This window comes from Hippoglossus stenolepis, chromosome 21 (assembly GCF_022539355.2).
Source record: "Hippoglossus stenolepis isolate QCI-W04-F060 chromosome 21, HSTE1.2, whole genome shotgun sequence".
In the NCBI taxonomy this organism is placed as follows: domain Eukaryota; kingdom Metazoa; phylum Chordata; class Actinopteri; order Pleuronectiformes; family Pleuronectidae; genus Hippoglossus; species Hippoglossus stenolepis.
This window is the reverse complement of record NC_061503.1, coordinates 1624626-1746521: the sequence shown is the minus strand read 5'-3', so window position 1 is coordinate 1746521 and position 121896 is coordinate 1624626. Positions and strand designations below refer to the sequence as shown.

Sequence of the window (121896 nt, the reverse complement as noted above, 5' to 3'; positions counted from 1 at the left end):
AACTCTCACACAGAAAAATCTGCTGTAGAGCCTGAAATTACTCATTTGCACGTGTGTACACCACCAATTAACATGTAACGTGCCACATGGCCACCTACCGGCTACTGTGGCTTGGTTTGGAACAGCACATCTGTTACCGTGGCTACAGCTGCGTGTACAGCTGAACGGGATGCCTACAGGTAAGCGGCATGACATTTTAGACATACACCCAGTGGTTGACCAATCACAAAGGAGGGTCCCAGCTGAGCTGAAATAGGGCATTTTTGAAAGAGGGGGAAAAGAGGTGCTGCAGCAAATAAAATATCCACAGCCTTTATGTGTCTTTTTTAATTTTGCCAAAAAACATTGTTATCATTGTCGTCATATAATATTCTGTTTATAAAAAAACGAGTATCAATAGAAGTCAGTCCATTCTGACCTTGAGCCCTGTCACCTTTATTGTCACACAGTCAGACTGAGGGAGGAGCTTTATGATTTGTTCTCAGATGACCTGTGGATGCTGCTTGTATTAAGTGTGAAATGTTCATCTCACACTGCTTTTACAAAATTGACCACCAGACAATTTTTTTCAGTTGTGGTTTATTCTCCAAAAACAGCCATTGCACTGACACAGACATTAACTGGTACACTTCCTTCACATGTGTTTTCAGCTTAGCAATGAGTCATTGTCTCAGTATATGTGCCACCAGGGTGAATTTTATATTTTATGAGTTTACATCGTCCTTATTATTATTATTCAAAGAGACTAAGAATTTGATTTGCATTCAGTCCGACCACATCTATAGGAGGACAAAGCTTTCTTAGATGATACACTTGCATACCAGAACATTGTTCCCTCTAAAACCTCAAACCGTCCTCTTTACATTTCTGCATGTGTACAGTCTAAACAAACAAGATACAGTGCAGTAATCAGTGTATTCTTGAAGTGTTAATAGGGGAACTTTTGAAATTAAGATGGAGCTCTTTAGCTTTTTCGTTGTAACATTGTTGTAAGATATTCCTAACACTTACTAAAACCAAAGGATCTGCTTTTTCTACCCTTGGTCAATAAACACCATATATGTAAATGAGACAAGAAATATGTTTGTCTCACTTCTGCATACTTACCGCATTGCTTTTCCTTTCAGTTGTTCCATTTTCTTATTCCACTACTATGAGAAACCTCTACTCTACTTTTTTTTTCTTTTTCTTCTTCCTCTTTTTCGTGCCTCTTTCCTCTTTTCACTATTGTGTCCTTGGTGTGGCTGTTTTCTCAGCATCTTTCCCCTTTTCTCTCATTGTTTCTCCTCTCCTGTTCCCCCGCTTCTCTTCCACTGTCATTCCATGTCGGTGTTTTACCCTCCTCCTCTCTTGTATCCTACCCCGGAGGTCGCTCCAGGCTGATTGCTTTCTACATGCTTCACACACAACCCTCTATACTGTCCTTAAGATCCCCTCTGCACACACCCGCATGCGCACACAAGTACACAACTGTGCAGTCTTTCGCAGTGCCAAACACACACACACACACACACACACACACACACACACACACACACACACACACACACACACACACACACACACACACACACACACACACACACACACACACACACACACACACACACACCTTCTTTCTCCTGTTCTCCTTCAGTTCTTCAGCCTCAGTCTCTTGTTCACTGATTCTCTCTTGGTCTTGCTCCTTTAGAGCCCAGGAGGCCAGAGGGAAGACAATGCAAATGAGTAAATCCGCACCAAAAGAAAGAAAGCCAAACATGTCAGTGGCATTTAAAATTCTGAATGAAATATTCACGCAAAAGAAAATTCAAACTTGAAATCATGAATGAAATTATGAATGACTACAGATGGAAGTACCTCTGCTGGTGGTCTGGTGGGTTTTGAAATTCCACTAAGGTTTTTTAAAAGCCTATTAGACAGCTGTTGATAATTGGATCTAATATTCTTCCATTCCATGCAGTCACTGGTTTCCATCCATTTCAGTGTAAAAGGAAAATCTATCAGCAGACTTCCCAGTTGGATGTGTGTAATCCATCACAGTGAACATCTAGTCTGCAATTATTTGTTTTGGTCATCATTTGGTTATCATAACACTGTAATACTGTTAGTAATAGACTTTTATACACACACACACGTTTGTAATGGACACAAATGTTTGAAATAACTTTTAGTCATACATACGTACATGTGTGTGTGTGTGGTTATATTTTGCAGACCTATATAAAATTGAATAAATCTTTGGGCAGTTACTCATTTTGCCAGGTTTGTAATCCCACCTTGATTACAATGGTAATTATTATGTAAATGACTAATTTATATAATAATAATAATAATAATAATAATAATAATTCTTCTTCTTCTTCTTCTTCTTCTTCTTCTTCTTCTTCTTCTTCTTCTTCTTCTTCTATTAATATTATTTTTATTATTATGATTATTATGATTATTTTTATATTTATGCGTAATAGTGGCTGTAGTACTACATATTACAGGTGTGATCGCCAACACTTGCTGTGACAGTCAGTTCTCCTGGAAAGAGCAGTTGAAGTCAATGTTTTGCGAAAATAGTTCCGACGGTGTTCAATATGGCGGAGGGACACAGTGGTGCCGCGTCCCTGTGAATACCATGGGATCCAGCGGAGAAACACGAGCGTGGATGGCGGCTGTGATGCGGTCCAGTGTTCCACGGTTTTTTTCAAGCTGAGAGAAAAGAGACTGACGCTCGAGCGGGTGGAGACTGCTACACATTTAAATCCCCCGGGTCGGTTTTTCAGCTTTTAGCAACAAACAACTTCACCTTTTACATTTTTCTTTCTACCGCTGGAGTCTTCCGAGCTGGGTTAATGTCGTAAATGACAGGGCTGTAAGGGCGTCGTTGTCGGGAAGTTTTTTCGAGGGGGGATTCGGACCAGCGAAGGGCCATGGCAGTCGAGGCTCGCCCGGAGCTGGTCGGGAAGCGGTTCCTCTGTGTCAGCGGGGACGACCCGCCTGAAATCGGCGACATCGGCCGGTGGCCGTGGAGGTCCGGGGTCATACGAGCCGTCAACCATCGTGACAGCGACAATCCCGACCTGACGGTAAGGAAAGCGCCGACTCCGTCCGCCGCTTGACTCTGTTACATGCAAAGCGAATGGGAAAATCTCTGTGGTTGGTGGCTAGCCAGCGAGGCAATGTTGGAGGCTTACCAGGCGGAAATTATTGTGTGGCTTTGTCTTAGTTATTATGGCTCCTTGGACCAACGTGTACACCGCTTGTATTTTTCACAGTTTCACCAAATCTCCAGATTCCGTGGAGTGTACAAGTTCGAGCAGCTATTTGACCACTTAGGCAAGTTAATGGGAGGCAGACCACCAGCAGGGGGTTATGGAAAGCCAACGGCTCGGGTCCAGACAGTACACTACTTATTTACACCCAGATCCACAAACCTATCTCCCTCATCAGTCATTTACTGAGGCGGGGGCAGACCTCCGTGTTGTCGCGTATAAGAAGAACGCAGAAACACAATGGCTCCATGTAGGTACACCGTGTCTTCAATCTATAATAGATCAGGTAAAGCGCTCATTTCTCAGTGATCGTGTCGCAGATGACAGACATCTGGGCTCTGGACTCGCTGTGTGTTGTCGCCGGAGCGAAGCCGCATTTGTCAAAGCGTGTGTAGGAATTTGAGTCCCGAGCAGCTAAATTCTTTAATCTGCTGTATACTGCAAATCAGCTGACGGAGGTAAGGTTGGCTTCCTAGGTTTACTCCGCATTACAGCCTTTACATTGAACTGATCCCTGTTGCCTCGTGGTTATTGGTCACAATCTGCGTTATGTGTGCGCGGTGATCGACCATAAAGCCCCGTCTGCCCGTGGTTTAGGCGGACAGCCAGCCCTCCGTCTCGGACAAGGACGCAGGAATGCAAGGACTTGTAAAAACATAAAACTGGCTTGCTGCGGGCTGAACAATGGCCAGTCGATCGTCATATCAAATGTTGTCTGCGATTTCAAGACAACTCACAGTGTTGTCACTTCCAGGGCTTCCAGGAGCACATCTATTTCCAGCCCGGTGTGCAATTATTGTGCTTCTCATTGCAGTCACTAGGACAGTGATGGATGAAAACCATGGCAGTGTATCTGCCTGTTTCCCACATTCTTTAGAAAAGGAGGTATTTTCCACAACAGGTTAATGCGCAGAAACCTGCACACAATAGAATATTTGCCCTGACAAGCCCTTGGCTGTCCAATACACTACTGTGTCAGTGTACAGTGTGCCTGTTCCCCGGTTTCTTTTGTTCACTGAATCCTCCTATCTGCCTATGCAGATAACTGGCCAAACCCAAGCTCGGTTGTGATTTGATTATTGAGAGTGTTGTCTCTGTACATATGTGCCATTCTCTGAGTCATCAGATACGAAATCTCTCAGTACACATTATCATCTAATTGTCATAGGTCTCTGGTCGGGCAATTCTTTGCGTATGACTTAATTTGAGAGACATCTGTGGGAGTTCAGCTCTTCTGCGTTCATCACTTGTATGTCATGGCATAAAATCCGACCAGCATACATGTCAGAGGTCCCTCTCACATGTCGTTGACCACTTGTGATCTTTTCGACACTGAGATTAGACAGTGTCGCAGGATCATAGCTTTCTGTGTATTCCCCCTTTTAGACATGAATTTACATCAAGTTGTCTCTGTTTTTGACAGGAATTATGTGGTGGCATAATTCCATGGATCAATTCCAGTGTCATGTAGCTAAACAGCTCTCATATGTGTAATTGCATGTTCCCTCATCTGCACAGTTTGCTTGTTTGTATCACACAACAAACATGCTCACAGCTTCTTAATTCCCTTTTAGAAATGGTCCTTTCGTGTGATTATAATTCAGGCAATGAGTAATGCTCTGGTTTAATTCCATACAGTGGGGCACAGTCTCATTAGCAAGGGTCTTAACTAGCTGAGTGAATGCAGGCGAGAGGGATTGGAGATTAGATTGGAAGAAGTGTGTCAAGCCAAGCTGTCAGGTCTCTGTCAAGTGTCTGGTCAGATAGGCCAGTAGTACAGGGGTATACCAGGCTCACCATGGCTCAACAAGGCTTATTGGTTCTTAGCTATGAATCTTAGTGAAAGAATAATGCAGTTTACACAAGTCGAGTTTGACTTCATGCTGATTATAGAGGTGAATCTAAAATTACCAGTCACCTAATGCCTAAAATCACCAGATTAAACCATTGCTCTAGTTGGTAGCTTCTTAAGTGACACATCTTTTCTTGGATGTATGCAGTCAGCTCAGGACACTGTTCTAAAACAGCTAATATCTGTAATGTCGAGCTGAAGCAGTGAAATTAATTGCTTTGTAAATCAAAAGAACTGGATTTCCACATTATCGTGGTAATTTAATGGTTCCAGCTGTAAAATGTAGGGATTTACTGCTTCTGCTTGTCTTAAATTATAGTGAACTACATGTTTATGGGGTATGGTATGAAAAGAAAAGCAATTTGAAGATGTCAAAGAAAGTGAAATAGTTTACAGATACAAAATATGTATGTCATCATTAGTTGCAGCCCCGATCTAGTATATTTTGTGTTGATGTTAAAGTGTAAAACGTTCTTGTTTCATAAGACTGCACATGTGAATGTTGATTTTTGCATTCATGATGTAACACAGAGCTAACTTACATTTCATTATCCTACACAGCAGAATTGAAAATACAGCATTGATGTATTATCACTTACCAAAATGGAAATAAATACTCTGCTTCTACACTTTTAACATAGTCACTTCTCATGATGGGATCTTATTATCTTTGTGCAGTAATAAAAAGTTAGTACTCGTATTTGTACTAGTTCAGTAATGATATGTAATGATATGTTGATATGTAATGATATGTTACCTAATGAGTCAGTGTAGTAATACCTCCACTGGTGTAATCATGTGTTATAACACCTATGACAGGATAATATTTGAGTAGGTAGAATAGAATTTCCTTGCAACTTTCTAAAGTGAAACTGTGATAACTGTGCCTGACAGGCATCTTTTAAAATGATTGCGTGTTGCTGTTGCTAATACTGATTGTAATTATTGTTATCATTATCATAACTGTAATTGTATATATTTCTTTAATGGTGTTTTTGTGGTTAGGGTGGCATCTGGTCTAGCAGGCGATTAGACCAGTTCGGCTGGCTCAGAGCTAACGCGGACTAAAAAATGAAAATGAGGACAACCAATTTTAGAATTACTGATATATTTTGCTGAATTGGTTTAGAGCAAAGTCTGTATAAAGGATATATGATAGCTGTAATAGCAATGGACTAATGGTAATATAGAAGTAGTAACTGTAGGCTGCATTTTAATTGTTAGCGCACATGTAGTTTATTCTTTTGGGACATTCTTTCTGTTTATTGTTGGCCATAACAGACATGCACAGCTTCATAGCCTTAGTCCGCATTATGCAATGACCTCATAGCCAATTAGAAAATGTCATATGAGCTAACTGATATGATGAAACAGTTTGGCACAGTCTTGGGTTTTATTTTCATATCTCTATGCCACTTATTTGTTTGTGTACAGGGTGGGAGTCAGTCCAGTTTTATTTACTGTATATCAGAGGTAAATATTACCAATAACATTTATAGTGGTCATGCAGCTGCTCACTATCCATTTGAGGTTGTATTGGCTGAATCCTCTTCAGTCAGTAAACCTGACAATACTTAAAAAAAGGTTCAAGAACATGTTAAAGTTTTAAGAGACACTTGTCTATTGATGACGATGTAAATCATTTTCCAGGGAACCCAGTTTTGTTGATGCAGAAATAGAATCTTAAAACTGAAAAATGGCAGCGAGAGTTCAAATTAAAATGGAGTACGGATAATCTGTGATATGCAGAGTGAAATACAGAGCATTTTAACACCTTTCTAATCTCCAGACATAGAGTTTTTGAGGGAACTAGAGGGACAAGCTGAAAGAAAAAGTAAAAGCTCAGCAGCAGAACCCCACGCTGGCATATCAGGCATAAAACCGCCACACTCATCTGGACTGGATTCACAATGGATGGAAAGAGCAGGGCAACCAGGTCATTGCCTATAGGATTCTTTGTTTTCCATTACAGTCCAATGTGTCTGCGTGTGCGTGTACAGTAGCAGTGCTGTTAGTTTGTTTTTAGGGCTGTGGCCTGAAGTTCATCTCCATGTGGCTAATCAGCAGAAAATGACAGGCTGTGACCTGGGAAGAACCTTCCACATACAGAGTCTCTGCATGGTTGTTGCAGTGCTGCAATTTAGCCACATTAGAAACATTTCTAAGCTGTGTGCGAGTGTGTGTTGGGTTGTGAATAGCAGCATTGTTTCTAGTTCAAACGTACACTAGAGAAATGGAGAGTAAACATGACCTGGGGAGTAGCTTTACCCTCGTAAGGTCAATGCTACAGTAATGTTTGCAAAGATATATACAATACCATCACATGAATTTGACTATACTTGCTATTGTTCCTGTTGTACTTTGTTCCAGTTGGACTTTGATTATTAACTAACTATTATGAATGCTGTTACGAATGCCATTATATCTATTGCAGTATCATATTGTCATATTAGCAGCCTGCCACATTTTTTGTAATTTAAAATGTACTGAAGGAATGGAACATGTAACTAATAGTTAATAAAAAAGAAGTAAGGAATTCAGCTCATTGGATTTGTACATCAGTTTGATTATGTTGAAGTGATTCTTGTATACACTTGGCATGTTGTATAATAGATATAACAGAAAATGTCCTTTAATAATATTGTAATTCTGATCTCAGCTGTAAACGAATAAACTAATACTAATATACAGCATACAGAGGTTTCTATATAAGACTTGATTTCACAATTAAATCACACGTGTTCCTTCACTACAACTGATAATCATTTTGGATGGAGCGAGTACCTGTGTGTCTACTTGCATTATGGGTTGTTTGTAACCGTAATATTGCCAGGCTAGCAAGTCTTTTCTGAGTCTACTTAGTCTGCTAAATGGTTACTATATATCATTAGTCTTTATCAGGGTGACATGCACACGCTGACATAACGTAGGTTGACTGCTTTGGGGGAGGCAATGTGGGAACTATAGGTGTCAGCTTCTCTTCCTGTTTATTTATTTATTTTCAATTTTATTTGTTATATATTCATTTTTCTTCACCTATCATTGATCTTGTGGCGTCATGAGGACTGTTTGTCTTCTCTGACAGCCAAGGTGGGTCAACGCCTGACTTTAGCCTGACTTTAGTCTGACTTTAGCTTGACTTTCAAGCGTCCATCTTTGGTTTCAGAGCGATTTCTAAGACTTGAAAGCTTTTATTGCACTCAACATAAGGAGTTGTCAACCTGTCTGTCCTCTGCTCTGCTCTATGTCTGTGTGTGTGGGGGCTAAGACACGCACAGGGAAGCAGAGAGAGACAAATGTAACTGTAAATGAGTCTCACACTGAGCTGAAATGAACACATAAATTAGATAAAGCACATAAAGATTTTTTTTTCTCTCCCTTTTTTCTTTTTCTTTTCCTTTGGTTTCTTTGGGGGAGCTATTTGGGGGGGTGGGCTGACATGGCAATCATATAGGGGAAACACTGGACTTCCAGTGTATGTGGTGTTGGGCAACTGGATACACCGAGTGTTAGTGGTTTGTTTTCTGGTGCCTAAGGAAACAAAATGTAATCTGAAGCCAGGATGGGCTGGCTGGATTTCTGGCTGCACGTACCCTTCCCCCATCTACTCAACACACACGCACACACACTGCACTAAAGCCCCACTACATCACAGCGCTACATATGGCAGCCATAAAGCTTCCTATAGGCTTGCAGGCTTCGCAGATAACCCTGGGAATACATTAGGATCTACTACTCAACAGCTGCTGTGGTTTCCTCGTATAATGTGCTACACTATTGCTATTGTCATCGCTATGGTGTGTTGGAATTTGTATGTTAGAAACATATAGCACCAAGAATACACTGTCTGTTTAGACATTGTGTCTATTTTTAAAAAACTGACAAAAGAACACACGTGGAACTTGGTAAGAACCACTTTGCCATGCACCATCCACTGGTTAGAAACCTATCACATGTACCACTAAGTAGATCCCAGGTCAGTACACAATGTGCTATAGTTAATTCCCTGTCATGCCATGTCACAGAGCAATTTCAATTTATGTACACAATAAGTACACACAGAACCCAACTTAATGGCAACTCTGAAGAAAAAGCAGTTTAACTGTCTTACTATCTTAGTTCTTCTAGTGACCTCTGTTTTCACTTGGCAAAACTGTTTGTAAGTTGGAATAATGAAGCACTAAAGAATAAAGTTTAGTCCAGTGGGGCAGGATGGTATTGCCTATAAATAAAATAGCAATATTTTCAGGCTATATCACTATAAACCATATATATTCAAACCAGTATGACAATTCTAGTCTCTAGTCTTGTGTATATTCATCATGGAAGGGAGAGAGTCCCCATCTCTGGAACTCTAAAAATACATAAAAACCTAGTTTGTGATCCACTGAGGCAGTGGTCCAGGCGTTCACAAAATATTTTACCAAAACTATAGGATTTCCTTTATGATGAAATATTGTCACCTCAGCAGCTTCTGACAAACTGACATGTTGCAAGGATTAGAAATCTCATACTGGTGTTATTGTATGCATCAGAGAGAGATGAGAGACACTCTTTGTTAAGGAGTGGGTGGCATTTTGAATTCTGAATCAAATTTCTCCCAGAGAAAGTGACTTTGCTAGACCTTTTGCAGATAACCATTGTTTGCTCCATGCACATCCTCTTTGGGATACACAAAATCCATGACAGAGGATGGATCCAGTGCTTTTTACCACGTAGATTAAGCAGCAATACAGCAGTACATTTGAGATTCGGCCCACCCCTACCACCCAGCGTCTCACATACTGACCTGTCAGTAAGTGTTTCTATAAATTTAGTTCATAAGTCAGTAAAATCTTGACTATGGTTTGAGAACAATCATCATGTTGTTTCCCCGAACAAATTTATCTGACCAGTGACCAAGCAGTAAGTGATACATTCAGTCAGGTGTCGTGAGGGTTTTTGTTGAGGGAAATTACATCCTGCAGGGATGATGTTGTCAAGCTAATTCAATTTAAATAGTTGGATGGCTTTGCCTGATGTTAAATATGCATAATAAAATATAAACAACTTAGTTTAACAATGATATGTAATAATAAACAATATAAAGAGACATTCCAATGAATATCTATGTTGTTATCCACAACAGTAGATCCAGAGGGGTTATAGTAAAGCGCCAAGTAAGAAGGCAGCCCAGACAGACTGTGACTGTGTCCTGAATATGGAATAAGTGAACCTCAGCCTGTCTGACTGCTGTTAAATCCATCACCCGATCAGACAGCCCACGTGCTCACAACTGCTCCGAATAAGTGGCTGATAAAAAATGATATGGTTCTGACACAAACTGGCCTTTTCAGACATGATGTACACGTTTGGTACTTCTTCTAAATCACGACTGCTGTTGTGGGAAAGTCCCAAGAGAGTTCAACACAGTATGTTAAACAATGTACTTTTCTGAAAGACTCATTTCAGTCCATATTATTTCTTGGACCCAGAACTGTCCTGTGTATTTTCGAACCCTGCTGTCAGGGAATACTGGCCCTGCCCTCTAACTAGACTGTTTTACCAAAGAATGTGAGGGAAGCTATTTTGGTGTAGCCAGTAATGAGGAGGTTGTGCTTGTTCAGTTTGGAACATCTCCCAAATGAATCGAGCAACTGTGGCTCATGCGTGTCCATCTAGTTTGGCTGTCTCTTTTCTGTTGAGTCGAAGACAAGCTGTCACCTGCTGCCGTTTGTATTCTGTTTATTTCTGGGGTGGGACACAGGCTCAGTAAATCGTCTCGCTGTCCACCCCCTGAGGTGAATGTGTAACTGTCACTTGTTCCTACCTTGCTGGAGGAGAAAGCAAGTCCAACGGAATGTTGTCATACCTGTCAATGACGTGTCTGTCTGTCAGCCTCCCTGACACCAGTTGACCCTAACTTAATCTTTTCATAAACCAAACACAGCATTAACATGGTTGCTTTGTGCACGTGGGACACAACCTGAGGATGAATCACAATAGGCCTGCTTTAGTCTCTTAACTTGCATTTCAAACAGAATCCCTGATCCTCAGGAAGAGTTTGTTCTCTCCGAGTCACAGACAGAAAGAAATCCGTTTGATCATTGAGGTTGTCAGAAAGAGCAAAGGTGACACACAACCTCATCAGCAGTAGATCATGTTTCAGGCTTCACGCTTCAGGGACCTCTATTGGACCCTTCACACTTGGTCATGAAGGCTCACCAGCACCTCCTTCTTGAGGAGAAACAAGGTCCATCTGTTTCTGCACTGCATCCCCGCTTCTCCACGTCCCACACTATGTATACTCCCACATACGAATGCATATCTATACATATACATATCACTGTTTATACCATAGGCCATATATCTTGTCCTTGTGCTTACTCATATCTATACTGCTGTCTTTACAGTGCATATCTGACCTTCAGTATACACTGTATTCCTGCTGCTTATTCTGTATATCTACTAAGAATAATAGTAATACTGTTCTTACACCTGCACTATATTTTTCCTCTGACAATTGCCCTAGCTTCTTTATATCTCATTGTATTCGCTTCACTTTCTTCACACTGTTAATACTTTAGCTTTTTGTTTATATATTAGCTCATTCATATAAACACCTCAGTGTTATTTATATATCTCAAAACACACACACACACTTTACTTTGCACTTCACTGCTTCTCGCACTTGTTTTCTTCGAGCTGTTATTAAGTGCAATGACAACACAGCTGAATCTAGTCTAAACTGAAAACTGATAGTGAAGCTCATAATTAATATAAATTACATACTGTGCCAGTGTCCTCAGGGCAGTGGCTTGTGTTACTACTACTACAGACTGCAGACAGACATTTAGAGTATTTGATCATGAAACCCCACGTGCTTTTGTACAGTCTGTGTCCTTCTGAGTTGTTTTTCTGTTTCTGTTTCTCTGTGCATTTACTATATTTACATGCTCCTGATCTCTCCATGACCTGTCCTAGTGGGAGCTTTCACAGTCATCCGACTTTAACTGGATTGTGTGTATCCCCAGGTGTAGTAAACATAACCATGCTGCCCTCATAAAGTTCCAGAAATAAAATGATTAAGTTGGCTTCACACTTTATTCAAGTAAACCATATCGTTATTTGTCTTTTTTTGCAGTGAAGTAAGTGTTTGATTTGGCTGAAAATTATCACAAATATTTCATTATTTTGAGACCGAGATCTTTTATTGCTCGCCTTGAAAATTATTGTTAGGTTATTCATAATATATTATTATTGCTATTAAAAAAAAAACATGCAGCTGTTTGGACAGCAAATACTTTTTTGTCTAAAACTTCAGACGTTTGCTGGTTCATCCTTCTCACATGTATCAACTGCTTCTCTCTGCCATTTATGACCCTACATGTAATCCTATAATCGTTAGTTTCAGTACTAGTAACTAAGTCTTGGTTAATGAAAATAATAATAAAAAAGACTTTCAGTAGACTTCTAATAGACTGTCAGTGGAAAAAGAGCTGGCAGAGATTGGATGGTTGCTGTTATGTTCTTTAAATCACACTGGCATGTTCAGCCTGGCCTTGTGCTGCTGGTGCATGACGAACTGGCTAGCTTTCTGATATCAGAGGGGGGGGTAGGGGGTGAAAAATGGAGAGCGGGGGAGGAGAGGGAGAGTGAAGAATGGAGAGAGGGACAGACCGATGGTGAGGTGTGCAGATGAAGAGTGGAGAGAGAGAGAGCGATGTTCCAGACAGCTGAAGCGAAAGAGAGAGTGAAAGCTATTTGAAAAATGAAGAGAAGGAGAGAAGGAGAGAAAGAGAGAGAGAAAGAGAGTGGACTCTAATTAGTCGTTTGGTTTTCTAGCCAACCAGGTTCTCTGGTAGAGAGAGAACAAGAGAGCAGAGGATAAGGGAAAGAGAACAAGAGAGAGAGAAAATGGGAATGCAAGAGAGACTGAGAGAGAGGGGTCTCTTTCTCCTCTGTCTGGCCTCTCTCCCATAGCAACAGCGGCTTAGCCACGTGAACGCCAGTTCCTTTGAGTTCACCCACTGCACAGAATTTAACTCCTTCAGCACTGGATTATGGCACAATACAACAGCACAGAGCCAGACAACACAGCAGAACTCCAGACAGAAAAAAGCATACAAATGACGCACTGTTTGTCTGATTGCAGAGAAAAGTGTAAAGTTGAACACTATCTATAGAATGCCACAGAACCTGCCACTTGGGGGGAACAGAAATTAAGGTTCCACCAGACTAAATTCATCAATTAGAAAATAGTCTTTAGTCTTTAACGCACAATATGTTATTTTTTGCCACAAGGGATCTTTTATTATCAAAACAGTAGAAAAAGACTAAGTTGTTGATGTTGTTAATTAACATGGGAGTTTGTCTTCACCACAATTGATGTCACTGCAGTCAGATTCTGATTGCTTAAGTGCCCAAGAGCTGAATTATCATCATAAGGCCTCCTCCTTTCAAGAACACATTTGTTTACACAGGAAGCTTTTCTTGCAAACATGATCAGCTCTGATGTTTGTAAAATATTCGTATTTATTCAGGAACCCGTATTTGCGAGTACCCAAAATTACGCACAAATTGTTGCACACATTTGTAAATCTTATTATCCTTTGTTGATCATGTGCAACATATTTGTGACCTAACTTCCCTCCATATGTCCAGGGGTGCTCTGTGACTTTGTGCCTGAAAAAAGTGAGATTGGAATATAACTATTTATTATGTTGGATATAAGCAAACAGAAAAGATAATTACGTCACAGGGGTTTGTGTGTTCTCAATCAATCAATCAAATTTTATTTGTATATATGTTCTATAATCACAAGCACAAAATGAAACCCGCGCTTCCCAGCAGCCACCTCTGTAGGGACCAGTCCAGACATAATACGGGCGATATGGCCCCTCCTAGGAACACATAGTTTTAAAACATGACAATGATCTCGTCTCTGCCAGGGTTTAGTTACATGTCTGGACTAATGAAAGATGGAAAACATTGAAAATAAAACACTACTTTGTGTAGGAATTGTTTCAGACACTGCATGAGGGGAATCATGGCAGTGGAATCCCACTTGCAGAGGTGGAAACACTAAACTACCATGTCAGAGGCCAGGTATTTCCCAGTTGTGCTCTGCCCATGTCTCCACCACACCTCCACTCACCTCAAACACTAACACCAGGGCAAGCAGCAACAGATCTCTGGACAAGATTGTGGCATATGGCTTCACTGAAAACAGAGGCACTGTGACAAAACACCAATCATACACGTCAAATAAGAGAGACATGTATTCGCAGACTCTGAAATCACTCACATGTTTGCACGCAGGTCCAAGTTGGTCATAGATTTAGTTTCGTAAGGATTTAAAAGGTGTCTTAAATTTAACTTGATATTAGCTGCATGATATTCCCACCGTTATATCGGGAATATAATGATATCAGAGAGGGGGTTTGCCTCAGAGTGGAGCAGCACATCACTATGTAGAGTAGAAAAGTGTGCAGTTATATCAGGTGGAAATTAAAAATAAGAGTGAAATGGTTTCACTGCTTGTGAGAGTGAAACTGGAATGGTTGCTGACTGGAGTCACTGTAGGACAGAAACGGTTTCTGTGCACAACGCAAAGCAAACAGAGAAATCAGATCTCCTGGCCACTCTCTTTGTGAGTTAAGCTCAGTTCAGTAACCTTACCATCACCACTGTACACCAGAGAAAACGTTGCCAAGCCATGTTTTATTCAAATCCGTATAGCTAAAACAGATTTGAAAATGCAGTCCATACATAATCATAATCAATTACAATAACACAAAACAGTTGGAACTGCAGTTAGGTTCTGCAGCCTCCACCAATGTATTGGATTTCAAAGCGTTGGTACACATCCTGAGTAACACTATCAGAGTGTGTATGCAGGATAAAGTGCAAGTGCAAATAGAAAGTTTGAGCTTTGATGGTTCCAGTGGGTTACCTTTAAATCTTTGACCCATATTACTTTGTACCTGTGTATAAACGATGCAGACAGCTGCATTGTCTAATACTCTCCTACATTAGTGGATCACAATCTCCATGTGAACCCATTTTAGTCTTTCTCCGTCTCCCCCATTCCTCCTTTTGTTCAAGAGCTAGCTACAGTAACTCTTTCCAGATGGTATACAGCTAAGCCTCCTCTCCTCTCCTCTCCTCTCTTTGTATTTCTCAGATTAATATCGTTGCCAATTGAAAAACTTTGCTTGTCATGATTGGTCCATTTTATGTAAATGCAGTCTTAAAGTCAAAAGCCTGTACGACTGAAGGTTGGGAATTGGTTGTGGTGTTTCTGTTTTTGATATTTATCGGCTGAATCATTATTAGTTGATTAATAATAACCATTCGTTAATTGTATTGGACAATCATTATTTGCAGGCTTACCTTTGTTGAGTGAAATCTTTTGAGGTTTGAGTTACAGAATTGTACAATAGCAGCATTATTGCATATTTAGTATTTAAAATCTTAATAGATAATACTTCTTCTAGTATTATAACAATTACAGCTGAGATGTTTGTGATCAGTCAGGCTCAGTGCACTTTAATGAAAAGTATAATGCTCATAAGGGATATCAAGCTGCGGCACCGTACTTGAACTGCTGAATATTACTGTGTATATTTGCTTTGAATACTCATATTGCTTCAGCCCTGGTGTGAGCAGACTCGGTATTTGACGTGTCTCGGCTGGAATGTGAACCGCAATTAAACAAGTTAACTCTTGTTACCTGAGAGAGGAGAGAATCTATTCACTCTTTGTCAGCACTCTCTATTTCTCTTACTGTCTGTCTTCCCGTCTCTCCCTTTCTCTCTTGAGGACCAGGCGGTGTGCCTCTGCAGTGCTGCTGCTCTATTCTGTGGGCTGTAACTAATGATTATATTCCATTCATCCTTTTGTTGGATTAAATGAATAATTTGTTAAATCTATAAAATATAACAAAATAGTGAAATAATGTCCATCACATTCCAAAGGTGACAGTGGCTTTTGAGCTGTTGTTTGGATAAGACAGATAACTTTCGATTCGCTTTGCAAAAATATAAACGCAACTGCAAAAAGCAACATGCTATAAGTGAGGGCTTGGCCTTTTTACATATTGACTGACTGAAATGACTAATCACTTATCAGAGTTGCTGCCGATTACTTTGGCTCACCTCCGGTACATGTTGGCAGTTGTAGCATTTTGAAAACAGCTGCTAGCAACGAAAACAGGGTCAGCAATGCTTGTATTTCATCATCCATGTTTCATTCACCTCTGGTAGGGTCATGTGATAGGAGCAGAATGAAGCAGGGAACAATATGCTGTGACTGACAAGATCCTAAATGTGGGTGTTTGTGTCATTGACTTAAAAAGTGTCTGGTCCTGCAAATCCAGACTGAAATACAACCAGAGAGTTTTCAGTGTTTTGTTGTAAGTGGACTGATTCGGGAGAAAGAAGGCTCCCCAGAAGGACCTAAACAACAAGCAGCACTCATTTCATCATAATGTTGCATGTATTAGGTTCCTATCACGTAGATCACTGTACGATGAGCAAAAGTAAAACAATATTCATTGCTCTGCATGTAAACATGCCGGACTCACAAGCTTCAAACTCCTGTCCTTAACATGGCATTATGTTTCTGAGCAGCAGTTGGCACAGTGGGTTATATAAAGCCCTTTGAGCAGTCATCAAGACTAGAAAAGAGCTGTATAAATACAGACAATTTACCATTTACTTATTAGCCCTAATAACGCTACATGATGGGCCACAATTAGTACTGTTATTGTTATATGTATCATTCAGTCACTCAGCAGCGGCAGCCACAAAGCTGCACAGCTTGTCCAACAAGCCGGTCACAGAACCAGTCAGCCAGGCTTATCTTCTCTGCCTCAAACAGCCGTCACCTCATCATCTTGCTAGTCTCCACAGTGAAGTACCTCAACTCTCTGGCTTCCCACTGTAGATCAGTCAGGCTAGAAAGAAAAAGCCATATCTCTATATGAATACGCATGCACACACACACACAAATAACACACACTTAGCCTTGTTTGTCAGGCGCTGGTGAAAGACTGAGTAAAGACAAGAGACTGGAATAAAGGTCCAACACAACACACCATAAAACAAATGTGTGCAGGGTGTGTCTCTGTGCTCGGAACAGTCATACCCTCACATGTGTGTGTAGTGAGGAGTGGCTGTAGTAGTGGAGTCCTGCAGTGTAACAAGGTTTGTGAATGGGGAGAGAAGCACTGTACAGGCTTTATTTACATGCTGTAATGATGAGGGGCTCCATCCTCAGAAGTGCATACAGCTGAGGCTGGGAAATGTCCTTCGTGGCTTGTGCTTATTTTCGTTGGCGGCAACAGCCATGGCAGGAAGCATTATGTTTTTTGGTAATCCATGGCTGTGTCCGAAATCACCCACTCACTCACTATTCCCTACGTCACTATAAAGTGACTACTACAGTATATAGAGAACTATATAGTGATCTCATAGGGTAAAGATGAGCAAAGAGGAAAACGTTTATATTACACTTAAAAAAAACATTGAATGATCATCTTTAAATGTAGAAATGAACTTGTTAACCGCACTTTGTGCTGTGATGCGCTCTTCTACTTTTATTTACATTTATGTGACAAGTCGGGTGGTTCCTGCTGCCCTCGCTCGTCTGGTCGCTCCGACGCGAGCCCAATGCTTGATGTTGCTCGGTTAGTGACCATCGGTTGTGCACTACTTTTCACGATGCATTGTGGGAAACAATGAGTGCACTATATAGGGTATAAAAACTTCACTTAAGGTTTTTATACTACTACAAAAATGGCAAACTCACTATATAGTGCACTATATAGTGATTAGTGACTGATTCCGGACACAGTCAAACTCTCTGTCCATCTGTATGTTGCTGCATTCACATTAAGCTGTACCATACTTTTCCATCTATCCACCATTAGGCAGAGAAGGTTACTTTAGAGATCCTGTTCAGAATCTGGTTGGTTGTTCAGTATTGGTCATGTTGGAAATGTTACTTTTTAACTTTATAAAAGTCCAAATCTCAGCAGAAACTTTGTACCTCCTGTTGTATTAAATTGTAGAACATGTGCAGTACAGTGTGTTTGTGTGTGTGTGTGTGTGTTCTGTGGAAGATAGTGGGTGAAGTGGTGTGTGAAGTCCAAAGTTTCTATTGACATTACAACACTACATTGTTAAAGCAAAAAAGCAGCATAACAAACACACCACTAGCTTTTATTCCCTTCTTTTGGTGTATTTTGTCAAACAAGTTGGTGAAACTTGGTGACTATCAGCCTGTCGACTTCCAGATGGTTTTATCTTTCTAAGACCTTGAAATGTTGTGTGAAATCTAATGCAGTGGGAAAAGTAAACTACTATTTAAATTTGTGGTTGTATTTTTTTTTCAGTCCAACCAGAAGGAGACTGTTTTTTTGTTTGTCTCTCGGTCTTAAACCCTATTTGATGCAGCAAACTATAAATACGGCTTTCTAAAACCCTTATTTACCAAAGAGTGGAACACAGAAGCCCAGCACAAAGGCCACTAAATAAAACCGTATGTGCAGTCCAGCTGAATGTGATGTGTTGCCTCTGCAGGGCTGCACATGCCAGCCTGTGAGACTTTTGTGCAGCCTTGACAAAGGCCTGCTAGACCACATGTAACATGAGATTGTTCCTTGAGAATGTAGGGCAAGGTTCCCTCTCAACATGTGCCAGGCAGTCACTGTGTGTTGTGCTTTCCTTGCAGCTTCCAAGTATGAGTACACATGTTTAGTGTGTGTGTGTGTGTGTGTGTGTGTGTGTGTGTGTGTGTGTGTGTGTGTGTGTGTGTGTGTGTGTGTGTGTGTGTGTGTGTGTGTGTGTGTGTGTGTGTGTGTGTGTGTGTTTGAACCAGGCTTGTGCATGCGTGACAACTTTCTGTCTGTATCTGTGCGTAATCATACTTGGCTTCGTGAATGCTTTCTTTCTATGTGTGTGTGTGTCTCAGTGTGTGTCAGTGCAGCAGATGAAGTCAGGGAGGGGTGTTCTAGTGCTGGCTCCATTGATTGGTTCAATACAGACTGAAACTTGACCTTCACAGCAGATGTCTGTAAGGCTGCCAAAGACAAGCACGCAAGCACGCGCACAGACACTCACACAGACAAACACAAGACGGAGTGTACAACTCTACTTCTATTATGTTGCTCTTACTTGCAGTATCTCAGTTTGTTTGTAGGTGTCTTTCAGTCTATGTGTCTTCACCTCATCTCCATCGGTGTGACAGGCTCCTAATGTACAACAATAAGAATTATACAACGTTTTATAGTTGACAAGCTTCTATCTGACATAGTACACACAGGTGACAAATAATGGAGCCAAGCATGAGGGGAAGTGTGCCGACAACCAGAGGGGCCTGAGGGCCCACTGAAACTACAACAGGGCCCAATATAAAGCCTTCACAATGCAGTTTACAGCTCCCAACACTGTGGCCAGTGGCAGAGCACTGCTGATCATGAGGGAACTGATCTTTTTACTGACATTTTTACAAGTTTGATACAAATGGAGTTTACACTGATACCTTCTTCATTCAGGAAACTCAAATTCTGACACGGGCTAAAGCTTCCACCTTCGTCCACCTCCTCCTCACCTTCTGAAGTTAAGCTTACTTTCAGCATCGCCGGTGGTGACAGAGTGAATCTTATTTTCCCCGCAGGGCTCACTGTAGCAGTATGTGCTCGCTGCTGAGACCGTTCAGTACTACAAACCTGTATACTTGACTCAACTGCACAGTAGCTGATGGTAGCTCTGGTGCAGACTTGCTGCCCTCCACACTTCCTCTACACGCTGAAACCACAGTGTGGGAGCTTTGAGGCTCCCTGGATTCATTCATGTAGCAGAGTCAGAGAGCACACGCTTGTTAGCCTGTTAGCTTGTTAGCCTGTGGATATTACTTAACTATTATTTCTCAAGCAAATGTAATATAAATTCAAATTCGTTTGTCTGTACATTATTATGTGTCCTGTTAAATTGTTTATATTATAGTAAAAAATAATGTCACAATCATACATTTTCACCCACTAAAATATCACATTAAGCTTTATGCAGTCTGCTGCATGATGTTTGGAAGGATAATTATCTATGTTGAGGTGTGGAGCAGCTGACAATAAAATAATGAGCACCTGAAATTCTGTAAATGCTCAATATGTTTCGAGGATGGCGGCTGATACAGACAGAGGAAAACCAAGGCTCAAGCACATCGGCACTGTTGCAGAGTGCAGCGCAGTTAGAGATGCATTAAGGCCAGTGGAGCACAGTGTGTCGCCTTTCTGTAGTATTTCACGTCTCTAAGACAGCTTTAGCAAGATGGAGAGAGAGAATTTTCAAAGTGTCTGCATACTTGTGTGTTTCAGAATTGAGAAACGTCATCACGCTAATCTAGTGTAGATTATTAACATTATTATAAGTGTGTTTGCATAAGCAGACAGAATAAAATGTGACTGTTTTTTATGGGCAACTGAAAAATCAGATGCTAAAGTTTGCTCACAAGTGCTGCTGGATCGCTCTGAGGGACACCAACGTTACCTTGGCACTTCTGGTAGGTAGCTTGTGTTTATCCCTACTGCCCACCGTGTGTGTAAAGTCAATTTATTTGTAAAACATTTCTTCTAATGTCCTCTTATTTTTTAGTCAGGAAGTTATACAACGTTTTTATTCTGATATCTTTAAGCTTAGTTATAGGTTTAAATAAATGATCTTCTCTATCAAACAATTAATTGCATTTGATTAGGTCTTTAAAGGGTCTTAAAAAGTATTAAATTTAACTTAAAAAATATTGCAAGAACCCTGGCTGCCACACATTTCAATATGTGCCAGGCATCACCACCACTAACTTTGACTTCATTAATAAACCTAAAGTGAATGAACAAAAGCTGGCTGTAGGTAGGTACAATCTTTGCGCACGCCAACTGTGACACATCTCCTTTCACTTTTAATGAAAGGCACGGTGAATAGGTGCAGTCTTCTCAACGATAGGATCTAGAAGGAGAACTAGAATCTCTAGTTTACACACTGACGGATCCTCTCAGTTGGTACTTAAGTTCTTTAATGGTTTTCTTGTATACTTAATTTATCTGTGTCCATTTGCAAAGAGGTAGTGGTTAAGCCCAAAGGATTTGCAAGGCCACTGATTGCCAACCAGGAAGATTGTGCGTTACACACAATCACATACACACATTGATATCAGTCATGATATAACTTCTGCTGAACTCATGCCATTTGGCACTCTGGGCTTTCCAAGCCTATTCACCTACTTCTTTATCAGCTATCACTGTAAGAGTTTGGACATTATATAATATCATTTATCAACATTATTATGTTGATGGTAAGTGTAGCAGTGCAAGACAGTTCACTTGTGTATCAGTTGAACATCAGCTTGAATCATAATTGTAAGAAGTGCATGTTCTTTGGAATAGTTTGATACTGATAAGACTGTATCTCTAATTATAGTTCTTTAAAATCTCCATGATGAATCGTCTCAATCTGTGTGTGTAGCAGAGACTGACCCCAAACCCAATCTATAACCTGAATAACAGCTGAAGACACTGAGCAGCATGAGTCACTGTTGACTTTTGTTATGTGAATGAGGAACCTGGACAGATGGAGAGGGCTAGGGGGCGGACACACACACACTGAAGAAGAGGGATTTACCAGTGAAGAGAGCAAATGAGCAAATTCGGCTATCACCACATGATTCTCTGTGCTGAGTAAACCACCTGGCTGCTGCAGGGGAGAACCCCTTACTGTTTGTTTGATTGATTGTGTGTGTGTGTGTGTGTGTGTGTTTGAAGGTTCCAGTTTTTTTACCACATGGAGAAATTCTTTCATGACTGTCAGGCTGGAGTGTTTCCCCTACATGCATTTAGCAGCAGGGGCACATCTAACAATGCGCATAACAACAAGCACCGAGTAGGCCTGTCGCGATAATTACTATTTTGACTTATCATACTATCTCTAAATATGAACTTGATAATATTGCTGACCTCGATAAATTGCACATTGTGTTTACATGTCAATTTACATAAGAATCTCACCAAGGGAGTTGTGCCGTGTCTCTCTGTGTCTGAGAGCGAGGCAGAATTTACACTCACACACACAGGGGCAGGAAATAAAACTGTTAAATCTCAATTTAACGGCACTGTTGTTCCTATATAGTATTACTGCCAAGGATCACTGCAAACCTTAAGTTAAAGATACCTGTGAATGTTAAATGAGATGAGAAATCAGAAATTCAGAATTCAACATTATACTTTGTTAGAATGCAGTTCGCACGAGCAGGAGCCATCGTAGAAAGAAATCTGAAGCTTTTGCTTTTGAGTCCGACAAGCTTATATTGTAATCTGGACGATTTGTCTCCCGTTGTGTTTTGAATGATGCCAATCGATAGTGTCCACAAACTGGTTTGAGTCTGGATATTCTCAGCAGTACACATGGGAAGAAAGATCACAATGTAATTTTAAAGATATCAAGATGGCTTTTTGGGAGATCTTCCACTATTATTTACAAAATGGCTCAGCTGTCACTTGCAGTTTTCAGGGGGTTTGCCTAACTCGTGGATTTGTGGAATGCCAGTTTCCTTTGGCATAGGATGCTTGACTTTTTCCACATCATGTTAGCATATTTGTAACTTGCCTGTCACTTGTCACTGTCTCAGTGTCCATGCTGGTTAAGTTAAATGAGAGCCGTGATGCACAAAACTATCCCTAAGATTAAACATGTTGATGCAGATAATGAATAAAGGTTAACAGTTTTCATGGGCTGTTTGAGCTTTTTGGGATAATGCATATGAATCAGTAGTTAAAAAACCCGCAGCATTTAAACACTGATTTGGATGTCGGTAACATGATAACAAGTGCTGAAGCATTGAGGTATTTAGATCATCCATATTGTTTCTGTTGATTACTGTGTCTTTGACCTACGTGTTCTCTGGCTGGAGACTCATCTAAAATGCTCACATGTGCTTCAGTTGTTAAAGATGAAGTAAGAGTGAGCAGAGCTGTGCCATGTGACCTGTGTCAAACAGGTTGTAAGCAACAAAGTAAGAAGTTAAGAACAGTGGTTGGGCGTCTCAATCTGCGACTATTAGGAATGAGCTGACAGCTCACAGCTGAAGTGCAGAGCTGTCAACACAATCACTGAAAGGCTTGTCAGGTATTGTTGCTCTACCACTGGCACGCTTCATTTCATCCCATCTGTGTTACCGAAGGTAGACAACTGTTTAGCTTTCTTCAGTTAACATTAAACAGATACAAAATGCTCAATAACTATAAATTGTTGTTTTGAATAAAGTTATAGCATTTATGGAGAAACAAGCCGAAGTCTTCCTGTAAAAATGACTGCATGGTCTTCAGCCTTTAGACTAACAGATTTGTGCTTATATAATGTATTTTCTGTTGTGTGTATGTGTGTGAGAATATGTGCATGTAAGTGAATAATATGCATGCATGTGTGTGTGTGTGTGTGTGTCTGTCTGCGTGCTCCATTTTGCAGGAGGCAGGCTGTGTGTGCACACGCTCTTTTCGAGCCAGGAAACATGCAATTTGAAACGGTGGGATGGTGGAATTTCTAACCCACATGCTGTAGCAGGAGATGAAGACACGTGAGCCAGTTGACCTCAAACCATCTCTGAGAGAGACAGTGGGGAGGGGGCGCACAGTGGTGAAATACAGACACAGCCAGGAGAATTATGTGTGTATTAAACACAGGAAGAAAGAGGCAGGGATGAAGGAGAGGCTGTGAACAAATAGTGCTGGTGACATAACACGTCCTTTAATTAAATGATCTTCAATGCTACCTGGGACGAGGGTTCACTTTCCCAGAGCAAGGCATGGGCAGCGCCAGAGTTGGGGGTTCTCTTCCCACAGGGGGCACTGATATAAACTGGAGTGAGACAGACAGAGAGCATGAGACAGACAGAGAGCATGAGAGAGACGGAGGATGGAGGTTCACTGTGTCTGGTTTCAATTAACATGCTCAACAATCCTGCTGTGTTTGTCTCTTGGCTTTCACACATGAGCATGTTAGATGTGTGCGTGCGTCTGTCTGTCTGTCTGTCTGTGTGTGTGTGTGAGACACTGTCTGCAATTTTTGATCGTTATTTCATGGTGTGGGTGTTGTTTTCTTGGGGTCGGGTCTTGGCTCATTCTGACTATGATAACACACAGAATACACATCCCATTATCATAAACAAATATGCAACACAATTTGAATATCAAACAAACATGGCTTTATCACAAACACGTTATAAGCACAATGCACAAACCATAATAAATACAATGTCAACAACAGCGCAAGAGCTGCTTACAACTAATGGTTATTTTAATTACACCAGTTCCTCGAGCCTGAGGCGACGTCTTTGTCCAAAACCCAAAGATCTTCGGTGACGACATGTGTGGTATTTTGCTCGATAATGGAAGCATGTAAATTCATTTTTTTGATCGTCAACTAATCAACAGTTTCTGCACTAATGTGAACCTTTTATTGAGATTTAAGAAATGCCTGTGCTATGTTGTTCTCCACCTTATCCAATCCGATCACTCATTCATTGAAACCAGAGTCCTTATCAGCCACTGACATTTACACTGACAAATTTATGACTGACGTCATAAAACCTCTGCAACACTAGCAGCTGGTCAAACAGCTGATATAACAGGAGGTAATATACCACAGTGAAGTCTTATATTACACATGCATGTATATAATACACTATATAATAAACAATTTTTTAAAATATGAGTGCTACCATGTCCAACAAGCTAGAAATGTTTGCATGTGAGCCTCCCATGAAATAAAAAGAGGATTAACTAACACCCATTAGTTTACTATTTACATGTTGAGAGAATTATCCTGACATAATAGCCAACACTTGAGTTTTACCTTTGACACATTTTCAGCTCATATTTTGTTATTTCACTGTATTTCTAAATAGACAAATACGTTTATATGTGTTATTTGGACAAAAATCTCTCAGAACTCCGTATGTAGTATAAATGTTCAGATATTATTTTCAGTGCACACCCTGTAATGTAACCCTTTACCTCACTATATGGTCACACTTTTTCAGCACCTGTCCCCATATAAATATGACCATATTGAGATGTGTCGCTGAAGTCAGGTGACATAGTGGAAAGGAGGTTGTGGTGAATGGATGGCTCGACAAAACATTTTGGCTCGACAAAACATTTACACACAGGACAATGCTGTTACTTTTCCGTGACTACAGAAGTCTTCAGGTATTAACAAAGTATTTATTGTGAACCACAACAGTATCTTTTCTTAAACCTAACCAAGTAGTTTTTGTGCCTAAACCAAACCCAAACTGTGAGTGTTTGATAAAGTCGATGAAGGTCTGCTACACCTGCCGCTGTGTGCGTGCTCTTCAAGAGACACTCCTGTGGGTTGAGTTGGAACATACAACCTACTTGATCATTCAGGTTAAAGGACTCACTTAATTTGAATGGGTTAATGTCTTTTTTTCAATCTTATGTTTGCACAAGTGTTTCTAGTGCAAAGCACTTCCAAGTGCATTTCTTCTTTAAACGTTTCCACCCAACAAAAGCTTATGATACATATATTTTAAAATGTTGTAAAATCTAAACACTGTGCATTTGTGATTTAAGAACAAGCTCAACTCATAGTGTGACATGGGGAAAATATATACCAATATGTAAAATATCTTCAGCCCTGTTTCAGTGCATTCTTAATGTCAGAGCCGCGGTTGAGTGTGGATTTAGTTTGAGTTTGGCTGAGACTGAGAAGTTTCAACTGTTCACTGCTAACACAGAGACCAGCTTTTTTCCTGACATGGCAGAATGTGTGTTCTGCAGCTCTGCTGGATCAATGTCACACACACTCACATGCACACACACACACATGCACACACACAGCCTTTGTTGATGTTTGAGTCAAATAGCTTTGGGTTGAGTCACAGCTCCTCTGTGTATGTCCCACTTTCACTGTATTTTTTCCTAATCAGCTTTACAGCTGTCTGTTTCAAGCCTCAGTCCAAGGCCACATCAAATCAGATGCAGAGGGTTCTTCACTTTTAACTAAAGAAAAATTTAAAATAAACTCAAGTTTAGAGGGTATAAAGGCTGAAAGTATAGTTTCCTGTTTTTGGACCGTAAAGTTGGCACTATGTCTCATTACCCTCCATGGTTTTGGCTTCACAGAGCCAACAGTAAACAGGCCTTGTAATGGTCAGATCGTTCTTATATTTTTGGATTCCAAAATAGTGTGGTGAGGTTTGAGTCTCATGTACTGTGTAATTAAGCTGGAGCTAAATTTAAACCAATCTGTGATTAGATTTAACAAGCCAACAAACACAGACAGCACTGCAGCTCCTACACCACACAGTCATGCGTACACCAAACAGGATTTACATGTGTGTTTATCGTACACAAATGAAGAGGACACAATGGCCTTGTCAGTGCAGTCCTGACAAGTGGCCGTAATGAAGCAGGATTCTGGAGAGCAGTTTCCTGTGATGTCAGTGTGACGGAGCAGCTCCGGAATGATGTCAGTGATAATTAGTTAGAGTTGTACTCATTGGCCCCAAAATGAACCAAGAAAAATGCAGAATGACTGATATCTGTAGACCGTCAGTCATTCTGTCTGCTGCTTTCTCGCCCTGCCTGTTAACCCACACACTCTGTCACAAACATGGTTTGTGGTAAATTCACATTAAAATCATGTCTGAGCAAAAAATATCCACAAGGGAAAGATGAAAACATGAGGGTGGTGGAAGGAGAGACAGGAGTGCTGACATGTGCCAGAGGAAGAAGAGAAAGAATAGAACTGTCTGGGCCAATTCATGGTTTCTGTGTCAGCATCCCTGTAACCTGGTTCATTCTCAGCGACAAAATCTGAGGCATGGAATTGAATGTGAAAACAATCAAAGCAAGCAAGAGAATTTGATCACCGTTAACTAACTATTGTTAAACACATTCTATAGACTAATTATTCAAATGGTTAATAAAGTAAAAGATAATGATAATGACATTACTTGGAAACCTGACATGACATGTCTGTCATCCTCTATGATGACTTACTGTATTGGCTGAAAGAGATGGTAGATAAGGGTTTTCATTGTGTGCAGAAAAGAGTACCCTGTTGATGCCATCTTTCTGTTGTCTTAGCATCTTCATTTTATTCAGGTTTGCGTACAGTGTGTCTTTAGTCATGTGTATCATGGGTTTATATCCTTTACACTAATCACATACAGTGAATAACTCTGTTGCTGTAGAAACACACCAACATTAGCAGCAAGCTTTGCAGCATTCCTGTTAGAAATCACCAGTATTTCCCCTTAATAATAATACAAATAATAATAATAATAATAATAATAATAATAACTTGAATTTATATAGTGCCTTTAAAGAGACCCAAGGACACATCACACAGGTGTCAGTGGGAACTTAAGACACCTAAGCTACATCGACATTACTACATTTTCATTTGGATACTCATCAACTCAGCTACGGGTACGCCTGGCGTCCACCCAACTCTGAAGACATTTGGAAATGCTGCTGTCCCCGTTTTGGTTCGAAAACTCAAGGGATGCGTTTTAGTCTGGACAGGCAGAAACGGAGATGTTTGGAAATGATCACGTAGACGCTCACAACGGCTTAGTGATTGGGTCTTTTCGGTCACGACGTAGCCTTTGCTGATTCGTCAGGCTCCTATCACATGACTTACTTCTGGTAGAAAACAACTGGCATCAGCCTCAGCCCCCACTGTTTGACCTAACATGGATAATCAATTGTTGATCAATCAAGTGTTGCCGACCCTGTTGTCTTTTGTCAGTTAAATTCTGCATTTTACAATGATACAACTACGTACAACTAACAACCAAATGCTTCATGTGTGCACAGGCATTTAGATGCCTTCCTGTTTACACCAGCACGTTCATGCATAGTGTACATGAGTGGTCATGTGATATGCGTTTTTAGGTTTGTTAGTAGGACAGAGATCGTTTTAGTTTGAATAACGCTGTTTTCATGAAAACTATGTCGTATGGCTGTAGCCTTTGAATACCATTTTTTAATTTTCCATGTTAATTAAACTTGATGTGTATTTTTAAGAGGAAGAACAGGAAAGGTCATGTCCACTTGCAACAATCAATTGTCTCATATATACAGATTTTGTTGGTTGAGTGTATTTGCACACTCACATTCTCTTTGATATTTGTTGTGCTCCTGTCTCTCTGTTACTGACAGGCTCTTCAGTATTTTGTTAACATCCCCAGTGTTTACTGCTGTGAAACCCACAGTGGAGGGAAAGCACTGATTTCAGACTACAGACACTGTAGAACTGCTTAATCTGTCCCCTGTGGATCTGACTGTGTGTGCACTAATGTCTGGTTAAACCACTGTACTATTTAGGTCTGCTATTGAACAGATGGTAGCTAGCAAGCTGCTGCAGCGTGTGTGTGTGTGTGTGTGTGTGTGTGTGTGTGTGTGTGTGTGTGTGTGTGTGTGTGTGTGTGTGTGTGTGTGTGTGTGTGTGTGTGTGTGTGTGTGTGTGTGTGTGTGTGTGTGTGTGTGTGTGTGTGTGTGTGTGTGTGGCTACATTACTGCCATTAACAGTGCTGTAGTTGCAAGTAGTTGATTTGTGGAATCATGAGCTTGCTAGCCTGTGAGTCAGACATAGCGTTGTCTTCTGCACCTCTGTGCAGATGAGTATAAGACCGGAAGCACGCCCACACCTTAACTTAAAGCCATAAGTTCGCACCCCTGACTTAAGCCTACCCTGATTGGTTCGAAGGGTGAGGCTTGTTGAGTAACTTTAGGGATAAGGGAATGTCTCCATACGGCTGTAAAGCTGTTCAATGAAACTGGCTGACAGAAACCTTTGACTGGACCTCTTCACATTAACATTGGGCAGGTTTCAATAAAGAACTATCATGGAAAACGTTGTAAAGACCATATTAGGCTTTTACTTTGAAACTGCAAGTGTTGACGGTGACATACCATACACACATAGACAATGTGACGTTAAGATTTACTCAATGCGGTTTTGTAAAAACTAATTTGGACACTATCTGTATTGGCAACATCAATATAAGAATTGATAAAGAAACTTTATCAGTTTCCTGTTGAGGTCAGAATGCATCCTTAACAAATTCCTACACAGTTCTTTGTCTTGTGTTTGGCGTTTAAAGTTGAACATATAATTTTATTATATTATAATAAAATATATAGTATTGTATGTTTATTGTATGTGTGATGAGACTGTAGACTGAACCTGTGAGCTCAGTCTACAGTTCCTCCATGCTCTGAAGCACCATCACAACACACACACACACACACACACACACACACACACACACACACACACACACACACACACACACACACACACACACACACACACACACACACAAAGCTGGTTAGATAATTATTGACTGGACAGTAACAGAGTATTGTGGTTAACCTTCTTAGTGTCTTAACACAATAGCTTCCCCTGCCTGTGTGTACTAATTCAATGAGTTGGCTCCATCAGCAACACAAGTGATCTGAGTTTTTAGGTGCTTTAATTGAACTGTTCTGTGGATTCCCTGGTAACATGACCTCGAAGACAGTTTTATATTGGATTCCTGTATTTTTTTATTTAATTATTTACCCATGTTTAATGACATGTTGGTTTCTTTGTGTTAATGAGCCATGCTGTTTTTAACCCAGGGGTCTGACTCGAAATACTGTATGAAAAGCTCATCATTTCAATGCTAATGATCATTCCATTGTATTTCAATAACTACAGATTCTTGTTCGGTGAGACTATGCTTGTGTTTATGAAAAAAAAGGCTGCTCTTCCAAATATTCCAAATGCTTGATTCGCTGATTCACATGGTCCTATTGCAGAGAATCAATTGGGTAATAAAGACTGGAATTTTTAAACCATTAGGCTAACAAAGCACAATAAATGTTTGGATGCATCATCCATCGGGGATCATCACTCAGGTCTACACAGCTCCTCTTTTAGACAGGATGCAATTTGTACCATTGCAGTGATGGCAGTTGTCTTCCTAAGTTAGGAATCTGACGATCACAACACAGGCTTGTGATGTTATCTAGACTTGCTCTCCAGAGTCCTATCACATTGAGGATTGTGAACCCACAGCTGTAGTGAGTGACTGGAAACAGGATACTGCTCATGGACTGGTCACTGGAAACAGTTTACCAGGAAACACCAGGTTTAAAGAACAGGGGGAGTGTGTCTTAAGCCCATTCTCCAAAGACCACATACACTTATTATCGCTGCTGACCATTTTACAAACCACTCTGTAGTATTTCAGATTTGTTAACTCACCTCCAGGCAACTGTTGGTTGTCCTTTATTTCCAGCTGTCTTAAGATCATTTGGCAAACAGTTCAAAAATGCTTGAAATCTGTTATTGATCACAGTGAAAGTTCCACTGTTTTGTTAATAACAATATGGTTGATCTGTTTTTGGATAAATTGTCGCGTTAATGTTTTAAACGTTCAGTTTTGTAAAATGTCTTGTTGCAGCAGGTGAAGAAAAGCATCTAAACTGTGTCTGTGCATTAAAACTCAATGTGCTGACCCAGGGAGTTTTGTCCAGGTTATTGAATATTTAGCAGTCAGATAAGTTGACCTAGATTTACTTCAAAGATTTTCTGCCATCCTTCACAATGAGATGTTTCATTACCAGGCCAGTGCATCCTAAGCTGCATCTACAAACATGCATTGTATTCTTTGTTTCTAAGTCTTGCTCATGTGGTCATCATGTGAAGAATTCATCATGCATTTGAAAGGGGAGACAGAAAGTAAGCTAAAATGTCTGAAGGCAAGTTGACAATGAGATATGCTATTCAAAATACTGTGTTCCTATCTCCATGTGCCAGTACAGGCAGCTATTAGCTATTCTAATATTTAAATCCTTTGTGTGTCGGCTCGGATGAGTTCCACAGCAGTAAATTCCTGCTTTTATTTCTTTCATGATTTATTTTACATGTTCATGAAGTGGTCAGAATATATTTAACTCACATCTAACTGTGAGCCTTGTAAAAGATAAGCCCTGTGTGTGTGTGTGTGTGTGTGTGTGTGTGTGTGTGTGTGTGTGTGTGTGTGTGTGTGTGTGTGTGTGTGTGTGTGTGTGTGTGTGTGTGTGTGTGTGTGTGTGTGTGTGTGTGTCATTACATAGATTCAACAGTGGTGTCACTGGGTTTATTTACTAGTGAGACTTCCCTCCCCAGGGGGTATGAATTAGCTGAGTGCCAGCGTATCAGATGTGTTCAGTGTAGCACAGACGCACACATTCACACACATCCATGTGGCATGACACTAATTCATTCATTAGCCAGCAAAGGAGGAAAAGAGCTTTTAGATTTTCTCTGGTGGCAGTTTTTCCTTCCCATGTTCCCTTTGTCACAGTCTGAACAGAGGCTGGTCACCAGCCAAGGTAACTGGTCAAGTTGGGTAAGCCACCAGTCATTAATGAACACTGTTTGGCTGAGCCTTCGTTGGCCAGCTATACTAAGTCTATTATACTTAATCGATGATTTAGGAGCTAGGGCTTTGCTGTCATTATGTTTTAATCAAACACAGAATCAACATTTAGGCTCTTTAAATCTGATGTCCCTCCTTCAAGAGGAAACGGTGTGGACACCTGACATGAAGTCCGTTTGTTAATGAATTATAGAATATCTCTATTGAATATGTGTGGTGGGTCATCCTACCTTAAAATAAAAAGGATCTTTTTCTTTTAGATGATTTTCTAATTCTCTCATAAGTCATTGCCACAATATGCTCTTGTCTATAAACAATGGGGTTTAGTCCTCAAACCATTGCCCTTTGTAATATTTGTGGTTGAATTATCAGCTATTTTCTGTTAACATTCTCTTATTCTGACATACAATGGTTGTGCATTTGAACACAAACACATGCACAGAAAAATAGGACAAACAGGGATAATTTTCCTTACCTTTTGTAAAGTCTGACTTAATAGAATAAGGCAACAGCAATATGTATCTATGTGTTTCTGTTCTATGAGAGACAAGGTCATATTTCTTTCACTCTCACACACAATGCGAATTATCGATCAGATAAAAGAGTGTGGGAGAGAATTACAGAGGAGGGGAATCGTGATGTGTTTTCTGCTTGTTGTTAGCTCAGTGTGTTTCACACATTGAGCTCTAAATAGTCCACCAGATGTTGTGTATTGAGAACACACCCTCTTACACACCCTCATTGTTCTACATGCCTGGCTTTCTAGCATTAGGTTTGTTTTTTCAGTTAATCTGTTTGCTAGAAAAGATACATATTGGTTATTTACTGACAAAATACTCTAACTGGAATTAAAAAGGTACCAGGATGGAGTTAACAAATGCAACTAACACACCCTGATCTTAGCTCTTTTTTGCTGACAAAAGCTAACTCCTGCACGTGAATCATCATTGTGTTTTGAGTCTGTCTCATCAAACCCAGAAGTAGTGGGTGAACGTATTTGTGGCTCTGTCTGGGCTGAATCCAAACTTTTTGCCTTTTGATGATTGATTGAAGTCCTGCCCAGAATGAAATGAACACAGCCTCATATACCCCCTTTGCCTGTGAAATAGAGGTCTGTCTGGTGGCCTAGTGGTTAACAGACATACCGTATGGCTGCTACATCCTTGTATAGATTCCTTCAGAGAATATTTGTCATATCCAACACTCAATATCCCTGCATTTCTTATTTCTATTGCCACAATCACAGGCAAATCAAATGTCAAAAATCCATCTTGAAGTTTTGAAGTCCTCATTGTACAACTCTTACAGTACCAACTCAAGGCTCACTTACTAGCAAGTTTGGGAGCTTTGAACTGTACCACACAGTCTTGATTACTTGATTAGTGAGAGTCTGATCAGTTGTAAGAGAAAAGTCACTTTTTCACGGCGACCTTTTGGACTTCCTGTAAGGACTTCCATGAATACCTACCAAACTTTATATAATATGATATGATGTGATTCGACTGTAGCACAACAGCAAGACCATGCGGTACGACTTAATGATCAAGAACTGGCTAATCATGCCACTAGGGCTATGATTGTTTTGTAGAAGTGCTGTCTCCAAAGTTCAGACTTAAATTTATCTTGAACTCAAAGGTTTGTTCATAACAGTGCAAATAATATTTGTAAATAAAAATGTTCTTATGCAAAGTACACTTGCCAGCTTTTTGTAGAACTTGATGGCTTTCATCTCACTGCCTTCAGAAAGTGCTGCCGTAGTTGTTACCGAGTAGGATCAATTCTCCTCATGTGACACAAGAATTTAACTTAGACACATGTTAACAAGTGGTGTGTGTTATTGGTTGTTGCATTGATATTGTTTCATAAACTGCAAAATATTTATTTTGAACGTACTCTGACCTCCAACTACTAACTACTGTGCATGTGTGTGTATGTGTGTGATGGTTGTAAATACAGGCAAGTGTATATGGAGAGATGGAGAAAAGGTGATTGAGGTATAAAAAAAAAAGAGAGAGGCTGAGAGGGGAGTAACAGAGAGATTAATTTCCCCAAGTGCCTGCAGTCGTGTGCCTTGTGCTATGAAATGGGAGACTGTGTGTGTGTGTGTGTGTGTCCTGAGCCAGTTCATTCACGTTAATTAACACCACAAGAATAACACCCTCTGGAAACAAGTTGTGCTACTCCTCTGGCTGCTGGAAGCATCTGTGGGGTGTGTGTGTAGAGTCAGATGTCAGACAGGTAACACTGGAATCCCTCCACACCCTGAGCATACCAAGGAGTAGCTGGAGGCTGATCCCTGATACAGCTACTCTCAGACCTATACACCATTTGTCATTTGAGACTCTTGAATATTTCCATTACTCCCTTTGATCTACAATGACTGTCTGTGGGATGCATAGTTGATTGTAATTAGAAATCTTGATCTGATTCCTTTCATATTGTTGTAGTAATTTGTTAGGTAAGATGTTTTTAGGCCAACTGGAAAAACAGAGGAAATGAAGAAATGCAGGTCGAGGAACACTGGTCATAAGTGTAAGCATTTATTTGAGGTTTCACGGCAGCACAATTACTCTACCGTTGTGCCATTAAAACAGTCCAGCATAGAATGCATGATAGTGATTGGTTATATTCATTTTCAAGAAAATGGAGTATTGACCAGAATCTTGGCTGAAGGAGGACCTAGATTTTGTGCAGTGCCAAATAAAACACTTCATCAAGGTAGTGGTGGTGTTTGTTTAGGTTGAGGATGATCTCATTCCTAAAGTTTTGAATTTGCTCGAATGAAAGTGAAACATTCATTCATACACTGGTATGAAACACTAAGTGAACCCTTTTGGAATGAACTGGTTTTCTGTATCCATTGGTCATCAAACATGATCTGATCTGTAGACAAACACAATGTGCTTAAGCTACTAGCACACACACAATGTTGATCCATCGTGTCTCTATCATTAGCAGTATCCATTGATCTTCAGCTGGTGGAAAGGCACCCTTATATTACTCTGTAAAAATACACTGATTCATTTCTGTTGGGATTCGTTGTCCCCTTGATGATGGTGAGCTGTTCAGGCTCAGACGCAGCTAAACACCACACCAACATTCATCATCTATACAACACGTTTTAGTCTTATTGACCACCCAAAGGGCTTCACAGTACCAGTCACATTCACCCATTCATACATACAGTACTCCTATATGCAGCACCACCTCCCCAAGGATGCGGCATGCGGAGTAAAAGCCAGGGATTGGACCATTGATTTTCTAGTTAATGGACAGCCCGTTCTACCTCCTGAGCCACAGCTGCCCTAAATATGTTTCCCTGTAGTGTTGTGGAGGGTCCAGGTTTTTCTTTGACAAGCATGGGGCCTCAGTAATGTTTGTCTTGGAGAAAAGCAGCTTCCTCTGTAATGTCCTGACATAGACACCAGGCTCCATGCGCCATAATTGTGTGTGTGTGTGTGTGGTCGACTCATGACGCGAATGTGAATCAGCTCCAGCGATTCCTTTATATCTTGTTACTTTGTTACTGTTATAAAGCTAACAGAATTTAACTGTCTCCGTTTATAGACAGTGTTTCTGACTATAAAAACTGGTCTGATCAATATCGATACTCTTTGAAAACACATCGTAACTCTTTCCAACCTTTTCTGAGAGGCATATGTACTCGCGCTCCCTCCATCATCTCTGTCCCCTCTCTCTCTCTTGTACCAGGCTGCTCCTCTGTAATAGCCTGAGATGTCAGAGACCATTTGTCTTCTGCAATACACACACACCACACACACTTGTTCTTGTAGCTCTCCAAACCTAGTGCAGACCTACTTTTGCTTGTTCGCTTAAATAGAGGTCTTCTTTGTTCACTCCAACAACCCCAGAGCTCGTTCTCTCTCTCTCTCTCTCTCTCTCTCTCTCTCTCTCTCTCTCTCTCTCTCTCTTCTCACACACACTTTCTCTCTCTCTTGCTCTTTTTCCCTCTCTCTCACTGTTTCTCTCACTCGCTGTACGTGTATGGAAAATTGAGGCCTCATCTCTTTCCTTAATGCTCTCGCACACGCACACGCACACGCACACGCACACGCACACGCACACACACACACATGCTTGAGTCTTAGTGAAGTCACATGAATCTGTAGTAGGACCCAGCCCTGCTCAGTTCCCCATATTAGCCTGACACAACACCACAGGGTATTCACGTGATTGTAATCTGACCAGCCTTGTGTGTGTGGGTGTGTGTGTGTGTGGTATATTTTGGGATTTGTATGTTTATTTTGAAGGTTACATTAAGTTCTATCGGATTGTAATACTTAAAAATGGATGATTTGAGACATAACTGAATGCACAGACGATATTGAGTGACCATAGAATGGACTGTATTGTAGGTAGTTAACACATAAGCATGTGTGTTAAGAAAGCACATACACATTAATATTGCTATGGACAGCTGGTCAGTGACTTTCATTAAACCTTTAGTTAAACCTATTGGTGCTTTTGTAGGAATCAAAAGCACCAAAACCCCCCTCTATCTCTGTGTATGTCAGTGTGTTGGGAGTGGTATGGGAAACACCTGTGTGTTGTGGCTCTGACATTGATCAATATGAATGACATAGTGGTTTTGCAATGTTTTGGCTTTTGTAACAGTGTCGAGCTGAGAAACCTTGTTACACACTAGAGTTCTATACTAAGATTTGAGTTATGGTTCATGTCTTGCATATCAGTGTCAGTGTGTCATCAGCAGGCAACAACTCATTAACAGACTGTTAAGTTGTATGAGGCCGGGTAGTCTGTCAGAGGTTAAAGCGTCCTTCACAGATTTCTGAAAAGATGAGGCCTTGTCCTGCTGCAAAGTCATTAATGTTGTGTTAAGCTGGTTTGTTTAAGGAGTAGGCCTATGCAGACAAGAATAGGAAAAGCTGTCAATAAATTAAGTGTAAGTGTGTCTTGGGACATCACTAATATCTCAGGGTCTCTACATTAGGTTTGGGTCAATGGCTGGCAGTCAACGATGTTGAGCCCCCCTGTCATCAGGTTAAGGAGTTACAGCTGATAGGACGAAGCACCACCAGCTTGTTTGTTATTTGAACCATTGACAGCAATGCTCAACACGCAATGTTTCACTGTACACATCGTCATGCCAATTCAATAGATATTTCCCAACCCTATTTTACAGAGCTGCTCTGTCACCACTGTGTCTTGTATAGTGAGCTCAAATGGAACTAGTTCAATTTGTCACTTTGACATCACTGTTCCAATGTGCAGTGTTTCTCCATTCCCACTTTCCAGCTGATGACAGCTTGAGTTTGGCCTCTAGACTTGAGATTATGTAACACATACGAAACAGCACTGAGATTGGATCAATAGAACATAAAACATGAACACAACTTACCTCCAGACATGTTATGACTGGACAGTGAGTTTACAGTTAGTTTATAGTAAACACACTTAGATGTGTGGTTCTCAAGGAGTGATATTTCATTTGTGAATTCTTAAATTCAGTCCAAAACCTTAATGTATGATTCGTCTTAAATGTCCTCACCACCTGATCTAGATGTCATGTCATGTCCAGGTATTTTCACAGAAGCTACAGTCAAGGTTAGTCATGAAAAGGTCAGTACAAATCATTAAAAATATCAAATGTGCATTAAATGTCACAGTTCTTCCAGCCTCAACATACCGCAGTGCTTCACTTACTCAAAAATGGTTCTGCCAACACATGGTAAGAAATTAGCTTACAAATATTTCAGAATGTTTTGACCGATATCTCGGCAACCATGAGGCGTTGACAAAAAGTCTGTTCTTCTGCTCCTTCCAATATGATCTTAACACGGTGTCAAATCCAGGTGTGTTGTTTCTATGAAGGACTTTCCAGATGTGTGGTACAGAAATTACAGTTAGAGGCATTGGCCCACTGAAACAAAAAAACACGTTAGGCTGCTGCATATCAAAGTTTATAAGACCACATTTGTGTCCACATTACTATTTCAAAACATCCAGCAGCACCAGCTCTGACAATCAACCCTATAACACTACAGATGTGTGATCATGTACAAAGTAATTCGTCCTCTCACTCTTTCTACTAGTGCATGATGAATAGAATACTAACACGCACATAAACGTGCACAGTCTGCAGGCAGGCATGCAGGCTGGAGAAGGCAACAGGGATTTTCCCATACTGCCTCTGCAGCGGCTGCCCTAGATTCCACCAAATGATTGTCTCGGTGCAACTCGGCTATTATTAGAGCTGTATTATCAGGAGAGATGGAGTGAGAGAGGAAGATGGAAGGAAAATGTAGAGAAGAAAAAAAGTAACAGGGAGAAAAGAAACAAATGACTTATTTTTCTACCAGTTTGTGTTCTTGCCTTCTGCTGAATATTCAACAATGTCTCCTTTGGTTTCTATCACAAGTGTTCCCGACAGTGTTCCATATTTAATAGCTCTGCATTGACAATACAGTATGTGGAGCGAGACAATTACTTCATTAGCAGTGTACGCGTGAACACCAGTGTTATTTCTGTTGCACCATAGAATCACACCGGACTGAACACAATTTAAGAAAGGGAGGAATTTTATTCTGAAGAGGAACAAACTTGTTTTGTTGCACTTCAGTGGCTTTACTGATTCTCTGGTTGAACCTGCCAACACACAACAAACATACAGTATACAATATGCATATGGTAACAATAATTGTATACATTCTCAAAATCCTTAAACTCACAATTCACATTGAATATAATTATATTTACAGAAAACTAATAATTTTAACTAAGATTAACTAATGCCAAAGACAACAATAAATTCAATGTAAATAAATACACAAATTGTTATAGGTCACAAACGAGTAAAATCCTACATTATATACAGTGGACCTTGATCCTGTACTCAGTTCACCTTCCATCAGCCCATACGTGACTGTTAAACATTATTATTACAACAAGTGACCACGGATGTTGGCATATATTAGCTAGTATAACCTAATGGGGCAACAAGTAAACCATTGCATTAGGTTATAGTTCCCTCGAACAATATACTTTTTTTCCTTTTCTTTTTATCTCTTGTTGAAAATGTGTTCGCTATCCTTTAAAATAAACATACTGTATGGGGTTACCCTATTGCCAACAAATCCTATGTGCTGAGCCAAACCTACTGTGAATGTCTCCCTCTAAGTATTGTGTGTATCCAAATCCTGAAGTGTCTTATTCCTCTGTGCCACAGAGCTCCACTGTTGTCCAACAACCACTAAAGCACATTAGTGAGCCCCATGTTCCAAAGGGGTGTGAAAGATTGATCATGATTCAACTTTAATGCAGAAACATGAATCAACAACTAATAATTCAAGAGAATCTTGATTAATCTTAGAATCCAAATCACCATGAGCACACAGTTTAGATCGTTGACTAAACAACACCGTCCTACTTTCCCAAATACAGTCCCGAGCACAAAAAATTGATTAAACCCTAAAGCATTGGCCGTCTGTTTTAGGACGTTACTGGAATTTGCTGAATACAAAATAAGTTTATATTTGCAATTCTGTTTAAAATGCCTATGACTTGAGCCAATGGGATTTGGGGCTAAAAGCAACTGAGGAGGTAAATCAGAAAGTGCAGAGATGGACTACCACATAATTGTTTTTTTTTTTATGGATTACATTTACATCAAGGAAAATATGTAAAAATGCCCACCTTTTCATTTTAAATTAGACTGAAGACGGTGTCCCACCTGTTGTTGCGTTTAAACTGAATATAATATTGACCAGTTAACAAGAAGTGACATGTTATAGAGAGGTACTTTGATTGCTTTGATACCTTATGTGCAGTGGGCTCCAGCTGAATTTCAAGGCTAATGAGCTATAATGGCGAAGTAAACACATTTGCATCGGACAAGACTGGAGAGCTAATGCAACGCATCGCATAAGAAAAAGTGAAAACATCTAGAATGCACCAGATTCAGTCTGAATTCTTCAACTCAGAAGGCAGAGTTTAAGTAGTTTCCTAGTAATGTGTCTACAACAACACTGAACTATTTTTGGATGAGCCCTTTCCTTCCCTCTCTTCCTCTCACCTCTCCCTCCCTCTTCTCTCCTGGGCCCACACATCCTCTGTGAGGAAGATATAAAGGAGGGGGGGAAGCTGGGTCACATCACTCTGCTCAAGGCTGTTTACTTTGCCTCTCTTTCTCTAGCTCGCTCTCCATCCTTTTCTCAGTCTATCTTTTTTTTCCTGTGTCTGCAGAGTTATTATTCCTCCTCTCTCTGTCATCTCCCTCCTTTTTACCCCATTTCTCTCTGTATTGCGTTTCATGTCTCTACACTTGTCTCTTGTCGTTCTTGCCATCTTGTGACTGCTCTGGTTCCCATGTGGGTATGACTGAGAGAGGTAAAGTGAGACAGAGAGAGGGAGGGAGGGAGGTAGAGATGACCTTGTAGAAGAGGGGATGTCTCTTCATGCTGTCATTTGGTATTACTTCAGCTCATCTGCTCTCTTATTCCATCTCTCTCATCCACATTACTCACATCCCAGTGAAGCTCTACAACAGAGCCATTCTTTCCTCCTGCTGGGTTCTGTCTGTGTCTGTGATGGATCTTTAACTGGGTTTGAGCGTTTTAAGCTCATTTTATTTTGTAATCCTGTTCATTCACACTGAGGGCTTTTTATTGGTTTGGTGACTTAGATGATACAACTTACTAAATCTTTCCTTGACCTGAAGTATCTGGATGTGTTGCTTTGATGTAAAGCTGCTCCTGAGGACTTTGACACTGTGTGAAATTGTTGATCTCGAGTCCTGCAGTGTTTTTACATCATGAATAGCCACTTGTCGTTGTTCTCCGCAGAAAGGGACGACGTGTATAGGTTTTTCAGAAGAGGTGATTGTGTGCCAGTACAGACAAACATTTGTGAAGAAGTCAAATGTCATTGATCTCTGTTAGATTGTCTCTTTAGCCTCTTTCTGGCGGCACAGGCATCTGTAATAACCCACGTGCAACATGTGAACAAGACTGACTGGAAATTCAACCTTAACAACAATGATTTCACCTTTTTGATGAATGGATTCTGAAAACTGGAAAAACAGCCTAGCCTAAAATACTGTATGAAAATGTTTATATACATGTTGAACTGGCTGTTACAGAGCATCAACAGTTACAGAGCAATAAATATAAGGAATACAAAAGTAAACAAAAACAAAACATTAAAAAAACACTGAAAGAGTTTATGTCAAGATAAGATAATCCTGGTTAATCTCACAGTGGGAAATGTTCAGTTTTACAGCAGTAAGGGGGATGTAAGAAACAGAAAAGCAAAAATATATTAAGAGTAAGTAGGCTCAACAGTTGATTTAACATTATTGCACTTTCAAAATATTGATATTACGAGTTAGATTTTCAATTTTGGTGAGAGGGGTCTCTTGGAAGCAACTCTGAGGGACCTGTGTGTGCACGTGGGTGTTTGTGTGCGTGAGCCATTAATGAGCACCTTGACAGAAGTTACTGATGTGTTGGCCTGAGTGTTAGAGAATGTTGCACTGGAACATTTACACCATGGCCCGTCCTCCCTCAGTCTGATAATGCATGGTTAGCTGCTGGGTTGCAAGATTACCAACTCTCTGCCCCTCTGTGTCCTCATTCATCTTCATGTCTTACAGTTGCCCCACCATTCTCCCCTGGAGCAATTTCAGTAGTCATAAAACACAAACACACACACACACACACAAAGTGTTTCTGTGAGTTTCAGAGTTTTGTATTAGTAGAGAACATCAAACGTGTCTTTGCCCACAGCAGCCGTACTTGAATTCTGCTTTGCATGATGAGATTTCTTCTTCTCTGCTCTCTCTGTCCCTGCATGATGAGATTTCTCTCTCTCTGATTCTGTGTCTGTCTCTCTCTCTCGCTCTCCCTCTCTCTGTGTCTGACTCTCTCTTAGTTGTTGGTAATTGCAAGGGGAAGCCAGCCAGCAGCCTAGTGACTCAGAAGCTGCTTCATATATTTATGTACCTCTGGGGAACCATCTCTCTATCAAAGTCTGTCTCCCACTCTCTCTCCCTCTCTCTCTCCCCCAACTGATTGATATTCTGTAGCAGTAGAAAGCAGCAGCAGCAGAAGCAGCATCATTTGGTCCGTTGTCAGGGACGAGGCACCTTGGTTGCAATGTTGTCTGTGTGGTTGCTGTTGTGGTAGGCTATAGTCACTCAGTTTCCAGGCAGCGCCACTCTCCTTTTATTAAGCCTTTGGCTGGAGGCATTTCTCTTTGCTGGTCAGAGGTCAAAGGTCATGGTCACTGTGATCACATATTTGGTTTTACCTCAAGAATTCAAACACAAATGTCTCATTAGATAAAATGATAAAGTGATGACATTATGTACCCAAAAGGTTTAAGTTCAGCCTCACTGGCATCATAATGACACCATAACTCAAGAACAGAAAGATTGTGACCACATTTCATATTGGGTGTGATACTGAGTTGGTGACTCTAATCTTGGTGCCCACATTGAAACTGTGGTGATTGTATAGATCATTTGTGCTGTGGGTTAAAGCTTCTTTTCAAAATCCATATGAGAAAAGGTGTCAGTTCAGCATCACTTGCGCGTTTACTTTGATCTTTAACAGTGCATTTCATTGTTAAGTCACAATACATGTTGCATAAGTCTGGACAGATGTTGACAAATGTTGGCAAAAACTGAAAGGAGACAATTCTAGTTCCTTTTTAAATCATCCACCCTTTTTTTCAGGTCTAATACAATTTGCCCTTAGTTGTAGTTGACCGTCTCATATCACCTTTTTGTTAACACATTCCTTCACTTTCCTCACATTCTTTACTTCTCTTCCTCCCTCCTCTTAATCATTTCTTCTCCCGCCCTCATGCTTCATTTTCAGCTGTCTGTCACTGATGATTCTTTCCTCTTTCTCAATTTCATCTTCCTCACATCTTTCTCTTTGCCCCTCTTGGCCCGTTTCCTATCCCATTCAATCCATTTCTTCATTTTCCTTCTCTGAGTCATTCCTATCCCTCACCCGCTCCTTTCTTTTCTGTTTTGATCTTTTCTTACGTAATTGATTCTTCTCTTTGTTGTCCTCCCTGCTCCTCAGTAGTCTTTGACATTTAGGCTTAATTAATTTCTTTCCATTTCTTTTCTGAACGTGTATCTCTTGGCAGGACCTGCAGCCCTTTGCTCTTGATGACTTCACCCGAGCACAGCAGTAACTTGTCTTTTTCTGGCTAAGCTGTGATCTCTCTCTGCCATGTCATTTTCTCTCTTTGTTGCCCCCCCCTTTTTTTCTCAATAAAAGCATTCTAATGGCTTTGCTTTGTTGTATTGTACAAGACCTCATATGGCACCCAGGGACTCTTGCAGTGTTAATGTGTCTGCTCCATCAGGACCCTGTTGTGTCATATAAGCTAACTGATAGCCAGTTGACTGTTACATTTTATGTTCCACTGCATTTTGTGGCAGGAGACAAACCACTGACATATGAGGCATGGTGGTGTTCATGTTTCCTGTTTGTTTGAAATTAATTCATTATTTTGGTAATGACGTGATTGCCCTGAAATCCTGTCTGTGTTTGCTGTAGGGCCTACATTTACAGAGTAGGCTATGGTAAAATGCAGTTCTTCACTTTACACTCTTCATTGTGTTGTAGCTGTATTAGTATAAAGATAATCTTGCCATTTTACCAATTTGTTCAAACTCAATCATTCATTATGACAAAGTGAAAAGTATGCTTCTTGAATTGTTTTGCAAAACCAGACCCTTCTCTGTAGCTCCAAATTGTGCTTGTGTTCTTCCTGTTTGCTTTAATCATCCTTGAAATGAGAAGTAGTTTACATCTATTTAACCTCTAACAGTTCATAACAGAACTAAAGCCAAGTCATGAATCCAAGCAACTCTATTTAGACTGGAAATGTTTGTGGGATGGCATAGCTCAAATCAAAGGTATAAAACAATTCTTAAAGCTCTGAGTGTTCCCAGGAGAACTGTGGCCTCAATAACTGTTAAATACAAGAAGTTAGGAACCAGCAGGACTCTTCCTAGAGTCTTACTGGTCAGAACTGAGGGATGGATAAATGCTTCCAAATGCAGAGAGGTCCTAAATCTTTCCTCTAGAGTCCAGGACCTGAGACTGTTCAGTGTCTCAACAATGGCCTGAAGTAGCCAAGACAACACTGCGGAGTGTCTTTAGGACGTGTCAGAACAAGCTTTACGGGATCAGTGAGGAAGACTGACACAATCTGTCCAAATCCAGGTGTTCAAAGTTTATAGATACTTAACCAAAAACACTGTAAGCTGTAACTGCTGCCAAAGAGGCTTCTACTGAATTGAAATTTTTTGAAAGCACGTCTTGAGTTTGTCATTACAGTTTATTGAGTTTAGACTGATGGACAAAAAATGATATTAAATAAGTTAAATCTACAACACACTGAAGTGTGTGAAATGAAGGACTCCTTTGTGAAACCACTGCATATTACAACATCCTGCATGAAACACTGATGTACTTGTACTGAATAAGACAGACAGAAAGGAGGGAGAAGGAGACTTGAGTCCTCCTGCAGTGGCTGCTGGTTGGGTTGCAACCCCGACCTTTGCTCCATGTCATCCCCCATTCTCTCTCCCCATTTCATGCTTACCATATTGTCAAAAAAGGTGAAATGTCGGGGGGGAAGGTAAATGTTAAAGTGTAGAAAAGTGAAGGCGTCTGAATACTCCTTGAAGGAACCTGGAGCTGCCCTTCAACCATGACATATAGTTAATACTGTCTGGCTGGGCAGACAAGCTCAGGGACATTTGAGTGATTTGGTGTTGCACTTCGATAAAGTGGACTCACTAATAACAAACGGATTGAAAAGAAGAGCAGCAGAGGCTGTCGTGTCTGGACTTCTGTTCCTTTGTTTGAGACAAGCTCTAGAAGCTAAGGTTCCTACATTTGAGTCACCCTTTCAAGACATCATGTTTTTTCCTCTTTAGCCACAAATAGGAAGGAATCCAATAATGTTCAAATCTTTTTGAGATAGATACATACAGTAAAAGGGTTATTGCTTAGTTATCAATGGATGAATAATTTGAATAAGACCAGTGTTGTTTCCAGAAGTTGCTCTAAAGTCTGGTTGATCAGACGTAATAGAATAGAATCATGCCAGTTTCCAGTTTATTAGATTATACAGAACAATAACTACTCCATACCAACACAACAGTCCTGTGTTATTAGAGGTGTTGATTCAACGTAAGAACATATGAAGACATTTTTTAAGTAAGTAACCATAGGTGTGTGTGTGTGTGTGTGTGTGTGTGTGTGCGCACACTTCATCTGTGTGTTCTATGTGCAAGGCAGTTCGGGTCGGGGGTTGTGGGCTGGGGGGGTGAAGGGGATAAAGGAGTCCTTTTAGCCGAGCTAGCCTACATGTTTTCTGTGCAGTCAAGCTCAATAAATCAGATTAGAGTTTTTGGAGAGCAGGATAGAGCTTACTGTGTGTGTGTGTGTGTGTGTGTGTGTGTGTGTGTGTGTGTGTGTGTGTGTGTGTGTGTGTGTGTGTGTGTGTGTGTGTGTGTGTGTGTGTGTGTGTGTGTGTGTGTGTGTGTGTGTGTGTGTGTGTGTGTGTGTGTGTGTGTGTGTCTGTGTGTGGGGATATGATTTACAGCAGGGTAATGCTGCTGCATCTGAGAGACAGACAGCATGCGACAGACAGACAGAAAAAAGGAAGTGGGTTGTGCAGCTGCATGAAAATCTCATGAAATCATAAAGTCAAAACAGCAAAAATAACAGAAAAGTTGTGGACTGATTGATCCAAGATCGACCGTACGCATTCAGGTCATTCCCATTGAAATTAGAGAGAAATGAAAATAACATATACAAATCACAACATAAAATACACACACAGACGGAGGTGGACTGCTAATACACACATTCTCTCTCAGCTTCATCATTATCTTCACGTCGTTTGTCATAGTGTCTTCATCCGTCCACTTTTCAGCCTCCGTTCTCATTTGTATTCTGTATTCTGTATCGGTATGTGTTTTCTCCAGTTTTCTGCGGTGTTCTATTTAAAAGACAGATAGTGCTGCTCCCTCTGCATTGGTCGTTTGCTTTCACAGCTCATGCTCATTGGCTGTCAGCGGCCTCTGGTGCAGCCAGCCAGAAAGTAGCTCTGCAGCCTTTAGTGATGGGCAGATTATACACTGTGCACTATACACACATTCACATATGTTCATCTATAGAAGCATATAGTGCACACGAACATGCAAGAACAATCACGGAGAAGATTGTTCATTTTCTCAGCTATTTTTAGATGTAGTCTTACTACTGATATATTATATACTGAAACATATTTTTATTGTTACTAAAAAATAAACATTATAGTTTCATCTTGGTCTTCGAGAAACAGAACGGTTGAGTCTAGTTTCAGTCCAGATTGAGACTTAGTGTTTGAGTCTAACTACAACAAACTGCTTTCAATTAAGTCTGGAAAGGTGTAACAACATTAGTAAGTCCAGTTCAATCTTGCTCTTCCAATATAAATCAATCAGAAATTCACCAGAAAAAAAAGAAATCCTTCACAATCCAAAAGAACCTTGTGAAGACTATGGCAAAACGGTGATGCTTCTATTCTGTGTTGTTGGCCTCATTGATTGTGTTGTTCTACATTGTGTTTTACAGTGAGTGTTCATAACCAACGGCCATTTACAGATATTTGTAAAGAAAATGTTTGAAACAGCAGTAAATACTGCTTAACAGACTTTATTCAGATCCAGACAATGAGTGTGACAATATTACACTTTCACTGTTGCTCTCAATATATTTGAAGTGGGTCCAAATGACAACATGTTGTGTTACCTCGCTGTATGTAACCTGACCTACAGCCACCGTGTTCAAATGCATAGCTGGGTCCAGCCTAACACTGTTGTGAGTGTGGAAAAAAGGGCCGTTGATCACACAGAGTCAGAGAGCACTTTATTAGGAACACCATACTAATACTGGGTTGCTATCAAACAGCCTTAGTGACATGGACCATTATCCTGCTGGAAGTAGGCATTACAACGTGATAAACTGTGGCCATAAAGAGATGAACATGGTCAGCAACAATACTTACATGTGACATTCAGATCATGATTTATTGGTTTTACGAGAAAACCTTTCCCCACACCATCACACCACCAGCAGCCCAGACTGTTGACACAAGGCAGGTTGGCTCTAAGGATTCAGAGTGTTGAGAAATCCAGATTCCTTCCACATAGCTCCTGCTTACTGGATTTTTTTATTCATCACCATTCTGACTAAAAGAAACCTCAACACTGTTTTGTGTTCAGACAGATCAATGTGCCACATCTAAAAACACACAGGCTGTGCATAGCCGCATGTGAGCGTTCACAACTGAAAAAGGCGGTCTGCTGCATCTCTTTTCATTTCTCATTTTCACAAGTGAAGGTTGGACTTTCACTGACTCTAAGGTGGGAATCAAACCCCTTATCCCCCAGTACACACATCACGAGACAGGCTGAACAGAAACTAGGTACATATTTCTCTGTTTTGTGTTTCTTATTGTTTGAGGCATAATTTTAGTTGGCTACAGGAGAATAATGACAGAAATGCATTTAAACTAGGAACAACCTTCCACAAGATTTCAGGTTGTTTGTTGCTTAGATTGTATAAGTATGCAGTATGGTGTTGTTGTTTAGCAATTGTAAAAGATATACAAATAAATAGATATAAATAAGCAAGTTCAGTATATATTTATGGGAAGATATGTTCCTTTAATGTTCTTGATTAATGTGTAAGGATGCTGCTTACAAGCTGTGGTTTGGGTGAGATGTGACAAACTCGGTTAGCATCTTCAGGTGCACCACTACAAATTGTGAAACCTCTGAAAACAGTTTTTTTTTTCCCAGCACTGAGCTCCTGAATCATTTAACCACACATACTCACACACCATCTGCACAGTGTGCTGCAAGGTAGTACTGGATGGCCTCAGTCTGAGGTCAGCGTCATTCTTTTGTCTAGGTCAGTGTCTTTAATAGGTGCTATCAGCAGGCCTTCAGAAGAATGACACAGCCTGTAGTGATGTAGTGATGGTGAGAGCTGATACTGATCAAATCTGATGCTGTACTGTGTTGTAAGTGTGGCATCTGCTCCCCTTTGTTCTCTCCCTTTGTCTCTTATTCTGCTCACTGTGGCTGATAGGAGCCTACAGATTCAGAGCTGTGTGTGTGTGTGTGTGTGTGTGTGTCTCCATGGCCAGCGCTCACTGCTGCCTTCCGTTACTGTGGCAACAGACTCAGCAGACACTTTTCCCTTTCCTTGCATGTGAATGTTTTTCTCAACGGAACACTCTGTGCACTTCTTTGTGAAGACACAATCCGGTATCATCCCTGCTCTGCACGTGTTTCGGGTTATGAATATTCTTGCCGATGGTAATCAGTGCATGCAGACAGATGACACTGACAGAGGGTTCGAACTTGTCTTTCTCATCTTCACTTCATATTGCAGCCCTTATCATGCTTTTTGACTGTACATGTTCATAATCTATATGCACATGAATGAATGATGTACAGGTGCCAAGACTATGTCCTATGCTTATGTGTGATCAAGTGTGTTTTCTTTTCAGAGCTACATGTGTAGGCATATACATTAAGTCCTACGTCACTGTTGGAGACTTTGAATAGACTTTACTTGCCAAACCCTAACCTTTACCCTAACCTGGATTTAACCCGAAACTTAACCACTGACCATAAAATCAGCTTGTCCCAAATGGAGACACAGTCATACACACTGGCACATGCACACACATGCGTTTGACATAAACATACAGAGGACAAGGTTAACATGAATGGTAGCATCCCTGTTGTTCCTTGCAGAGAAGCAGTCAAACAATTAACATTACAACAAAAATAATAATGATGAGGGGGGTGTAGAATGATCAGGTGCAGTATTGATTTGGATTGTCTTCAGCGCCTTACATCAGGTGCTCAGAACAAAACAGCCAGACAAGTGATGTGTGCTCTGTGGGTAGCAGGTTGTGGATGAGTCAGAGAAACCTGAGGCTGTGAATAACTCATACAGTAGGTCTAATTATGGCATATCTCTGACTGCAGTATGTTCACTTTACCAAACAGAATCAGGCAAGTCTGATGTTTTCTATGAGAAATGGGCTTTGGTCTGGTTGTTGGTGTTCCTGCTCTCTCAGATTAAATGCATTTATACAGTTGGAATGTTAGAGAAATGTATCGATCTTCAGTATACTTATGATACCATTTTATTCTTATGCAAAACTAGCATCTGTTTGCACAACTATTGTGAGTTTCATTGATCTATACTCTCCTTATTACCATGGTATTAAGTAACCTAAGTAACAACACATTTTTCGTAGATCAAGCACACATTTATCATTTCTCTGCTGACCACTTGGGCACATGTATTTGTGTCTATATTTGCACCTATTCTGTAAATTTGTAGTATTATAAGGTACAGTTGAACTACTTTAAAAAAAAAGGAGGCAGGGGAAAATCGCTGTGATTGTGGTGTTTAATGGTTTTATTTTGAGATCAACCAATATGGGTTCTTGGTTGGAGTCCGTATCAGAACCAAACTAGCATGTTTTAATGATTACAAATACATTTTTTCTATTTTTATGCTCTGCATCACCAAAATCACATATCTTTAGTTGTTTGAACCTGAAGATGTCGCCTCAGACAGGGACATTGTGTTGATCATTAATAGTTTAGGAATAAAGTTGATGAATCAGTAATGAAATTATTAATAATTAATAGCTGTGTCCCTAAATGACATTGCACTGAAGCTGTTAATTAACGTGAATTAATAACACTCACCTGAATTGAAATGGAGACCTGGACAGTGACAGATAGACGTTCATCTTTGTTGTCTGGAATGAATTAGGGATGAAAGAATCCATGGAGGATGGTAGAGTTTATGAAGAAGCAGGGAGCAGTGTCCTAGAATGACTGCTACTGATACTGACACATCAATAATCAATGGAGGTGTAGAGTGAGTCGGTTCAGATGATAAAAGCAGCTAGTAATAAACAGACTGCAACAACAGTGCTGCCCTCAGTGTCTGCTGACTCCAGGGGATCACTCTGCTTACTGCATTTTATTATGTTAGATGGGAGGGGGAAGGATGAGTTACACTGTATGTAAGGATGAACCAGAGAACAGGGCAAAGAGAGTGAAAATGAAACATTTGATAAAATATATAGCCTTTATTGAATAAAAATAGACCAATCTCACAGTTTTGTTTCAGCTGCTTTAAAAAACACTGGTTAACAAAACACGCAGCTGTGTAAATAACAACCAAAATGTCAACACAACAAAAATAACAAGAAATGTACCCTGACTGAAAATTACAGCTGCACAATACATCCAAAAAATGAATCCATAAAATGTGGATGGGCGCTGTGTGGGCGGGCTTTGCACACAGACACGGTGGGTGAATGGGTGAGGAGTTTGTGCCGGGAGTGTGGGAGATAAGAGAAGCAAACACTGGCACGGCTTTACAGGAGAAACAGGCTTACGTCTAAAATACATAACCAAACTACCCTTAGTGGGTTTAGTTTTGAATGGAATGTGGTTGTTGAATTTTGTTTTTCTCTGGTTTGCAGGTATATGTGGAGTTTGATGATCAGGAGTGGGAGAAGAGAGAGTGGGTCAAGGTCTATGAGGATTTCCAGCTGTTTCTACTGGAGCACCAGCTGGTCTGGGCCAAGAGGAAGGAGGGAGCAGGAGGAGTGGGAGCAGGCGGAGGAGCAGGAGGCCTGCTGCAGGCAACCAAGGCCAAACACATACAGTGGCCTGCCCTGGTAAGACTTTTGTTTTCTATTAATAGGCTGGACACAGTAAAAGGAACATTCATCCATATGACTCAGCTATTTGTGAGATTAAACGTTGACCACAGGGTCTACAACAAACTACTGAATGCTGTTCTTCTCAATATACCCTCACTTTGTGTTGCATGATTCTGTCTCTGTGCACGTGGATATTGGTGGTTACTAAGCGGTGGCCGCAATTTCCAGCATTGTTATGGTCTCTGTGAATTTTTGTTGAGCCTCACAGAGATTTTGGTGCTTTTTTGAGTAATGTAACTCATTCAGTCACGCAGTGAGTGTTTACCTGCCATTCTGCTGTGGGGTTGTGTCGATTTGAGATTGTGTCCTCTTCACTGCAGGGACATTTGTAGGAACCCTAGAACCATTTAAGAAACTTTGGAACTTTATCTGTGTTTCCACCAGAACAGCCGGAACCTCTAGTTCTGTAGTTGCAAAACCATAGTTACTGGTTCTTGTGTACAGCTGAAAGTCACACTAAGTGAGCACTGGTTGCCTCTAGAATTAACAATGTGACAAAAAGTGCACATGTCTTGTAATGTTTATTGATGTTAAACTGTGATTACAAGTGATTCGACTTCCTGAGTTGTCTGAAGGAGTGAGATAAAGACAGGACTGTGTGAAAGGAGAGAGACGACAAGTAAACAAGCCTGAGATAGAAGGAGGAGAAGGAGAAGAACAAAGCCTGACTTGCTACAGTATTTGTTTCATTGCAGTCAGGAACTAGAGCAGGAGGAAATAATCATCAAACCCTTAGCAGATCTGCATCATCTACTGTATATACAATAAACATGACTGTTTTTTCTTTTTGTGTGTTAATTGTGTGTCTGATAGCACTGGCACTGTTCCGTTACTGGTCTAATTTTGCCTATTCTTTAAATGTAGATGTTTTGCTAGAGAGAAACTGCACTATAGTTAAAGATACTGGATATTATCACCAGATACATAAGCCCAGTTTGAGGTTAACCAGCTGCTCCTCCTCCGCAGATACTGAGCAATAGTTTTATTTAGTTTTATTGGAGTTGAAGTGAAATTCAATATTGGTTGAGATAGAAGAGGATCTAATTATAGGTTGTGTTGATAACTTGGAGGTAGTGTTTGTAATGCCAGGCCTGTTATACCTTTTATTTTGGGAACATATAGGTTTACTATCGGTCTGTGTATAGTGAAGTGACTGTTACTGAAACCACATCTAAAATGTATTCTTCTGATAGTGGTTTTAACTGTTCCCACTCTGTTCTGTGTGTTATTATCTTTGAACACATCATCTCTGTCTCTCTGTCATCACACACAGACACACACACACACACACACATACATACATGTGCTTTTTTGTGGTTACAGTTTGGTTGCTGTGGTGTTTTTGTTGTTGTGCATGTGTACATGACACAGTTTCTCTCATGCGCACCTCAGACGACAGTGCTGTGTGTGTATGTTCACATGCTCTAGTGTGTTTGTCGCTAGCAGTGAACTCGTATTGAGGCTGTTGGAGCTGAGTGTTTTGTGTCCTTCCCTGGCTGGAGGATTTGGTTTATAAATGTTTGACATTAATGACATTTAGTTTTGGACTGTGTGCATGTTTGTCAGTGTGTTTGTCAGTGTGTTTGTGTGTTTGTGTGTGTGTTTGTGTGTTTGTGTGTGCCCAAGAGTGGCTGTGTACGTAGAAATGTGATTCACTGTTTTGATTATGTAATAGCAATGTGCACAGCGCCATCTGGCACATGCATGGGAGATAAGAGTTCAAAGAATTCCAAACACAGTTTTAACTGGTCGTTTCTCTCTCTGTCTGACTCCTCCTCCGTTTTTTTCACTTATTCGTCATATCACTGCCTCTCTGCTATTGTCATGGCAACAGCTTCAAAATCTAGTGCGCACTGACACACATAAACACACAGACAGAAATATGAGCGTTTCATGCTGCTTGCAAGCTGTACTCTACTAATCTTGTTAATAGGAATTTTACCTTAATGATTAGCACTTAAAGTAGAGCCAGAAATGTCTCAGTCTCAGCAGTCTGACTAACAAAAGCTGTCAGAAATAATGACCACCTCAAACCTTCACGTGATCATATTGTACAGTTCCACAGCACTAGTTCTATAAATACAACGCTACAGTTTTGGACTGTCAACGAAAAGTCTGAATTTGATTATATAAAGACACTACATGATGGACAGGAGTCACGCAAAGCCACTTTAACTGGTGGAGGAGGTTATGTAGGTCAAACTGAAACCAGCAGATAATTCAACATGGACAGTGTGGCAGAGCATTTACAATCCAACTCCGCCACAGACGAGAGCAATCTAAAACCTTGTTTTGAATTTCTTCAGAGTTTGGTCAGTAGACATTAAAACTGTGGAAACTTGGGATAAAGATATTCAAGCTATGTTAGCTATTAGCCGACATATCCAGCTCCCGCAATTTAAGATTACATCTTGAAAATATGCACCCCAATCAGCATGGCCACTCATATAGATGTTGAAATAAATACACCTATACAAGTAGCTATGTCTTTTTTTGCATGGGTTTTCCTACTTATGAGCAAAAATAGATCAAAATTATTCAAAGGTTGGTGTTTTTTTTAGAAGGATCAATGTCCAATGACGTTCTGGACAGTTCTGACAGTGCTAATAGAGTTATCTCATATAAGGCACATTATCAAGATAGTATTATGTACCTACATTTTGACAAGCGTACAAGCAGGAACAGATCTCTTTCCTCTGCAGAGAAGTGTTCTCTCTTACTACCTGGAAATCTTCCAGTAGAAATCGATCTACCATGGCACAAGCTCGCCTGGCTTTAAAGGGAATGGAAGAAGCCACTCTGAACACACCCAAAACACACCCATGATTATAAGAGACTAAGCACCTCTTGCAGTAACCTTTATGTGAAGATCTATCTCACTCCATAGTTGAGGTTCATAATTCTGAAATTGCTGCACAGTGAAAGCACCAAACGAAATGTCACAGTCACAACTCTCATAGTAAGCACTAAATTCTGAGGGATAATATGAAATGTGATTAAATGCATGAAGCAAGGAGGCACCAGGGGACACTTTCTACTGTGAAGCACATGCAGTAACAGTTGGCATGAACGTGCCGAGGAGGAACCAACTTGATTACAAAAGAAAGCGTGAGAGAGAAATTCTGAAAACAGGAACTAGCAGATGCTACTCTCTTATTACTTCAGCTAAAAAGAAGCAGCATCTAACAGTCTTTACATAAATGCTGTTGTTCCTCTTCTTTAAAGTCTGATTATCAACTTCTTAGACAGTCTTATTTGCTCCAGACCCACAGATGAATCGACAGATGGACGGAGGGACAGACAGACCCAGAACATTGCTTCACAAATTATTACATCATCACATAACTAAGCCCCTGTGCCTCCCAGACACTAACACTCACCGCATCTCTTGTTTCCCTGTTTTCTCAATCATTTATGGTTGTCTTGGTTTTGTCTCTGTGTGTTTTACTCTTTCAATGTCTCTCACTCTCTTTTCATATTCATTCTCTTGTTGTCCTTCTTGTTCCTCTCAGCCTTGTACTCTTTCTCAGCGTTGGTTTTTACGGGTCCTGTGGACTGTTAGAGATGAGCGTGCCTTAGTTAAGTATTGGAAAATACTGATTTCTTTAAGTGACTATGAAACGACTTGATAAAAATAAACAATTTCTGTTGATAGACTGATCTCCTCGACTAATTTCAGCTGCATAAATGGGCAGATTATCAACTACATTTTTAAAGCTTAAAACTGCGAGTGTGTAACCACTTACCTTAGTCAGTGTTTGGAATCCCACAAATAGGCTGGTGACATCATGTTATCTTTCCTACTTGATGTAAAATTTGCTGTGAAGAAGGAAAAAGCAGAATGGAAAGACACAGGGGGGGATGGTGAGAAACGGAGAGGAACAGACAAAGAGAAGTAAGGAAATGTCAGTTATGCAGCAAAACTTGCCACTGGTCCACTACCGTAGGATTAATCAGTGCTTCTGTGAGGCTAATGATAGCAGCAGCAGTAGTAAGAATATTAATAGAACATGTACTGCTGGTTGTAACAGCTGTTGCTGTAGTAGCTGTAGGAGGAGCAGCAGGCGGAGGCAGTAATCTGATAACCAGCATTGGAACTGGAAAAGATCCAGATAAAGTACGGTTAAAAAAACAACAACAACAACAACAAATGACTGCGTGGAGAGATCAAGATAGAGAGACAGAGATGGAGACAGAGTCGTGTGTGCAGTGTGGAATTAGATTGTTTATAGAGCAAGCAGTCAAACCGACATCCAGATTAGAGTTTCCATTCTTGGCTTGATTGTTTCCAATAATACCAAGGAAGACAGATATACAAGCTAATAGACTGAAAGGTGTAGACAACATAATAGTGTGATCTATGATCTCTAAGACAGGGATCAACATTTAGTTTGATGCTGAGATTTCTCCTCTTGTTGTTCTGAGCTGCACTGATAGAGTGGACACATGGAAAATCTGTAACACTATTCCACTCATCTGTTTAATTAGCTTTTGCTGTTTATTATTTGTCACATTGCTGTTATCTTATTGTCCCTTTCAGGATCCTGTAGAAAGGTGACTCTAGTTTTTCTGATTGGTCAGTAAGTGAGGTGTTAACTGGTTCTCTCAGAGGTGTAACCATGGTTATACAGTATATCCTGGTAAGAAGTAAAACTGAAAAGCCACTATTAAACTTTAAGTTACCTGGATAACAACAGATCCTCCTCTGTATTACAGATACAGCAATGGTATTTAAACATGTTTTTAACAGCACATGATCCAACCACAAGTGGACATCTCTGAGTATGTGACTTCATATCTGTGAGAAAGAGAGAGTGGGGCAAGGAGGGGCTAAGTCAATCAATGGTCTGTGTGTAGCTCTACAATGAAATAACGCTTTTGAAATTGTGAACAAATAGAAAATCAATACGTGGCGGTCAGTGTTAATATTGTTGCAGTGACCACAAATAAATGAATGTATGTGAAACACTGAAAAGTGTAAAGATATTTTGGGATCATTATGGAAACGACTCAGGTCCATGTTAATATGACACACCACGTATTGTAGCCACAGTCCATTCCAGTCTTGTATCTGTGTATCTGTGTGTGTGTACACACGTGTGTGCAAGACACAGTTTTTATCAGTACGAGCATGTGTATGAGGAACGTTGGTGTAATGACGGGTGGTGTCAGAAGATGTAAGGCTGCAGTGTCATATCTTCTAACCTTAGCCCTGTTAGCTATTTCACAACACACACACACACACACACACACACACACACACACACACACACACACACACACACACACACACACACACACACACACACACACACACACACACACACACACACACACACACACACAGTGTTTGACTACACTGCAGCTCAGACTACAGTCATCTGTTAAAGGATGTCAGTTCAGCTGTGTGTGCATGTGTGTGAGGGAGAGACAGATGATCCTTGTTGTGTAAAGCTGCTGCTTAAATGGCAGCAGTCAATTGAGCCTGGACCGGCCTCAGGCTGTGTGTTTGGGTTGGGTCTGTTGTGTTGTAAAGTTCCCACTGACCCCACCCTGCTCACATGGGCTCCATAACTCACTGGGACAGATCCCATCCCCCACGAACCGAGAGAGAGAAACACACATTTGGCTTTAATTTAGCCCTCTTGTGTTTTCCCTCCTCTGTTCTTCTGTGGCCCTGTGTTGCTTTTCCACTGGTTTCCCATAGACACAGCTGAACAACACTGTCTTCATTTTCTTGTGTTCCTCCTATAAAGAACATTTATTATTGGGTGTGATGCTTTTATGCACGGTCGTCATTAATAGTATATTTCTGTGATTGACTCTGATTCTGCTTTGTGTGTCATGTCTGTCACTTAATGATATTGTAGTGAAGATGACAAAATGAAGACTTAATGCTAATTAGCTAATTACTGTCGACGTAGGTGGAGATAACAGGCTTCGCGCTGTGTAGATCTGAAACAATTTATTGCTTAACAGAAACATACAATTTTTGAAGATGCTCCATCCAGTTCAAGTGAGTTTCTTTGTCTTGTGTGAAGACGGGCAAGGTACTTATAGACATCATTGTGATTATCAGTTTTTACTGTTTTAAAATAATTAATCTATAATTTATATTAAAGATCTTTTAATATTGAGTGGATTAAACAATAATGAAAATAGTCTTTACCTGTGGCTTTAGTGCAATGCACGTTGACAAATGGTTGTTTAAGATTTGCTAGTCCCCTCAGACTGTGGACCGACCATGAGCTTGCCACAGTATTTTCAGTCACATGATAGAATGTGGGAAATAGAATAAAATTAATCATTATTAATATAAACAGAGTAGTATTGTGTTGTACATGCTGGTGTTCTACAACACTCTTCTGTGAAATTTATATTAAGAAAAGGGGCATTATACAACACCTACACAACACACACTATACAAATCTGACTGTGACCGTTCTGCTTCCCTCTCATATTGTTTGTGTTCAGAAGAGAGGAAGCGCTCACACCACCATTCACTTCACTGTGTGTGTGTGTGTGTGTGTGTGTGTAGGTGTAGGAAATGGGTCTTCTGTGAGTGTCCTTTTTGCCAAGGGACTGATGAGGTGTTTGGTGAGAAAGGACTTGCTGTTTTCTCATTTTACTGTCTTCATTCTCTAACTAACTAACTTCATGGTCCGTATTCCACTCTAAGTCTGCAGTTACAAGATTGTTGACTGGATGCATTAAAGACACAAACCTGAGCGGCATACATTGTAGACATACTGTCATCATATAACAGACAGTAAGTGATTTGTCTAAGGCAACATCAAGCTAGACTTAAACATTGCTTTCCTATCTTTGTAAACCAAAATATATCAAATAAATGTGTATCAGTGTCCAACATGCTATTCTCCCTCACTGGCTTGCATGCAAGAATGTCAACTCAGCACTTCAGTAGGGATGCAGATGCATGGGCAAACATTATAATGCACATATGCTGAAACACCTACACAACACACACTATACAAATCTGACTGTGACCGTTCTGCTTCCCTCTCATATTGTTTGTGTTCAGAAGAGAGGAAGCGCGCACACCACCATTCACTTCACTGTGTGTGTGTGTGTGTGTGTAGGTGTGTAGGAAATGGGTCTTCTGTGAGTGTCCTTTTTGCCAAGGGACTGATGAGGTGTTTGGTGAGAAAGGACTTGCTGTTTTCTCATTTTACTGTCTTCATTCTCTAACTAACTAACTTCATGGTCCGTATTCCACTCTAAGTCTGCAGTTACAAGATTGTTGACTGGATGCATTAAAGACACAAACCTGAGCGGCATACATTGTAGACATACTGTCATCATATAACAGACAGTAAGTGATTTGTCTAAGGCAACATCAAGCTAGACTTAAACATTGCTTTCCTATCTTTGTAAACCAAAATATATCAAATAAATGTGTATCAGTGTCCAACATACTATTCTCCCCTCACTGGCCTCATGCTCAGATAGAGCTCTACTGGACCCTTGTATATTTTCACTGCCCAGCAGCCAAAAATGAAGACTTTTCTCCTTCATACTTTAATAATTAAAAGGCCCTATATTTAAAAAACACAGCAAAAATACAGTTTAACCATTCCCTTGCACTGTAAGACATTGTGTTGTTATTTACATAATCAGAGCAGAGAACAACCCTGGCCATGCCTGATTATCTGATATGAATGTTGAGGGGGTGTGTGACCTGCTTATTTCCTCCAATGTATAAAGTCATTTACAGCCAGTGAATTTGCAGTTGCCTGTGAAGTCTCTGTTCAACAAGTCAGCGGAGCACTGTCCAAGTGATCACCAAGTTTAATTTGGTCTGTTGGGACATCGGAAATTAGGTACAACACTGCCCCCCCCCCGTTCTCAGAAGAGTGTCATAGAAGATAATGTCAGGTTGTCTTGCAAATTATCAGAAGTCTGTCAAAGCAGTAAGAGCTAAGTCTTTTGTCTGCATAACTGCAAAAACTGTGCTGTTCCAAATAAGTAGATCTGTCATCAGCCCTCAAACAACTGATCACTGTTGTTGGAGCCAGTCATGTCTCGTAAAGACAGTAATTCTCCTTCGAATGAAACTCAGCAGGGATCAAATAAACAAAAATGTCTAGTTGCCCTGTATTGGTTGTCTGTTGTTTCATTGCAGGCTGATGGGAAAAACTGGACATTTCTTGCAGTGTCCTTTTCCCATATCATTAATTTGCTCTGCATAAATTGTTTGGAACAATTTGACCTTGTCTGGTTCTATCGTTTCCACAGGAGCAACAAGCTTAGTCACAAGATGAGTCCTTTTCATCACTGGGACCGCATCCCCACATTTTGGACATATTGGCTTGTCTTTAACTTCAACAAAAAATGATCATGATCATAATTGGAAAGCCCAAAATTCCACTTCAACTTTTTTGACAGTAGCCATGATGTCAGTGAGGACATGTGATAGCTATAATTATATGTTGTCTTTCATTAGTGCTTTATCGCCACTGGTATGTATTAGCAAATGTTACTACTGTAGATAGGTAGGTGTGTAGCTCTTTGTTTGTTCAGCTGATCAGATTCATGTTTGAGCTGAAATGTTGTTGTTAGGATTCTGCTACATAGACTGTCCCATTCATGGAGTTGATAGTCGCTGTGTTTATCTCGTCATCTGTCTGACTATTGTTTGTACGATGCTTTGAAATGGCGTCTCAAGGCTTCTGCACATAACAGCTTGATTTAACTCCGATCAGTAGGGACCTCTCTCTCTCTGTCTCTTTTTTCCCAACACTGTTGTGACTCCATCACTTCAGGAGAATGTCAGCATTTCAAAACAGTAGAGAAAATATTGAAGCAACACAGTTACATGAATTCCTAGCACGTATGTGTAGCTTTAAAAAGACACTGAGCATATCACAAGTGTTCACGTTCGTGTACTGATTCTGATAGAAGCTCTTTGTTGAAGTATTTGCTCTTGCTTGTTGGGTTACAGGGTTATATTTTGTGATTTAACAGAAAGTTAGATTTTCTCGGCACAGCAGCTTAATCATCTTTCTCCCAAGTAGACCAGAAAAGACAGCTCTTCATTTAGATCATTGGCAGCCTGTACCTGCTATTGACTCTTGAGACATATTTTAATTCATCCGCATGACTCTGATCTGTTCTCCCTAGCTCTGATGTAGGCTCTGATCTCATCTGACACCAGTGGGTCCAGCAAGGAGGGAGAGAGACAGACAGACACACAGAGAGAGAGAGAGATGTTTTCAAAGAGCCTAAGCCCCCCTGTACTGTACATCTGTCTATTGTTCCCTCAGCCCCCCTGTTTTCACACTAACCTTTGCTCTGTGTGTGTGTGCGCGTGCGAGTGTGTGGGAGCGAGTGCTCTTGCGCGCGCGCGCGCGCGCGCGTGTGTGTGCAGTTGCATCTCTGACTCGGATATTACATCATCTCTCTGTCTCCCAGAGAGCGTTGAGTGCTGTGTGAACTCATTAGACACTCAGTGCAGACTCCCATCAAAGACTCAGAGCAAATTCCACTGCCCAAACGACACCCAAGGGCAGAGAGAGCGAGTGGGAAAGTGAACAAAGGAATGAGAGGATGGAGGAGAAAACGCAGGGGCAGCCATGCTGCATCATAGCATCATAGGAAACAGAAGAAAGCATCTATTGGGTATTGAATATAAACACACTTAGCTCCTAATGCAGATGTTTATTAGCCTTCTCTCATATGACATTTTGCTGTCAGTTGCTGTACACTAAAAGCTCTCAGGTTGTCAATACACATTCTGAGTCTTCACCCTCTTCAGTAGTATTTGCCAGTTGACCAGTTGACTGACAATGTATCCATCTATAAGAAACAGAACAAAATTGTTAATGGATTAGTTAATTGTCAGAAAAGGAATTGAATATTTTGAGAATCAGTTCATGCTAATTTGAGCAGTCTGCTCCATAATATTGTATTGTATGTGTATCCTTGTGGACCAGGTGCTTTGAAAAAATGACTCCTATTAGCATTGTACTCACAAGATTACATTACACCCACACTAACAGGCCCACTTTAGATGTCATCACCTCCTGTCAGTGGACGTAAATAGGCTAATTTTAACCCGGTGTCATTTTCTGCTCTGTGGCCTCTCTGCTCTGCTGCTGCCCTGTGGTACACTCTGTTCGCCCCCTGGTTTCTTAATAATACTAGCACCTTGAACCTAGGGTTAAATCAGGTCAGGGCGCAGCCCAGGCACATAGGCCTATGCTTTTCTATGTTTCTATGCACATATGTCATATTTTAATACCAATCCTTGTTTTGACCATTTGCCCTGATTTTCTGTTCTCTCCTCCTGGGCGGGGGATATGCAGTGCACGTTCTTTCACAAAACGGGATCGTGGCAGAAGTGGAAGTTTGACACAAGTCTGGTTAACTCCAACTCTCTGAATTAATGAAAAGAAACAATTCTACAGTCTTGACTTAAATAGGAAACTTTATGATAATAGTATTATATTTAAGTGTTTTAATGCTGCACCTAAATGCAAAGTAATCTTTCTACAACTCTGCTGAGAAAGTAGACCCTATTGGTTCTAATACAAACTTTTTTTTTTAACTTAGGTTTAAATGAGGATGGTTATATTTCAGGACTAAACAATTGTGTGTCCATTCATTTCAGGAGATATTCTTTTTGGATAAAGTACCTTGGTATCTATTTTCTTTTACAGCGTAGCATTGTGGTAAATGTGTGGCCTTAATGTTAGGCTAGTGAGTGTGGAATCAACTATAGTAACTCATGCAGCTGACTAGTGGTCACAGTCAAATGTCAAACATGTAGTGAAGCAGAGAAGCACAATTACATTTTCACATAGTTAAATTACATGTACACCGTGCATCACTCCCAAAAGTGTAAAGGATCAGGGCATAGTGCTCATTTCCAACTACTAATGTCTGAATGTGCTGTGAAAAACAACAACCTGTCCTGTGTTTCATAAACATTGTAGTAATAATAATGTCAATCGTAATGATTATGGTCCAAAATTGAACTCAAAACTTTACCAACCCTTCCATCGGCATTGTGGTGAGTAGATAATGAGTGATTTTGTTTCCCCGTGAACGATCCCTTTGAGCGAAATAATTTACAGAAAAAATATCACTCCCCTGGTGCAATGTTCTATAGACCATGATTGAAGATTCAGTCCATACAGTCCAGCCATATGTCTGTGTACTGCCCAGTGAAAAGGTCTGCAGAGGTCTTTCCCTGCTGTAAATGGAGACAGGCGGCCGAGCTGACAGACCACATGATAATGTGTTTGTCTGCCACCTCTGTAGCAAAGGCAAATGGTGCAGAGCCAACATTAAAACTAATGGGACAATCTCTTTTAGCTGACACACACACACACTTTCATGCTGCAGTCTGGCTGAGTGCCAGTGTGCTTCTCCACACCAGTGTTATCTGGCAATCCTGTCTGTCCTAATTTCAGAGAGAAGGGAGGAGAGAGAGGAGCTGTATTTCACACATATTGTTTATGTTGAGAACTGAAGGTTATAATGTGTAGGCAGTGTTTTTTGAAATCGGCAGAAATTATTCCTAAGGATCTGTAGCTGCTGCCAGCACAGAGGATTTCATGCAAGTATCCCTGAAGAGATGCTATATATATATATATATCTACCCAAAAAAATCTCCTAGTTATGATTTGTGATTCATAAGCAGGTCGAATTTGTCTCTGTTTATTTGTTTTTATTCATATCCTCAGGAAATTATTAAAAGGATTCATGTCATTGGAGATTGCAGTGGTGGATACACTCATGTCCACAATTAGATGTACAAATGCTCACCAAGTGGCACATTATCATATTCACAGCTTCACACACACACATGCTTTCGGACTAATTCACTGTGCTCAGGCTGACCTCAATGAGGTCCTGTGAACGACTGGAAATAGATGTTTAAATGTCCTGCTGTTGTTAAAGGTTATAGCTGCCCATTGCAAGCTGTCTTAAATGACAACCATGTTTGCAATAGAGAATGCTGTGCCTCAGCAGCAACTGTTCATTATTCTGTCAGTAAAAAACTTGTTTTGCTTTGTTGTTTTGTCTAGTCACCAAAAATAAGATGTGATGTCTTTCTAGAAAGAGGGTTTCTAATACAATTGTATCAGTGTTTAATTTATCAGACTTACAAGGGCCCAGGGACGATAAGGCGACTCTTCCACCATCACTGACAAGTAAAAGTCTACGAAAAGAACCAATTTATACTTGCCTGTTGGAGAACCATATGGAAAAGTGAATCAATGCTTTATACAAGGATGTTTGAAGTCAATTTAAAGGAAATTTTTCTTTTGTCATTGTTTCTGTTAAATATGCCAAGATCCTGGAGAGTGTCATTGTATTCTCTGGAGGTATTTGGATCAGTAAGAAGTTCTCTGTTACTGTCTGAGAAAGGCTTTTTTAGAAAACTGAAGAAACACTTCTACATCTCTCAGTGTATGTCAGTGTGCACAAAGTGTCATCATCCTCAGCTCAAATTTGTCTCCCATCGTACAAGCTATTGAGGCTGACATCCTGCTGGCATTTTTTGGTTGAAGTGACAGAGAGCAGTGGGCAGAATGAGAACCATATAAACACATTTAGATTTAGAGTACATGCCAGTCTGAAAACAATGATTGTTTCAAATCTCTGATGTGATGGATTTGATGCAGTTGGATTGCATGATATTGACATCATTACTTCTACAGTGCAAAAAACTGTTACAGAGACTTAAGACAGTTAACTGAGATACACCAAACACTCACTATTTCATTGCCTTGTAACATTGTGCAGTCATGTGTGCAGTGTGGCTGTAACAGACCAACTTGTAGTGGTTTATTTTGCAAGCAGCAGAGACAAATTACAATCCGTCTTGCAGGGTTTCTGTTAATAGAACAGTTCTGTGGACACTCATACTCCACTGCAGCACCAAGATGTTGGTAATAGGCTTGAAATTACTTGAGATCTTCCGCTGACATTAGCTAGATGGATGAAATCCTGAAAGAGTTCTCTTTTTAGCATTTGGCTGAGCCTTTTATTAGTCACTCAATCTGTCTGTCCATCTGTCTGCAGGTTTTTAACACAGGATGAAAATTGAAGCAGCAGAAGATATATCTTCTGTCATTTAAATATTTTATATTCTATTTGTATAGGGCCAAATCACAACATTCATTATCTCAAGGCACTTTACATATAGTAAGTTCGATCAGATCAAATTCCAAGAGAGGGCCACTGAGGTGTACAGACACTCACTTCTTCCTAACACCGTACCCCAACATGTTTTCTACTTCTCACACATGTAGTCTTCAGATACAACTGACACTCAGTCGAGGGCGTTCATCAGACTTCTCCCACAGCTCCTTTTGCAGCCACTAATGACTTTGAGTCACATAGGCAGCATTTTCCACAAGTGTCAGCCAGTTGGCCGGACATTTCCAGGCGAGTACTTTCTTACTGTTTCCAGTCATGTCACCGTCACTTTTTATAACCTTAAAACCTTTAACTGGATGAAGGATTTTAGTCATTGGGCATCTGGATCTTAAATTATCAGATACACGAGCTGGCCATATTTAGCTTCACCATTAAAAGTAAACACTACTAGCTTACTACCACTGATAGAGAGTTAGATTCTAAACAAGCATTTAGAAATGAATTGCCATTATATTAAAACACTTGAAGGCATCTTTACTTATTTGGTCATCACAGAGAACATGGAATGACAGAAGACAAAGACTGATTGAGTGTAAGATATTCAGCGATAGAATGAAAGTGAGTGAGAGTTAAATATCTGTATCTGCCTAAGGACTGCTCCAGTCCTGCTATGTTACCTAGCAACAATGGCCCACTTTGTAAAATGAAGTCCAGTGCACGTACACAGACACACTCTCACAAATAGATATCAGCAGGCATCTTGTTATCTGGGAACTGTACTGGCTCTGTTTGTGATGACAGGAGAACAAAGGGAGGAGAGCTCTCTGCTTTGAAAGCTGTTCCTCTTAACTGTGTCCACCAGTGCAGTTTATCTGCAACACAGCCTGCCTCACACTCTGCTGCATACCAACTACTGTAACTGTCTGGGACTTGTGCCTTGCTCATAGGTTTGTAAGCCAGCCAGAGAGTACGCCAGTCAACTGTGCGAGATGTAGTTTTGGTGGAAATTGGGTCAATAAAAAGGCCAGCCCCCCTCTCTTCCCCCTGTCTCTCCCTCTTTCTCTTCCCCCTGAGCAGATGGAGCCTGGCTAGTGTAATCTCCTGCCTCCCGTGGATCAGTATGTGCATGTGTAATTATAGCTTACCTTTAAAGCAGCGAGATCTGCAGAAAAACAAAACAAAAAACATTTGTCTCCCTGCACAGAAGCAGGTCTGGAACTGACAAACCACAGCAGCAGGGTGCAGGAGGCGTTCCAGTCCAACTTTTAATTAACTCTGTTTCGTTCAGACTTGTTTTATATAGACCATGAGTTTTATATGAAGCAGTCTTATATGAAGCAGTCAATAGATTTATTTACTAAATGGATTTCTGCTGCAACAAGTATATAATAATTATAACAAATGTAACAGAAAAAATAAGCCCTGTGTTTATCTTTTGGACCAATGGTGCTGCCTTGTAGTACTAAAACCCAGGGCTTGTTGGTTGGCTTGGCTGGTTTCAACAAATTCAAGTTGTCAGACAGTGAGACACTTTATGTCAGATGAGGACATCAGAAGACAAAAGGGAGCCAACTATTGAAACTATGAGTTTTACAGAGATAAGCCAAAGACCAAACAGTACTGCTGCACTGGCTCTCCGATGGGCACTGACTCCAGGGTTTGCATTGAACATTTTTTGGAGCAAGATTACATTGAGAAAACCTTTGTGTTAGGCAAGCTCGTTGTTTGCCGGATTAACAGACAAAAGCCTGAAGTTGCTCCATCTGCTTTCAAGTGCTCCGCTGACTGCCCAACTCACTCCGACAACAGACACAAAGAGCCACCAGCCCGCTGCAAAGAAACAGCAGGGAAGAAATAGGAAGGGCATTCAGACACCCACAGATGCCGGCAGGTACTGAGACAGGACTGAGACGATGTCCATTCAAAAAAAATCTTTACTCACCAAACACCTGTCACAGAAGCCCCAGAAACCTCACCTATAGCCTAAAGGTTTCCATAGCATCTCTGTGGGATAGTGCTTCTCTGATGGAAGCTCAGATAAACAATATAACAGATTTTAAAATGAACCAAAACCATTATAAACAAACAAGCCTGGACGCATTCACCTAAAACTCTTGAAATTTCTTACCTCAACTTCACTTCAGTCCAGTCGAGCTTTTGCTGTTTAAATGTTTAGATACTAAGCAAGTCTCTCTTGGTGTTGGGCTGCAATAACAAACACCCATTTCATGACAGATACTACTGGATATCAGATTTTACAATTCACCTGTGTGTTTTACGGCTGTAACAACGTTCAATAACAGTGAGAAAATGCACCACAGGATTGTTTGAGGACATTTCCACTCACGTTAATGGTATTTTTAATATGTTTTGTGAGTAGCATTGAGGGACTGCATCTGTAATGCTGCTGTGCAATCTTGTGCTGCATAATGATCATTAAATTGAATCTTCAATCTTTAATGTGGCAGATGGACTGTAGAATACTACTGCACAACTCTCCGTGTGTGTGTGTGTGTGTACTGTTGGAGTAGCAGAGTGTAAATCTGCTGAGCGATGGACAGATTAATCAGAGCTGGTTTGTGGTCAGCTGATGAGGTTAAAGTGTACTGTTTAGGATGTGTGTGTCTGTCAGGGTTCAGCGGCAGGGCAGCCATCTCTATTTAAAACCATCCAAATAACTTCCTCACATGTTTCTTGTGGTCTGTGTCTATTTAATAATGAATCTATGTTTTAAGGCACATGTAGAATTTCAATGTGGCAGTGCTTTTGTCAAAACTTTTTTGTTGCAGGACTGCAGAATAGACTGGGACCATGGGACATGTCTTATTTAGAGCATCAAGCTTATCACACTGTTAACATACCTCACCAATCCCTGCAGCTGTTACTAGCTGATATTCTCTCTTACAAGGTGTGAGTTAAGAGCCAGTTTGTATATATACCATTGAAACTGATCTCTAAAGCTGTTTTCAGACATGACCGGTGAATTGGCTCCGGAGTTTACCCATAGTTTGCCTTTCACACATGCACAACGCAGCAGTAGGTTCTCTGCACAGACGCGTTCACACCAGCAACAAATCCTCCTCATTATTCAGGTGAGAGGTGTAGCAGCCAGGTGCAGCAGACAGCGGCAGGAAGTGAGGTATTCGGAGCTCACGGCCTTTACAACACACTGACACCGGTGTCGGCTCTTATCGCCACAAACACTCGAGACATCTTCGTCGGTGTCTTCTACATGTGTGTCACCGCTCTCTCACTGGAAGACATTTGTTTTCTTTTTGTTTGTTTAAAATTTTTGCGCCCTTTGCAAGTTAGAAGCGTCAACAACCCCCCAATTGCGGTGAATCCAGCAGTATCCCCTGCTGTGTTCACACATAGACTTCTCCTGGATTCCAAGGACTTTTACTAGGAGGCCAGGCAGAGAAAGTCTGCAGAGACTGTGGAGCATCTCACTCGGAATTTGCGTTCATCTCTGGAGAAAATACAGACTATACTGAGCTTTACCTATTTGTCTTTCATTCAATGTAGACAGTGGACATAATGCTGTGAAGTGTAGTATATAAATAAAGAAATGATGCTTGTTAATACCAGGTTGAAACGAGGTCTGAAGTTTGTACTATCCAGCTCTGCTTCAGCACATTTTCTCAGCAAGTTGTGAAGATAACTGGATTACTTCATTCCTTCAATTACTGCTACGTCTTCATACAGAGGCATTTGTAGAAGTGTTTGTGAGGATAGGTCTCTGAATAAAGCTGATCTGAACAAATCAGAGAGGGGGAGGAGTGGGAGGAAGGCAGGGTGAGAAAGAGAGAGCAAGTTAGACTGCACGGTGAGTAAGAAAAAACAAGCCTGCGTCACATGGAGAAGAGAGAGGGGAAGTGTGTGCGTCGGCCAGCCAGCCCCTCCTCTCTCTCTCTCTCTCTCTCTCTCTCTCTCTCTCTCTCTCTCTCTCTCTCTCTCTCCCTCCCTCTCTGTCCCTCTGAGCGTCAGCAGCAGTTAAAATGTCGGCTGTGTAGCTCTTCCTCTGCTCTGCTTTCTCTCCCTCTTGGCCATCTGTCTTTTCTTACCACAAGAGGAAACCACACTGGCTCTTTCTTTCTCCCTCTATCTCTCTCTTCCTCTCAGCCTTTTATACCCTCGTCATCTTTTCTTTTCTTTCTTCCCGTCTCTACTCAGCTTGTTGGATCAAAGCAATTTTTTCTTCAGAGCCATTGCTCCTTGATTTTGTGTGGAGACGAAGGAGAGAGGTAACATTACAATTTGGTATCCTCTGCTGTTAAGTTTATTTTAAGACTCCTCTGCTTTGCTGCTTTTTGTGTAAAACCAGAGTGGAGTTTGATCCATAAGAGTGAATGGATGGAAGTGACAAACTGCCTGCGAACTGTGGATATTTCCCAGAATAGAATGTGTGGTCATTCTGATCTATTCTGCCTCCGTAGACGACATGTAGTGTGTGTGTGTGTGTGTGTGTGTGTGTGTGTGTGTGTGTGTGTGTGTGTGTGTGTGTGTGTGTGTGTGTGTGGGTGGGTGGGTGGATAGGTGGGTGGATAGGTTGTTGTAGTTGAGTATGTAGCCTGTACCTCTCTGAAGATGCTGTTGCAATGTAATCTAGCAGCTTCCTCTATACTGCTTTACTACATATAAAACACTTGTAAAATGTGTTTGTTAAAGCAAAAAGAGGAAGAAAGTAATAACTTGACAAAAGTCTTGTATATTTAAAACTATAAAGACTGTAATCATAGATTCCTGTTTATTCATTTGTTTTCTACTTTAAACTCAGTTTCAATTCGTCCTATGTTCAACTCTTTTCCTATGATGGGTTTTTCTGCGACACAGATCTTTTCATTACTCTCCTTTGCCACATCAGAAACAGCAGCAACCAAATCTTTCGCTCATTCTGCTCCGAAATCTTAAGCCTCCATTGCATTTGACTTAGCATTTTGTTTAACAGAAGTTACCGCTTCCTATTCCAAGCGGTCATTCATGTGTTTCAGTACATGGTGTGTTTGCCGAGGGTCTGATTGATAATCATATGGGACATTGCTCAGCCCTGAAAATGGCCCGTACTTCCTCCCATATTTCTTATTCACTGTCTGCTTGTTTTTACATATTAATTTTCATCTGCTTTGGGAAGTAGACACATTAATCGTGACTTGCAGTCTTGCAGAGCAACCACATTTTCCACAGCTACAAGTGTACAGCGCAGCACTTTCACCTAATACAGACTAAAAAGAGTCACTCCAATAATTGTACCTACTACTCAGCCGTGAGTGGTTGTGTGTGGAGTCCTGGGGGTTTATAGAAGCCTTGTCGAGTCTGAGAAAACAGACCCTGAAAAAGTCATTAGGCCTAACTTGGACCTGGCATGGGACTTTTTAATGGAATGTCTGTCCACCAACTGTGGAAAATGGAGTCTGGATAGTGTGGGTGTGTGCAGAGAAACCAGAGAGAGTGAAATGATGTCATTCAGTTGAATTATCTGATTCATAGTATCAAATGTTTCTGGAGCTTGACCTCATGCTAAAGCTGAGTCACAATTCCGGGGCCGCCTCATTTGCAGCCTCCGTGGGCTGCTTGAGAGGCGGCCTCCATGGGCCGCATTGACCGCAAAGGCGGAACTGAAATGAGATGATCTGGTCTACTGAGGATTTCTGAGATCTAAATCTTATCCCGCCCTTACTGCTGTCACCTAGCAACAGAGCTGCAGTTAGACACGATGAGAAAGTTTTATGGCTAAATTGTACAATTAGCTGTTAGGTTGAGTTGAAGCCCGATACTCTCATGTAAAAGTGTCTGATGTCTCGTAGCTTGCCGGCGCTATTATCGCTTTGAAAAATGGTTCGTCAATGAAGCACAATAAGTCTTGGGAAAGGTTGGCCCATAAGGGATCCACCTGTTGGAGCCTTCATTGCTTGGACCCATTTGTTAGCTACATTTTGAGGAGCCTTTGAAATGGGACAGCTGAGTCACACAGCTGTGACCCAATTGCTCTTCAAATGTAGCCTCCGAAGGATGAGGCCCCGAATTGAAAAACACATTGATGATTTGTATTTCATTTGGCTGTGTTTTGGGAAATATACTCCTTCAACATTTAAATGTCAACATATTTCTGTGTGTGTCCAGAGGACAGAGTTTTAAACCAAAATTTGTATTTCTCAACAGTTAAAAATAACAAAGTGCACAGCACTTGTTTTAATATTAGACTGGCTATGTGTGTGTGCTTATATAAAAGTTATATATGACAAAATAAATGAAGTGCACATGAAATTACAAAAAAGAGGAACTAATTTAACAAACATTTGCATACAGCACTACAGCTGTAGTTAATATTAGGTGAGGTTTCATTTCAGTCACCAATTTTAGTTTCACTTCATGACTTCAGTTTGTCTGTGATGATGCACCATTGTGTTGGGCAGATCTCATGTCTCTAGAGTGTTCCCCCTCATATTAAATAATCACAGTGGAGCACACCATATCACTTCTTAGGACCTCTGTTGCCTCATGGTCTAAAACCTGTTATTCTGACTGAACATAATATTACCCCCTATTTTACATTTGGTTGTGTGTGTGTGTGTGTGTTTGAGTGTATGTGCACCCATTTGCTTGTGTGTGTGCACTGTGTGTACTGTACTGTGTGTACTAGCTAGGCTTGGCACAGTGGAAAACCACTCAGCCATATACTTGATGGAGGGCCTAGCACAGGGATCGGCCACCTTTTCTATCAAAAGAGTAATTTTGCCCCCTCTTCCACCAAATAACATTTGTCTGGAGCCGCAAAACATATTTGATAACACAGCTTATAAAGTTTTATACATAGTTATACTCAGCGTTGTGCCAGTTCACACTTAAAATTAACTAGCTCAAGGTTCCAAAAATGAACTAGTTCACGTTCATTTATTCCATTTTTTTATTGGGATGACAACTGATTTGTTCAGTTCATCGTTCAAGAAAAATATGAACGCGTTCAATGAACAGCACTGTACAGGGAGCCACTGAAGAAGAGCAGCGGCTCCAGAGCTGCGGGTTGCCGACCCCTGGCCTAGCACATGCAGGCACACTGCTAAAATAAGTCTAGAGAAAACACTGTACCGTGGTGATTTGGTTGATACTGTCCAACATCAACCAAAGTCAGCAAGTCTCCAAGATGCAGGTGCAGAAAGTGCTATAGTGTGCTATAAGAATATGGCGGAAGGAGCAGCAGGCAGGTGGGGACAGTAACAGCAGGAGAACTGTTAGTAATCTCTGGCCATAGCTAACAAATGCTAACATCCACTTTCGCCACATTGCATGCTAATTTTATGTTTTGTGTTTGATTGATCACAAGTTAATGATAATGAGTCAAATTTGGTTTATTTATAGGGTATGCTAAGGTTAGGGGTAGGGTTAGGTAAGCAGCGATTATGTTTGGGGATGGGTTTAGGGTATATAGAAACGCATCTGTGTTTTGACAACTCTGGTCATTTACCCTCACAGCAATAATCAGATGAGAACACCTGTCTCTGTGTGTCTCTGTGTGTCTCTGTGTGTCTCTGTGTGTCTCTGTGTGTGTCTGTGTTTCTAGGAAAGGAGCTGTTGTGCTGTGACCTATTTAGAGAACAAGGCTCATCAGTGCAGAGCTGTTACACACCCTGAAAATCTTTGACTAATTTCGACCTGTTCTGCTGGTTGTGGAAGAATGATAGGAAATTACTGAAATGGTCAAATGTGTTTTTGTTGGGAAAATACATTTAACATTACCACATTGTTTTCATTCTCGAGAAAGGAAATAAGGAAACATGAAGAATTCTACTCATCAAGAGCTTTTGAACTGAGTCGCATCCTGCCCCAAATTTGTCAGATAGAGGGAGAACACTTGACTGAAAATGTAGACATAAACATTCACGTGTTTAAAAAGAACAAAGTATTTTCAATTATGTCTTACTGTAACATCTACATGATTTGTCAATCATTCATTCACACCTGTGAAACGGTGACTCTGATAACAGCTATGTCAGTGATCTCTTTGAATGGATCAACCCAAGTCTCTACCTGGGGGGAATGCATGTCTGATAATGAGAGTATTCAAAGTGTACACATAGGATAGGTAAAAGGAGACATAAGTAGTGTTTCTACTAAGTCTCCAGTAGTGGAAAGCATCAATATTAACTCTTGTTTTCCTTCTATTACTATCACTTCTTTGCTTCTGTTGATGTTAGCATGCTAGCCTTGGGTCAGTTGGTGTGGCTCATCGCTATAGCATCCAGTCTTCCCTTAAGAAGTTAGAACAAAGCTATTAGCTCCCTCACCAGCACCCACTCCTGGAAAGAAACAACATTTGGTGGCACATATAGACTGTCTGGCAATTAGTGGTTTGCATTAGAGATAGACCCAATGAAACTAATGTTATGTCTATGTAATATCCTCAGTTGTGTGTGTGTGTGTGTGTGTGTGTGTGTGTGTGTGTGTGTGTGTGTGTGTGTGTGTGTGTGTGTGTGTGTGTGTGTGTGTGTGTGTGTGTGTGTGTGTGTGTGTGTGTGTGTGTGTGTGTGTGGTAGCCTCTCTAGGTCACTTAGTGATGCATGAGCTCCATCATCCTTTTTTTATTTCCTTCACATTCTGCTGCACTTCTCCCTATCAATAATTCACCGCACACATGTGTCCACACACACAGGGTAGTGGAGGATACGGCTCATGGAGTCTGATCTGCTCTCTTATAATGGCTGCAAGGAGCTTGTGTGGAGATATGTTTTGTCATTTCATCTTTCATAGAGATATTAGTGTGCATTTACCTCTATGTATATCCACTGGTGTTACTTTGTGTTTTGTTCTGGGTAACTGAGTGTGTCTCTCATCTCGTCCGTCCACTCTCCTGCTGCATGTCTGGAAAAACACAGTGACAAAATGTTTTTTCCTGGCATACTGTGACTGATGTGACCTAATTTTGTGGTGTGTGTGTGTGTGTGTGTGTGTGTGTGTGTGTGTGTGTGTGTGTGTGTGTGTGTGTGTGTGTGTGTGGACAAGTCATTTTAAAGGGAATGGAGGAACTGTCATCTCCTTTCAGTCTGAGAGAGGAATCAGAGCAGTGATCCACAGATGGTAGTCAATTTCATTAAATTCTGTTTTATTTGTATAGCGCCAAATCATAATATACATTATCTCAAGGCACCTTTCATTGAAGGTCAAGCTCTGTGTGTGTGAAGTTGTTAAAAATCTGATAATAAATTCATACTGTGGAGTCTCATGTTTGATTTTATGTATGAAAGGAACTTTAAGCTTTGTTATTTGTTTTGTTTTTGGTCTTTCTGTAGCTAAATGATGCTACATATTGCTGAATGTCAGAGTTTAAGATACTCTTCTGGTATTGTGCATTGCATCCTAGACTGGTCCATTCTTCATTCATTCTTGACACAGGGTCCACTTTTTCTACTGCTTTCCCAGTCTTCATCAGTGGATGGAGGAAAACTTGAACTCAAAATTTGCTCAAATTTCTGGTAGAGGAAATTCAGTGGACCTGTATAGGCTTTAATTTTTGTGTTGTTGGACCACAGGAGACAAAGATGCAAATATTTCTTTCAGCTGAAATTAAGTCATTTGTTATATAATGTAATAACTCAGACACCTCAATATGTGCCAGATAAAACCTGAGGCCCCCAGAACACACACACACACAGCTGAGAAACATTTAAGACTCATTTCTAGCTGTTGATTAAAATAGTGGTGATGTGATGGCCCTGGACTTCAAATCTGTTCTTGGATCTGCAGTAATTAAAAATAAAAATTTGTCTGGAGACAGAGTTGAGTAGTTCTCTTTCCCGGTGACCTGTCATACATCTTATTACCAGAGGTGGAGCAGCCTGCTGGGCCTTCAGTGGTAACCATGGTAGCGGAGCCTCCTTTATGTGTTCTAATTTAACCTGCCGTAAACCTTGTCAAGGTTCCATCGTGTTTCTGCACTGTCTCTCCTCCGCACCTATCTTTCCCATCATCCATCTGCAATAGATTCAGGTCAAGAGCAGCATGTACAGGAGAGACTTGTGTCCTCTGATGCCTGGTCTCAGCACACGGTTGCATTCAGTTGGACTTTCTTTAAAGAGCAAACTGCTGTTATGTTTGTTGATAAGTTGACATGAGATCATTTCCCTTGGAGTTGGTAAAGTGTTAGATAGTTATGGAATATCCTACAAAATTGTGTGTGTGAGTGTTTTTACTCCAGTATATGTTAGGACCAGATATGTTTAGAAGCTGGATAGGTTCTTTGTGGGCGTTCAGGCTAAAGCCCAACCTGACCGAAGTGTACGTGACTGTGCTGGTGGAGATGTGTTGCTTCAGGTGCTGGTGAGACCATAAAATAGAGTCTGCAGATTTATAAAACACCAGAATATGGCAGGCTGGCCTGTAAGTATTGAAAGAAATAAAGTTATTTCGTCTTTTGTCATGACTATTGCGAAGTAAACAGTAGATGTACAGTTTTTGTGATACAAAGTCATCCACCAGGAGCAACAGCTTGTCATATATTTGCATTGTTCCCCTTGCTTTGACAGATAAGCTTCACTCAAACCAACTGATCTCTGTTTTTTATACCATAGAGCCAAAATCTTTCTAGCCTTATACCAGTTTTAAGAAACCTGGACATTTACGCTGAAGGTGGCTAGGCTGGGTGTAGTAAAACAGAACTAGTTGGTGTGACATCCACACTGGAAGGCAGAATAGCTGTCATGGGGGGTCGGGAGATGTGATATTTAATTTTGGTGATAAAATACAGGGACAGTTTGAGAGACTTTCTCCTGGAGGACAGTTATATGAAGAGTGACTGTGTAACGAATGAATGGAAATAACAGTCTGGGAGAGAAGTTCCTACCCCGGCTCTTTCCTCACCTCTGCATAGCTACACTGTCAGACAAAGGTGAAAAAGGTGTGAGATTCGAGGTATAGAGATAAATGTTGAAGACAAACGGGCTGCAATATTAGAATCATGTGCAGAGAAATTAATGACAAGGTTATTCATATAAAGCAATCGTGTCCTGAATATAATCAAAAGTAGGATATTTGTTTGTATGACAACATACTCACTGTCAGTGGTGTCCTAATGAGTCTCCAGACTGGGACACTGGTTGAGACTCAGTCCACCGCTAGAGGCCAAGTGACACTTACTAAAATATATACCAGTGATTTCAAAAATAATGTCCGGCAGTGTGGCCTGTGCTGCCAGCTCCATGCTGCCACCGTAGGCTGGAAAAGTGATATGTGTAGACAGACAGAAATAGAGCTGCAGACACACACGCTATCATGTTTTGCTTGCACACACAATGTCCTCCTGCCTCCTGTGGGTGTGTGTGTGTGTGTGTGTGTGTGTGTGTGTGTGTGTCTGAGGAGGGGATCACAGCGGTCATGTTTCTCACCTCTAATCTCTCATCTCTCTATTAGACTTATGTAACCATGAATCATGGCAGCACCGAACACTTCTACACACACACACCACTTGCATTTATCTTGTCTGCTTTGGCTCTTTTCTATCACTGTATTTGTTCCTTTTTTTTAAAAAACTGATTGACTGACAAAATGCAATAAAAGAGATAAGAAAAATTGATGTGGTAGAGAAGAAACCATAAGAAAACCTCTGCACAATGATAAATATAGCTGTAAATAGTGTGACTGCCTCAGTCACATCAGCACACATCGATATGAGGAGGAAATGTAGAAGCCAGTGCAGCCTACGCTCTGTGCTGTATGTGCAGTAACAGCTGAGCTCAGACTGCAGGCTGACAGACATGATCAGTGTGTGTGTGCATGTAAAAGAAGCAACATCAAAGAGGAGCGGAGTGTCTTTGAACTGTCAGATTTCCTCTGCTCATTAATGTATTCACCACTCTTTTCGCTCCATCCCTCTCTGCCCCTCTTCATCATGTCTTTGCTTCTATTTTCCTCCGTCTAATCTTTTCTGTTGCTCTGTCATTCATCCCTTCTCCTTCATTCCTCTTTTTCCTCTGCCTCAATTCCGTGATATTTGGTATATAGCTTCTTTCATTGGGAACTGCAGCTCCAAAAGAATTTATACATGTATTCTCTATTACATATTTGTTATAAATTGATGAACCATATAATATTATAATATATAATATCAGATTGCTCCGCCATTATTGTTACTTAGCATTTGTTTTTGCTGACCATATTCTGTGTTTTGTGTTTGCAGGCATTTAAGCCAGTGGTGGGGAAGAGCCTGTTGTCGTCAGTAACAGCAGTGGAATTCTTGTTAGACCAACAGCTGGACTTCCTGTCGGACCATTCAACTTACCAACCATACCAGGTAATAATCACATTGATCCATGCTTTACACAACTGTTTAGCATGACCTTTGGTTTCAGAGGCCTTGTCAGCTAGCATTTCTGGCAGTACAGCAGAGATGCCTCTGTATTTCCTTGCGGTGTTGTTTATATACTCAGTTTGTGTCTTATTTCTCTTTGTTAGAGGAACTCATTTCACTGTATCCACATCAAATGAAGCCATTTTTAATGTTATACCAACTCAGTTAGTCATCATATTGGCAGTGTAGCCTCATATGATCGGTCATCAAGTTTTTCATTCACTTCCAACATCACATGTTGTGCATACATTTAGTAGTGCAATGTTTGCAGCTGCAGTTGAGCAGGCATCCATGTGAATTAAGACAGGTTGTGAATTAAGACAAGTTGTAGACCAAGTCAGAAAAAGTCTTTAGAGCTAGGACATTGCAGAGTGTGGATTGTCCTTCTTTTTTCTATTGTCATCGTTTTTTTGGTCTGCATACCAAGTGTGCACACTATTTGTGTCTTGGATATAAATGGCACCTGGTTATGTTGATTTCATGAATGTTAAAAAAGTACACACTCTGAACTGTTATGTTTTGAATGATGTGTGATAATAATAAGATGGTGGTTTAAAGCAGAAATACAGCAAGGATGTTTATTTGTAGGGAGCTGTCTCATTGCACTTGAGGACAGCAGAGCGACTAACATAAATAACTACCTGTTGTCTTGATGTGGCTAACATGTTTCTATTAAAAAAAAACTATAGATATGTTGTCTATTGGCACATGTACACATTTTAACTGGTTCTTATTTGCTAATGAATAATTAGTCATTCACAATTAGATCTAGGCTGGATATTGCAGCCCTGGAGTTCTATCTAGAGAGCAGCCAGGGCCAGGTGCTGTGTTCCATATGGATCAGAAACTGCCGGGGCTTAGTATGAATATAAAGCCAACATGCGCAGTCACAGTCTGTCCTCTGACTGATTTTACACCAGTCCTCAATACGGACTCATAAATTATACCATCATATCTACACATTAATACTGCCTGAAAGACAGATCCACTCTAGATACTGTAGCTGCACAACAAGCAGTAATTCATAGAGATGTATGCTTGTGTTATGCGGCTGTGTATTTAATTAGAGTGAGTGTATGTGTGTCAGTGCTCTGCAGCTGAACACAGCTTGTATTGTGCTGGCTGGAACACTGTGTTCCACTCAGTGTTAACCAGACGGGAAGACTGTGTTCCACACTCTGACCATCCGTCATCAGTTTGTGCTTAAGACGAGTCCCAATACCAAGAGCGAAACACTGTTTCTATTTTTTGTACTTTTATGTGCAGCCAATAAGAAGTCCGATCCTCTGTTGCCGTGTCCTCTGGTGACTCATGCTTTGAATCTGTGCAGTAGTTTCTGTGGTTGTTCACTGTGGCCAGTGCACTGACTCTGTCATGATCAGCTACCACAAATAATGCACCATCTGTAACAGAGGGTTGATGTACCACATGCATTTACGATGGTTAGTTCTCTTTTCATGGGCTATCACAACACTGAAGTAATATCCAAGGTTAACATGTAATATGATATAATTTGTCATTATTCATTGAATAAGAGCAAGAAAATGACCAACTGTCTTCACTGAACAACTGGTAATAGAGGAGAGAATATGACAGCAAACAGCTATTGCAATTATTATTATTTTTATTCCTACTTATTAGTTGTCTTCATTTTTCTTTCAGCCTGGCATATATGGGTCTGAAAGTACTTGACAAGAACTTGTTCATGCTAGTTTAAAGTCTTCCACTCTTGGTGTCCAGGCGACTGTGCTTCAAATAGCCCAGGATTCATCTCATTCACCTTGCAGCCAAATTAAGCTCCAGCCAGGGTATCTCCACACCACTGACATCCTGTTGTCTTATTTATCCACAAAAGCTCTTTATGTTTCAGGTTGTTATGACGATTGAGTTACTGTTTTCTGAACTGACACTTGCAGTTTTCCTTAAGAAAGAGCTTAACTCTCCCTTTTATATCAGAATCACAGTACATACTGTGTTGAGCTGGTATTTGGAACAAGGCTTCCCATTGGCTTCCCAAACAACAGTTGATTGATTTTATAGAAATAGCTTTAATTCTCTGATTTGGTTTTTATTAGTATGTTTTCAAACTATGTAAGGTTTGAGGGAGGTTCACTGCTGACCTGGTCTGGCTACTTAACAATGTGAAATCTCCTAAAACTGTTCAAGGAATTGGTGCATAATGACACCTCTGACATAAAATACTGTGTTTTAATAATGCCAGCAAGATGTCACATATGTAGCCTACCCAGTCCTTTCGTTATATAGAGTCCTTTATTGCTTCATTGTTGTTGGTACAATTGAATATCCGTATATATGTATGTTAACTGAATCCTGCTGGTGAAGTCCATTTAAACTGCTGTGCAACAAGCATAAATTGTGTATTCTGCTATGTAGTGCAGTGTATTCTGGTCTAATGCAGAATGCTGTCTGCATTATCCCCAGTGTCTTGTCCTATTTACCACAGAAAGCTCACACACATACACACACATAGCTGATATCTGTGACAGTGGCAGCCTGTGAACTTAATTGTGTCCCCATGGAGTCTGGCGTGACCTGGACTGGACTGAGTTAAAACACACACACACACACACACACACACACACACACACACACACACACACACACACACACCCTTTAAATTGTGTTAATGGGGTAAACTTGACAGCATCATCACAGTGGAACTGTTTAATGTAATATGCTTTACTCAGGAGTTGAATGAATGAGAAAATCCTGTTTAGCGTTTTTGGACCTTTCACACTTCTGTGTTAAATCAAACCAGGTAGCCACACTGACATGCTGCAGCCCTCAGTTGGCTCAGAGTTCAACCTATTATATTTACCTTTAGAGAATTTGATCATTTAAAAAAAGGAGGAAGCTAATAAATAAAATGAAATCCACATTTGTATGCCTCTGGGCTAGTGATAGTGAGTGGCCATTATGTTTTGGTAGTCAAAGGTTAAGGTCACGGTGACCTCACAAACCACATTTGTTGCCTGGTGAAGGGGATATCTCTGAAACGCCATTAAGTAATCCTTTCACATTTGGGAAAAACATTCACTTGTCAAGGATTAACTCACTCATTTTGGTAGCCAAAGGTCAACGGTCAAGGTCACAGTGGCCTCATAAAGTATGTTTATGTTTTTATTGAACGTGATTTCTTAGGATCAGCTTGAAGATGAACTGATTTCATTTTGGTAGCCAAAAGTCAAGGTCACTGTGACCTCACAAAGCACATTTCCTGCCTTGTCCGAAACACTTTCTCACACTCTTTCACATTTGGCAAAAACTAGTCTTCACTGCCTAATGCAATTCTTTTTTGGCACACAGAGGACTGGTGACAGTCAACAGAACATAAACATGTCTTTTTATATAGTTGCTAACTAGGGCTGACTAGAAACAAGGCTCCATCACGCCATCGTGTTGTGTTGTTAAAGCGCTTTGCTGCTCTCCTGCTGCTGCAGAGAATTACAGTTAGAACTGTACATGTGGAACTGAGACTCATACACCAGGCTGCATGGTATATTTTACAAAAGCATCTAGCAAGAAGGTCATAGTGTGGGACAAGGAGTTAACAACAGTCCTGTTGAGTTTGATATGTAGTCCAGTGTCAAGCAACACAAACGGTGGATTGTACATGAATGGGCCATATCACATTTCAATTATATTTTAAGCATTTGTTTATTTGCTCTGTGAAATAGAGCTGCTCACATACTTTCATTTCTTCTCTTTCATATTCATTCCTAAATTGGAGATAAACTACCGTGCAGTTGTTGTGTCTCTGTTCTTTCATTCACTGTGATAGAGGGCAGTAATCATAGTGAGCAGAGGGTTTGCAGTGGAATGGTTTCTTTAGATGTGTGTTACTGAAAAGCGACAGATAACTTACTTCGACTTGCTTCATATTGTCTTCACTCTCTACAGTCTCCACTGGCATCAGGAACTTGGTCAAAACAGAGGCAGCCAGCTCTAAAAACATCATGGGTAGGGGAAGAAGAAAACAAAAGAATGCTCTCGTTATTTCCAGTCTGGCTGATTTTAAAAACTGCAGCTGGCCCTGTTGTAATTATCTTTGCACTGACATTTTCAGTCTGTTTCCTTTTACTTGTGGATTTTTGCCGTGACGTTTACCAGACACATTTACCTAAAAAGTTTGTCAGCCTTATATGTACTTTATCAAGTATATCTTAAAACTTCATCATATTACAGACCCCACTCACTGAGATGTATTGTTTTGTTAGTGTATCTCCGGAATCCTCAGAATACACTTCCACACACATCCACACAGACACACAGACACACAGACACACACACACACACATATACATTCCTCCATTCTAGCGTTCTGTTCCTCTGCCCGCACAGAGCTGCTCTTTCTTCTGGAGACCTTTGAACCCCACCGCGCAATAAAAACAGTCTGACTCCCTCCCTCTCACAAACACTTAGTCTGAGCAGTGAAGCTATGGCCACGCCCCTCTCTGTTTTTCCAGTTGGACAGGAAGACTGGAGGGGGAGGTGGGGGGGCTACAATCTGTTTGGCATAAATGGTACAATGAAGTCACTGTTAAGTGGGCCAAACCAGCCTGCTGCTCGTGTGTGTGTGTGTGTGTGTGTGTGTGTGTGTGTGTGTGTGTGTGTGTGTGTGTGTGTGTGTGTGTGTGTGTGTGTGTGTGTGTGTGTGTGTGTGTGTGTGTGTGTGTGTGTCACTTCTTTGTGATTCTGTCTACTGTCTGTCTGTAAAAAGTTATGTTGATGGTGTGTGCTCAGGAGATGGAGAATAAAACTGTTAAGTGCTGACTCAAGATTTGACCAAACCACACCCACACACACAAAGCACTATACAGGGATGCAGAATAAGGTCAATGCAATTTCTATTACTTTACAGGGAAATTAATGACCAAAGCACTTTTCCGTTTCATTGGGTGTAACTTTAATATGACTTTGTGTATTGTATCTTAACTTTCAGTGACACAGATCTATATGCAAAGGGATAACCCCCTCTCTCTCTCTCTCGCTCTCTCACACACATCTGTACAAATGACATCCAAGTGTGAACACATATGTATTGGCAGTTGTTATAATAGCAATAGGTTCAACTCTGAGGTTTGAAAACAATACATGTCACTCTGGTCCAAACAAAGGATTACTGTGTTTCATAATAATAGATTATCAAATGCTCACTGGAATCATGTTTTATTGGCAGAATGAAGGTGAATTTGTTTCCAACAAGTGCAGCCCAGGCTGTTGTAACATAGAAGTAACATAATAAAACTGAATAAACTTGGGAATCCATAGATATCCATACACGTTGATAGCATCGCTCTTTAGTATTTAACTCTATTAAGTCTATTCAGCATTGTTTACCGCTGTGTTTGACGACATCTCACATGTGCATTAAGTAATTTCTTTATTGCTTGTTTCTTTTGTTTCTTTTTTTTTACATTCTTTGTAATTTCTGCGCATGTTTCATTTTCCGATGCTTCATCCAACAAACTGTGTTACATCTCAGTTCAATCTTGGTACATGTTTAGGTGTGACGTATGAAGTCCAGTGGGTGTCACGTACGAGCAACTTCAGATATGGTGTTTTTGAGGGCGGTGGTCACGTCTGAATGTGCTTGTATGTGGCTGAAAATCGCAATGCTGCAAAGCCTCTTAAATGCACTTTGGACATGCTGAGTCCTCAGTCACACCTAAAAGAAATTTCCCTCACATAAACAAACCATGCTACATCCACAAATGTTCTTCTTCTCCTTGTCATTTTAGTCCCTGAGCATCAGTTTTAAAAGAATAACCTCAGAAACTCTACCGCAGTTTGTTCCCTCTGCTTCAGCACTGCAGTCTCCATGGCAACCCGCAATGTCCCTAAAAAGAAGGCTGTTTGAAGTCTTTAAAAAGCCATCTGTCTTTGTCTCCATATATATGTTAATGTGTGTCATATTTGTTGTTGCATTACTAACTATCTGGTGCACAAGATGTCCTCGTGTCACACTGTGGTACGTAGGCCTCTTTGTAATTCACAGAAGGCCTTTAACAAATAGCCTTCAGTAATAGATATTTATATATTTCAATTCTTCATTTTGCTTTTGGAATTTTGTGTGGAGCACTTTGTAACCTCGTTTAGATAAGTGCTATACAAATAAGGTTATTATTATTATAGGTGAAGGTTGAGTAAAGGTATCCATATCATTATCTTTATCTTTAAGCACAATGAAATCCCATTTAGTGTCAAGCATCAAACGGACTCTCTAGCCTGTCAGCTTTGTTCAGTGGAGGTTAACAGAGCTATACACAAAGTCTGTTCAAAGTGGCTGGAGATTAGTTTCACACATTGGTTACTGGTATGCACTGAATTCATATCGTGAATATTTTATTGTATAGATTTAAAAAGTACATGTACACTTACTGAGTGTGGGGTTGGTAATTAGGTAACATTTCTGACAAAGTTCTATTTGGTTTTCTGCTATAAAGTTAGACAATAATATCTACTAATAATATCTAGTGTCACAGAAATTGAAATGGGGCATTTCATTTATTAGAAACTAATTGTACAATATAAATAGGCATTAATACAGGGCATTTTTAACAATTTGACTGGCTCTTGTATCAAACTCAGTGTCTGTACATCTGTAAAACAAAAGTAACCCTAACTATATCTTATTTGGTTTCCAATATTAATAGCAGATGGCCAGTTCATTTGTTTACAGTAGATGTTGGACTTGATGTGTAGTTGAAAGTAAAGTTCAGTTATTTTGAAATATCTAAACTTGATTCAAATATGAAAACAATTTAAATAGAGTGCTGCAGTTTCTTGGTATTGTGTTGACTAATTTATATGATTTGATAATATGAACCATGAGATGATGTAAATATGTCACCATCAGACTTGTTATCATAATGCTCACTGTGGAAGCCATTCCTTAAATATCACTGACTGCATTAGGTTGTTTTGGGAAATATTGAAAATTAGTACAGTGTTCGATATACGTATATAAAAGTGATAATGTAGTAGTTTACTTAAATAGTGAAAACAGATGCTCATTTGAGGTTATTTTATCCTTTCTAAATTTCTCGATGGACTTCCCAGAACATAGAAATATACATTAGCGTGTATATCATTTTTGTGTTATAAAATAATTTACCGTGATAAAAGGTCTTGTATATTGCCCAGTCTTAATATTCTCTATAACTTGAAGCCGACTTGAATCACAGTGATTCATCCATAGTGAATATAAGATGTGTTTATGTTCCATTTCTCTCCGGCCTGGAAGTAGACCAATGGGGGGTCGTGGTGACATGTTGCCTTGGTAACACATTTTCTGTGTGTGTCATGTCTAAACAGAGGTGAGCGCTGAGCCAGAATAGATTGCAGTGGTGGCGGCAGAAATAGACAAACATGTGTTATTTTCTGCTAGTGTAAAATTAAACATAGCTGGCACAGGAAAGTGAGGTCTTTATGATGCTCAAGTTCTATTTATGTCACTGTTGCAGTAGAAGGACCTCCAGCTCCAGTGTTGACACTTGTGTGACACGTTTGGTGTTAAGAGTGATAGAAAGATGAAAGATTGAACTTGTGTTGAAAACAAACTCACAACAAATACAAAAATTGGCTTCTTTAATGCATGATAATCTCCAATCTCTTGCGAAGATTGATTTGTGGTGCTGAATGTGTCGCCAGTTTTAATGGTTAGATCTAGAATCCCAAATATATAAGCATAGTTATCAAAAACCTTTTATTATGTGACAGCTTTTTAAGCTGAGGAATGTTGTAAATCAGGATACAGACATCTACTCTTTCTTCACTCTAAGGCAATGCAACACTAATGTTTGGCATGATGTGGTAATAGAAATAATTGTAAGAATATATGAGAGACATGCTGACCTCGGTTGCCTTCCAGTGTGCTATTTTTAGTGTGTATGCTGATTTGAGATAGAGCTGGACGAGGCTGGGAAACTGGAACACTGCAGCAGAAGTAGAGAGAGAGAGAGAGAGAGAGAGATGGAGAGAGACAGAGAGATAGGAAGGTGAAATGAAAGACTCACTTTGTCTGCTTCGCTTCCTGCTGAGTCTCAGCCTCCACGTCTCTCTTTGACTCCAGCTGCTCTGCACTGTGTGGAGATACTCAGGTTGCACTTTGTATGCTTTCATTTCTGTATTCTGAACAGTGTCCTTTTAATCTCATTTGGACTGTAGAGGGTATTGTCTTGAGAAAAAGATTTCAAGAGTAGTTTACTGCTGTGATTGGGACGTTCGCCTCTGAATTTGAGTCACAATTTGAGTTCAAATACAAGTTAAATGGATGAATTCATCTTTTTTGTTTGCTGTGATGGTATTTCCAGTCACTCTCAGTGAGTAATAAACTTCCCCCGCTCTTTCACTTTGCCCTCCCTCTGCACAGAGAAGTTCGACCTTTGTATCATTTCAAAATTGACAAACATCATTACAAACAGTTTTGCTGTTTAGCTCAGTATTTAATTCTGATGATTCATCTGTGATGTGTGACACACACACACACACACACACACACACACACACACACACACACACACACACACACACACACACACACACACACACACACACACACACACACACACACACACACACACACACACACACAAACCGAGATACACAACAGAAAGGCTGAGTGTGGTTTCCTCTTCCTCATCCTGTCCTCCTTCAGTGTCGAGGTTATTTCTGCATTGTGTGTGTTTGATATGAAATAGTTTTGAACACCCCTTTCTTTCAACATCTTATCTCTCTCACCCTTTGTGACCTACTGTGTAAAACAAAGGCTTTTCAGTGCTGATGAATCCCAGCTGTACTGTCTGTCTTCTAATGTATTTCATTCTGGCAATTTCCTGATGATGGGACATATATACAGTATATATATATAGCCTCTATTGTCATAAAAGGGATCAGATCTGATTCTGCAGATCCATAGCTTGATACCAGGTGCACAACAGACACCTGCTGCAGCTTTTCACATAATATCTCATAAAGTGGCACATTGATCTAACTGAATAATTTGTCTTTTGATATTCTGAGGGGGTTGGTGATGAAAGGGCAGCTCGTTCCCTGACCTCATTTCCACCAATGATGTAATATGAATCAAGGCCCAGACCCACCCAACAGCGGAACTGTTCCTCTATTTGAAACTTCCCCAAATACATTAAGTTAAACTTAAATATATAGTAACACGTGGCAGAAAATAATCAATTGTCATTCCGTCATCTTTACAGAGAACACATTTACTTTACTAGCAGCATCAGGCTGTGATTTCTGTAATATTTGTTGTTCACTGTCTGAAAGAGGAGAAATGGTGTGAGAGTCTCAGTGTGGACTAATTTAAATAAGTGTGCATTTCAGACTGTTTGATGCTGATTCTTTGCCAACGTGTGTGTGTGTGTGTGTGTGTGTGTGTGTGTGTGTGTGTGTGTGTGTGTGTGTGTGTGTGTGTGTGTGTGTGTGTGTGTGTGTGTGTGTGTGTGTGTGTGTGTGTGTGTGTCAGGATGAGGTGGACAGTCAGAACCCAGTGTTAAGAGACAACCATCAGCTCCATGAAGAAGTGAAGGCCTGGCTCAAAGACCAGAAGGTGCAGGAAATTTTCATGCAAGGTAAGCTTTTTATTATTCCAGTATAAATGTATCATCAATGCAACTCTGTATGCTGTATCATTGTTATAGAGTTTTGTGTAGCATTTTAGTTATGGCTGTAATTTGAACATGTTGTCATCTCATTACTGTAAGTTAGTCTAGACAATATGAGGAACTTGCAGTTAAGTTATTTACTTCATCAGTGGGAGCATAACATTGTTTTCTGTTCCAGGTCCCTATTCGTTGAATGGTTATCGTGTCCGTGTGTACAGACAAGACTCAGCTACCCAATGGTTCACTGGCATCATTACACACCACGACCTCTTTAGTCGAAATATGGTCGTTATGAATGACCAGGTATACTCACACACAAACACACACAACCCTTGTTGTCTGTTGCAAGCTTTTTACCTGTTTAGAGTTTTCGTTCCTCACAGAGAGGTAGATTAGTGACAGTGCTACCCACTCTACTACCCTGCCACCCCCGATTACATCATGTTTCAACTGTTTATTTGTGACGTCATATCCCGACGCTGTTTTCTCACACATAGAGCAGAGTTTCACGTGCTGTGATTGGTGTGATCATGAAGTCACCTCCTGCTTCATTATTACATCAGTACTAACTAAGATCCCGTGGTCTCAGCTTGAAATTACTTTCAGATACATACTGTTATAGAAAGACTAGATGCTGCCTTTTTTGGGCAACAAGTCAAAACAGCTAAATCAACTTGTGAGGAATGGATATGGCTTTACTGGTCAGAGCTACACTGTGTAATTCCACCGACATATAAAGGTCATATAATAAGACTTTTAAAGAAATCACAAACTTTACAATAATATTTAGTTTTAGTCTTCTTGCAGAAATACATATGCTATAACTTTCTGTGCCGAAATCTCAACTGCTCAACATACTTTCACACATGGACAGTGTAAAGTGAATCTGATATGTGTTCAGGTGCTAGAGCCTCAGAACGTGGATCCATCCATGATCCAGATGACCTTTCTGGATGACGTGGTCCACTCTCTGCTGAAAGGAGAAAACATCGGCATCACCTCCAGACGAAGGTCACGATCCAGTCAGAACAACAACTCTGCCCATGTGAGTACACACTTGCATGCAATACACACACAACAGCGTATGTGGACTACTGTGAAAGCTTTCTAGCATTAGCTGTCAGCTGATGAAGAGTATGAACACATAAAATACAAACCTATTTTAAAATACAAACCTATTTAACTGACCAAAGTGCATAAATATGATCACAGTAAGTACATAGTGCCAGTGCACTGTAGCTTAATCTACGGCCAACATGATACAATACAGAGTGGAGGGTCCATATAGCACAGCTTCAGACCAGGAGAACTCCACTGTATTTCAATTTTTCATTTCCTTTTTGCTTCAGCTTTACATTTACAGTCAACAGACAGAGACATAAACTGTTGTACTGGTTACCAATCCGCTCATTTCATTTGTTTGTGCTCTTCAAGTGAGCAAACATCAGTAGGACAGTAGTGAGAGTTTGTTATTCTTTGATCAGAAATGATAAGATTTACTGTTTATGAAAAGCTAATTGCTGAAACAGTCCATTGCTCAATCCTTTCTGGTTCCGCAGTCATTGACAAACTATGTCCTTGCCCCACATTTTCTTTGTATTAATCTGTTTCTTAACACTTGACAGATGACAGGAGGGAGACCTGGTGGGACCACTGGCAACAATCAGGTACACCCAACCCCCCACCCATACACACATCCTTATCCCCAAACACGCTATCCATACCCACGTTTTCCACAGTAAGCTAAGATGAAGACAAGGAAAAGTCGTTTTAACTGAAATATAAATATAAATTCAAAAGAGTAAGTACACCCCGGGCAAATCTCCTGCCTGCACTGTCATCTTGTAGTTACTGCATTGTCTCTCTTTGCTGCACCCTCTGTGTTAGCGTAGTACGGCTGTCGGGCTATTACATCAATGTGGGGTGTGGTCACAAGTTCTCAAACTAGACCACTCTAGCTGTGATGATGGGTGTGGCAGTGACCTCTCTGCTGCTCTTATATCTGTGAGTGTATCCATCTGCTTCAAAAGCCCAGTGCAATAAAATGTTGAGTGTGAAAATGTTAAGATCACAAATACAGAAAATGCTGCTTTACCTTTCGAAAAAATAATGATCAAACAATCAAAATCTAATCGCACAGGGTTGATCAGGAACTTACATCACTGTACTGGATTTTCTGGACTTTTTGGAATAGCCCATAACATTCAATTCCTCTGCCCAGGTAGCTACTATGCATTATTTATCCCAGTGTAAGCTCCATCTGGGCAATTGCCAAAGTCACAGTCATGGGCTCATTTAACAGTTTATCCTGCGCATGTCCCAGACAGGGTCAGGAGCACGGGACAGTAATTAATCAGAGTGGCATGCTGACCTTCTCTCAGCTAGAGGCAGGAAGGCTGTTGTCCTCTATGTGTACTCAGAGCCTGACCTAACCATGTCCCTCCTTGTGATACAACATCATCAAGTCCTGCAGTCTTTACACATCATTCTCCCCTTCACAAGGTTAACAGCTACATGAAATGACAAAATACCTTGTCTTGTAGGTGACTTGGTCAAGATTTGTACTTGACATATCTGGAATCATTACAGAAGTAATGACATAAATTTAAGTTAATTCATTTAACTTTAAAAAAAAATAAAGTGTGGCTTCCTTTGCTTTCCCTTCAGCAGAACTTCCACAGTCTATCGTTGCTACTCATTCATTGCTCCCTTTACTTCATACAGCTCCTACCCACACATCAGACAACATCAGTGGAGATATTCATGAGGTTGTTGTCTCTTAAAATACAGTCACTTCCCTCTGCCTCAACTGGTTGGGTTGAGAGGAGAGAAATAGGGGAGGAGGAAGGAGAGAGTGACCAGGAACAGTTGTGTAACAGTTTTTAGCACTGTCAGACTGATTGTTATGACTAAACCATAGCCACAATGGTGTTATCAATAACTACACAGCAGTCACAACTGTTGGCTTTCTCTCCATAATAATATAAAGTCTTATGATGTAAAGTGTCTTAATGTAAGTTATCATTTTGGTCAGTATGTTTGTCTGCATGTTTTGACATTTGAATTATTTTTGTCTCACAGAGTCATTATACGCGAGCCCAAGCCAACAGCCCCCGCCCCGTTATGAACTCATCAGGCCCCAACCCCAAAGTTTCCCAGGGGACATTGGCCTCCCAGCAGCACAGCCAATCACAGCAAAGCCAACAACCAGCCAGCCAATCAAACCACTCACCTGGCGGCAGTGCACGGGAGCAGAGGGAGCAGCGTAACTCTCGCTCCTCCAGGAGGAAAGGCTCAGACAGCAGCGTTCCAGAGGAAGACAAGGACAGGAGAGAGGAGACAACTGGCAGAGGTGAGGACAGTCACCATCAAACACTGTACATTTTTAGATAGAATGATTATGTATACTGATGTGAGGGTATGTGGTGGCAGTAGTGCCATTTTTATGCTTTCTGCCACGCCTCCTTCCTGCTGTCTGTCTAATCATAATAACATTTAGATTTTTGTTTATTTTTATTAATTGTGGTTAATTAAAATTGTATAAAACGTTGAACATCAAAAAAATCTACATATAATGAAATTAGATTTTGTTCCATAATTACCATGTGAACATTGTTGCTAGAATTATAATATATATTAGTAATATATATTTATATATATTATTAAAATATATTATTATGCCAGTGGTAAGAAGAAGTAGGGCCGAAGAATACCCAAAACAAATCTGATACAAATCATAATTTTTTAAACAGATATTATATATATATATATAAATCCCGATTTTAGTGGGAATTTTTTTAATTTTATTGTCTCTGGGGGAAAAATATATAAGAATGATTGTTTTTCACTGCGGTCTGTACCAAACAAACATGGTCCCTTCATGTCGAGAATATGATTTGTAGACACCGCACAACTTAATTTATAAAGATGTGTTTGCACTTGGCCATATTGTGATTTTTATTCATTGTTCCTACTTTTTTTGTCCTTACTTTATTATTAAGAGTTAAGTATTCCCTTACATTACATCATTATCACTAGTTGTCAGTATTCACAGGGGGAAATGGAAGTTTCCACAAGGCAATAATATAACTAATAACCAAGATAATATTCAGTTTACTTAAGGAATCCATTTGAGGGATATCAGGTATTTGGATTAAAGAATAATCAAACCTTTTTTCTGATCATTTGTCCAGACTCCAAGTCCAAGGTGAAGCAGGCGGTGAGCAAACGTAGGAAGGGCGAGGAGGATGAGAAAAAGGCGGGTTTAAAGAGACTGAAGACTGATATGACGTCTGATCTATCAGAGAGTAGTGACTCAGAAAACCCACACAACAAAAGAACCGCCCACTCCTCATGCTCCTCTTCCTCCTCATCGTCCTCGTCATCCTCTTCGTCCTCTTCCTCCTCCTCCTCAGAGCCAAACTCTGAGAATGAACTTAAGACTCGCAGCAGTGATGTAAAACCAAGTGCCGTTTCCAAAATGGAGGAAGACGAGAAGCCACTAATTCAGGGCGCCAAAATTAACAATTCCTCGTCTCTCATCGGTCGCTTGTCTCCATGGGTGGAGCTTCAAGCACCAGACGAAAGCAAGAAGGGTGTGCTTAAGGAAACGGGAAAAATTGTAATGAAGGAGGTGGAGGAATTGGTAGCGGTAACGCAGATCACCCAGTCTCCCCGACAACAGTGTGTGATGCCTGACACCATCCAGGTTGGCATCGTGGAGAGCAGCAAAAACACTGTGAAAGGTACTTTCAGATCATGCATGGTAACTGTTGTATATGTGACAGTTCTGAGTAACTGTAGCATTTTTATTCATTTTTTTTAATTCATCCTTTTTTCACTTTTTAGCGTCTCCTCGATCCCAGACCCCGTCCTCATCCAACCTCCAGAGCAGCAATGTGATCGACATCACAGATGATGCCCAGGCCACGGTGCACCGTGAGAGCTCAGAGGCAGTGTCGGCGCTGCTCGCCTCGCAGAAGGCCGAGTCCACGGCCCTATCACCTTACCTCGCCCTCAACCCCTCCCCAGTCTCCTCACCTCCTATTCCACCTTCTCCCTCACCATCAGAAGGAGGCCGCCGGACCGATGTTGAGCCTCCCATGCAGCAACAGCAGCAGCAGCAAGGCATTATGGGAAATAGCTTAACAGCAGCCAGGACTTTAGGAAATAAGATAGAGTTTGCTCCCTCTGAGGTTATCAGGTGAGAAAAATTCTATTAAATTCAAAGAACTTTATTCATACAAGTTAAAAAGTGTATTTCTTGACGATAGGTGAATATTACAACATTCTGCATTTTGAATGTGCTGATGTGATGAGTAGGTGGCAGATGTGGTTATTAAATAGACCATCGGGTCTCTGTAAAAGTTCCTTCCAATATCAAATATGTCACAGGTTATGCAGGTAATCAGAGTTTGTTTTAGATATTTATATATTGTCTAAATAAGCACCCTGTTGACTTCACATGAAAGTCACAACAGCAAGCTTTCTATTTCTGTAACATTTAAGTTTTATGCAGACAGACATGAAATCCTTGAGAATGTGCACACAAGTGGGTCTGGATTTTTTCAGTGTGTGCTTTTCACATATGTAGAACGCAGCAGGAGGTTCTCTGCTCAGACCTGTTCACAACAACACTGACATTTCCAGAGTGTTCAGGTGAGGGGTGGTGCAACAGGCAGTTTTTGTTTACTGTACATCCAAACCAGCATCAGCCCTTATCACCAAAAACTCTCTTGACATCTTCGTCTTTGTCTCCTACTTGATGATACCACTTTTTCATCCTGAGATATTTGTATTGTTTTTGCCCTTGTCGTGCGTTAGAAATGTTATCAACACACTCACTCGCAGTGAATCCTCAAGAGGATCCCCTACTGTGCTCTCACATCGGCTCATTTTGGACATTATGTCGAGTTTTTACGAGGGGGCTAGCCGGACAAACTCTGATGAAAGACCGAAACCTCTCACTTGGACATTTGTAGATTCATTCCTTTGTGATTATGTTACAAAATATCTGAATACAACTACTAGAACTGTTTAGTTTCCCCTCGTTATTATAGAGAGTGAAGGTAATCTGTGTAATCCTGTCATTTTCACAAGTTAAATACTGGTTCCTTTTTTTATTCTTTTCAGGCCTGTCACATCGATGGCTGAGAGTGTGGTGCTGGTGGAGAAGGAGAAAACTGTCCTTCCTCATCATCATCTTCATCCTCATCAACAACAGCAGCATCATCAGCAGCACACACAGCAGCACTACCCATCTATCCAACCTGGCATTAAGAGCCCTTCATCTGAAGAGACTAGAAAACATCCACAGCAACAACCAAACCCCCACAAGATGAACACAGTCCCCCCCTCTGAAATAGCCAAACCCAAAATGAGTCCTAGCCCCAACCCCAGCACGCCTCAGCTTGACTCTCTGAAACAGAAACCCCAGCACCCCAACAACTCTCAGAGCCACCCCTATCCCAACACTAACCCAACTGAACACCTCAAAACTAGGTCCCACCCAGGCCTGCTGGAGATCTCCAGACCTAAACCCAACACCTCTCCAGAGGTCTCCAAACACAAAATACCAAGGTACCCTGATACATCACCTCCTCCGACAGGCCGTTTGTCCGCTAAATTAGAAACAGCAGAACCTCTACGGTCATGTTTCAAGCCGGTGCCGGCACGGCCCGAGTCGGTTGGGGTCTGTATGAGCAGCAGCAGCTCCAAGAGTCCTCTGATCATCGATAAGAACGAAACCTTCACCGTTTACAGGGACCCAGCACTGGTCCGCTCTGACGCAGAGAACTCTGTTGCCGCATCACTCTCTTCCAACCACGTGGCAGCCTATCTCCATCCCCACCTGCACACCCTGCACTCCCCGTCCCCCCACCCCCCCTGCCTCACCCCTGCATCCCACCCCCATGCCACCTCCCACCTCCTGTCTGCTTCGCACACCTCTGCCCTACCTCATCCCCACCTTTTACCCCCTGGGGTGCTCTCAGCCATGCCTCCGCCCACAGCATCTCTCCTCGGGGGCCACCCACGGCTCGACTCCCCTGGTGGTTTGGGTCACCTCGGACTACCTCATCCGGCAGCGGCACACCAGCAGCAGTTCCTACAGGTGTGACTTCAGATACCTACAGATTGTTTTAAACTGGGCTAGGAAGGATTGTGATGTAAATATTAGTTCTGGTGGTTGAGATGGGGGGAGGTTGGAGAAGGGAGGAAAGTAATGTTTCTTCCCCTCCTGATTTATCCAACCTAACATTATTTACACCATTTCCTCAAAATGTTAACCTAAACAGTGTTTTTGTTTTCAGAGTCAGGGCCCCCCTCCACCCCATCTACTAGCCCAGGCTCACGGAGGGGCAGCAGGGCTGGGCCTGTACCCCATCCTCTGGCAGTACCCCAATGGAACACCAACCTCCTACCCCCCAGGACTCAGCCTGCCCCCCACAGCTAAGTGGGTCCACCCTGAAAATCCTGTCGGCGTGAATTCTGAGGCCTCTCTCAGGAGGGTAGGTGTATTTATATTTGCCTAGATGGAAAATACCAACTAAGATGTTGCTGGGCCTTGTTAGAGTACATCGTAAAACTGATTAATATAGTACCCTTTCAATTGTTTTTATACATGAAAGCTGTATGGGATTTTGTTTCATACTAATGTACTGATGTGACAGCTTTAAGATGTCAAAGTGTTCTATTCTAAATGTGTTCATGAAGACACTGGCTTCAAAGGACCCAAAATTCAACAGACTGCAGACCCAGATTCTGTCCGCCTGACAGGGAAGAGCTATTTTGTTAAGTTATCACACAGCTTCTATTTGCTCAAACCAAATATGCCAACACAAACAAAAGCTGCCTTTCTAAGCTGGGAATCAGAACACTTGATGTTGACAGTTAAGTGTCACCGTGTGAAATTGCTACACTGACACAGAATTAACTGAATCTGTGGGGTAGAACTCTTTTTGTTGGATATTCAAAGAAAACTTTACTTTATATGAATTTAGGGCTTCAAACTGTTATTCTTCAAATGTCCTCTTATTTCATTATAACACACAGTGTGCAAGGGGTTGTTCTGTTCACTGCCTGTGGAGATTGCTCTGTAGGACTGTCCCTTTTAATTGGTTGGAATGTAGAGTCGCCTCCATCAGCCCCCTGTATTTGATATGTGTTACGTCCATGTAATAACAATAGAAAATAATAGATAGACAGCTGAGACCTTTTACTGCTCAGCTTTCAGTGTCTGTAAATAGTGAGGACGACGTGCTTGTGTGTTTGTCTGAATCCACACATACCAACTAATTAGAACTGAGTGTCCATGGCTTAGGACTATGTTGTTTATTGACCATTTAGGTCTAAGTACATTAGGTTAACTGTGTGTGTTTGCACATTCCAGGTTTTTATGTATTATGACATTTATGACCACATTTTCTGACTGAAGATTTCACATTCAGGTTCATTATTTTAATGATGTTGTGTCTGTGTGTGCGTGTGTGTTGTCTGTGCAGAACACATCCAGTCCGTGGCTGCACCAGGCTGCTGGTAGCACTGGTGATGGTCTGGGTATGCTGAGCCACATTCCTGTCAGGCCAGCAAGTGCTGACGCAAACCGCCACTCCATCAAGATGAACACACACGCAAGCCCTCCACTTTCAAAGACCAGTATGGATATTCACAAAGAGTAAGTAGTCCTGGATTGGCTTCAGCTGAGGATGTACGAGTTAATGGAGGAGTTCCATGGAACTATTCAACATGTGCACAACCATTACTTCCCACATTCATAACATTAGATCATGATCAGCCCAGCTGGACTAGAAGCTAGTTGGTGAAGCTCTTTTGTGTGCGAGTGGAGTGAGTGGGAGCACGAGGCATCCCTTTTGTCTGCAGTTTATTTCAGCTCTTTAGAGTTGGACTGAAAGAAATGCCACAGGAGAATGTTTGCGTTGGACATTTGAACAGCCTGCCCTTTTCCATAGTAAAGCTCAACATTAGCCCTGAGAGGCAGACAACCAACGCCAGGTCAGTCAGATGAAGTGAAGTGGCACTAATCCAATATTAAAGCAGTTCAGACAGACCGCTGTTCATTCAGCAGCTTGTGCTCCCCTTATGTAACCGCCGTTTACATAATTTAGACGCCACTGAATACCCATACACACAAACACACAGCATCACTGAGGAAACACATCACACATCACTTGTCTGTCTCATTAGCCTAATTATGTCATGCTCATTAAAACTGCTGAACAGGCAGCAATACCTCAATACTCTGCCTGTTACCCAAGTGTATTTGGACTGTCACACATCCACAGTAATCATTTGTAGTCATTTTTTGTTGGTTTAGATTGACTGTAGTGGGCTGCTTGAACACAGATTTGTGTTTTAACTGTTGGCATTTATGAGATGTAGTGAAATACAGCTGTTTCATCTTATTTTATATGTTAATAAAATAAAGTACTTTTATCATAACAAGAAAGGCAAGAAGGAAAGCATGAACAAACCACAGTGGTGCAACTCATGACAACATACAAATCTTGCCTGAAATTTAACGGGGAAACTAATGACTTGGTAAATATTGTTGACTTTTGTTTATGCAGAGATTTGGATAAGAAAGGCTATGTGGACCCAATCAGGACTTTGACGTTTGCCCAGCTGAAACAGGAGCAGACGGACAGGAGTCGCACCCCCACAGGGAAAGATGTCCATTTACACCGCATCTACCTAGACCCCCTTAGCAAGGCTCGCCTGGCAAATACACAGGTGAATTGCCCTTTGACTTTATGAGAAACTTCATTGTTTCTATGAGTAGCAGTCATCATATTAGCACTTATACACATTGCACAGCATGTTCAGATGTGTGAAATTGTTCAGATGTGTGAAATTGTTCTACATAATAACTGTTTATAAAAAGCTCTGCACACAACGTCCAACACACAAACAACAAAAAGTGACAGTATATTGTAGAACTGTTTGAGGAGAACTCACTAATGAGGAATAATTCTGAAGTAGCCCCAGAGCATTACCACAGGCTAAGAGATCAGAGCATTAAAAACAGGCAGGTTTAGAATGGGCACAGCACTACTGCACCAAATGTTGTTGTCTTTTGAACAGTAGTATATTTATTACATTGCCAAAGAACGCTCAGCACCATACTTTTACCTACATGTAAACCATGTTACCTCAAATGGCGAGATTCAGTATTTCTGTTTGAAAGTTAGAAATACACACCTTAACAGTGTTTGCATTTTCTCTCCCAGGATACAGCTCAGGCAGCAGACAGAGCCAGTAAGTACAAAGAGGAGAATCGGCAAATCCTGAAAGAGAGCATTGAAGTCGCTCCCTTCACTGCTAAGATTCAGCGCTGCAGTGACCCTGGGATGGACAGGGACAGAGACAGAGAGAGAGAGAGAGAGAGAAGCAGAGATTCTGCCTTCCCTGTCCGAATACCAGCTCTCACCTCCCCCAGCCCCAAGGCCAGCCACGCCCATCCCCACATCATCCAATCAGAAAAGAGCAACTATTTCACCACACTGTCCAACAGTGTAGTTAATGAGCCTCCAAGACTGTACTCCTCCAAAGAGCTCAGCTCTTATTATGAGAAACTACCGGTTGTAGCTCCAGGGGTTGTTGCCAGTATTGGGGCTGCTGTGCCCAGCCAGGGAGCTCTGTCCCTGGGCAGCCACAGCTCTAAAATCTCCCTGTCCAAGCCCCCTCCTCTTATTAAGCACCAGCCAGAGGGAGGAGAAGGTTTAGCAGGGAAAATCACTGAGCAGCTTAGCCAGCAGGTAACACTAGTCCAACAGCAACATCAGCACCACACAGGTATAGAGAGGATCGAACGCCGAAGCCCTGCCATTTCTCCTCCCTCCTCTTCTACGCTTTCCTCTACAGCCCCTAATCACCATCATCATCACCACCATCACCACCAACAGCAGCAGCAGCAGCAGCAGCAGCAGCAGCAGCAACACCAGCTCAGGGCAATGCCATCGCTCCACCGAGCACCTGTCTTCCATCCCCCCACACAACACGCGCTGGAACGAAAAGAGGCTGCAGAGCGAGAGAGGGAGCGAGAGAAGGAAAGGGAGAAAGAACGGGAGAGAGCTGGTTATGGTGGACGCCTGTCTCCACCAACCCTCACACCCATCCAGCCAGTTAGCTTAGTGGCAACTGGTAGCAAAACATCAGCAGAGCAGCAGAAACCTCCCACACTGCTGCCAGAACTCAGGGACGTCAAAGGTCATGGAAACGCTGCCGCCATCACCTCTGTAGCCTCTGTCATAAGTGGGGAGATTATGACTCCATCAACAGATGGCTGGAGAGTTGGAGAGATGATTCAGGAAAGAGGAGTGTACCCTGGAGAAAAAGGAATGTCGAGGGGCAAGCCCCAAGCTGCAATGGCATCAGTCATTGTACGTCCATCGACATCCATTAAGTACGACAGTCTTATTGGTGCTAACAAATCTGGTGGTGTGATCCATCAGGATCTCCCCCATGGGAGGTTTTACCCTTCCAAGTTTCAGGGGGAATGTCCTAGGTTAGGGGAGAGTATTAGAGAACTTGGAGCTGGCAGGGTTATCCAATCCAACTCAAATATGGATGACATGTGTGTCCAGTATAAAAGGAACTCTGTGTGTGGTATGCAGGGAATTATGGGAGGCAGTACCACAAACTCTTTGTGTAGAACTGTTGTTTCAGCTTCATCAACTTTTGGCATTCAGAATAAATCTGGTGCAGCCACCCATGAGCTAGGTTACTCGGTTTCAGCCCGGGACGAGATTACAGCCCATAAAACTAGCATTGGTGGCTGGGTGCTGGGTCACTCAGGACCAGGAGAGCACCAGGAGGGCTTTATCTCGCGTACCACATCTCCAGGGGGGTCATTGCCTCCCCCTAGTCCAGCAGGGACACCCCAACCCAGTCCAAGCCTCACACCAACACCTAGCTCAATTTTTGGCTCCGGTCAGCCTTTATCCTCCTCCTTTGTCCATCTCAAGAAGCACAAAGCTGCCCTAGCTGCCGCTCAGTCCAGGAACAACTTCTCAACTGCTCTCACATCCATCACAACTGGAAACCCTTCCCTGTCTGTGGATTCAATTGACAAAGCTCGCATTCACAGCTCCCCGCCTCCACCCTCCTCAAGCCAAGCCTCATCATTATCAGTTGACAGCAGTAGCAGCAGCTCAGCAAGTGGCAGCACTACACCAGGCAAGTCCAGTCCCCTGCCCAACAACCAGTGCGCAGGATCAGCCTCAACAAGCAGTGGCCAGTCCAGTAACTACCACAAGCTGAAGAAAGCCTGGTTAACCCGCCACTCGGAGGAGGATAGGAATACAACTGCTACAACAACTTCCACTAGTGCTAAACCAGAGAAACTGCCAAGCACTACCACCACCACCATCACCACCATCACCACCACCAGCACAAGTAACACAAGTAACACCACAGCCATGTCAGAAATTATCAAACCCTGTACAGTAAATCTCAGCGCCTCCACCTCCAGTGAGGTGGAAATGAGCAAGGACATTGTAAGCAAAGGTGAGAGAGAGAGGCAGGCAGAGGAGAAGATGGCAGCTGCAGCAGCAGGAGGAGGAGCTGGGGAGGAAAGAAAACCAGCTCCTTTATCAAGGCGAGGTAACAAACGGTCATACGAGTCCGGTTCAGAGAGTGGAGGAGATGACTCTGACACCAGTGAGAGCAAGATGGAGGGCCGAGCCAAACGTCAGCCTAAACCCACCTACAAGAAGAAGCAGAATGACATGGCCAAGAGGAAAGGAGACAATGAAAAGGAGGAAGATGACGTGAAGCCTAATGGTATCTTCAGATCAGCCCGGGAGAAGACCAAACTCAAACTGGCCAGCAGCAGTAAGTCTTGTATAGATATTCACTCCAGTACTTTTCTAAAGAACTTCCAGGCAGCAAGTTTAAAAACAGTAGTGGAAGTCAAAGGATTGGGCTTCTGATATTCTGTTTGGGACTATTTTCTGCAGATTAATCTACATGCAGCAATCTAGTTGAGATTTAGGGCAGCAGGACATGCATGTGTATGAGACCAATATAAACTGCAGTCCGTGTGTTCATGGTGATGACGGTACATCCCATTCAGCGTAATGTGTGACTCACTGATGTGTTTGATAGGTTTATACAACAATTGAGCTCTATGGGTCAGAGGAGTCAGATGTATTTGTGATAGACACAGTACTTTATAGGATACAGTCATTGTTGTTGCACATGGGATATATTGATAATAAGAAGAGTCACCAGGCTCTAACAACTGGGGCTGATGCAGGGGTCATAATGTGGACATAGCTAATACCTCTGAATTGTCTATGTCCTCTATGTGAATGAAAAAACTTTTGGCTATTCAAAGCCAGTTACTGTTTTATTTTCCAGGTTTAAAAAAAACAAAACAGTATTATCTCATGATAAACCGTAGGTACTGTTAATGACTGCATAATGTGTCCCATTCACAGATGGCATCCCCCGCTCTGTGCTGAAGGATTGGAGGAAGGTAAAGAAGCTGAAGCAGACAGGAGAGTCTTTCCTGCAGGATGACTCATGTTCAGAAATTGGACCCAACCTGCAGAAGTGTCGGGAGTGCAGGGTGATCCGCAGCAAGAAGGGAGAAGAGCAGGCACATTCTCCTGTATTCTGTCGTTTCTACTATTTCAGAAGGTAAGCTCTCACCTGCTGTTTCCTTTCATTTATCTTATTTTGAAACGCATACAGGAAGTGTTGCAACCATTTATGTTTGTGACATAAATTCACCAGATAAACATTATAACTCAGGTGAAAGATCATTTTCTCTGTTTATTCCGCTGTGAACCACAATATTTATCTGTCTATGTCACAAAGTTATGTATTTCCAAAGCTTTCCGAACCCGTTTCAAAGCACTCCAGCATTTCACTTTCTGAATCCATTCATTTGTTCTAATGGGGCTTTGATTGCTATCGACAGACCGGGAGATGCACGTCTTCATACCGTAGTGTCCTGGTATTTAGTTTAGTACATAATCCGACTTGTATTGAAGGAAATGCAGTAGATATACTTGCAGCTCTGCCGCAGTAGCTGACACGCTGCCCGTGTGAACAACAGACACACAGCTGGTCTGCAGCACAACCGCAGCCAGTGAGTCCAGAGCGTTTCGGGGATAGACAGTGAAGATCGACCAGATAGACGGGTTGGCACAACTGCTCTAGATCTTTCAAACTCGCTGTGAACTCGTTTGTTCCCTTCTTACCCCTCTAGAACATAAATCCCCTAAATGAATCGTCATACATTTCCCTTCACTGCAGTTTATTGTCATGAGAGTCAGCACTTGGTTTAAAATGCTGCATGTCTAAACAGAATTCCACAAATGGAGAGAGATGACAGGAGAGAGAAGGGACAGACAAGCGACAACACATAGATCATTAATCACGTGGCTTGTGCAGTATGCCCTGCCTTCGTCTGTCTCTCTCTCTCTCTCATACACACATTGACTGAGAGCACACAGACATGCACTTGTGTTGGATAAGCAGCAGCTGCAGTCTGGGGTCTAACAAGGTAAATCTGCCAAAGAGGATTTTCTGCTCTATAATCTTTTCCCCACTGACTCACTACGAACTGCTGCTACTGCAATCTCTCGCTTGCTGTTTCCCTCCCTTTCTCTGCATCTCCACTTCATATTCTTGCTGTCTCACCTCATCTCACCTCATCTCACCTCCTTCCTGTCTGACCCAGTACACAGGGATTCCATTAACATTCACCTGAGCTGGACACCAAACACAGATGTGGTTTTAAAGAAAAACGAGAAAGACATCCCCTATTTTAAGTACTGAGTACCTATTTTCAAGTACTGAGAATCAGATCGTACTGAGTCATTCTCAAAGTGGTGATATTAGTGTCCACTTTGAGATTAGGTTTGTTTAACAGCAATACCATCTGCCAAGGTGCATATCAAAGCTTTTCTACCTTAGTAGCACTGTACAGTCTCTCCAACTCCATGCTAATAAACCCTAATATGTTGTTATGTGGTGCACAGTGTGTGAAGGCCTTCAGTTCTCTCCATCATGCTGTATGGTTCTAAATAAAGAGTGTCCTCAGTGGTTATGGATGTTGCTAACATGTTTCTGTAATGCCATCATCATTGCTGTACACAACTGTAAGCTGTAAACCTATTTCCTCCCATCCAGGCTTTCCTTTAGTAAAAATGGAGTCATCCGGATGGATGGTTTCTCTGCTCCGGACCAGTTCGATGATGAGGCCCTGGCCCTGTGGGCCCCTGAGGCGATTGAGGAGAACCACCTGGACCAATCCACAGCCAAGTACATACTCAGCTTTATTGGAGACAAGTTCTGTCAGATAGTTGTGACTGAAAATACTGCAGCTAGCTGGGTCAAGAAGGATGGTAAGTTGTTTTAAAAATGGCTGACGTTTTGATTAGCTGACCCTTACCAAGTTTCGAAACTGATCTTGTTTTCTGTGCTTTTTCAGCCAAGCTGGCATGGAAGCGAGCAGTTCGGGGGGTGAGGGAGATGTGTGACGCCTGTGAAGCAACACTCTTTAATATCCACTGGGTCTGTCAAAAATGTGGCTTCGTGGTCTGCCTAGACTGCTACAAGGCCAAGGAGAGAAGGAGCTCCAAAGGTCAGTATTGTTTTTGTTGACAGTTAGGAGCCAAGACAAGCTGGCCCAACAGAAAAATCTTGTATGCACCATTGTCACAGAAAGCTGGTGAACTGACCAGCACCAGTTAGGCCTGGACTTAAGCCCATGTTGAAGCCTCAGATGTCTTACAGTGTGAATAAAATGTCTACTTGTGTAGATTCTATTGTTTTTAGATCTGGCAACACAGGTAACAATGACTAATCACCTTAAAATAAAATCTGAACCTGAATGTGACCTCACAAGTAATTCAAAGTTGACATTGGGGACTACTGATCTTAAGTTTTTTACTTACACATATACATGTGAATTTAGAGTAACCCGACTTGGTTTCTTGTGTGCTTCTGTTCCAACCCAGGTGACAAGCTCCTTTTTCAGCTGCATTATGCAGATGTGTGTATTTTAATGGCAACTGACTTGTGTCTCTCTTTCTTTGAATAGATAAAGAACTATACGGCTGGCTGAAGTGTGTGAAAGGCCAACCCCATGATCACAAACACCTGATGCCAACTCAGATCATACCCGGCACAGGTACACCTCATACTGGTTACACCATGTCTGCATTCCACTGTCTTCTCCTAATCTTTTAGCTGCTTTGTCTAATCATTTATTCAGTACTTCAGTAGATAAGTATGATGCTGATGTAGATTAAAGATAAATTGTGATATTTATCAAATGAAATATTCAATTACAAAAAAATCTTCATTGCTTTGTTTTCTGTTTTAGGTATTGAGCTCAACCTAGTGGTAGGCATTATGTTACTGCAGTAGCAAAATATTTATCCCTGCTCTGCTGACTGGTTCACGTTCCCTTGAAAGAAGGTTCATGTTTGTATTCTCTTTATCTTTTAAGTTTTAACTATTTGATGTTTCAGTGCTGACAGAGTTGGTGACTTCCATGCACTCGATGAGAGATAAACACGACATCAAATCCCACTGTGCCTGCACCAACAAACAGAACCTCCTCATCAAACTACCAGCCACCAATGGAGTCTCACAGGTACCACTGACCAATTCACTTGCCATACTAGGACACACTTTGTCAGAATAAAGTCAATCTTATTTATTATGTTTTAAGTTTAACATAGTTTGTAACTACCTGATAACGGTAGTTTGGAAGTACATTGGAAGTAGTGCTTTGAGACACCAGACATGTTAAGGCCACAACAGACATTATTCTGATGAGATTAGTTATTGAAATGACAGTGGGACCCACATACAGTGAATACCAGGCAGACTTGATTTTAGGCAAGACACTTGCTGCAAGTTGGATTGATAGAGGCATTGTTATACATGTTAATGGGACAGATAGATATAGCCATTATGATCTGAAGGAATAGCACTTAAATCTTTTCCCACTTAAACCACTTTTCATTTGATGACTGTTTAAAGTGGCTTTCCATCCTCTCTCTCTCAGATTTTCTATTACAAAGAAACCACTTACAATTTGTGTCATAATCAATATGATTACCTCATGATTCTCCCTTCTCTCTGCCAGGTTCTGCAGAACGTCCTGAACCACAGTAACAAGCTGTCTCTGGTGAAGTCTGAGCCGGGCTCTCTGCAGAACTCTGATCCAGTAGGAACCAAGGCAGAGACTAATGGAGCAGGCAGTCCAGGCAGCGATACAGGAAGTGCTCCTGTCACCCCACCAGAGTCCCAGTCACCTCTGCACTTCCTGGCTGACCTGGCAGAACAGAAGTCCAGGGAGGAAAAGAAAGGTGAGGGGAAGGTTAAGATTCAGTATGGTTTTAATTTTTCATTCAGTGGTTCTGTAATGATTTCCTCCAATTGACCGAATTCCCTCATTAAGCCCTTTAGTATATTTCACCTCCAGAAAGGTTGATGGTGATCAGTGACATATCCGCTATTTAACCCTGTGTCCTTCTGTCTCTCTCTCTCTCTCTAACAGAAAACAAAGTGTCTGTGTTGTTGGGCAAATCCGTGAAGGAGGATAAGGCAGGAGAAAGCCTGGAGGTCCTGCAGCAGTGTAAAACCACCTCCCTGGTAACAAACAATACAGAGCAGGGCTCCACGCTTAGAGATCTGCTCACCACCACAGCTGGGAAGCTGAAGCTGGGCTCTACTGACGCAGGAATCGCCTTTGCACCAGTCTACTCTACTGCTTCACAGGTACACACACACACACACACACCTAAACCAATGTGTTGAATCCTTTAATACTTCATAAAAGTGTAAGTCCTTGTTTCATCTGCTTCACTGCCAAAAGAAAGCTTGTGCCTGTTTAATATATACTTTCCTACAATTCCTACAATGTCAGAAGAAAAATCACAGTTGTATCACCAAGTCCTCTAACATGAAATTATAAAATTGAGTTTCTGACTGAGAAATAATTTTTTAAAATGTATTTCCTCTTCTTCAGACTGGAAAGAGTGGACGGTCCATGCCCAATATCCTTGATGATATCATTGCTTCAGTTGTGGAGAATAAAATCCCTGCCAGTCGCCAGAACATCACCAAGCTGTCAATCAAGCAAGAGCCTGTCACTGCAGGTTGCGGCGGCACCAACAATGCCAACCCCCCTGCTGTTACTGAAGATGTCAAACCAGAGAGGAAGAAGTCAGTGCCTGTTACTGCAACTGTGCCAGAGGATTCAACTAGTCAGTATCCAGACATCCCCCACTCCTGGTTTAACAACAGACGGTTACTTTGGCTCAAAGATCACCGCAACCAGAACAACTGGAAGCTGTTTAGAGAATGCTGGAAACAGGGACAGGTACACACCAGGCTTGCAGTATAGCACTAATTGATATAAGTAGATACATGACGGATAATAACAGTCATATGATGTGTTTGTTCAGCCTGTGCTGGTGTCAGGGATCCATAAGCGACTGAATGCTGCTCTGTGGAAAGCTGACTCCTTCAACCAAGAGTTTGCAGACCATCAGGGTGACCTCCTCAACTGTAAAGACCAGGTGGTGTCCAACTCCGGGATCAAAGAGTTCTGGGATGGATTTGAGGACATCACCAGTGAGTTCATCTTACTCTTCTGGTTTGAGTTATTAAATAGCTGCTTAAAACCAACCACTGAGATAAATGAGAAATCATTGATTGAGTCTGACAAAAGTCTTCATACCTTTTCAGAGCGGCCCAAGTCCAAGGATGGAGAACCTATGGTCTACAGACTGAAGGACTGGCCGTCTGGAGAGGAGTTCATGGCCCTCATGCCCTCAAGGTATGCCTACATACTCTTTTATGTACATAGAGTGGGAAGCATATTCAAATTGCTCAATTTGAATATGCTTTGCGATGCGTACGTGGACGATTCTGCATAGATGCAGTAACAGAACATAACCTATTAAATTTTTCCGCTACGTTCCTTTTGTAGCTGTGCCTTGTTGCTGCATAATTATTGCCACTGCAGCTTCAGGGCAGATGCACATTAAAGGTCTGGTCGACTTTTACTGTGCTAGAGTAGCCTGTCAGTAGCCCACTCTCCTGCTGGCCTAGGCTCAATTTGCACTTTAACATAAATACCAACACTAATCAGAAGTTATTAGGACCTGTCCAGTACTTTGTGTTTGTTTGATTCACTTAAGAACTTATGAGACAAGCATTTAAACATATTGAAAAAAAAGTCCAACATATTGTGCGCACGCAGTTCACTTGCCACACACTACACGATTCACACACAGCCAGGAGATCAGGGTAAAAGTGCATTCATGATGGGACACCATTGATTAATAACTACATAAATGTGATTGTCAGTTTGAGTGTGAAGAGTGACAGTGGAGCAGAAAGACACACACACAGCACACACACACACACACACACACACACACACACACACACACACACACACACACACACACAGACCACTGTTATAGACTGTTGTAGTCATATTTTTGATTTGAAAACCTTATGTTGTAAAATACTGCACTCTTGTAATAACATTAACAGTCTATAATCCTTTTTTGAAGCACTTTCTAAATAACAAAGGAATTCATATTTATCTGACTGATATTAATTGATGATGAAGTAGCTACGTACAGTCATACATAGAAATGCATCAAGATGCATCGAGGATCGAATAGTTGTATCGTATCAAAATCAGATTGAATCCTGAGGCTAGGGAAGATTCACACCGGTGTGGGTGGCTGAGGGTTAGATCAGTTGTTCTCCAACCAGAAGGTCGGTGGTTCAATCCCAGTCTTTCCCATCTGCATGCCAAAGTGTCCTTGGTCAAGATGCTGAACCCCAAATTGTCCCTAATAGGAAAAAAAGTGCTGCTAATACTGTATGAATGTATGTGTGAATGGGTGAATGTCAAACTGTAATGTAAAGTGCTTTGAGTGGTCTAAATGAAATGTTTTTTCAGATATGATGACTTGATGAAGAACCTGCCCCTGCCAGAGTACTCTGATCCAGAGGGCAACCTCAACCTGGCCTCCCACCTCCCATCTTTCTTCGTCAGGCCAGATCTGGGGCCGAGGCTCTGCTGTGCTTATGGTAAGAGGGAAATTAACAGCAGCAATGAGATCTCTTTACTGGTCATTTTTCATCAATTCACCTAGATTCTTTGTGTCATGAATGTTCTGCTAATCGGAAAATGAGCGAGGAGATATAAGATAATAGATATAAATAGAAGATGTAGATATAGCTTAAATAATCTGAACAGGTTCCATTTAAAATCCCTATCTGCCCCTTTTCTTATGAATGAGTTATCTTTCCTCCTCTAGGTGTAGCTGCTTCTCAGGACCAGGACTTTGGGACTGCCAACCTCCACGTGGAAGTGTCAGATGTTGTGTCCGTTCTGGTCTATGTAGGAGTAGCTAAAGGCAACGGAGTCCTGTCCAAAACCGGTAAGAACTTTTAAGACTGGATGGATGGACACAATGGTGAGCACAGTGGTGAACAGAAGATAAATGAGAACTTAGCCCATAATTGAAACACAAAAATACAATTAAGTAGTGGCTAGACTGCCTAACTCAGGATAACAGCAGTTTTCACTGTCCAAACTTTTCTATCAATATTTTGTGTTCATTTTTGTGTTAAGTGTTAAGCAATTTACTCAGCAAAAATACTGAACATAGATATAAGGAGAAGGTTTGCTTTCTTTCTGCGTGTGTGTGTATGTAGGAGTGTTGAAGCGTTTGGAGGAGGAGGATCTAGATGAGGGGGTTCGGAGAAGGCTCAAAGACTCCAGTGAGACACCGGGGGCGCTGTGGCACATCTACCTCAACAGGGACATGGACAAAGTCCGGGAGTTCCTGTACAAGGTCAGTAATCTGACAAGCATATTTAACGAGTGCTCCAGCTTTAATTGAAAATGTCGTGAAATTCAGTACAAGTACTGACCTATACCATCCCTCCCAAACCACCACCATAGCTCTGTAAGGAGCAGGGATTGGAGGTGTCCCCGGACCAGGACCCAATCAGAGAGCACGGCTGGTATCTGAGCAGGAAGCAGCGCCAGCGGCTGCAGGATGAGCATGGAGTTCAGGGCTGGACTGTAGTTCAATTCCTGGGAGACTCTGTCCTTATACCAGCAGGGGCTATGCACCAGGTATGCAGTATATTGACACATACTCACAGATCACTGTTAAGATACAGAAAAAGTACTTCATCTTACTAAAATGTGACATACACTGGCTGTCTGTATTTTGGTTTGATATGCTGTTTATGTTTGACTGCTAGAGACTGCTCTCCATTTGAGACCCTACAAAAACTGCACTCTACACTCCTGTCTTCAACATATGTAACTGAAATCAATCTGGTCATATTCTATAGCTCCTCTACTGTCAACAAAATCCATGTACAGAGGCCATCCAACCGGGGCCATCTCCTATTAACAAGTATAGTGTGAATCAAAGCCTGAGCCACAGACCTCCAACACATCACTGAGTCACACTGTTACACTGGGTGACATGTTCATCGCCATGAACTCACACAGAGTAGTTTATTTTGACTCGGTCCCACATACACATCCTGTTGCCTCTAACTCATAGCACCAAATGTGGGCTAATCTACCAAAGAAAAGGGTCCCAAACAAATGCACCATTTACTCACGCTTAGGTAACAGTTGTTAAAAACGACAGCATCCACCTGTTTTAGGAAATAATTAAGACTTGAAGTTACTAAATACAATATAACACTTCATATTTTTTAGGTGTTTTTTGTAACTTCATTTTATTAGGCTAGTCCATTGTGCAAAACACAGACATCTTGAAATATGGGTATATGTATTCTGTTAACAACACTAAACCGATCGCGATAGCGTTTTTTCAAAGACCCTCCTCCTGCAGACTGCCGTCTGAAAAGACGGCAGTCTGCAGTAAGAGGTTAGGCGTTTTTATACATAGTGATGTAAGACATTTGAAAATTGCCAGAGAAGCCAAACAGGGATGAACAGGACCAGAACATGTGTCCCAGAGAGACTGGCGTATAGTCGCATCTATGACAGTTTGTAAGGACAGATGGATACATTTTGGCCAGTTCATTGGAATAATGAAGTCAGTGAGATACTTAAAATTGTATCAGATTATGTCTCACATAGAATCATGAGGAGTGGATTAATGAGATAGCGGAGTCTCACAGTCTCTGACCTATATCCACTTCCCAGGCAGTCCTAGTGCTGTTCCACGAGGGAATAAAGGGATAACTGCTGTATCGCACTGTTTAGAGAGTGGGGGGTATGATGAGAAATTCAATTCCAATATTGACCATAAGGGTCCTTCTTTAATGTATGCTTTTAATGCCTCCCAGACAGTACAATTAAGCATTCTTGGTGTGATATTTATTTCAGAGAAAACATTTCTATTTCAAATTTGTTAATCAAGAAATATTTTGAACTGTTGGAATGAAAATAAAGTGTTTTAGGCCTCGATCTATATAGCTGAGAGTGGAGGACACAATTTAAGTCGTCTCTATTCAAATAATTTATCTATTAAATAATGAGAATTGAGATCAGGAAGAGATGCAATAAATTTGGAAAAAATTGTTGGTCATTCCAAATGGGTCCATATAAATTGACCAGAAAAACATGAACACTGCAAAGTTTTTCAATCACAATCACGTAACCGCCATTGTTGTCTGAGAGAACATTACTGGTCACAAATGGGACCCCTCTCATAATTAATGAGTAGAGTATCTCCTGCTTCATAATTAAAACTAGAATGAAAAACCTGACCAGTCCAGTTAGGTTTGAGTCTTTAATAGCCTTGAGATGAGTTTCCTGAAGATATTATGTCGGAAATTAAAAGACTTTAAATGGGTAAATATTTTGCTGCGCTTGACCATGTTGTTTATCCCCCTAATGTCCCAGCTGATGCAGGACATATCACCAGGTACTTTGCAGGTTTTTCCAGTCATATCTTAATCATATAATAGTAAACTGAAGTAGGAATAGTAGGCTGAAGGAAAAATGAATCTGGCTGCTGTTTACATTACATAGAGACTGAGCTGTGTCTACAGAAAGTATCTTAAATAACAAACACAGAAACAGACGGATAATAAACAAACCCCCTGACCCAGGAGCTCTGAGCTGCTCTTCCCTCAAAAGGAGACTGCTCCCTTACTACGTGAGCCTAACACTAACATGTAACTCGTCAAAACAATCCTCACCCAGGTCATATTCAAGTTACCAAAATAGGACAAATGAACCAAATCGCCCCCATGCAATATCTGATAGCCCTGCTAAATGAAAGGAGGTAGAAGGCATGAAGGCATTAATAATCCGAATGAGAAAAAGACAAAACAGCAGGATGAAATAAATAAATACAAATCCAGTTTAAGCTTTGCCACAGAAAAGGTAAACAGAGATAGAATCCTTTTGGCAGCCTCGCATAGAAAGTAGCTCATAAGCTGGATATTGCACTTGCCCAGTCAGAACATATGTATCCAGGCTTCGATGTTCAAATTGACAAAATAAACAGTTGCAGTCCAGCTGAGTGGAGGAGGCAGAGCACTGAACTCAGCACACTTAAGTTTGCCTCTCCAAATGAAAGAAAGAGGAAAGAAACACTGTTCAGGCTGTGTCGTGTCCCAAGAGAGAGATATAAACAGGATGGTCAGATCACGGCCCTTCTCACTATCGAGTCATCGAGGCTTTAATGATGACAGACACTGTCATCAGCTGTCGTGGCTAGCTGGTATATTAGCATAAACAACTTTCTCATTGGTACCCTTATAGTGAAATAATGTTTACTCATTCTTGAGTTTTTTTTTAAAGATGTTTGTTTTACAAAGGAACCAGTGGGTTTTTGGTTGGTTGTTGGTTTTGGTCTTTTTAATGGGATCTTTACAATATGAAAAATATTATGTTGTAAAATACAGAGCACTTAGTTTTTGGTCAGATGTCATAAATGATCTGAATTTATATTTAAAAATGTTCAAACTGACAATATTTCAGATTTCTAGTATTTTTATAGATTAAAATTAATAGTTTTTAATAGTTTGTATACCTTTTATAGGTAATACAGTATGTACATTGACATCTTTTGCTACTAATCGTTGTTGTGTGCTGCTGTGTCGATGCTCAGCCTGCTTATGACCTGCTGATTTATTGCTACGCCCTCTCTCCTCTCTCCTCTCTCCTCTCTCCTCTCTCCTCTCTCCTCTCTCCTCTCTCCTCTCTCCTCTCTTAGGTCCAGAACCTTCACAGCTGTGTACAGGTCATCAATGACTTTGTGTCTCCTGAGCACGTGGCCAACTCCTACCATCTGACCCAGGAGCTGCGGCCCAGTAAAGAGGAGGTCAACTATGAGGATAAACTACAGGTGATACACAGCAGTTCAGGCAACATTACATCATTAAATATCCTTTATGCCATATTTGACCAGTTGAAATCCTGCTCATAATTGTCACATTATCATTAATAATCTTAGTTTGGCAGTGCAGCAGTTAATACTCAGGAACTTCTCTCATTAGAGTTGATCTTTATCATAACCTGGTGAATCAATATTTGTGTGTGTGGGTGTGTGTTTGTGTATAAAATAAGGAGAGACAAAATGGCACAGTGAGTCATCTTCAGTGATGTATTTAGATGTCGAGTGTGGCTGCTCTGTAAACACACCACACACACTCGGGCTGTAAATGAGATGCGTCACCCTCCATCTCCTGTCTGTCTGTACTCAAGCAGTGTACACACACACACACACCCACACACACACAGGCTGCTGTGTGGTTCTACTTAACAACACAACAAGCATCCGATCATTGCTGCAGGATCATTAGTACCACACATTATTTGTGTATCAACACTAAATGCTCTGCTCTGTCTGTCTAGATGTGCACATATAAACCATCATAACTCTAAAGAGGGGTTTTATGAATTTTGTGCAGTGTTGAGGTTTCTGCGGATAAGTTTAACTTAGACTGGCACAGCTCATACCCACTGTATTGTCAACAGTATACATGAGCATTTACCTCAGTGGAAGGGATGCTGTAGTCGGAGGAGCAGTTTGTCTAGACTTTGCACTGAGGAATAATTTACAGGAATGAAAAATAATCCCAACAGTCCCATCTCAGAACAGGTTTGCCAGAGTGAATTAGGATATCATACAGCTTTTTAGTCAGAGCAGACCTCCACTCCATGTAGTCACTACACCTGAGGAGCTCTCTCTGTTAGAGGCCCCAACACAGATCCACCTCAGACACCACTTTCATGGACTTTATGTCACTTGGTTTTTGCTGGGTATGGTGGGAGTGAATAAAGACAGGTGTGGTCATGCAATACATTATTGATTAAAGAGAACTACTAACATGTAATCTATTGTAGTTCAAATCTGTAACTTTAAAATGTTGATTTGCAGAGCTGCTGCAATTTCAGATAATTGGCCTCAAGTCAACTTTGGAATACATATTTGCATGTTTTGCGACTGTGGATGTCGTCTCCTTCACTTTGACTGAAAGTGTATCGTGAAGCAATTGCTTTACAAAAATTGTGAAGTGGAGGAATTATTACAGCAACTAAAGCCTCTATCAGGGTTCATGTTGGCACCTGATTATTGTTTATGACCCGGCCTGAGAAATAGGGAATTTATCCTTTAGGTCATGTTCAATTGTTCAGTAGTTATGTAGTAAATCCGAGCCTGCTCCAGAAAAGTACACAAAAAACAAAAGTCTAGTTAGTTATGAAACTGTTATGGAATCAGCTCAGCTGTTAAAGCCTTGCCCCTCTTCCTCCTCAGGTGAAGAACATCCTGTTCCACTGTGTGAAGGAGGCGGTGAACTCGCTGAAGAGGAGCAGCTCTGAGGAAGACAATGAGGAAGATAACTCATGACGCCCCCTTGGCCTCATCCACACCTTCCAGAGAGGGACACCACTCCCATCAGCACCTCCCCCCTCACCACGCCCTCCACTTCACATGGAGGTCTGTGTCACATGACCACAAGAGGTGGTTGGGTCGGAGCTGGTCATGTGAGCTCCACCTGTCTCACTCATCCAGGTGGCCAATCAGAGGCACGCCCACCTCGATCATCATCAGCCCAAACCTTGAGTGCCAAGAGGAGAACAACAGAAGAGCAGAGGCCTCTGGACCGACAGGGATCAAACCTCCACACACCTCAGTGGGAGCACACTGAACACAGGCAGGATCGAGGACCTGTGTGGGCGAGTGGGAGCCTTGTTAAAGCCACTTCAAACCTCCACTGTAACACAACCCAACTGATTGCTGTGACTGTGACGGTGCATCATGCTAAGATCCAGTCGCCATGGAGACTGGGACTGTCCTGTAAGCAGCAGTGATGATGGAGACTGAGAAGACGCACTGAGCCCCCTGCTGCTCTCAGTAATCTGCTGTGGAATTAAACGGCCAGGAGGTTTAATCCCTGTCTGTAGCTGGCCACACAACGTCTTGGACAGAAGATTTCGCTGATCACGACAGCATCACCAGCAGCATCAGGATCAAACTGTCATCTCTGATGTTAAAAAAATAAAATAAAAAAAAAAAGGATTCTAGGGGGAATAATGCAAAACATAAATCTCAGATATTTAGTCAGCAGTGTCTGCTGCTCCCTCTTTACTTGTCTCATCTGTAACTTGTCTGGTCTTGTCCTTTGTCTAGTTCTGTCTGTCTGTCTGTTGCTGTTTTGTTCTTCATTTTCTTTTTCATACCAACATTGTTTTATTTCCTCTGTGAAGATGTATTTATTTTATAGCTCTGTGATGATGCAGTGTTATTGAGACAAAAAGCATTCATGTAAATGTGACCTGTACAGTTTCTCTTTTTCTTTTGATATGTGGTTTTCAGTTGTAAAACGGCTCTACTGTGATGGAGGACACACACACATACACACACACACGCATACACACAAACATAAACACAAACATACACAGAGACACACACACACACTCACACACCAGCTAATGCCTGTAACTTTGGGAAATGTTGATGCTCTACAGTCCTCATGCCATAAATACATTTTTGAAAATGAACTGCCAAACTATTGTAAAGACTGTGTAAAGTTGTATTATGTAAAGAAAAAACAAAATGACTTATACACTCAGCATTTTATGAAAAAGTATTCTCTGTAAAATGGAGACATTTACAAAAAAGATGTAATTTATTTAAGAAAATAATTGTCTTGTTTTTTGTTTTGTTAAGATTTACTATAGTGAACCTTTGAAGTAAAAGTAAAATAATGAAAAACTTAACTGTAATGTGTAAATATATACTTTCACTGAAGTATTTTTTTAAAATATGGCTTGCTTCAATTTCAAATTTTAAAGTGCAAGTGTTAAATGCTTTGTACATTGAAGTTCAAAAGGGTTTTACATTTTCCATTAAAATGGATTTATCAAACGTTTGGTGTCATGGTTTTGATGCTGAGGCTCCGTACACATTCTGACTGAATGTGAAGACATTTAAGGAATGAATTGAAGAGTTAATAAATGTCTCTCACTGTGAGTTTGCTAATTCTTTGTTTCATTAAGTATATTAGACGACAGCAGTAGACTTAAAAAAAAGCAGGAACCACTCTGACAGCACAGTCACAATTCACTTCACTGAAAATCGCTCCGTGTCAGTCACTTATTTGTCTCTGCTGCAACATAAGAATTCAATATCTGAACAGAATTCATGAGTGTTGATCAATAAAAGGAATAGGTAAAATAAAGGATTGCCTGATAGTCAAATGACAGATAAATGATTCAATCAGCACATCGCCCCCTTAACAAATAACTATCAATTTGTTTCAAGCAAGGGAAATAGATAAGGGGTTACACTTTGTGTGTAAACATCCTCGCCCAATAAAATATAGAGTAGATGTGAAGTTAATTTGAGGCTCCAGCAGACAGACGTAGTCAAGTTCAAGTCACCATTTGTGTTACACCGAAGCTCAGCAAGGAAACACACTGTAACTTTGAAGAAACCCAGTTGACACGATGACCTCAGACTCCTGGAGTCTCATATTAACTTGATATTAAACTTTTGAATACGTCTTTGTAGACAGAGGCGACTGTTACCTAATTGTCAGGATGACAACAAGCATGGACTCGTGGACACAACAGTTGTTTCAAGGCAATGATGGGAACATGTATTGGAATTTGCATTGTCTCATTATGTCCACTAGATGGTGTTGTAATTCCATGTTAGTTGTGTTTCCAGTGATGGTGACAACTCTCTTCACTTGTGGCAGACTAAAGTTAAAAAACAATAAACAGATCACATTTACAAATCAAAACTGGCTTCGCCTCCTGTCACTGCAGCACCTATGAGATCTGTTGTCCCTCAGCGTTTCAACTGTTTAACCTCATTATTCAGGAAGCTGGAGGAGGTCTGAGGAGGAGGTGCAGGTTCCCACTTTGTGAATCCACTCGTCTGCAATGAGATGCAGCATGTATGCTAATGCTAACCCTGTACAGTAGCTCTGCATTTAGAGATCTGAGTTTTTTCCAGAAATTGTGGTCACAAATAATTTGTCACATTTCTAAATAATAAAGGCACAGGACTAGAAATCATCCATTAATACATCAGTGTAAAGATGTTAGAAACAATGCATCACAGGTTCATCCTGAATAGAATCGTGTGCACACTTATTTAATTGGGCCTGAACTTTAATGCTCCTCCACTGATGTGAATCTGTGAGCCTTCCCCACTCAACAGATTTGTGTAATCCCAGTCATGAACTGGGTGCTGTGAAGTTCCCCAGTCCGGCTCATGGTTTCCTCTTCCCCTTCTCCACAGAAGTCCTCTGGTCTGTGTGCTCCGGGGCCGGAGCAGCATCCTGTGGCCTCTTCTTTCTTTTCAAAACATAAACTCACACCTCACACTTTTACAATCTTCTACACATTGGAGGTTACTGCACCAGCACTGGTACATGCAGTCTGCAGTAAAGTCTCCATCAAGATGTTGTCAGATACAGAGCAGATGCTGGTTGAACACCTCACTGGTTTACTTTGCATGTAGCAAGAAGGAGATGGACTCATGTGAATAACTGCAGGGGGAAGTGATGGTTCTCCATGCATACTGGGAGTGAGCCAGTTGTGGCTTGGTGTAATGAAATACCAGTTTCTGAGGGCTATGCAGGGAGCCATTCTGAGACACCTCACTCACACCACAGCTGTAACCTGTAGTTTTTTTTAAAGTCTCTGGCTGCCACAGATATGAATGGATGATATTAAACTTACCTTTCCATTCTTCATTGAAAGCCACTTACAGTATTTTGAAGGTGAGGTGTCCCTTTAATTCAGATGATCGAGTTCTTTAGTGCTGTAACGTTTTCCGTCCTTTATCCCTCACCAGGTCACTAAGTATCTCACAGTCTCTGATTAAGACCCTTTTTGGTGCTGTTGATTTTCACATGAGTTCCTTTTATTGCGGAGACCCTGCTACACGGCCTTTAGGACCCCTCGTTGTCCCGCCTTCGAAGCGACATCATATTGCTGCCCAGTGTGTGATTTCAGAGAACCTGCTGGCGTTCATAATCAGAGGTGTGAATATGTAACACAGCAGCGTTGGCGTCTGTCCCACCGCACCAGCCATCATCCCTTTAACTCAGACATCTGGCTCTGTGACAGCCTCCACTGCTGGCATCGAGGTGAGTCAACAGCCCCCCCGTTCTGAGCTTACACCATTTATACTGAATGCCAAGAGTCATACGATCTGGTGGAGTCCTGAAGAATGAGCTGGACTCAAACACTGCAGCGGAGGTGATGGAGCACAGGTGTGCAGGTGAGTTGGCAGGAAACAGTATACAACATTAGTCCAGACACCACACACACACACACACACACACACACACACACACAAACACAGGACCAAGGTCAAAACGGGGACAAACACACAGGCGGAGGAAAAAATGGCAGGAAAGTGGGAACAAAGAGCTAAATCCTGACCCTTTGCCTTGTTCTGCTGCAGCCAGTTAGAACGTGCAAACCTTAACATAACACAACATAACAGCACATAATATAAGAGATGAGAAAAGCCTCTTGTAGCACAATATGCAGTGATTTTGTTGTGAAGTGGTTTAAAGACAACTGTGATCCATGTAGTGAAGCTTCTGGGTATTTGTGTTTTAAGATCATAGTGACTGTTGGGAGACAAATGGGGTCAGTGGTTTAGTTCCATTAAAGGTCCTGAGATGTGGATCAAGTAACTTTTCACTAATCCTAGTCTGCAGGCCGAAGTGTCCTTGGGCAAGATACTGAACCCCATATTGCACCTTCTGGTAGAGAAAGTGCTGCCCATAGATGCACTGTGTGTGTGTGTGAAAGAGTGAATGTAACACTGTGCTGTTAAGCTGCCTGGGACGTACAGCACAAACTGATCTTTTGTCTGAGATGTTGATACAGACATCTTTATTCTAAATCATCTCACTGCAGTTCTCTTGTCAGGTTCAAACTGTATATTATAATATCATGTTTATCTTTGAGTTGAAATGACAGTATTTAGTTCAAATGACGAGCAGATGTAATGTATTTAGCAGACAGTGATGGGCTCGGCCTGTTTTTCTGTCCAATTTCATGTTTTCTCTGCTGGGACCTGTTTGCTTTGACAAACTGGAGGTCACCTCTGGGCTGCTGCCTGCTTGTGCATGTGTGTGTGTGTGTGTGTGTGTGTGTGTGTGTGTGTGTGTGTGTGTGTGTGTGTGTGTGTGTGTGTGTGTGTGTGAGAGAGAAAGGGAGAGAAAAGAGAGAGAGAGAGAGAGAAGCCAGTGCTGACATGAGTAATGCCGGGATCAGCGCCCATTCATGCCTCCAAAGCTGAACTGGAAACACACATATTATCCTGCTCTCCATTATATAAGCTGAAAATGTGCCTCCTGGCAATGTGTGTGTGTGTGTGTGTGTGTGTGTGTGTGTGTGTGTGTGTGTGTGTGTGTGTGTGTGTGTGTGTGTGTGTGTGTGTGTGTGTGTGTGTGTGTGTGTGTGTGTGTGTGTGTGTGTGTGTGTGTGTGTGTGTGTGTGTGTGTGTGTGTGTGTGAGACAGGTTAACTGGAGTACACTGAGGCAGAAGTTCACCACTGAGTTCAGACTGAGGTCACTCTCTCTCCTCCTCCCTCCCTCACTTTTGTCTGTTTGTCTCTGATGCTCCCTCTTCCTTTGTTTTCTTGCCCTTGTTTATTTTTATTTTTCACATTTTACTAATTTGCTCTTCTTTCTTTCTTTCTTTTATCTTTCTTCCTTTCTTCGTTCTTTCTTTCTTTCTTCGTTCTTTCTTTCTCCTATCTCTGTCATTCTTGACCTCTCTACCTCTCTCAGCGTTAATGGCTTTTTAACAGGATTCATTGTTTGCTGACTGCTTGTTTTCTAACCACAACAACTCAGGTGTATGTGTGTGTGTGTGTGTGTGTGTGCGTGCGTGCGTGTGTGGCCCGTCTTCCAGAGTACAATAGATGAAGTGCCTTCAGGGTTCAGCTGTAGGTCAGTAGTAATGTAATTCCACCCACACACAACCTACTGCTTTCCAAGATTGCATTTTGGTTGTAACGTTTAAAGTCCATGTATTTAACTGTGTCATCAGATCCAAAGTTCAATTCAAATATTTCACAAGAGTATTTTAGAGTTTAATTACCAAACTTGAGTGTGATTAGTGATAAAGATTTGCATTCATCATCAATACATGTGTGTGTGTGTGTGTGTGTGTGTGTGTGTGTGTGTGTGTGTGTGTGTGTGTGTGTGTGTGTGTGTGTGTGTGTGTGTGTGTGTGTGTGTGTGTGTGTGTGTGTGTGTGTGTGTGTGTGTGAGAGAGACACAGACTTGTTGCAGCAGTCAGTGTGTACGAACAGAAACTGTTCTTCAAAGTGAAACGACGTGTCATAAATCGTGTGTGAGGACAGGAGGCAGCTTCCTGCTGCTCCTCCCTGTCTGAGGCTCAAAGTGGAGCCACACATGCAGGACAATAGTCCACACTGGGTTCCACATGTACCTGCAAACAGGATCACACCACTTCCACTGCTTCTATTGTACATATACAACCGTGAACTGGATAACAACTACAGTATAACCACAGCAACATGAAGAGAGCGTGGATTCCTCTCCTACAGGGGGCGGTGCTGTTCCAGTGCTTAGAGAAAAGCAGGGTCCCTCTGAATGGGTAGTGCAGGAGCAGTGATGTGCCTCCAACAGATCAGGCTGCTACAAACTATACGATTTATAGCTTTTTTTTAAATCACTCACATAAACAAGCCTGCTGTCAAACAAGAGACAAATAAAACACCCCAAGTCAGAAGTAGTAGCACAGCTCCATTCATTGCACCAGCACTAGAGCCCCAATTTCATACAAGGAAATACACATACGGAGGTGGGAGGAATAAAGTACACATATACAAGTAGGGAATGGTACTCAGCACAAAACTGAGGTAGTTCTGTTCAATTATATGCTGCTTTCACCACCACTACATTTCAGAGGGAACTAGAATGGCAGCCCATCATTCTCCTTAAATTCAATCAAACTGAACCAAATTGCCCACAGTTTTCATAACTTTTATTTACAGAAATCAGTCCCCAAAATATGTCTGATTTGTTTTTACATCTAGATCCATGCATTATTTCCTGGGAAACTTGTGAAAAATGTCCAACAAGCAACATTAAAGAAGGAAAAAATTCCTGCAACTGGCCCCTGATCTGGATCCACACCAACATTTTATTGGTTCTTCCACCAAGTTTTGTGGAAATCCCTTTTGCATAAAATAGATTTTGCATGATCCTGTTTACTAATTTACAAACAAACAGACGGACAGGGGTGAAAACATAATTTCCGTGTATTTTTAATACTTTTTATACTTCTGTGCTTTTGCCTAAAGACCCAGTGAAACAGAATAGGTGTAATCCTCATATTTGCATGTCTCCAGTAAGAGCATGAAGCTAAAGAATGTTATGATATTGATCGGTGTTTATGTATGTCAAAACATGAGACATGTCCTGTTGCAGAGTTGACAAATAAATGAAAAGTCATGACGACAGCTCTCTGGTGTCGACACACTCTCCTCACCACCGATCACCTGATGGAGAATGAGTGGGAGCCCCGGAGGTGAGTCATCAAACTGTGGAAACCGTTTTACTGGAAGAGAAAGACAGAGATTTAGACGTAGAATAAACTGGGAACACATACGTTTCATTTCATTGGGTCTTTAAGAAGTATTTTAAATAGAGGACTTTTACCTACTTATAGTGGAAATACTTTCATAATATAGAAGTGCTTTTACTTAAATGTAAGATTTAAGTGCTGCTAACAGAAATAAACATCAGTGGATTCTGTCTTTTAAAGGAGTCCAGTTTCAGGGCCTACGAAAAGGCTCCAATGTGGTTTTAGAGACAACAAAAGAGTTTGTCAGCCAACAATAATTCACCCTTATCTTACTTCTGCTATTCCTCACACTGATCCCCCTGGTCCCCAAACAGTCTTAGTCCTAAACCTTCCATTAAGCAACACGATACTTTCTTTCATTAGACCGTCAGCTGAAAGAAGAAACCCCTCAGTTTGAGACACACACACTTCTTATTATCAATTTGTAGCCTCCAGTGCCAAGCTGAGATAAGCGTGATGACCTCAACATGACATCATCTGAGTTCACTTCTCAGAGATTTAAAAATCAGGGGACTGCCCCTTTAATGATTTGAGCAAATCTCCTACACGCTGCTTCAAAACATGTCGGCCAGTTGAAACAGCTCCCTGCTGCAGCTCAGAGTTCAACATCAGACAGATGCACAGTCCTCCCTCCCTGCTTCCTCCATCAGATCCCTGTGTGTGGAGGTCGCAGCCTCCTGCTGTGTCTTCACCACCGTGAACTCTCTCAGGGCTTTGTGTGTGTGTGTGTGTGTGTGTGTGTGTGTGTGTGTGTGTGTGTGTGTGTGTGTGTGTGTGTGTGTGTGTGTGTGTGTGTGTGTGTGTGTGTGTGTGTGTGTGCAGCATACCTCCATTTGGCAAGCTGAGGTTTGCTCCCAGTAAAAGTGGACCACAGGTGCTTGTCTCTCACACCTCGACAGAAAGCTCCTCAGGACTGATTTCTGACCTCGCTCTCACATTCCTGCTGCCTGTTGGTTTATTCTACTGACATTTCAACACGAAACCTGCATGAAATTACATATACCTGAGTTACTGAGGGTATTTGAACACCTACAGTTATGAGATTCACATTCGAGCAAGGGAGATGTTAAAATGCAAGATGGTTACAAACAGGAACCTTATCACCTACTGAGCACACTTGCTAGTAATGGATGATGTGAATTTGGACACGTGGACACACTTTTCCTTTTTAAATAGACTTTATTAAATGTCAGACAAATGTTACATACATTTAGAAAATAGTGGCTGGTAACATGGAAATAATGAAATGTGGTAGAATCCCCTCATGATCAATGAAAGAGAAAAAGTCAACTTATACATTTGGTTACATTTTCCACAGTATCGCAATTTATAAAAAGATCAAATGCCAGGTCTTGAGTCTTTTGTTTGATATCAAATGATCTTAGTTTTTTCAGTTCAGTGAGTGTTTGTTTGCAGACCACGTCACTGGGGATAGTGGTTTGGTACAGAGCACCAGTAGAGATCCTGGTGTGAACTGATCAGTTTCTCAACAAATTCTCCATACATAACAGATTTATCATTTACATCCAATGTTAAAACCAATAGATTGATTTTTGAATTTTCTCACAGTTTAAAAGCAGTTGATCCACAACATGTCACCTGCGCAAAATCACACAACCGAACGCAGAAAAATGCAAAGTGGATAAAACAATCAACATAAAAACAGAGAATCCTATGGTGAGTTCTGCCTCTCAGAGACTCACAACACTGAAGAACCTCATTACATTTACAAAACAACCAGGTAAAAGGAAACAGGAAACAGCTTCAGCCTGTTTATGTTATGAATTAATCTGCTTGAATGCGTACTTGCATGAATTTGACCTTTTCAGATGATGTCACGTTGTATTGAAGCGAACACGGAGGCAGGTTTGACTGATGCACTGGATCCATGCAGCACTAATCTCAGTCTCAATCGGGAATTTGTCTCATGTTTCTTCTTGGTTTCGATGAGTGGGGATAGGACACAGTCTTGTAGATTGACGATATCATACATTTATTTATAGAAAACCTTCAGACATATCGAGATGTATATAAGTTAAAGATCTGTCGTGAGGATGGACAATATTTCACTGCTGAGATTCATGTTTAAAATTGTTTTTTCCATTAAATAATGTAAATAAAAAGAACCAATGTTAGACGAGATTCATATGTATAATTGTGACTTAACTGCTGTGCCACAGAGAACAGTACCATCAGTATGACCCCACTGCTGCTCACACCTCTGTGACTCCACCACATCTGGAGTTGAATGAACTGTGAGTCATCTGGTTAGTTGGTCTGAAAGGTAGCATCTATCTAGATCTCAAATTGTGATTTGTGAATATGGGCTATACAAATAAAACTTGATTGATTGATTGATTGGTTATCTGTAGAATCCCCAAAAAACCTCTGCAAGTAATATGATGGATTGACTGCATTTAATACCTGATTATGTATAATTACTTCACATCTCTGCAGTTTGTTTTGCAGAAGAGAAATACTTTCTACAAGATCAGAAAAAAAGGCTTGTGTTTTCTTTTTCTGATAACTGCAGACACTAAGTCACGAATCACTGATCTCAAGTCATTTTGAAAGAGAGAGAGAGAGAGAGAGAGAGAGAGAGAGAGAGAGAGAGAGAGAGAGAGAGAGAGAGAGAGAGAGAGTGTGTGTGTGTGTGCGTGTGCTGGGGTTGGGGGAAGATATGACAGAGGAGGGGGCGAGAGAGGTAACAGGGTTAACAGGGAATTGGGCATTGGATGTTGGGTGGGGGGTTACAGCTACGTGGAGAGGGCTGGGGTAAGATTGGGGTGAGGGTTTAAGTTGAGGCCAGAGGGGAAAGAGAGGAGAGAAGTGTGTGTGTGTGTGTGTGTGTGTGTGTGTGTGTGTGTGTGTGTGTGTGTGTGTGTGTGTGTGTGTGTGTGTGTGTGTGTGTGTGTGCGCGTGCGTGCGTGCGAGTGTGTGTGCGTGCGTGCGTGCGTGTGCGTGTGGGTGTGTGGTGTGCGTGTGTGCGTGCGTTTGTGCGTGTGTGCGTGCGTTTGTGTGCGTGTGTGTGTGCGCGCGCGTGTGTGTGTGTGTGTGTGTGTGAGGGTTTAAGTTGAGGGCAGACGAGAGACTGCCTGTGTGTTTCTGTCCTCTGAACGACCCTCTCTACTTCTACACATGAACGAGAGGCTCCCATCTTAGCATGTGTCAGTGTTTGTGTGAGTGTATGTGAGGGGGAACAAAGCAGTACAGGTGGGAACATTCAGTTACTGTGCACAAT

General features: G+C 41.2%; 1 protein-coding gene and 1 long non-coding RNA gene across 3 annotated transcripts; one reads left to right on the top strand and one right to left on the bottom strand.

The window, feature by feature from the left end:
- Nucleotides 1-2657: 2657 nt before the first annotated feature.
- jmjd1cb (jumonji domain containing 1Cb) lies at nucleotides 2658-113033 on the top strand. Of its 2 annotated transcripts, XM_035145227.2 has the most exons (31): nucleotides 2658-3074; nucleotides 50173-50370; nucleotides 75713-75826; nucleotides 85392-85497; nucleotides 85709-85833; nucleotides 86432-86575; nucleotides 87156-87197; nucleotides 88612-88882; nucleotides 89724-90275; nucleotides 90379-90733; nucleotides 91663-92641; nucleotides 92841-93038; nucleotides 94032-94204; nucleotides 95118-95280; nucleotides 95778-98382; nucleotides 98991-99192; nucleotides 100693-100907; nucleotides 100994-101146; nucleotides 101606-101695; nucleotides 102039-102163; nucleotides 102662-102884; nucleotides 103076-103296; nucleotides 103547-103900; nucleotides 103986-104154; nucleotides 104269-104359; nucleotides 105503-105633; nucleotides 105864-105986; nucleotides 106264-106403; nucleotides 106514-106690; nucleotides 109770-109901; nucleotides 111315-113033. In XM_035145227.2, exons 1-31 carry the CDS (start codon nucleotides 2919-2921, stop codon nucleotides 111405-111407), a joined length of 8820 nt encoding a protein of 2939 aa, XP_035001118.2. In that variant the 5' UTR covers nucleotides 2658-2918; the 3' UTR covers nucleotides 111408-113033. The 2 variants fall into 2 exon arrangements, with proteins under 2 accessions (XP_035001118.2, XP_035001119.2); XM_035145228.2 differs by lacking the exons at nucleotides 2658-3074; nucleotides 50173-50370 and adding an exon at nucleotides 67504-67790.
- LOC118100298 lies at nucleotides 49879-54395 on the bottom strand. Its single transcript, XR_004694421.2, has 3 exons — nucleotides 54358-54395; nucleotides 54162-54234; nucleotides 49879-53970 (listed from the first exon to the last, which is right to left on the bottom strand). It is a non-coding gene; the product is annotated as an uncharacterized LOC118100298 (long non-coding RNA).
- Nucleotides 113034-121896: the final 8863 nt, after the last annotated feature.

Bases quoted from the DNA above. Each gene is read 5' to 3' on its own strand.
- jmjd1cb (XM_035145227.2), top strand. From the start codon at position 2,919: ATGGCAGTCGAGGCTCGCCCGGAGCTGGTCGGGAAGCGGTTCCTCTGT. The intron at 90,734-91,662 runs GTGAGAAAAATT...TATTCTTTTCAG, and splicing joins GCTCCCTCTGAGGTTATCAG to GCCTGTCACATCGATGGCTG. The intron at 103,297-103,546 runs GTACACACACAC...CCTCTTCTTCAG, and splicing joins TCTACTCTACTGCTTCACAG to ACTGGAAAGAGTGGACGGTC.